At 44.8% G+C, this 121,896-nt stretch overlaps 2 protein-coding genes and 1 long non-coding RNA gene across 3 annotated transcripts; 1 reads left to right on the top strand and 2 right to left on the bottom strand.

Moving 5' to 3' along the window:
* Positions 1-232: 232 nt before the first annotated feature.
* On the bottom strand, positions 233-67,098 carry LOC146172536 (nose resistant to fluoxetine protein 6-like). The gene is made up of 15 exons (XM_084585791.1): positions 66,789-67,098; positions 55,298-55,509; positions 50,646-50,757; positions 45,909-45,993; positions 45,697-45,788; positions 43,759-43,938; positions 42,786-42,879; positions 32,057-32,143; positions 31,402-31,573; positions 29,188-29,270; positions 24,730-24,852; positions 19,915-20,035; positions 12,053-12,242; positions 3,186-3,328; positions 233-565 (listed from the first exon to the last, which is right to left on the bottom strand). Exons 1-15 carry the CDS (start codon positions 67,096-67,098, stop codon positions 233-235), a joined length of 2,337 nt encoding a protein of 778 aa, XP_084441917.1.
* A 20,193-nt stretch (positions 67,099-87,291) lies between these two features.
* LOC146172535 (uncharacterized) lies at positions 87,292-87,717 on the bottom strand. Its single transcript, XM_084585790.1, has one exon. It carries the CDS (start codon positions 87,715-87,717, stop codon positions 87,292-87,294), a length of 426 nt encoding a protein of 141 aa, XP_084441916.1.
* A 20,372-nt stretch (positions 87,718-108,089) lies between these two features.
* On the top strand, positions 108,090-116,476 carry LOC146172534 (uncharacterized). The gene is made up of 5 exons (XR_014702431.1): positions 108,090-108,219; positions 109,367-109,503; positions 112,912-113,069; positions 113,985-114,139; positions 116,360-116,476. It is a non-coding gene; the product is annotated as an uncharacterized LOC146172534 (long non-coding RNA).
* The last annotated feature ends 5,420 nt before the right edge of the window (positions 116,477-121,896 follow it).

Here is a 121,896-nt window from a genome sequence, read left to right as displayed (position 1 = left end):
CTTTCCGGGTGCCACTTTAATGTTTTGTCGCAGTCACAAGTCGTAATCTGCTCTGTACGGCTTGCTGTGAATTCGTTCGTAAGGCAACACATTGCGGAAAGAAGAAATGCTTGCAGAACAGCTGCGAAAAGGTAATTTCTTTTTCTTCGGTTTAACTTTGCTGAAATAATAAATACAGAAAATCCACCCTCAGCTTTCGTTCACGACGTAAGCTTCGACGTTTTGACAGTCATCAATTAGTGTCAGTGACTCTGTCGTAACTAGTGGAGTTCCGGAGAGCAGCTGCGCGGTTGCAGTTGTCTTGAAGAAACACATCAGAAGAGGCCTCCGCTTTTCTGGTGTCCGCATGGCCCAGTCTGTCCTCGCCGAGCTTTGCCTCAACGTGAGCAAGTTTGTCCTCTGGATCGTTCGCATTTGGCGCCGCGTCTCTTGCGCATTTCTGTGTTGGCTTACGTCGAGGTTCGAAGACCAGCTTGTCCAATCTCCCCGTCGGTGCCTCGCAGCAGATGAACAACAGATAACCAAGAAGGTAGCTCCATACAATTGTGGTGAAGAAAAACGAAACCTGCGAGATAAACGAAACGAATTGAACTGATTTCTTCATATCCTGAAATATAAATACGTGCATTAAAAGAGTAGTGTTAGCGTTATGAGAGAAAAGCAAGTAATTACACTTCCCTTTGTTATTCCGCCCAGTATTTTTGGCTCAGAAATGTAGTACACAGCCCCCGAGGGTTTTATTCGTGGTTTATGGGGTTTAACGTCGCAAAGCTGCTCAGGCTATAAAGGACGACGTAGAGGAAACCACTGCCATCACTCAGCACACGGGCACCTTGCTTTTTGCTTATATCGAAAAGCGGCCAGCGCCGTCGGATTTCGATCCCGCATTGTTTGGGCTTAGAAGTCTGGTGCCCTACTACCGAGCCACCGCAGCGGGTAAAGCTCCCGAGGAACCACATGTGTTCGAGGAAGAAGTGTTTACAAAAAAGCCAAATAGCAATAAGGGAGCGAATTCTTATTTTCTCTGGTTAAAATAAAGGTTACCTACACATTCCGAATCATACATAATTCAATACCTGGAGTGATTGGGAGCTTTTCCTTGATCAGAAGTGAAACATTGGGCGCATGTGCACCTATGCAGTGTATTCAAATATTACATATTATTGATTTTGGAATATTGCTCGAATACAGGGATGCGGAAAAAAAAGTATCCGTACACGCTCGTGTTGCACAATCTCCCTTTCTCAACAGACCTTCCGTGTTTCTGTGCTTCGGAGTTTTTCTGCTATATTTAACAGAGGACGTCTTCAGAAGGATATAAAGGTACTACACAAGATAAATATCGGTTACGATGGGAAAATATGTTTTAAGAGCATAGAAATTGTGAATGGAAGTCGAAAGAACATAGCACATGTTCGGCAGCACCTGCGATTTCACTTGAAACAATACAATGGAGTTGTTCATTTGCATACACTGAAGAACAAAGTTTTACGCGGAGGTATTTTGCAGCATGTTCGGCCGAGAAAAGTAGTAATAAAATGTGTGATTGGCGGGCAGAGCTTAACATACTGCTAGAAAATGGAAAATCAATATTGGATAATCAATCTTGTTCGCCCTGCTATCATTTGCGTTCTGACTCAAGGATGTTTGACCAAATAGCAGACAAGGAATTGATGCATTCAAAGCTAGCGACGACCTTTAATGTTGCATTCTAACCTATACCTAATTTGTTTCCGCTCGAATAAATGAAAAGGCGTTAACAGCTGTCCACCTGGTAATATTCGCGCAATAAAGGAAAGGGTTCCTTTAAACCGTACTTGGACACACGCAAAATGCGCAGTTAAATTCAATTTGCTATACATTTAGTGAGGTCATCACTGGTTGCTCGCGTTGCGCTAATAGACAAATAGGTATTCCTGGTTTACGGCTCGTGCATTCACCACCCCGTGGCAAGGCACCCCGTTGTTTGTGCTACGTCGCAGAATATTGGTCCCTTTCCGTTAGACTCTTTCGTGTATTTATTTGATTTGACGGTGGTGCTTTTGGTAACAGAACCTCAAAGAGATGTCATGAAGACACATGTTAAATAATACACTTTGAGCACGATAAAACTTTAATAAAGGTTACTGTCTTTTATTCTATGGACAGCGTCATTCATAAAAGAGAACTATAGATTACAGCATTGACGTAAATGCTTATATCACTAGCACTTAATACCACTCCTGTTATTAGAGATTTGTATGCGAGAAGTGGATATTTAACAAATGATTCCTTTTGAATTGTTTTGTATCCGGATGTTTACTGCGCTCCTATGAACTCCTATACGTTAAAGTGCCAGTCATAGGTCTAGTTAGAATGACTTCAGAATTTTATGGACAGCTATTTGGAAAGGACGCACGGATGTAAACGAACAACGCAAACAGCATTTCAGTGCCAAATACGTGTGAGCTATTACTAATGTGTGAACATAGCGAAAAATGCCCTTAAAGAGGGATAAAAATGGACAAAAAAAACGTACTTTTACAATAGCGATGATTTATTCAGGCAGCCTTTGGACGTTTCTCAATGAACCTTCCAGCTGAATGAAATTGCGACTCATGCACTGGCTTAACTTTGCCATTTCACTCACCATACTGTTCATTTAGGGCGTCTTACACGTTTGAAATGATGTTTGTTTAAATATTATTATAAAAAGGCATCCGCTGAAGTGCTAGTTTGCTGCCTCTAACAGCAGTCAGTGGGGCATGATACTGGTACTCTTGAAACTTTTGAATAGCTTGTGACCAAAGCGGACGGTAAAGTTGTACGAGGTACGCTGGTAAGGTTCACCTCCCTGTTGGCATGTTTGGGCCAGTAATGTTCAGCTGAAAGGGGCAGAAGGGCGGTGGAGTCAGTCGTTTGGTAGCAATAAATCATGGCACCGAGATCAAATTTGAGATCTGAAACAGTAAGGATATTCCAGAAATTGCTTATTTTTAACTCATGTTTACTCCTAAAATTTATGTTGTACCACCTTGGGCATTACGCTTACCGTTTGTGACAAGCAATAAAGTAGCTCAGGTTGATAAGAGAATAGATACCAATTGGCCGTTCCGGCTCACAACTTTTCCTTCCATTCTAATTTTATTTTCGCTTTCACTAAAAGGCTACAACTAATATTTAAACATTCCAACCCTGGCACTCACCGCAAAAAAGTGCGAAAAGAGCATCCTTTCCCGGGAGGTACACAAAGAGACCTGTATGAAGGGCAGGTGTATAAGATACACCGCGAAGGCCAACCTACTTAGGGTTGTGAAGGGACTCCACGAAAGGAACGTGTTCAGGAAGCCTGCGAATACAGAAAATAATGCAGGTAAACAGTTGCGTATACACTGTAGGTCACTAGCGCTCAGAAGACGGGAGAGTTACTTGAGCTACCCAGTTACTTAGAAATAAATTATATGAGAAGCACAGTGACACGACTCGTGCACTGCATAACATTCCAGTTATGCTCTCCTTGATTCTAAAGCATCTTAGCATATGTATCAGCCTAGCAGGAGTGTTACTAAAAAACTTGGCGCATTCTTTTTATTTTGTCATTTGTTACGTTATTTTTCGTTCTAAATAGTATCCCTCAACTCTACCGCTGACATATTGGCAATCCTAATTATATGGTGTTTTATACATGCTTAACATAGAAACTAGCTGCAAGGCGAAAACAAAGATAAAACACAGTTTCACTCCGCCAGCCAACTTTATCGTGCGAAAGCATCAAAATCTTGACTGCTTATACATATTTCAGGAGTGTCCGGCGGAATTCTCGGGGTAATACAACCGAATTTTGAGGGTAAGCCAAGTCTTTTTTGAATCTTGGCCGCCCAAGTAGAGGGTGTGTGCCAAGTGTATCAGTGGGTGCATTCGATTTGCAGTCCCGGCCTCCTTGCTGCAAGATGCCGGCTTCCGCTTTGGCAGGAATTGGCGCCCTGATCGCATGACCTGAAAGCCAGAGGCTGCTTGTGGGCAAAACGTGCTTGCACGCCGCCAACGTCGTTTGCTACAGCAGTCGAAGCAAAATATCCGTCACCACGAAGCAGTAATTTCGCAGTGACACCGCGAGCAGGTTTATCTCCAGCATGCGTGTAACAGCTAAAGAAAGACAACAGAGGTGCAAATCAGTCGATTCTTTTCGCGAATGAAACCTGACACGCCTTGATGAGAAGCGTTTTACAGAACTCAACTTGCTCGTTCGGGTAAAAACGCCGTCTCTGTACCACAGATTGGGAGGAATTTTTCAAGGACGAGTCAAAAACGTGTCGGAAAAGATATGCAGACGAATATATGGGAACATTTTTACTCAGCCGTTCTTTGTGCTGTTCGGTTGCCGTTTCTTCTCGCGAAGTTCTGCCAAGGCCGAAGTAGGCTGACTCGTTGCGCTCGAAAGCAAACGAAAGCGTTTGTAAAAATACTTGCAACAAGTGTTGTCTGCTCGAGTTCACAGTGGTTCGCTTGCGAATCAGGCCTTCGCCCTGGTAAAATCGCGAAACAGTTAGGTGAAGAACTGGACAGCACGAGCAAACAATCCTTCAAACAAACAAAACAGAGTAGTGCACCCCAATGGGTTGACGTGGGAGCGTTCCAGCTGCAACGAAGCCTGACGTTGCACACCTTCGTTTTGTTCAGGTCGTCAACTGCTTCTATGATGCCCTTTCTACGCCACGGAACCAGGCTGCCAGCCCCCCGTTTTGCCCGTATAAGTCAACAACAGCTCCCGTACGTACCGACAGGCAGCTGTACGCGACTTAATGCTTGCTTTAACGACACCTTTATCTCGTACAAGAGGACAGCAACATTTAGGGAAGCGTCAGGAATTTGTAGCGGTTAAATTTCGTAGTCACCTAGCGGCACCTCAGTGGACGTTGGAGTGGCCCAGCTGCGACGATGCTTGATATTGCACACATTCCTTTTGTTCAGGTGTGTAAACAGCACTTTGCATACGCTAAACTTTCAGGCGATCGTTCGTTACTGCTGTTCTCATGTTCACACGTTCTTGCCGACATTTTCGATTAGTGCTTCGATGTACGGCAGATGATTTTGTTATGTTGAGGCGGTGTCGAGAACCACCCTGGTTCCAGCAGGCCTAATGCCGATACTCTTGTCAAGTCAGTAGCAGAAATAGGTGATACAGCACTTACGTGACCTGAAAAAGCGAGAAGGAACTTTGGCTCAGATGGCTAAGATAATAAAATCTCTTAAAGAAATCAGAACAGCACAACAATCCATGCGTCGCAAACCAAAGTAATTAATAATTTGGTTTATAGTTTAAGGAGATTTAATCCCAAAACGCCTTAAGCTATGAGAGACGCCATAGTAGAGGGCTCCGCAAATTTTGACCACTAGGGGTTTTGTAAGTTGCAGTAACATCGCAGAGCACACGGGCGCCTTGCTTTTCGGTTCCAATAAAAAGTGACCGCTGCGACCGGGATTTGATCCCGCACCTTCCGGCACAGTAGTCGAACGCCGTAACAACTGCACCACAGCTGTAGTAATGAATGACAGGATATCTTCATTTGAAACCAGGTGTGATGCGCTCGATGATATAAAGCAAGATTTCAACCCTGATCATCAGACAGCTCAAAACATTGCTCTGGAAAACATTAATATGAGTCTATGGCTTGAAGAACATGACGAGATAAGTCGTCGTGACACCCTATTGCTCCACAGCATCAGAGACAGTGACGAAAATGGTATGAAAGGGAGGAGAATGCCGCTGAATTAATAAAAGAATGTAGTGACACCAATATTGCCAATTATGCGGTTGAGCGTACGCATTGTCTGCGTGGTCGTTGTAAAGTAGGTTGTTTCAGGCCTATGTTTGTTTCATTCCGCGCATTTAAGCTCAAATTATTGCTGTTAACGCGAAGTTCAAGAAAGTAATTGCTCTATTCCACCGAGGGTTTACCGGGGACGCCTAAGCACAAGTTTAGATATTGTCACGTGGTGGTGACAAGGTCGATGACACAAATGAAGAGTCGATTATTTCTCCGAAGAAACTCTTTATTGGGCTGACTTGCGCCCGCGAAAGAACTCGGCGGCGGCGATAGCAACAAACGTGGTCATCGATCGTCAAACAAAGAATTGCCGGTCGCACTCGTCAACGCTCAATTTAAAGGCTGCTCAGAACAATCTAGATAACGTCGCACACTGCTACTAGCACAAGCTGGAACATTGTAGAAAGACACACGAGTGGCCGGAATCTTCAAGACAGATCTCGGTCCATCTTGCGCTACACCGAAACTGATAAAGGTGCGTCTTGCGACATCGAGCATTAACAAACAAAGAATACAGAGCTGATACGCGATCCAGAATCAGAGTGATAAGGCTGCATGCCGGCGGCTGTTAAAAAAACAAGAAATACAGTTTTGAAGGTTTCGCGGCATTAATCCCTCCTTAAAAAAACATCGCCTCGATGTTCCAAAACAAAGCAACTTAAACAAAAGCACTACGAAGTTTAAACCTCACAGCTTCTTTAACGCGCGTAATATGGCTTCAGTCCTACAACATGTACAATTTCTGGGCGTGCGCATCGCCGTTGTGATGCTAACGTTCCGTCGGGAATGACTTCATAGTCCAGTGGTCTGCCGCGGCGAATGATTTTGTACGGCCCAAAGTATCGACGTAACAACGTTTCAACTAGTCCACGACGGTGAATTAGTGTCGAAACCCACACTTGGTCTCCTGGATTGTACTCTGCGCGGCGTCGTCGTAAGTTGTATCGTCGGCTGTCGACGCTCTGTTGGTCTTTAATACGCAGCCGTGCGAGTCGTCGGGCTTCCTCTGCACGCTGCAGGTAGGCGGCGACGTCAAGGTTGTCCTCGTTGGTTACGTGCAGCAGCATTGCGTCGAGCGTCGTCGTGGGCTCCCTGCTGTACACAAGCTTGAATGGGGTCGCTCTGTTCGTCACCTGGACTGCCGTGTTATACGCGAAGATCACGTACGGCAAGATGGCGTCCCAGGTCTTGTGTTCAGCGTCGACGTACATGTCGATCATGTCCGAGATCGTTTTGTTCAGGCGCTCCGTAAGGCCGTTGGTCTGGGAATGGTACGCAGTTGTTCGTCGATGGCTTGTATGAGTGTATTCCATGATGCCTTGCGTCAACTTTGCCTTGAACGCCGTTCCCCTGTCCGTGATGAACATTTCTGGGGCGCCGTGTCGCAAGAGAATTTAGTCGACAAAAAATTTGGCGACTACTGTCGCGGTGCCATTGGGTAGTGCTTTTGTTTCGCCGTAACGGGTAAGGTAGTCAGAGGCCACGATGATCCACTTGTTACCAATAGACGAAGATGGAAAGGAGCTGAGGAGATCCATCCCAATTTGTTGAAAGGGCTGGACTGGAGACGGAATCGGGTTTAGTAGTCCTGCTGGTCTGATCGGCGGCGTCTTGCGTCGTTGGCACTCCCGACATGTCTTCACGTAGTGAGCAACTTCGGCAGGCAGTCGCGGCCAGTAGTACTTCTCCTGGATTCGACGCAACGTGCGTGCAAACCCGAGATGGCCTGCTGTAGGCTCATCGTGGAACGCCTGCAGAATTTCCTGCCGGAGGTTTTTAGGCACTGCAAGAAGTTGCGTGGTCCTGTTGGGTGCGAAGTTCTTCACGAGGAGGCCATTGCTTAACGCGAACGATGATAAATGTCGCCTGAACACACCAGGAGAGGAAGCGGTCTTTCCTTCTAAGTAATCGGCTAGCGCTTTCAGCTCAGGGTCTGTTCGCTGTTCTGCGAAACTGCTGGCTCTTACCGGTCCCAAAAAGGCACGTCGTCCATCGGGGGAGCGTCGACGGGAGCGCGTGATAAGCAGTCTGCGTCGGAATGCTTTCGGCCCGACTTATAGACTACAGTCAAGTCAAATTTTTGAAGTCGTAGGCTCCATCTGGCTAGGCGGCCGAAGCGAGCTTTCAAATTATCCAGCCAGCAGAGCGCGTGATGGTCGCTTACTACCTTGAATGGTCGGCCGTATAGGTATAGACAAAACGTAGAAGTAGCCCAGATGATCGCGAGGCATTCATTCTCGGTAGTCGAGTAATTGACTTCGGCTTTTGTGAGGGACCTGCTAGCGTAGGTGATTACTTTCTCCTGCCCGGCACTCGTTCTGGAAAAGAACGGCTCCTAGGCACACACTGCTCGCGTTGGTGTGAATTTCGGTCACGGCGTTTTCATCCAAGTAGCCAAGTACAGGAGGGCACTGCAGGCGGCGCTTAAGTTCGTCAAATACTTCTCCTTGCGGCGCTTCCCATTTAAAAGGTATGTCCGTCTTTGTAAGCAGCGTCAACGGGTCGGCGATATGCGAAAGGTTTCTGACAAATACTCCATAATAAGCGCACAACCCAAGGAATTGGCGCACAGTTTTCTTGTCGACAGGCGGTGGGAACTGTGCGATTGCAGCTGTTTTCTCCGGGTCTGGGAGAACACCATCCTTACTAACGATGTGACCTAGGAACCAATGTTCTTCGTAGGCGAAGTGGCACTACTCTGCTTTTAGCGTCGGGCCGGATGACTTGATGGCTTCCAGCACTGTCTGCAGTCGTTTTAGATGGTCTTCATAATTTGACGAAAAGGCAACAACGTCGTTCAAATATACCGAAAAAATTTGCCACTTCAAGCCAGTCAGGACTGTGTCCATTACTCGTTGAAATGTAGCTGGCGCGGAGCAGAGGCCATATGGCATCACCTTGAGCTCAAAAAGGAGGTCCGGTGTGGTGATTGCGGTCTTCTCGCGATCTCTTTCGGCGACCTCAATTTGCCAATATCCACTCTTCAGGTCATTCGATGAGACGGTCCTTTCATTGTATAGCCGGTCGAGAGTGTCGTCGATGCGGGGAAGCGGGTAGACATCCTTCTTAGTTATGCTATTCAAGCGGCGGTAATCAACGTAGAAAAGAAGTGCGCTGTCTTTCTTCTTCACCAAAACGACTGGTGCCGCCCAGGGGCTGTTCGATGGCTGGATTACGTCATCACTCAGCATTTCCTCAACTTGATCGCGTATGGCCTGGCGTTCTCGCGGTGATACACGATAGGGGCTTTGGCGCAGAAGTTGGGCGTGTTCGTCCGTTATAATGCGGTGCTTGGCCAGTGGTGTTCGTCATACCTTCGATGATGACGAGAAGCACTCCCTGTAGCTTCGAAGAAGACTGCGAGTCTGGTCTTTCCTGCTGTAGGTCAATGCCGGGTTGATGCCAAATGTGGGCTGAAGGAATTGGTCCGGTGCGTCTTCCAGTGGTTGGTCGTGGGGGCGAATACGTCTTTGAGGTCCGCTAATTTATCGAGAAAAGCGATCGTCGTGCTCTTGTTGAGATGCCGATATTCTTCGGTGAAGTTTTTTACCAGTGCCTGAGCTTGTCCTCTCCGGAACTTCGCGATGCCTTTTGCGATTCAGACACCTCGTTCCAAGAGCAATTGAATATTTCCTTCGACGATGCCTTCAGCGGTTTCGATGTCTGCGCTACCTACGCTGACTGCGACGCTTGATCGGGGCGGCACGGGCAATTAATTCTCCGTCGAGGACGTTTAGAGCGACGTGTTATGTCGAAGTCCTCGTAACAGGTATGGCTTTCTTTGCGGAGAGTTTGATGAGCTTGGATCGGAGGTCGATGAAAGCCCTATGTTCATTTAGGAAGTCCATGCCTAAAATCACGTCTCGGGAGCACTGTTGCAAGACCACAAAGATGGTGGGGTATGTACGCCCATTTACGGCTATTTTTGCAGTGCATCGTCCGGATAGAGTAGTCAGGTTTCCAGCTGCTATCGAATCAGCGGGCCATCCCAAGCGGTGGTAACTTTCCTAAGCTGAGAGGCTAACGGTCCACTGATGACTGAATAGTCAGCTCCGGTGTCTGCTAGGGCAGTGACTCTGCGACCGTCGACATCAACTTCAAGGTCGCTTATTCGCGTCCTCGCATTGCATGTGCGCCTTGGTGTCCGATCTCGGCTCCGTCGTTTCTTCAGGTCATGGCCGGGGCATACCGTTGTTACTTCGCTGGGCGGCGGTGTTGGCTAACACTCTGGTCGTGTTGTCGTCGATATCATCGTGTAGAGCGGCAATGCAATGGCTGCGTCGTCGTTAGTCGTCATCGGCGGCGGAGGATCTTCGTCTTTTCGCCATTGAGTAACCTCACCTCCAAAGGTTGCTGCCTTTAGTTTCCCCTACGGGGACTAGGAGACCGTCCTTGCAAGTAACCCCGGCGCGGCGACGCAAATCTGGCATTTTATGGCGAGGGGGAGCGTGACAGACGCCTTGGCGACGAGTGCTCTCCACTGCGCAGGAAGTGGTTGATTTCCTGTGGTTGCTCGCCAGGACGGGGTCGTGGAGTGTCGACAGCGAAACCACGGAGGCCGATCCGCCTGCATGGGCAGTGACGGAGGATGTCCTGCCTCACCACAATGGAAGCAGAGCGGTCGGTTGTTAGATGTCCTCCAGGTGTCGCATTTCCTGGGGCTTGGAGATCATTTGTAGACAGGGCGGGCGGGGGCCAAGGGGCGGCTTTCGAGGGCAGGATGGAAGCGACGAGGGCTTGAGAGGTCGCGTCGGGGTGCAGAACGACATAATGCAGCAGCATAGTTCATGGCTGCTGATTCATGCACTGGAGCCGTCGGAGTCGTCGCTTGAGGAACACCGAGTGCCTGCTGGACTTCTTGACGTATGGCGTCCGCGAGCGTCGCCACCTGGGCTTGTTGTGATGATGGTGGAGCTCCTCTCGCACGATCTCCCAGATGAGATCCCGAAGATTCTCTCTGCTTGCAGATGCGCTGGGGTAGTGGCTTGAGTAGCCCGGTTGAAGTAGTCGCTCGTAGTAGCGCATCCGGGTGTCCAACGTCTTCTCGATGGTAGAGGCTTCAGCATGGTAGCTGCATCCACCTGACTCCTCCGAACTGCTTAATTTCATCCGGCCACTTGTTTTTCTGCCGCCTCCTGCTATACTTACCTTCCCTTGGAATCCGATTGGTTACTCTTAGAGATCATCGGTTGTCCTCTCTTCGAACTGCATGTCCGGCCCATGCCCATTTCTTCGTCTTAATTTCGACTAGAATATCAGCAACTTGAGTTATTTCGGTTATCCTCTCTTCGATCTTCGTTTCCGGTCTATGTCCAATTCTTCGTTTTTAGTTTCAACTAGAATGTCAGTAACTTGATTTATTTCTCTTACCTTCTCGGCACGCCCCAGAATGCTAGGCACACTGATTTAAGGACTTCGTTTGCTGCCAAAAGGGGAGCCTTGAACCGGGACTCTCGGTGGAGATTTGGATGAATATATCGGACCGGGTGAAGCTTTTCGCTGGTCGCACTCCTCGGAACGAGCTACTAATGCACGTAGCGCGTGTGAAGTCGGTAAGACAGGAGTGGGCATTCCTGAATCTTCCGCATGCTAAGCACCACCCTGGTCGTATAGTGTAAAAAACTGTATACGAATAATCTAAATAATATATGCTGTATATTTGTCCCAAGAAGTACATCCAGCTGTATCATCCTTCTGCAATGTCTCGTAACCGGAACGAAGCACATCTCCGATTACCTTAAATTGCTGGAAAGCAATACGTCACTGATTCTTACTCCCGGACACTGGCAGACTTAGCTCGGTCAGATGTCACTCTTTATTTCGATTCAAAGCAACTGTCTCTTGGCCGAACCAGCATATCCAGACCTTCACAAGAAATACAATTTTATAGTTCTAAAAAATTCTCTGTTTTTAGCGCACACTGAGTTCCTATAAGATGCACAAATATCTAGAAATTATAGTTTAGAAACATGAAGATTTATCAAATCAATCGGAAAAGATAGGCAAGAAAAAAATCATGTTGGCTAGTGCAAGCTTTGTGAAAACGCTGTGATTTAAATATATACAGAATTCTTAGAAATATGTCAAAAAAGTTTTGTATGGTGTCTGTTATCAAGGCCCATCTCGCGCTTTATTCTTCCAGCTTAAGCACTGCAAAATTATTACTTTGCAACTAACTGCATGCTCTTCATGATATATTTTTTTCATAGATATCAATGTTTAGGACCTAACGGTCGCATGAATACCTCCTCGCCCCGTGGCACAGGCCAGAGTGATCCAGGACAGGAAAATGGACCACAGGATCCGGTCGAAGAACGCAGCCGAGAGCTTCCCGAACTCCGTAGTTGGGTCACTCGCGCGGTACCACAGTGTCTTCATGAAGATGCAGCACAATCCGCAGGCGGTAGCAAAGCACCATGCCGCCATTTGGAGCGGCTGCAAGAGTGCCACAATTGTGTTGAATTGATCATAAACTCAACTCCTCTTTTCTGTAGAACAAGAAAGGGCATCCTTGTTCGTTTGTTGAAGACAGCTGTAAAAGTGATGCAGCACAATCCGCAGGCGGTAGCAAAGCACCATGCCGCCATTTGGAGCGGCTGCAAGAGTGCCACAATTGTGTTGAATTGATCATAAACTCAACTCCTCTTTTCTGTACAACAAGAAAGGGCATCCTTGTTCGTTTGTTGAAGACAGCTGTAAAAGTGATTAGCATTGAAATGAGCAAAACATATATTGCTTTGTTACCTCAGGACAATACAAAAGGGCTATTTAATGATAAAAATTTTCTTGTTGACCGACTACCCTAATACAGTTAAAAAGTGATAAATTTCATAGTGATGCTGTGATACGGCAGATTTTATGCTTCGGGGAAATTTTCTCAAATTTATAAATCGACGTACGTGAAACCCACCCCTTCAGGAGCCCTTCAGGTAACTGTAGAGTTATAAAAGGACGGAGGGGTGATCGTGCTACAGAAAGTGACCACATTTTATAACAAATTTTGCAGACCTCGAGTGTACGACATTTTTCGAGTGAGGCTACCAGTATTCTAATCCATAAGAACAGAGATGTCAAAAACTTGGCAAATTACAGGCCTATTAGCGTACTGTAGTTGCCTACAAGATACCTGCTAAAGAAATCACTGAGACCACTATCATCCAGGCTGTTGATAAACAGGAAGAGAAAACAACACCGAGCCAGGGGTCGAGAAAGTATCAGTTCAGTCGTTCAGTCGTGTCCGACTCTTCGTGACCCTATGGACCATGTCAAGCCACGCTTTCTGGTCTCTCACTATCTTCCTAACATCACATAACTTCATCTGCAGTGCCTCGAGGATGTCATCTAACCATCGCGTTCGCTGCCTACCCCTTCTCCGGCGACCCTCAACCTTTCCCAAGATCAAATCTTTCTCCAGCGACTCCTCTCTTCTCATCAGATGACCAAAGTAGCTGAGCTTTAACTTTAGAATTTGACCCTCCAATGAGCAGTCAGGGTTTATGGTCGACAATATCGACTGATTTGATCTTCTGACAGTCCAAGGAACTCTCAAGAGTCTTCGCCAGCACCACAATTCAAACGCCTCAATTCTTCGGCGGTCAGCCTTTTTCACAGTCCAGCTCTCGCATCCATACATCACAACTGGAAATACCTTAGCACGAGTTATACGGATCTTGGTTGGCAGACTAATATATCTGCTCTTTACTGCGCGGTCAAGGCTAACCATTGCTCTCTTTCCCAGAAGCAGGCGTCTCCTAATTTCATGGCTGCAGTCTCCTTCCGAGGTAATCTTGGAGCCCAAGAACAGAAAATCTGTCACAGCTTCCACTTCTTGTCCATTTATGCTCCAGGACTTGATAGGGCAAGAGGCCATGATCTTTGTCTTTTTAATGTTCAGTTTAAGCCCAAACTTCTCACTCTCTTCTTGTACGCGCATCAGAAGTCTCTTGAGTTCCACTTCACTTTCTGCCATTAAAGTGGTATCATCCGCATATCTAAGGTTGTTGATACGTTTTCCAGCAATCTTCACTCCAGCTGAAGACTCGTCCAGACCGGAATTCCTCATGATGCACTCTGCATATAGGTTAAATAGGCAGGGCGACAGCATGCAGCCTTGCCTCACTCATTTCTCAATCGGAAACCAATCAGTAAGACCATGCCCAATTCTGACTGTGGCCTCTTGTCCTTCATACAGGTTCCTGAGGAGGCAGATCAGGTGATTTGGAACTCCCATCTCTTGGAGAGCTTGCCACAATCTGCTGTGATCTACCCAAGCTCAAAAAAGCTGCCGTAGCTTAGCTCACTGAAACAAATTGGGGGCTGTTGAAAGACGCTCGGGCTAGTCACATATACAAGTTTTTGCTGTCATAAGATCAAAAATTAGCAATAGAGCATTAGCTAACTAACTGTTTAATGAGCCTCCGGAATAAAGTGTCCATTCAGAAGTTGTAGACAATTTTGAAAAGCACCTAAATGAGAAATTTGCATCAACGTACTATTGACATAACTTGTTTACCGTTTTAAAGCAACTCACCATGTCAATAGCTGCTGGGGCGTCTCCCGCATAACAGGTATGAAGCAGGGTCAGGGAATGCTCTTCAAGAAAGAGCTGTATTTTATCCTGACACGTGGGTGCAAACGTTGACATCGTTTCGCTCAAAAGTGAAAGATTTTCACTCAGTTCGTGTGCTATACTTTATGTTAAGGCCGCTCAGAAACTTTCCACACTGAGAGTTTGTTTAATAAGTCTAAGTCAATTATTCAAAATCTGGCTAATCATTTGTTACTAAAGGTTAAATTTCGTAACCATGGATATGTTTAAAACTAGGTCACGCGACTCTCAACAAGCAACAGTCGTTTACGCTCGACTTCAATACTCCGTCTATTTTAAACGTTTGGTTATCTTTAGCTCGAACATCTGGTGTAACAGACTTCTCCGGTTACGGTAACAAATATTTTAAAACTGATGGCGTGTTCAAATCAAAACATCCTAACTTAGGGCTGTTGACAATCGCGTTACCTAGTCTCCAGTATACTTCCCCCCCTCCCAAGCTTGACCAATAACTAAATATTATTACCTTTTTTATTTATTGGCTTTGCTTGAGGAATAAAGGCCCAATACTGAACAACTCACTGAAATGTTGGCGCCGTGATACCGCCCTCTAAAGGCAGATTTTTTTTTTACCCACTTCAAAATATAACAGATACAATAAAAAGATTCCCCGTGACAGCGATGCTATCTCAGGTAAAAAAAAAAAAGAAAGCGTCTCCGATAACAAAATATGCTTTCCTGTGGGGTACTCTCCCAGGTGAGGCTTTGGCATGCGCACTGCGCAATGAACATTAGCCAATAACTGGTCATCTGGTAACTTCCTGTCAAGGCCGGCAAACTAACATTCGCAAGCAATATGTGGGCGCGAAAATTGCAGCTAGCTATTTTTTGAGATGGTCTGCAACGTTTGATGTGACTGAGCCTGATGTCAATAATAAAACGCTGGCTAATTAGTATTTTGAATCCAATTAAGATTTGAAACAGGAACTACTACATACAAGGATAGAAGGTGGTTCCTAATAGCCCTCAGTTGGCATCGCAATGCTAGGACACTTCCTCTTTTTTAAGAGGTTTGGTTCGGTTTATGTAGTTTAACGTCCACTCAGCCTATCAGAGAAGCCGTAATAAAGGGGCGGGAAATTTCGGCCCGCTAGTGTTCTTTAACTAGCACTGACCTCGCGCAGCACACGGGTGCCTTGCTTTTCGCCTCCATCGAAAAGTGGCCGAAATTGATTCCGCATCTTGGGCAGAGTAGTCGAGCCCCCAAATGTGCCACTGCACCACCACGGCGGATGCCTTTCTGTGGGACCAAATGCTTAAATATTTCGATGATGACTCCAGAAGAACTTCAGTATTTGGAGCTGCCTGTTGTGCTCCAAGGCCTGGTTTTAGGCTCTTTCAATACCAAGCTTCAAGCCGATCATATTGCGCTATACGGATGGCAAAATTAAAGATTGTAGCTGCAATCGCTGCTAAGACTAGATGGAGTACAAGCATCAAGGAAAGATTATTTCCCCCCTACTGCCTGCAATTCTCAGATTCCCATTGCGGTGTAGATGTAGAGGTGATACAGTCGTGTTTAGTGCTCGTAGGCACTGTAAACAGGACACAAGGAATGCACCAAGAAAGTACACCTGACTAAACTGGGGAATTAGGGCGATGCTAAGGCGTCGAAACGCTTTAGGCTCTATTTTGCTTCAAGTCTTCGAGGTTTGACATTGATTGCAGCAGAATAAACACCCCTCTTTTGTTAGGTTCCCAGGCATAGGAAGGCAGCCGCGAACTTGAGAACTAAGAGAGATTCAGTTTTTAACTTCTGTGCCGAATTCGTACGTTTGGGTTCATTTACACTGCGCGAATCATGAGTTCTATTCGTACATTGGAGTGCGTCGCACAATGACGAAAACAAGCCCTTCCACTACAGAATGAGTCGGCACAAAGCGAATGTCAAACAAAAGACAAAGGTTCGAAGCGCAGTGACCGAACAGTGGGCGATATGTGACCTGAGGATCGAATTTCAGAGAACGGTTTTACTGAACATAGAGCCGCGACCGCGCACGAGTCTCTTACCTCAGTCACGGGATATTCAGCAAACACGAGGGAACGCTAACCGCTGCGCAGAAACCCCCTTCCCATCTAATCTGCATGGACTACGGCCAGGGAACTCGGGGTGGCTCAACGACGGCTTAAAAAGGCAAGCTGCTACTCATCCGCTATCACGCCTCTTGAAGCAACTGAGTAGGTTATCAAACGTCATGTTTTATTTAGTGGCCTTTCATTTCTAACCTAAATCTTAAATGAATAAATTTTCTGCCTACAGTCGGTATTTTGCTGCTTCATTGTGCCTATTTCTCAAAACTGCAGAAAGCATACAGTATTGTCCCTATGTTTGCATCATTGTATGCCGCAGCCGTAGCGATACATTGCGTATAAATGGTGCATACGTGCGTGTGCTGCTTGTCTTTTGTTTTCAGCACATTGCATACAGTAGGGGCATAAATATACTAATGCATCTGTGTTGTAAACATAAAATATTCCCTCATGATTGGCGCGATGACGTAGTGGTGTATAACCAGAAAGAAGGTAAAATCAAGCAGGCGGAGAAATTACGAGATAACGTTTTGGTGCTTTCTCTGGTACTGATAACTTTTCTTACGCTAGAAGTTAAGGAAACATTTTTATTCAGCGCATCATGGGGAGATTACATATGACCCTAACTGTTATTTTGTCGAATTATTTGAAGATTTTTTTTGTTTTGTGGGGTAATGATAGCGAAGAAATCCTGCGGAACGACTCCAATTTATTGCTCACGTCAGCTATCGCAACAGCAGATATCCAGACAGCCGAGTCTTTGCGAGGAGTGAAAAGATTGCACAGTTTATCCCTGTTAAACGTAGTTATCACAGCTTGGGATTTGTTATAAGCATGGCTACACACCAACCTGATGCATCTGTTCCGTGTCTAAACAGCTACCAAGACCCGGTGAAGCAGTTGTTAAGACCCTACCTAGTCACGCAGCAAATGCTCGTCAAAGAACATCAGGTAGTTGATATTGCCATGGCCCTTCACTACGGCGTCTCTCCGCTCGAGGTTAAACACGCAAGTGAACGACCTTGAACCCAACTGGTTGAAATTCCTGGAGTCCTTCACCACCATGTCGCTTGGTTGAAGATAAAACACACCCCTTAATCACCCTTGAAGTTGCAGTGCGGAGAACGAAAATTTGGTTTCACCTGCAGCGCTTCTAGGCTGCAGGTGAAATTTGCGGTGCCACATGACTGGTGCCACACGAGCGTGAAGATAAGAACTTACACTATGATAAATTTCTGACAATAACGTTGGTGGGTCCGCATGTGAACACAGCAACGATTTCCAATGGTAGCACGACACTATACAGAACTCCAGTGAGTGGAGAAAATGGCCCGGCTATTAACGACGTCTCTGTTACAATTACGCCGACTTCAAATGCCGAGATGTTCCCGTAATACTTATGGATTAAAGGCTGCGTTTCTCGCTCCAACACCATCATGACATTGGGCGGCTTTTTGTGCGCGGCGTCACCTACGCGGCGTCATAGGAAAAGGTAAACCTCGCTATCACCAGTCATGACATGAATATCGGTCGCTTCGCTATACGATTAAATACGACGGTATAGTCTATGTTGACTTGAGATCGACAATAGTTGTGTCGGGTCTCGTTTTATACGGAAAGAGTAAAAACAGCAACGAAGGGAGTTTAGGAGTAGTCTTTTCTCTCGTATCATCAACTCGACCCACATTCTGTCGAGTTCACGCATACAAGGCTATAAGCTGTGTGAAACCGAGGTCCTAAGCCGATAATAATAAAATTGGGGGTAGGAAACCTTTAGGCATCCATTTCAGAAGATAAGACTCCCGGGCGACATCCGCTACACCAAGGGCGATAAGCTCATTCTGCTACTCAAGCAGAACGCTTTGTCGCTCATGGACAAGGAGCAAGTGAATAAGAAAGAATCACAATAGAAAAAACAACAAAAAAACGTGACACACTCCCATTCTATGGGGAAGAAAAGCGACGTGAACTTCCTTGCGGCTCTTCACAGCACGGTCATCGGTTCAGAATGGCTAGGAGAGAGCTGTACATAGTGGACACAACGGTAATATCATGGTCACTTAGCCTTTACTTGCAGATGAAAGAGAGGGTGCGTTGTAAGGCACTCCGGCGCCTAGTCCTTAGGGCAGCTGATTTACGCATGAAGTTCGCCCAATTAAAGATGCTAATGTCTAGTTTCCTTTCCACAAAGAATCAATAGTATGTAATAAGGGAGTAATTACTCATTGCATCCACCCAAGCGCAGCCATACGGCTACAAAGGAAAGCTATACAGCTTTCTCAGAAACTTCGTAGTTAAAGAAAAATTCGTCCTGATCCGACCAATCAAATATTCCTAAACCTAAATATTCGACCAATCAATAGTATAAGAAAAAAAACTTCTTATCGGTTTTTAATTGGAAGACGAGTTTTGGGGTGAAGCTTCCTGTCACATGCTTTCGGAACAAAGGCTGAAATTTTCGAAGCTTGCGAGTTACTTCACACGGCTCCCCGTATTTGGGACCCCCGCCCTACACAATCACTCTTATGCATACTACTCCATGTTAATATATGTTGTTGTGAATAATAGCTATATGCTTCCCGCCCAGATGCAGAAGAGAATGCAGAAAAAGATGCCAAGTTTTCCTTAATCTTTACTTCGGCATTTGAAATCTCATGCCCTTTCGTACAACGCGTCTACGAGTTTCGGCTTCGGAATGGCTACTCGTGTCAGCTTCTATGATGATCGTATGGACATTGCACAGCAATTATGCATTGAACAAGAAGTGCTCCAGGACAGTGTAGGTGGTCCGCTCGGTCATGAGCACTCTATCTCTTTCGTAAGGCAGACGTAGATTAGAAAGCCAAACACACGAAATTACATAACGTTTGCATATAGCTTAGGGTCGGTAAAGAAGCTTCCAGCTTTGAGCCTGCGAAAAAAACGATGACCCGGGGGATAAGGGTATGAAAAGGGCTGAAGGCAAATTTACATTTCTGATAACCGCAGTTAAGAAACGTGTTATTTGCGGAATTACCTTTCGATTAGATTAAAAATCATTTGTCGGCGTCGAATATTTATGTGCAGGTGGGACATAAGTAAACAGAGCACACTTTTCCATTTAAATAAAAATCATGCCTTCTGCACCGGAGATAAGAAAACAATATTTGTCCAAGATAAAGGACTCTGACATCTACTTTTGGTTCGCACATACCATGACTGCCAGTTTCAATTGTGCAACGCCTGAAAAATGGTAGAAGGAAACAGCATGCTTAGCTTACTTTTGTCCGCACCTGTATCTTTTTTAATAGCATTTTTCAGGGCCTCCTTTTGTTAAGTATATAGTGCGCAGAAAACGAATTTCCATTAATAAAGCTTGTAACACACTTTGTTTTCAGTAGCGTACGTATATAAACCAGAAGTAAACCCTTTTCCTAAATACGACCTCCCTGAACCTGTACTACCCGAGAATAATGTCACTTTACTCACCTTAGTGATCTTTCTTTCCTTGAACCTCACAACGAAGAAGAATGTAACGCATCCCGAAAAGTAGCACACAGCGTGGTAGAACGGGTAAAAGTAGTAGCGGTAACCAGTCTCTAAGAAAGTTCTGGAAAAAGAAGAAAACATATATCGATGTGACCGTGCAAGAACCCACAATTTCCTCGGTAAACATTTAAAAAACACAGTTGGATGTTTTGGTTTAGTTGCTAGGGTTTAACGTCTCAAAGCGACTCAGGCTATGAGAAACGCCGTAGAGGGGACTCCGAAAATTTCGTCCACCTCTAGTTCCTCACATCGCAGAGCAAACGGACGCCACTCCTTTTCGCCTCCATCGAAAAGCGGCCGCCGTGGCCACTGCACCAACGCGTCGGGGTGGTCTGGATGTTTTGATTAGGACCTTGACTTTAGGGCTCCGGATTATAATTCTTGTCAGAGGCTAATTCAGTTTGATTGAAAAGGTCCGCTGTGCTGGAAATTTGCTATTCATTGCTTAATCATGTTGCTTAATCATTGTTTAATCTGCTGAACTGCTTCTTTTCTCTCCTGGCTCTGCTCACTTTCCAGCAGAATTAAAGACATAACTGCCATATTGTGTTCAGAAATAAACCTACTACTAAGGATCCTAATCTGATCCAACGAGTGAAGTTTTTTTTTTTTTTTTTTTTTTTTTTGAACAGCACAGAAGGGGGCTGCGAGTTGTATTACTGTGTTTCCAGCGAACAGTCTAGAAACATTATAAATTATTGCAAGGGCCGACGTAATGTACTAACGTAGGCTATTTGATTATTAGATTCGATGAATTGAAGTGATTCCTGTTAAATCTAGACTCCATTCATGTTCATGCAGAACTTGACATTTCAGAAAATGGGGCTATAAATTGTAATTCTTGCCCTCATAGTGGGGATACTGTGGCCCAGCGCAACAACCTTTATGGTAGATGGCGCCTTCATTTTTTTGCGTATGAAGCAACACGAAAGTTTTCGGAAGGCAGTCTGGAGAAATGAATCTGAGAAACGCTAAATTGGTTTCATAGTCTCTGCATTCAAGCAGCCATTAGTTGCGCCTTACGACTTCTCCGGAGATACCATTCCGCCTTGCAAGATGATCACTGCACGTGCGAGGGCATGTGCATACTCGAATACGGGTTGTTCGTAACGGGATGCACTCTTGGACAGCGTTTCTTTTTTACATGAAGAACTGGCTACTGTGCATAGTTAAAAACCCCAAAGGGTGATACTAAATAAATCAGATGCAAGTAGAGATGGGTCGCTCGGGAGCGAGCTGGATCTTTTGAGCGGCTCTTTCAAAAAAGCGGAAGAGTGGCAGCTCACTAGAAGTATAATGCCTAGAATCTAAAAGGAAGGGGCGGCTCTTTTGCTGAGCTGGTTCTCTCGTTGAGTGATCCGATTCGTACCCAACGGTTGTTTGGGAGCCGGATCTTTTCTGTGCGACTTCGGCGCCATCTATTAGCGATGCGAGAAAGGAAGCGCTGTTCCGCATGGCCTTTGAGATCCCCCTCCTTCCGTGCGCGTGAAAACAACGCATATGTTGGGTTGATCTCAGAGGCCATGCCTCCCGCCCTTCCTCACAAGAGTCGCAAACATCCCATTGCCTTCGGCTGTCTATTGAGCTGCTCTTTCAAAAGAGCGATAATGAGTGGCGGCTCAGCCGGCGGCTCATTGAGCGGCGACTCTTTTGGGGAGCTCTAGTTCGGTGAGCAGTCAGGAATCGCTCCGTCAGAGTCGGCTCTTCTGATTGCTGCGACTTTAGCGCCATCTATTAGCAGTGCGAGAAAGCAACTCCAGTGGGCAGGGGTGGATCGACGCGGCATACAAATAAAAGAAAAACATCTGCCGTATGCAAGATCCACCCCACGCCGTCGGCTGCCGTCGGTAGAAGCGCGGTCGGCTGCTTCGCCAAGGTATATCTACCTTGGCTTCGCCGCTGTGCCGAGGCTCCGCGCCGGCGACCTGGCAGCCGCAGTGCTGCGTGTATGCTTCGGGGGGTCGAAGTCGATTTTGTGCGCCTTTTGTTTTGCTTTCCATGCTTGCTATGCGTAGTGTTCTCAGGCTTCATTACAACAAGGCGGATGTCGAATGAATCCCCTTCCGCAGCCAGCCCAGCAAAAAAAAAAAAAAAAAAAAAAAACTGATTCGATCATGTGCGAACGGCACCGACTGCAGCACGTTGTGTGCTCTAAACGGAAAAAAGATGCCTTGAACAATTAAAACCACTCCTCAAAGCATGAATGCCGAGCTTAAGTAGACACAAAATTAGTGAGTTCATAAACGATATACGGTTGGCGTGTGTATATGGCGGTGAAATAGGAAAGTTGAACATGTATGAGTTAGGGGACCGGGTGAAGAAATCTGTCGCCAGGTAGTCAGGAATCAACGGGAGAAGCCGGGGGAGGGGGGGGGGGAGAGTGGAGAGACGGGGCCTTTGAGAAAAACTGCCACAACGTTGACAAATTTAAAGGGTTATAAGAGCATACGAAAAACATATTAGAGAAGGCAAAAAAGGGGATGGAAGGGCCAAAAAGCGTAATTCGGGAGAGAAAAAAGGGCTAACGCGGACTCGAGCTACAAAAGCGCACATTGCATAAAAAAAAAGACGATGGATTTACATTATACTTCCGGCTCCCCCTAAATTCACTGCCTCCAAAAATATAGGAGGAACCTCGAATCAGATAATATGCTCTCTCTACATTTTAAAAATCACTATATATATCTGTCTATATCGTAATTATCAATATTTATTAATAGTCAGTCCACATGAGGTTTCGGGCTATTTTTAGAGAGTGATGGCACCAAGTATTTATTAGGGATAATTCTCTGTGTCGTGCATGATGGTCAATGTTATACAGGTAATTTTGAAACGACAGGATTAGAAATGAACGAAATCCTTACTTGAAGAATGCGTGCACCTCCAGTAAATATAGTGGACTTAAAAGAAAGAATCACGTCTAAAAAAGCAGATATTTCTGTTTACTGCGATTTTTAGTTACCACGAAGAGAGATAAAATGGCAACAGAATTATTTCCACACTTTAGTTGCGGACGGGGCTTCCTTTTTAAATTGAACTGAGTAGTCATGTACATGGCAGAATACGCGGCATGTACGTGGCACGCCCTAAGACGCGGAATGACCTGTTAATAGTATACTGCCGTAAGCATAGGCGCCGTCCTCGGGGAGGCTGGAGGGCTCGAGGCTCCCGCCCCCTCCCGTCAAATATTTCATGCTCCCCCCCCCCCTCTTATTTTCCTCATGTATAACACAGTTTGAAGAAACATAAATGCATTATTTATTAACCGTGTTATATGTACTTTCAGTGATATCTTTGAACGGTTGCACCAGCACACGATGCACAGTCAGTGAGGCTCATGATGCGTCGTTCGAACAGCAGCGGTCAGCGTTAGGCGCCATCCTTTGCAAAATCTGGATCTTAAGAAAGGTTTGGCATGGCTCACTGAAGGAGAGGGCGAAGCAGCTCTCCAATGTCCAAAAAAACCATCGCTCACTTTTACTAAACCACGGTTCACTTCTTCTTTAATAGGAGCGATTGAAAAGACAGCGGAAGGCGAGACGGGTATGGTGCTCTAGCGAGAGAGTGGTCGAGGCTCCTACGAGAAAGGATGGGAGAGCAGTTGCTTTGTCGAACCGCTTACAGAAGCGCCGACAGCCACACGACTTCAACGGAATGGTTCAGGATGTCGTATTGGCGCGGATCAGTGAACGAGAGAGAGAGAGAGAGTCGGCTTTCTCTCTCTCTCTTCAATAGAACCACTACTCGCTCCTGCGCACCCAGACTTAAGTGAGCTGGTGAGCCATTCAAATAAGCCGGCTCAGTGAGCTGAGCCTTCCTGAGCCGCTCACTAAAGTGAGCCGCTTTGCTCATCTCTAGTTGCAAAAGACAGGCCCCCTTCCGTTGCTGCATTGAGAGTTTATTCAACGTAAAAGGCTGCGCTGGTAGTTTGTAGATAACCGTACTATCATCTACCATAAGCAAGAGACAATCTCCATGAGCAGGATAGCTGGATATAAACGAGAAGAATCAGTCTCTGGAACTGTAGTTATTATTTATCACTAAAGACGAAAGTGACTTTAGTATCAAACTCGAAGAGAATTCCAGTCAACGATAAGGAAAAGTCATCCGGTTGCATAAAAAAACCAATGTAATAGTTTACTAAATCTTCAAACCTTGTTCTATTTCATATTGAGCCGGCTTCTATGGGCATGCTTCGAATTGTTTTCTCGCTTCCAGTCATAAAATGTATTGTGTTGCCTGCCACGGCGGAGCATGTATTTAAGTGTGGTCGTCAACTACCCAGAACAATTGAAAAGTAAAAGTAATGCATCCTATTAATACGGCTCTTGCAGGAGACGAGCAGAACTGAAAAATCGGTCGCGGAAAAAGACATCGCGAACCAGAGTAATAATGCCATGGTTTTGTAGCCTCCCCTGAGTAACCTTCTTTTTGTACGGTATAAAAAAAGAAGAACCGAACAAGGGTAAATAGGGTACGCCTCAGGTCGCAGATGAGCCAACGTTTCGACAAGTGGACTTGTCTTCGTCTGCCCCGACGAAGACAAGTCCACTTGTCGAAACGTTGGCTCATCTGCGAACTGAGGCGTACCCCATTTACCCTTGTTCGGTTCTTCTTTTTTATACCGTGCAAACCATCTTCTTCCGTTCGTTCTACCTGAATCCTTCTTTTTGTAAGTAGCACATAAAAGAACACGGTGTACCTTATGGCTGTTTACCACGTTAAAAGTGGAATACATGATGCAGATGTACTTACGATATAGACTCAGTGACTACCACAATGAAAGGAGTCTTCGGGCTCCCAGCGACTTGCCAAGTGGCTATTGCACATCCTGCCAATGACAGGAAGGCGAAGACACCGACGGTAATTTTTGGCCGGCTGACAGATAGGAAGCAAATAGAGACAAAAAACAAAGAAATGGCATAAGGGATTGAATGGCAGCGCCGCAGCGGAAGCAAAGACTAGGTGTCACATTTCGGTACTAAAATGCGTGATTACGGCCTAACTTGTAACGAGGCGGTTACCTGATAAAAGGCATCAGACACTAGGTCTCTATCAAGTAAGCTGTAGGCGTCTTACAAAGTGAACACAACAATAAACTAACGAGCTTAGGCTTATTGAAGTAGGATGTTTCAGTTTACGTCACCGATATGTCGACAGTTGCAGCGAGTGCAATCTGCTCCTCGGGATTCGGGGAGCGCTCAGATACCAGTCCAACAGGAGAAGCAATTTACTGTGCACTCTATCATGTTATCTTCTATATTGGGTCATGTTAACTTGAAATGTTTGAGGCAATATTGCAAGGTGGAGAACGAAGTGGGTTCTGCTAGCCTGTTCAGCACTCAGGTCGCTAGCTCTCCTTAACGGCTAAAGGTACCTGTTCTTTTCTTTCTGGCTCACCCGCCTCCTATATCTCAAACTTTTTCGTGCATCGCGTTCACCGGTAGGTTGATCAAAATTCAGCCAATCAAACGAAATATGCCCATGCCCCATCGTTAACCATAGATAAGAAAAATTGCTCTTCCGTTGGTCTAATTTGTTATATTTGGCACTCCCACTAGCTTAGCAACTCGTGTTGTTTGCATACTCTTCAATTTCAAGCACCGAATTCGTCGAAGTGAACAGTGCTGCACTTAAGGAATGTTCGTGAAGTAATTATAAGCAGGTAAATACTACCTCGATGCTATACTGCACTCACTGACTAAAAACATTCGCAAAGAAAATCCCTATCTAAATTTCATATGTGCCGTTGGATCCTCTGAAGGCACACGACGTACTGTTCCTAGTAAGGAAAACACTTGATGTGCACTATAATGCTTTATAGACGTCTCTCTTTCACTACTACGCTGTGGTTTATAAAGGTTTATAAAGTGCACCTGCTTCAGAAAAAGCAGTGATACACAGCTGAGGCACTCTAGTATTAGTTCACTGAATTCTTTTTCTCAGAAAAATAAACTCTGTTTTGTTTTTGTCGTAAATTAAAGGTCTGTGAAGCGCTAGCAAACGTTGGCTAAATGTTGTACTGATGATACAGTCTGTCGTGCAACCCTGCGAGAAAATGCAAGCTTTCGTTTGGCCAGACACAAATAAACCTAGCTCGTGCCAACTGCTAGGCCGTCGCATAAGGAACACTTCTTCTCTTTCAAGCTGCCTTCGAGGTTTTTTCTTGCGGCAAGAAAATTGCGACACCTTTTCTGGGCACTTGAGGCCACAACGTAAAGCAAACCACGGTAAAATAGCCTTTTCTCGAGCACGCTGTCACCTAAGCGATCGGGCACAAGTGGAAAAGTCGTGAAGTCTAAGTGCGTACAGGCTATCGTAAGCCATCCCAGCTACCGAAAGAATGGTTTCGGACCTTGCGGCTAACGCTCTGTGCCAGCGTTGTCAGTCCAAACGGCCCTGTCCATCATTCGTTTAGAAGGTGCAGCTGTCGTCTTCAGCAAAAGCAATGCCATTATGTTAACTAAGTGCGCAGTTCTGAAGTGTTCCGCACTACCTCTCATCTCAGATTGTTCCCCATCGAATTCTCTGAATGGGTACTGTACACAAGCAGTGAGAGAACTGAAAGGTCGCATCTTTCTTTCAAACATCTTTTTTGTAACGAAAGCTACACTAAGTTAGTCAGCGGCGTATTTAGTCAGCGGTTATACTGCGTTACTTCTTCAATGCGCGGAGCAGCGCCCATGAAAAAACGGTCTATAGGTATCTTATAGCCTAGTCACACAGAGAGGCTTCACCGCGATTACGGTAAGCTTTGTTTTTGGTAACCGCAGTTAGTGCTGTTCACAAGGCGGACCAAACCGTGGTTTGCGCGAACTGTGCTTGGCGACCTCGACTGGCTTCCCTAACCGAGAAGTTGACGTCTGCGGTCGAGAGGTGAGCGCCAGCGTTCAAGTCCGAAAAGCGCTCTAGCTGCCCCTCTCCGGCATAGTACACTTCTGGGTTTGTTGTATTGAGACCAACAAATAAAATAGGCAGGGACTATTGTCATGTCCGACACCGTTGCACAACCTTCAACTACCGACTGACGGCGCAGCAACCGAGTACTAGCCCATCCCGCGTTTTTCAGCGTCGTTTTTGTCGCGTGATGGCAATTAAATGAAATGTACTCCAGAAAAGGTCCGGCGTGAGCCGCAACACGAAATTATACAAGTTCGCAACCTTCGCAGCAACGGATGCCTCGAGCTTAACGAAGCGGTGCCGCCCGCGAGTGCTGCTGGATACGGCGCTGTGGCCGTGCGCTATACCCGGTGTCCCAGCTAGCTTTAGCCAAGAGTTAAATCATCTGCGGTATAGGATAAGGCAACTATTTGAATACAAGCGCCAGTAGTCTGGCGCACTACAGGTAATGTTTCATTTCGCAATTTACCAATAATTATTTGAGATAATTTCAGAAATTTACTAAATACTGCTTTTAGACGATATATGTGACAGACAAGTTGAAGAGTACTTTCTGAAACCCCAATTTCAATTATTTCTGAAAAAGAAAGCTCTTTCCGAGTTCTAAAAAAACCCAGCGGAATACAAACGCTGCCACTTGAATTGGAAATTCTCGCGCCCCGATTGCGATGCTCCAAATGTGGGTCGAGTGAACGAAACTAGCTGCAGCCGTGACTCGAGGGCCGTTACAGTGGTAGGATGTTATGCTGGAATGATTGATGCGAGCGCGGCGAGCCCGCTGCATCTTGCACCGTCACTTGCGCCGGCTGGCAGACGCCAGTGAAGAAACCACCGGACACATATCGGCCTTCCGCTACAACGGGGCCGTGGAGCCACTGCCGCAGCTGATTTTGTTCACTCAAACCATGGTTGAGAGCAGCGCAATCGCAACGCACAAATGTACCAATCACGAGACTTTTTTTCGTATTTCGCGAGGATTCTTTGTAGATGGGGAAAAGATACACGTTAGGGTTTCTTTATAGAAAATGAATTGAAGGGGGGTTTGTGAAGATGCTCTCCAACTTTGCAAATCGCATTTGTTGTCTAAATGCAATATTTAGTCATTTAGAAAAAATATCTTATTACTAATCAATTAACCGGAAAACAACAAAACATTGCCTGTGGTGCGCAAGACGGTTGACAGCTCTATGCAATTGATTTTCCTGGTCTGCCTCAAGTGTTCAATTTTCTAACTCTTGGTGACATTTCTGCTTGGACACCCGTACATACTTTCTCGGCGTTGCTAGACAGTTAGTTTCTCATCGAAGTCACGGTGGGAGGCGCTTTGGAATCGGCTAGGGCAACATCATATTTTCTACGCATGGCAGTGTCTTATTGTCCACCCTTTTACTGCATAATACATTAAGCTATGAATCAGTCAACGACACCGCAGCAGCGGAGATCGCGCCCAAGCTGACAGGGTGATCCCCGCCTTACCTCATCGGCGGCACTGATATGTGGCTGTGAGCAGAAACTTGCTTGTATCAAAAATGGTACTTCTGCCATCGACTCGATGTGATTCATAGATTATCAAGGGGGATTCAATTCGAATATTATTTTATTTCAGGGGTTATTAACTACGCTATAACAACAAACCCTAACACGCTTTTTTGAAGCCGGGCCTCTAGATACAGCGTAGTAGAAGGCATTGGACGGCGTGCATTTGGACGGTGCCTGGTCGACTTTGTATGGATCTCTAAGCAGTGCTTTGCAAACAACAAAAATATTTTTACGGGGTAACAAGCCAGTGAAGAAAGATCATTACGGAAGACGATGAGATGAGTTTAATGAATGTGACTGGCCTTGCGCGAGCGCTCCTGCCCTCGCGATTGCTCGCTTCTTCCTTGTCCGCAACAATATTAGCAAATTCAGTTCGCTCTGTGATGATTATGTCAATTCGTTTATTGTCACCAAAGGGCCATTGGTTTCAGCAACCTAGAACGATGGCAGTCCGTGTGACAACGGCGAACCGCGACGGTCGATAACAGCAGTTAATTTCTGACCGCGTTAAAGCTGCCCGTGTGACTAAGGATTATTTCACTTTTGCATGTGGCTCTTCTACACAACGGTACCTAATGCCTCTATGACTGCTGAGGTTTCGGCCGAGTCTTCGAACTGTGCCACTATTGCTTTTCTCGCTTTTCGACTATGCCTCCCGCTAAAGCTATGCTCAGCTAGCAGGCGCTATGAGAAGCAATCACACGTCGAATGGTGTTGGTGGTCGCATTTAGTCTATACTCTCTCCTGCTACAATGATGGAGGTTTGCAACTTACGTTTTCAGCAGCAGTAATATCGGCAGGGTCACAACGAAGAACTGGAAGTCGATGGAAAGATACCAGAGATGACCAAACACCGGCTGCGGGCAAAAGATTCGATGAGGGGGGCACTTAATTAAACTTCGTCTTAAGTGTCTGACGTATCAATGGGCCCCTTCAAAAGGCCCAGGGGTCCCTTTTTGTATCACTACTCAGACAAGGGCACAGTTTTATTCCTTTAACCTTTTCCCACATGATCTCATTAACTGAGTGGACCGGACGTTCGTCGATGTCCTAGAGGTAGCTTTCCTGACACATGGGTAGAAGCCTTTCATCCCAGCTGATTTCCCCAATTTTTTTCAGTCTTTGTAAAAATAGTTCGCACAGGTGACATTGACGTTTCAGTCTTTATAGAAGTGCATAATCACAATTTACGTAATGTTTTATCTTCAGTTTTTTTCTGACGTGACATCTATCTGAAAAAAAATTCCGCTGTTCTCGAAAAAGGCACTTCCACGTAGGGGTTCGCGCTAAACAAGATCCCTAGTTCTATAGCATTAATGTATACCGTGTTAGGTAAGCTTTTGCATGTGTTTTTTACAGGCGACAGCCTTTTAGGATTATGGAACGAAATCCCGTGCGCGAGCGTTGTGTCATATTTCGCGAGATTCCACGATATTAGTTCTTTTCTGTCGCTCCTGCCATCTGCAATGCCACACTTGAACGCGCGCCAAAGAACGCCAAGCGACAGGGGCGATGGTGTACCGTCGAAACACACTTGTCCGAGAAAGGTTGACCGATACTGCGCCTTTCCTTTCCTGTAAACCAATTATAATTATATGTAGCACTGCAACGAACGCTGATAAGAGGCAAACGGTGAGATGTAAATGATAGGACAGGAAGCGTAGGCTTCCGCCATTTCCATAAGCAAACGGTGAGAGGTAAATGATAGGAGTGGAAGCGTAGGCTTCCGCCATTCCCATAAGCAAACGATGAGAGGTAAATGATAGGAGAGGAAGCGTAGGCTTACTCCATTCCCATAAGCAAACGATGAGAGGTAAATGATAGGAGAGGAAGCGTAGGCTTCCGCCATTTTCATAAGCAAACGGTGAGAGGTAAATAATAGGAGAGGAAGCGTCGCCTTCCGCCATTTTCATAAGCAAACGGTGAGAGGTAAATGATAGGAGAGGAAGCGTAGGCTCCCGCCATTTTCATAAGCAAACGGTGAGAGGTAAATGATAGGAGAGGAAGCGTAGGCTTCCGCCATTTTCATAAATAAACGTTGAGAGGTAAATGATAGAAGAGGAAGCGTAGGCTTCCGCCATTTTCATAGGCAAACGGTGAGAGGTAAATGATAGGAGAGGAAGCGTAGGCTTCCGCCATTTTCATAAGCAAACGGTGAGAGGTAAATGATAGGAGGGGAAGCGTAGGCTTCCGTCATTCTCATAAGCAAACGATGAGAGGTAAATTATAGGAGAGGAAGCGTAGGCTTCCGCCATTCTTATAAGCAAACGATGACAAGTAAATGATAGGAGAGCAAGCGTAGGCTTCCGCCGTTATCATAAGCAAACGATGAGAGGTAAATGATAAGAGAGGAAGCGTAGGCTTACACCATTCTCATAAGCAAACGATGAGAGGTCAATGATAGGAGAGGAAGCGTAGGCTTCCAACATTCTCATAAGCAAACGATGAGAGGTCAATGTTTGGAGAGGAAGCGTAGGCTTCCACCATTCTCCTCTTAAGAGACATCTAATAGACCGTCCAATTTTTTTTTATCATTTTGCCACCGCATGCTAGATGTCTCGGACACAGATTGCAGTTAGCTAACTCATTTTGGTATTCGCGGTCAATATTTCTCAGTTGCTTCAAATATTATGCATGGGACAGGTTGGCATCTCAGCTATGATTGATGCTAATAGTATAACAGTGAAAAATGCACAGAAACAGCAGGCTGCTGTTTCTAGAAAACGCTGGAATTCCGTGTAGTACGGAACTGCTCTTTTTTTATTCCCTTAATAATACGGAAATAAAGCCGTCTTATATGCGAATAATCAATGCGTTATCGCTTTTCTGGCACCTATGGCGAAAAAAACATTAAAGAAAGCGCCGTATTTCCGTTTGTGGTAATCACTCACCCCATTGATCATGTACTGGAAAAGGCGTACAACCCCCTTAATATACACATGCAAAATAACTCATCTCGGGCGTTCCGAAAGGGGTATAGGTGCTTACGGCATTGGCGTCCATTTTGTACGCGTAGTTTTGCACTTGCAGCAGTATATTGAGCCATTGCGTCCGGAATTCATCGTCGAACTTCTCGAAGTAAGCTTTAGCACCAGGTCCGGAGGCGATGAGAGGTAGCAGGTGAAGACACATGAGCATGAAGAATAATGGTGCCATCGTTCTGAAATTTCAGGCCTTTTTCTGAGCTGAGGACAATGGGCAAGGTACGTATCAATGTCTGACTAGCGGAGAGAAGGAAAACGGGAGGAATGCCTACGCAAAGCACTTCAACACTGATAAGCAATCACTCGATTTAGTGGGTAAATAGATATATATTCTGACAATTATTCAGACAAGGGTCACGTAAAAGGAGTTAGACTGTGTGTAAGTTCGCGCGTTCCTTTCTGATTATTTTGCGGAAGCATGGTTCTTCACCTTCCAGTTCTAACTCAAGCCTCAGAAAAAATGCGAGTTACTTTATTGATGAAAGCCTTTTCGTGATCTAATACTCAAAACAGAAGTGGCAGGCAAAGTAACCGGGCATCCCCAGTTCTCCATATTGGGCGGAATGAGTTTCACGTTGGCACTTAATGTAGTGCAGCATAGTTGCGCGCTGTGTTGGATTTTATGGCACGTAGGCTGCATACTTGCTTCCAAAACATACCTGACAAATCTTCTCAATACAGCAAACAAGAATAGGGCAACTCCAGTCCTCTTCTGCTTCCATACAACCGAAACAAGGAGAAATCCACTGCAACAGACCACGAAATGAATGATCACAATGAAGCCTCGCACGCTCTTCAAATGGCAAAAGTAAGAACAATAGTATCATATAATCCTATACACGGATCGCAGAACTGGCTGTTGACTACGCGGCTTGAACTCTTAATAAAAATCTTTACCAATGGCAATTAATTTCGTAAGAAGCATGGCTTCCTTATAGACCAACACCTTGTTTACAAACAAAGGTGCGCTCGCGGCGCCGCAGCCGACCGGGGGTGAAAAGTAGGGTTAGCGCCAATAGGAATTCATGTACCCGATATATTCCAAAGCAGTTTTCCTCTTTCACAGGGCACCTATGATGTCGTTATTGGGTGCAAAGAAGCTATGAACATCCTGGAAGAGATGGTAAAAATATGAGATCTCATTACCGAGTCGAAGTATATTTAAAACAGCGCGAAACATATGGGAGTGCGAGTTGGGAGGGCGACCCGTGGAAACACATGTAAACAAATTACCGCAACATTTCTCTCGTTTCGCAGAGCATCAGAAGTGGTAGCCGGTCGTTAAACATTGGTCAGCGCTTTAAAGAAGTGCGTGACAAAGCATTCTGCGTCATTGCGGAGGCAATCTGCTTTTAAAACTCCCCGAATAAGATGTGTTATGAATCAACCCCCTAAAGAGAAGCTGGGTGCAGCAGCGAATCGCGCAGTTTTGTTTTCAGCCATGATATGCTGCCGCATAGGGTAAATAAGCTCGATAATACTTTCACTCCTTTGATAAATCCTAAACAGGATTACATTTAAAAAGCAGTAGGCAAACGCCATAGGACAATATGGACCGAGCGAAAATAGCGTATCGCAGCAGCCGACGGCGCAAAATGAATGGCGTCGTGCCCGTTATTTTGCGTTTTATTCTTTTCAATGTACAAAATGAATCATGTCTCGACGGCATCATTACTGCCTTAGCGGCTCGTGCGCGTCGCGAGCCCTTGTGATGTTTTTTTTTCCTTTTTTTTTTACTTCCGTCATGCAACACGATGTCGGGGCGTGGTACAAGACGTTCACCAAAAAAGGAAGACAAAAAAAGCCACTTGAGCCTGTCGCCTCCTAAACGCGGGGGTTCGTCTGGAAACGCGTTGCACATATATGTATTGATAAATATGCTTTACAGACATGTCAGAAGCGAAATGTTGTTGCATACGTATATTCATGGTCTTAGAACCGGCTCCTAACAAACGACTGCTTTCGGAGCCGCGAGGTCAGCTCCTTTGCGGACCGATCTTTACATATAATTTGTTTGGACCGCACTATACCGCAATGCATTTCTAACTCGGATTCTAGACAACGAGGAGTCTTAAAGTAGATTTACTCCGTAATTTCACAGTACACTTTGTCACGCATTTTTTCAATGCGCTGGCCAGTTTTCAACTACCAGCTAGCACTTCTGGTGCTCCGCGAAACGAGAAAAATGTTGCGGTAAGTTGTGTTTACATGTGTTTCTATGGGTTGCCCTCCCAACTCGCCCACCCATATGTTTCGCGGTGTTTTAAAAATACTTTTTCCTCGGTAATGAGATTATATACATTCACGATCTGTTCTGGGATGTTCATGCCTGCTCTATACCGAATAACGAAATCATAGGTGCCCCGTAAAATGAGAAAACAGCTTCGAAATATTTCGGTTTCATGTATTCCTATGGGCACTAAGCCTAATTACCCCCCCCCCCCCCCCCCCCAGTCGGCCTAGCTTGGCAACAGAAGCGCCGCCGCGTCGTGCTTATGTCACAGATCGGTGTTGGTCTATAGGAAGCATAATTCTTCTACTAAGAGCAAATAACAAAGCACCACAGAAGAAAATTCAAATTTTCTTTTTTTCTGGCAGTGTCAGTTCTAAAGGCCTTCATAATGGGCTCATTTTTGGCGCCGTAATGTTAATTGCCTGAAAAATTATGAAATACAACGATGAATTTACGAGCCCCAGTGCGTCTTCACAGGGCCATTAAATACGCCGAAAGTGAACACTGATATTAATATTTTAAATTATGTTAATTTTCGAGAAAAGCATGCATTTCGTTTAATTTTAGTTCGAATCAGTAAGGCCTACCAAGCGGACCGCATTTTCAATATCTCCATCTTCTAATTTTATCATTATCTGTTTCAAGGTCCGACATGGTAAAAGATGTTTTGTCTGTCTCATTTTTCTGCCTTATTTGATGCCTTATTTCTGATTTAGGCCTTTGTATATTAACCTGGAATAGATCATGAAGTTTTTAAACAAAATAGACGTCAAATCTGAATACAGTCTTCAATTGTGCATAGCCTCGCAAAAAGAAGTTTACTTCAGGCAGCGCGGATTCAATCAGAAATATATTAGTCTATTTACAAAACAAAAGGAATATGTGCAGATAAGAATGATAGTATAGCCCTCATAAATATTTTAACGCGACAGCGGTAAAGATCCCATTCAATGGAGAGCCCGGTGGCTGTCGGCGTATTAAGGAGAAAATTTGTATTGGTCGGAAGAGGTCTGAAGTCACACATGGAGCGGCTAAATTTAAAAGCAATGAATTGCGCTGAAACTAATGCTAAACTAATGCTAAAACTAAACTAAAAGTGGAACCCTTGAATCCCCACTTGAGACGCACTACCCATAGGCCATGCATGCGGTTTCGTATTGTTTGAAAGCGGGGATTCATATATTCCAAAACGATGTTGCGCTCAAAACAGCGATACTCAAGCTGATTGATTCCAGATGCAGCGCGTGTCATCTTCCACGTGTCATCTTACACCACAAGACCTCCACCTCAGGAGACGCAGTCATCCCAGCGAACGCTCTTCTAGCATATTACAAGTGGGGCTGTAGCTGTTACATTGGGAAATGCCTGAGAGCGAGGACAGGCTATGAAGGAAGCGTGGTGTCTTCGATGTCAGAGCCTTGTGGCGATCGAGAGAGACGACGGTGTTGCGTCCGTTTAAATGCAGCGTTGTCACCACGTGCCACGAGATGGGGGTGCGTACAAGGTGCCGAGGGGCGCAGCCTATGGGCAAGAAAACGTAACGTGCTGGTGCTGCCTTCCGATGCGCCATGTACAATAGGCGGCTAATACCGGCGAACGCGTTTTGGCGATATGGTGATGTGAGAGATAACTTTGGTCGAAGTTCAACATAAAATAACCAGGCGAAAAAAGGGCGAAACTTTTGAGAGGTGGGCACACGGAATATGATGATAACGCACCTATGTGCTGTAAATGAGATGAGAAAACGCATATCCGATGCCCTCCTTGACGGCCGTACGAGAGCATTAAAGAGCATCTGGTCCACAATGCATATGCCGTATACTCTTTTTAATAAAATGCGGTAACTTACGACTGCATGCTAATGAGTATGGGTCAAACTAGAGTGGTAGTAACTAGGGCGGTATTAGGGAAATAAAGCGCCTGTAGCGTAGGCCAGAGTGTCCCGTCATACGGCTAAAGGCTGAGCTTAAGTGTCAGAAATTTTCAGTTTTAATATTGTTTATGTGATGGGCAAATTGGTGGACTGGAGCAAATGAATGGGTTGTAATTATGGCTGAATCGCTGTAGCTATCTTTGAAATAAACGGAGAACAAGCAGAGACATGGTCGTTCTCTCGTACACCCAGCTTTATTCTATCTTCCTCGTCTTCCCCTGCTTCGCGCCTGCACTATTCACTTCGCTTCGTCGTCGGCTAAGTAAATAACACCCGGCCGCGACTTCGGTCCTTAAATGCGTCACCCCACATCACTGCTGTCGCATCTGTTGCACATGGCGGATTTGTTTTTTCCAGGCTGTCCTCTTGCGGAGCCATGAGGATGTTCGCGTCGGTAATATTTGCATATTGTCTGATTCAGTGAGTGGCAAGGTGCTCTCTGGGCGAGATTCTTGGGGTGGTCGCCACATGTGCGTTCTGCCAAGGCGTTGTTGAGCCGTGCACCGTGCACCGTTGAGTGCCAGTTACTTGGCGGCTTGCTCTATCCATCCTTTCTGGCGAACGATCCTTTTCTTCAACCGCGACACATTTGCACTGCGAAATTGCTTCTTCTGCGCCCGTTCGAACCTGCCTGAAACGCCGCAGTACACACACGCCCCGCATTGTCACCTAAGCGCTCAGTGATTAGGTAGTACCCATCATATTTCGAGGTCAGCTTACACCCTGTGGATTGTAGGCCACGTCGCCCCCAGACCTCGTCTCCAACTCTATAGCGAGGAGCTGGTCGATGTGGGCGGTCATAGTTGCGTTTTTGCGCCTGTTGCGCACGAGACGCTCTTTTCCGTGCTTCCGACCTAATGCGTTGACAAGCTGCCTGTTGTGGTACAGGGGTCCCGAAGTTGATAGGTGGATCCTATAGTTGCATGCTCCTGCAAGTTGAGGCTGTTGTCCGTACACAATCTTATAAGGCGTTGTTCCTGCAGAACTTTGCCCACAAGTGTTGACAGTGTAGGCCGCCGCTCGGAGGTGCTGGTCCCAGTCTGCCGCGCCTTATCTTTTTGTTGTTCATGCAGAAGGAACCGATTCGCGATTGTATGGTCTGATTGGTCCGCTCGGTAAGACCATTCGCTTGAGGGTGGTACGCCGATGCGAAGTGATGCTCAACTCCAGCTCGGCGCAGGCAGGCACGGATTTCGCGACTCTGGAAGGTGATTGCCTGGTCCGATATTAGTTTCTGTGGAAGCCCGTGCTGCCTTTCGACCCGGTCTTGTAAAAATTCAATGACGTAGTATGCAGCCAGGGAGGGTACAGCAGCAACCTCTAAAAATTTTGACAAATAATCTACAGCCACACTAATATGTACCGGTTGCTCACTGCTGATGTCGGCAGAGGTCCAATGTGGTCAATCCCTATGATGTCAAATACAGTTTCAGGCAGAGGGATTGGCGTTAGAAGCCTGGGTTGACAGCCTGGAAGACGATTGTACTGCTGGCAGACTTCGCAGCTGGCAACGTAAGCGCGGATGTTGCTGCTCATCTGGGGCCACCAGAAGCGTTCCTGTGCCTTTCAAAAAGTACCTCGCTGACCAATGTGCCCTCCTGTGGGGGAGTCGTGAATAGCGTGAATAGCCACTACCTGCCGAAGGAGAGCAGCAGGAAGTACGAGGAGATGCTGTTCTTTCTCGCGGTTTTTGAGCCAATGTCGGCGGTAAAACGTAGCCTCCCGCAGGAGAAACTTGGAGTTGCTTCCAATGTATCCAAGGGATGATAGCCGCCAAATCTCTGTCCTCGCTTTGGACCTTCTTATATCCTGCTGACAAAATAAGAGCCAACTTTCGCTGTACCGAGCTCGAGAGTAGCCGTCACCAATGGGTTGTCGCGACAAGGCATCTACAATACGGTTAAGAGCCCCGGCCCAATGCCGCACATCATATGTGTATTTTTGGAGCGGGATTATCCAGCGAGCGAACTTGTGCTTGAGGTGCTGCTTCGTGAACATCCAGGTGATTGAGAAATTATCCGTTACGATGGTGAATTTCCATGCGAACAGGTAGTGGCGAAACTTATTGTCGACACTCCAGACAACCACCAAACATTCTAACTCGTTGGAGTGGTAATGGCTTTCCGCAGCGGACAGTTTTAGACTAGCGTATGCACACGACGTGCTGAGCACCCTGTGAGTCGCAGTTGAAAAGACCTAACCTCCAGGTCGACCTGGCTGGCCTCAGTGTCCACTTCAGTGTGCATGTCTTTGCGAAAGTGGCTTAGTACTGGGCACTGAGTGAGTTGATCTTTGAGCGCTTGGAAGGCTCGTTGCTGCCGTTCACCCCATGTAAAGTTCTCGCCCTTCTTTAACAAATTTGTGAGGGGAGCTGCTGTGGTGGCAAAATTGGCTAAATATTTCCGTAAATAGGAAGCCATCCCAAGGAACGTTTTCAGCTGCTTCACACTGTTAAGTGGGCTGTAATTCGTGACGGCCGCTATTCGCTCTGGGAGCGGGTGAATGCCCTCCGCAGAAATTTGTAGCCAAAGTAGGAGATCTCCGACTGGCCAAACTTACATTTCTCCCGGTTTAACCGGAAGCCAGCTTGATATAACAGGACAAGAACATTATCCAAATTCCGCAGATGCTCATCTTCGCTACCGCCGATGGCAAAATGTCCTCGAGGTAAACCACACAGGCGTGGTCTTTGAGAGAACCGAGCACCATGTTCATAGCGCGCTGGAACGTGCGTGGAGCTGTACGTAGCCCGAAAGGCATGCGATTGAACTCGTACAGCCCGGTAGCGGTGCGAAAAGCAGTCTTATGTTTATCCTCTTCGGCGACGTTGATCGGCCAATACCCGGAGCACAGGTCGAGAGTGAAAGTATTTCGCGTGTCCGGCGGCGCCAATTGTGTCATTGACACGGGGAAGCGGATAAGAGTTTGGGATCGTGTGCTTATTGAGCTCTCGTAGTCGACGCAAAACCTCAGAGTGCCGTTTTTCTTGCGTGCGAGAATAACAGGGGCTGCCCAAGGGCTTCAGGAGTGTCTTACGACACCTGCAACCACCATATCGCGTACCTGGTCAGCGGTGACCGTTCGCCCACTCTCTGCATAGCGCCGCAGCGGAATGGTTATGGGCGGGTAATTTTCGGTTGGTATATGATGGACAATCAAGTCAGTGCCAGGAAGCTGTGCACTATAGTCTCCGCGAAAATGACCCTGGGCCGGTGCAGCAGGGCACTCAAGGTTTCAGGAGCGGAAGGTTCATCTTTACCATGCTCGTCCACAGGTGGGCTAGGAGCGGTACGGCATGAGCGGAGCTGCACTTCGTCGTTTTCGATTGACAGAGCCACGTCCCCGGATATGAGGTAGTCTGCGCCCAAGTTGAGGTTAGACGACAAGTCCGCAAACACCGGGATGCCCACCAGGACCTTGCTGCCACCCTCAGTCCGTATGCAGATATCGACTGCACCAACAGGAACAGCGCTTCCCCCCAAGCCTTGCAGTGCAGACGAGGTTCATGGACTCAGCGGGCCCAGTGCATGACGTTAAAATAATGCCGTTCGCTGAGCGCCAGTGTCAGCCAGTGCGGTAAACTCCACGATGCCGTCGACATGCACCGGCAGGAAGAGAAGAGGGTGATTCTGGAATTGTATGCATGGGTGGGTAGCATGAGGACAATCCTTGTACATGTGGCCATTTTGTGGTACGCCAGCTGTGGTGCTGCGGCAGATGTCCCGGCGGCAACAAGAATCCCGCGACGACTAGCGGTGTCATACAAGGAGGCCGCTCGGTAGACAAAGATGGAAAGGCTGTCAGTGTCCAGTGTGGACATAATCGATGCGTGGGTGGCATCGTGAAGCCCGTCGACGATGTACTGTTTGGCTGCTGACGGGGGCCACTCGATTTCGCAGGCCTGAAGAAGACGGACCTTATCATAAATATAAAGGGCGACGTCTTCATCTGGAGCCTGGCCCCTGGATCTCATCGTCGTGAGATTGGCGTCGTGGGCACTGGTCAGGGGTGTAAACGCGGCAATGAGATCAGAGGTCCAGGCCGACCAAATGGTGTAGCGGCGGTCTTCGTACTGGTGCCAGGTGCGGGCGGCACCACGTCAAACCTTAAGTTACACAACAGGGGTCCACGAAAGGGTCAAAGGTCAAGGTTAAAATCAAAGATAAAAAGTCACGTGCACAGCCACTGAGCACGACTTGCCGTGGAGGTACTGTAGCCGTGGCGTCATGCTGTCAGCCGTATGCGAAGCGGGGGAGCGGAGCCGAGTATTAGCGGCAGCTGCGGCTGCCACACGATGGAGTCTCGTGATCACCGTAGGGACGCTGTAGGTCGTGAAGTCAAGGCCCCAGCCATGTATGAAATAGGGAGCGGAGACGCTGGCAGTCAGAGCTATGTAGTCAGGTGATGAACAGGTGAGCACCCGCACGATGTACAAGCGGCGGGGAGCCGCTTCTGATAACCCTGCAGACGTCGCACGTCGCCAAGAGACTGCGGAAGAGGCATGGGGAGACCAAGGCGAGGAGAGCAGCCGAAACACGGGAGGAACGGGAGGAGCACCTCGCGAAACGACGTCGTGATGACGAAGCTAGGCGGGAGCAGAGAGTAGTGGACGGAGCTGCGGCTGCCGCCTCGACGTCTGAGACGGCGTACGAAGGTCAAGGGAGTTCGCAGCAAGTCTCCAAGAAAGAAGAAACGTGAAGCTCCCGCTTATCGCCGGTTTTATCTGAAGGTAAACAACAGCTAATTTTTACATCATCGTTGACTCTCAATACAGGTAATTTAGGCGTTTTGAAGCGGTGACTTTTTCAAATGCGGACATGAGTACCTGAGTGAGACAAAGATGTTATGAAATCTCTATTAGTGATTTTTCAGGTACTTATTGAATGAATGATTGAAAGAATTAATGAATCCATACACATACCTTGGTAGACGGCAAAAATGCGAACCGTATAAGCCACGTGAAGAAGTAGGCTTACTCATCACTTGGTGAGTTAACATTCATTACGAGCAAAAACACGCTTCTGCCCGATATTGGTAGCTTAGTGATTACGGTGCTCGATTGCTGAACCCAAAGGCAAGGGATAAAATCCCGTCTGTGACGGCCGCTCTTCGATTGCAGGTGGCTTGCCTTTCGCGTGAAAGGCCAGCCACCCGTAAACTGAACGACGTCAGAGCGCCCTAAGAAACCAGATGAGTTCGAAATTTCCACAGCGCTGCACTAGCGCCTGTCATATCCAGAGTCGCGTTGGGACGTAAAACCCTATAAGACCAAACGAAGCAAAAACTATTTTTGCTATTTATTTCCTAATTCCGCGATTGTGGTAACCAAGAATAAACCTCACGCACGCGATTCTAAGTCGGGTTGATAACGGTAATTTTTATTTACATCCGTTATCCTGAAATAGCATTTAAATATGGATTGGCCCAGGCATTCATTTTGTAACTATAAGCAATATACAGCAACACCATATTTTGAGGTGAAAGCCTCTGATGGCTCATACTGTCGGCGCTCGTTCGCACGGTCACGCTATAACTGTCAGTCCAATGACGAAATGATGACGTCATCAGAAAAAAATAAAATCCTGTCTTCACTAGGAATGAAAAATCCATTTCTTGGATCACCAGCCCAGTGATTTAACTAACTACGCCACGCCCGGAATTGTGAAACGCACATCATTGTTCTCCATGACGCTGCAATTAGTGATAATGGCAATGATGGCATTAGCAATCATAGTAATGATGCGTTTAGTTGATAATAAAAATGAGAGCAAACGTAATGCCCGCACCAGCAACGCTTAGGCTTTCGCATTTATCAATGCTCTCGGAATTCGTTTAAATCTAGACTTACAACTCACAAAGGACTTTTCCATGTGGTTGAGCAGGAAGTAGGCAGTGATATATTTTTTTAAATTCTAGTCACAGTAGCCTATCCCTAAATGATTATTTCTATGCAATTTCTACTCCTAATAAACATAATTACCTCTCCAAATGAGGAAATGTTCATTTAGCATAAAGCGCCTGTAAAAAATGAGGACAAAGATCAGACTCAGGTTGCGATTTCATTAAACATCATCACCCAGAAAAGCTCCTCGCCTTAAAACTTAAACTTTTAATTAGTGCTTACAATTTTTTGCTGTGAAAAATGAGCAGCCGTAAGATTTTTTAGCTTTTTCCCAAATAACGTTTTACTTTACCAACAAGTGAAATTCTTCACCTCTTGGAATAAGTAATTCGTTAATAATAAACCTACAGCATAACTTCAGAAATAAAAGAGAAACTTCCCCAAAAAGGAGTATGTTTTGTTTTCTTGTTATAAACTCTAACGCCTAAAAGTCAGAAATTATAAGGAAATAACGGAAGAGCATTAGTCTCACTGGCAGATAAAATTAGCTCGCTAAAATTTTATCGTGATCTGTACACATGTTTGAAAAGAGTAAAAGTATATGCAATGCAAAAAACGGGGACAGAAGAGGAAGACACAAACAACAGGATCGGCGCTGTCCTATTGTTTCCGTCTTCGACTTTTGTCCATGTTTTTTGCGTTTCATATACATTTAGTTAAGATGATTCACCGACAAGCCCACACAAAGATTTTGATCGCTCAAAATGATATTTGTATTAATTTGGAGAGTTGCGCCCTTCCAGCCACGGCCGCAGGCCTGTTCTATGCAAGATAGAAAACAAGAGATTTAACACGAGGGAATATTCCCAAAGACTCTACGCCCCCTAAAATTACTTCTGCAAGCCTAAAACACTTGCTTTACACTTCTCAGTCATATGTAGGACTAAGAACTGACATTATAATTTCTACTTACGATTACTGCTTTGTATAAAGTGAACAAATATACATGCTCCCCTTAGCACCATCTCTAAAAATTAGTGTTCAATTTCATTTCTTCAACCGGTGTCAGAGTTGCAGTAGCCTCTGAAAACGCCCATTGCCAAGGACGGCTTTTATACGGTACTTAGGTTTCATTTTTTTTTTTTTTAATAGCTCGTGCCTGGTGATTAGAGCCTCCTGAATACGGCGCGCCCCATTTTCCTCCCAAAAGTCATACGCGCATCTGAGCTGCACGTTTTAGCAGCGGTATGGATGAAATCTGATGTCAGTTAACCTCTGTGTTGACCCTGCGGCGTAAACACAGCAACCGCAGGCTTTTTGTATCGCCCATGCTTGAGGCTAGTGGCTTCTTCAGAACGACAGTTAATGCTTTATACACACCTTAGGAAGAAGAAACTGTCCACTCCATGGAATGCAGCTGTTACGATCATAGATTGCCACTGATCAGCGTATATTATGAAGTTCATCATCCGGGCTGCAAGAAAAAAAATGCAAAGTGTGAACTTACACGTGGATACTGCAAGGCATCTCAGCAAAGTCTTCTTAATATAGAGCAGTCCTCTGAAATAATGTGGCGTCGCGTCCATTGCTGTAGCTACGTTTCAAAACCTACTCCATCTAGTTATATAGACCACAACACTTACGCATATCTAGAGAGCCATGACCAGAGCTTCATTTTCAATAATCATATCTTGCATGTTGCGAGCCAGTCGATTTCATGAACTCTTAGAATGTACTTCCTTTTCAGTGTTGATTCATAAGAAATCATTAAAAAGGACTAAATATAAGACAACGGTGATTATTCGCGACGCACCCTAAAATTAGCGTTACTGGCCAACAGATAACCGAGCATAGTCGTTTAGACGCCAATAATGCGAGCGTAGAGGCATTCATAGTTACGCTTAGCTATCCTAGTATCCTTATGTATTCCGGAAAAGGCGATGACCATTACGATAGATGAATGGCGCGACAAAATGCATCAAATGGTGATCGATACTTGTTGATTGTGTGGCTTGAAAAGTGCAGCATATGCGATTGGATATATCACCACCCGACATGGCTAAATATATTGTTCCTTATTTTAAAAAGGCGGTATTTAGTTCACTTTCATTCAGTTTGCGCCCGCGGCTGCTACCTCTCAAAATACCACTGCTTTACGCACCCACCCGACTGTACCATTTTTTTTTTTAATATTTATTGCCTCAGAGCAGCCGTATTGTTTTTCCTCGGCGATTTTGTAATTTAAGGTAGCCTTATAAGGGTTTTTGTGACTTCTCCAGGTTTTCTCGCCCATGGACGAATGTATAAAAAAAAAACATTTAGGGACAAAACATTTCCGCATGGACTCACGCACACCACACATCAGAGGGTGTAGCGTAGCAGTGTCCCAGCACAATCCAGAGAATGCTGAAGAAGCGGATTCCGTGCATGAACCTAAGGTTGTAGCTGTCAGTTCCTTTCTCCCGTGCCACTTGAAGCAACATCCGTGTATTCGCCGCAGCAGAAAAGGACGTTAAAGCAGACAGCAGGACACCTGCAGAGAAAAGATGATAGCATCGCGGCACTGACTCGATTGTAAAGTGCTATAGGATAAGGCGACTCTTCGAAATGGAATCTGGGAGGGACACAAGCGAAAAGCTACCCAGCTTGTGTAATATGCCTCTCTTTTGTGCCTGCTGAACGCTTTTACCTCGTTTACTGACCCCGCCGTGGTTAGAGCGCTTGAAGGCTGTGTCCAAGGATGCGGGATAGAATCTCAGCTGCGGCAGAGACTTTTAGTTAGAGGAGAAAATCAAGACGCCCGCGTACTGTTATCAGTGCATTAAAGAACCCCACGTTGTCGAAATTTCCGGAGCCCTCCACTACGGCTGTTATCACTAAAATAAATCACGTTGAGATGTTAAACCCCGTAACCAAACCCAATAAAACCTGGTATACTGGCTTATAAATCTATCATGACCGCTCTCATTCAGGTATGCTTTCACAACTCTCATCTGTTGCCTACTACTCGAATATGAAGCAAGGATGTGCTTCTTGCCGAATTACGGGACAGTAAACTGGCAAGTTCAGAAAAGGGTCAGAGAAGATAAGAGGAGACTAACGTACCTAACCCCACCACTTTTTACCTTCAGCCTCGCATTCTGCGCATGCCCACTAGCATCCCGCTAATAAGCTATCGCCCTGGCGAATAGGGTCAGCCGCCCATTCTAAAAATGGGGAGTTTTAAGATAGGGGGACCCTATCAATTGGAGGTACAGGATGGGGCGACAACGTGCAATGCTTACGGAATGAGCGAGGATGCGGCTTTCATTCCAGGCCTCACGCCCCACTTCTATACCCCTAACAGGTCACACTATTCTAAAGCTCGGCCTATGGCATCGCCTATTCGGTCATGAAAACGGCACATTACTCTCTGTCCCCTAGTCCTAATTTTTTCTCGCGTTCTTCATAAAATCTTCATATCTATCTTCATAAAATCGGGACTTCCGTTAAATTGGGTTTTGTTAAATCGAGTTTTGACTGCATTCTCGATATTTCGCTATTAAGTATGACGACAATCTTTCGATATTATGCATCAAGAGCAAAAATACTAGAAAACTGGAAAACCTGCGCTTGTAAAACATAATTATGGAATAATCGTCAAATAAATGCTCAAACCTTGTTCCCTTTCATATTTCTCATTACTGTAAAGTCTTTTGTACGTTAACAGAAAGCTATACATGACTTTGGTCGCTCATCTGGTGAACTTGGTTACAGGCTTATTTTTGTACACGAAAGTGTGAAAGGGAGCTTCTACTGACTTCGCGCCCTCAATAGGTGCAGAAATAGCAACGATGGATGAACAGAGTGTTTCAAACATATAAGAAAACAGAGACAGCGTGGCCACCCTGCTTCACAAACTGTTGCCACCGAGGGCTATGGAGAAGAGGCAGCACTAAGCGCATATGGAGAAAGGGTAGCCAGACGTACTTATTGGCGCATCTCCATTTGCGAGCCATTTTCCAGGGATGTCGGTGGCAGTACTTCACGCAGAACGGCGGTAAAGGCGGCCGCAATTTCCCACCGTGTCTGGAACAGCCTGCACCTCTATGCAGTCGGACAATACAGGGGGGAAATGCAGAGTCCTCAACGTATTCCCTCTAAGGGAGAGGGAAGCACTGACTGGCAGAAGCTTCATTTCACAAAAGGAAAAATATTACGATTTGTTTTGTCTCATTCTTCTTTTATCGGTCGTAATCATGAAAAAAGGCAATGACGTTGCTTTTTTTTCGCACTCAAAAGAAAGACTCACTTCGATTCTTCCTTTTCAGATCCGCTTGCGAGCTGCAGATGTCCACTACAGTTGCAAGCACGACGCATAAAGCCAGGACGCCAATGAAAGATCTGTCACAGGTAAGAAAACACAGAGGTACGAAGTAAACAGAGTTAATCTATCTTTCAGGCATCCTTCTTCATGGCAGTGTTTTACACGAAAAAATTGGAGATCCTGTTTGGCGTACTCACATGATAATAACTTGGCCTTTAGTAAAGCCAGAATGAACGCCTGTGACGCAATTTGACATGCTGACATCGGCAGAAGGTGGGAGAACTGAAACACGAGAACGTGAGAGAAAGTAAAGAGTAATTGCAAGAGAAGGAAAGTGCTAGAGATTTTTTTTTTGAACAGCAGAGGTAATAAATGCCTGCGTTATCTTTTGCAGCTAATATCATATGCTGCAGGTGTTTTTTGTTTGTTTCTTTTTGTTTTGCGGCAGTGTGAATATTTTTTTGTAGCAGTACTTTAAAAATTATGTAATTTGTACCCTACTAGTCCAAAATGTACCGAGAGAGCTTGGTATAGTCAAAATTTTATTTGCCTTTTCAGGGGTGAATCACGTGAGCAATAACAGCGACAGTACGTTAGCTAAACGTAACCCCCCCGTAAGTTGCAGTCGCGGTATCTTTAACACAGCTGCTAACTAAACGGTGCACATAGAAACAAAGAGTCACACGCAAACCGCCGCTGCAGTCGTAAATTGAATCGTTAGGAGTTTGTCGCTTTTCACAAACCATTAAGACTAAGCCTTAACATGTTCACAGGAATGCAAAATTTTCTTATAAGTGCGCAAGGTCATGCAACAAACAAAGGTTGGAAGAACAATATTAAATCGCCATATGATTTTCATCTTACGCCTAGAGACAAATAGGAAGAGCTACTGTGCGCAAGACCTTACGACAGGACGGATGGGAGGACCGTCATTCCCATCCACACTCCTTTCATCTGATGAAAATACTTTCCCTTCCTAAATCCATCTAAGCAACTGGTCCATATTTCTACCCCATGTAAATTTCCGTATCTAACGCTCTCGCCGCAGAACACCTTACTTGCTTCCCGAATCGGTGAGTACATTATGAATGGCGACCGCAAATTGAAAAATGTATACAAATCACCATTCGGCCGGGGTGCAGCGCGTTGATCACTAGATGGCTTCCGGGAAATTTCATGGGTGCATTTATTAGCCGCACTATCTGCGTCAGTGAAATCTCTGTGCCACATAGGCGAACTTGATAGTGGTACCACAGGGCTCGGCCGTTCAGCAGCATCATACATTTATGCATGGTTTACACATCAGCATTGAGGTTGATTACCTGCAGTTGGAGAATGCGCAAATTATGTTACGGTTTATAGAACAGGTTAATTAAGAAAGAGCGAGGAGTCAGTGAATTAATTTATTACTGCCATTTATCAATAGCACGGCCGTTAATGCTCACTGGGTTGTTCTAAACGAAACGTCACAGGCGCCAGAAGGGAGCAATTTTATTTTGCGAAAATTGAACGTCTTCGCTATCAAATGGTCTTTTGTTAGCATTTTTCTCGAGAAAAAAAATACTATCTATGCGTTCTTTGAACACTCCGCGCAAAAAAAAAAAAAAAAAAAAAACGTTTGCTGACGTTAACATTTTAAATCAAGCTTTAAACAAGCGCACCGTCAACTATTATTTGAGCATAGTTTACTTGCGCCCGCTGTTCTTGCGTGTAACTCGTTCACAAAAACATTTTGAGACGTTTTCGCGTTTGTTTTCCCTACTAAAAATGAAAAACATATGGTGCTTTTGGAAACATTTTACAAACACATCAAAAAAGCGTTTTTCAAAACAAACTTTTCCATGCCACATTTTATGGCAGTTTCTGTCAAACAATTTAATCTTCCTAAACGAAGCACTTCTTCATATGTTTGAGAGCTCGCAAGAAGATTCTTTCTCTTGAGAATCAGAGCTAAACTGAGAATGAATGCTCTCTAGATCAATATACTTGAGATGGCACACTATCAACATCAGTACCTTAGATTTTAATGTGGAACATTTTATGCAAGCAGCTTTTCTTAGAGGCGAAAATATTTTCGAAGCCCATAGCCAGCCACGCCAGCAGGTATTGTCGAACGGTGGCTTTACTGTAGAACACGTGCGTACTGGCGACAGCGTGCGATGCACTTTTGGTTTTGGGGTTTAACGTCCCAAAGCGACTCAAGCTATGAGAGACGCCGTAGTGGAGGCCTTCAGAAATTTCGACTACCTGGTGTTCTTTAACGTGCACAGACATCGCACAGCACACGAACGCCACTTCGTTCCACCTCCATCGAAAAGTGGCCGCCGAGGCCGGGATTCGATCCCGCGTCCTTGCGAAAAGTAGTCGAACGCCGTAACCACTGCGCCACCCTAGAGGTGTGCAATGCACTTCTGGTATTTGAATGGCGAAGACATTTTAATCTATCAATATATTACGGTTTTCTCCATAATAGCCAAGATGCAAAAAGTTACTTTCGTCCTGTACTGTGATTAAGCTGTGTCAGAAAACAAATTGCCTTTTTCACTTAGGACATTTCTCACTGAAATGTGAAAATACTGAACAAACAAAATTCCTAAATTCATAGAACGGTACCCTTTCGGGCAGCCTTTTTATTTATTGGTTCATTAATTGCACTACTCAATTGATGTACAATATGGCTTCAGCTAGCGCATAGGTACAAAATAACATGCGTCGCGTACGTGTTCTGCATTGTAGGCACATACAGTTCGGCAATACCTGCAGAAGTGGCTGGTTATGGACTTCAAAAATAATTTCTCCCCTCAAAGAAAATATGCTAGCATTAACCCTAGCATCCGCCTTGCATGTGGGAGGTGTAGAGATCAATTCCAAGTATCAGCAGTAAGTACCCGCTGCTGACAAAGTAAGCACAAATTTCCTCCTGCCATGCTGCTCGACTGGGTTTAATTGCATTAGAGATGGATCTCTAACCTCTCTTTCAGCGAGGAGAAATACTATCGTTTATGGTAGATTCTGTCTAATAGTTGCGCCAGAAAATACACAAGCATCGTCATCAAATTTAATATATTTACACAGCGGGACCAAAAGTCCATGAGAGCAACGCTACCAAGGGTCAAGCGCAAATTGAGATCCAGTGAATGAAAATTTTTAGATTGTCAAAATTTTGTAAACAGCAGCCAAGCATTGCGCACAAAAGCATCCAGCCTTCCCACTTATGAAATATGCTAATTGTGTTGAGGCCGCATGCGTTCATATCGTGACTGCAATGTATTTTCTCATGCTGAACTGCACTTCTTTTTAAGCATTTCTCTCAAAACACTTCACTATCTAACGAATAAATACCTATCAAGCACTTCAATGCATTCATACTAGCAAGATAAAGCAAGGGAAATCCGGAGGAATATAAAAACGGAATCGTATAGTGATTTAGCATGACTGGCTCGATATTCGTACAGATATTTGTTTAGACGTGATCGCCTATTTTGTGTCCACATTTCAGAAAGTTGCGCACTATAGAGGTAAAAATTGATAGTATTTATGTCGCATCCACAGATGCGGAGGGAACGCTTTGAGGCGCTGTACTCAGAACTTTTACTGCGGCAATGAGTCGAAGTTACGGAGGAGAAACAAAGTAACTGAAGTGCAGTGAAGCACAGTCTCTGCTTGTAGTTGGTAGTTTTAAACCTTGTTCACAGTATGTTTTAAATAATAATTTCTTATTGAAAATTTCTGCCAAATATCTCAATACAAGTTCGTTGGGAGTCAGTGAGACAATGGAACTCTCACCATCTATGAGCCGGCTTTGCAGGCTCTAAGTACAGCCTGCCATTCTTTCATGCTTACATCAGCTCTCGGTGACGAGATATGGCGACACTCAGAGCTTTTATGCCGCTCGTGAAATCGCCAAACAACCAAACTGAGTGGAACTTTACCGCATCAGTTCACGCCGATTATGAATGACAAGGTGCCTTGAGCATTCGCGCGTTGGCTAACTCCATCGTAAAAGGTAGGGTGTAGTACAACAAATTCGCGAACATTATATTGATGATGAGGCGTCATCTGTTTAAGGTCGTCTTTTGAAAAATCTCCTTTTTGCAAAACCTACTACGTGACCATATTCTGCGTTACCCATTTCGTTTGTGTTTAATTAAAGCAGCATCCAAAGGCTGCTAAACATGAATGGAGTAGGCACAATGCTTAGGAAGGTATTGGGCATTTGAATGAACCTTGGACGAAGTGTTAAATCACTACAGCCTATCAACGAGATTTCTGCTTTATTTCTTCATGATGCCCGAAGAAATTTACACAAGTCGCCGCGGTAAGCAGCAAGAGGAGTTCGTCCTGCCAGTCAGAGGCAGCATTTTAAGTCTGGGAATTATTTGGTATTATGGGTAATAAAGAGGCTAAAGTAAGGTAATTAAAACAGTTTACAAGTTACCTTCCCTCTTTAAAGAACGAGTCCTCTTGGGGAGAGAATGTTTTCGCAACGTGAAACGTTTCATTTCCTCTCACTTAATAGCGTTTATGCAACAAAGATACGTTTTCTCGAGATCATGCTTGTGAAGAAAACTAAGCACGCAGTCATCTGAACGACATAGGCGCACTTCTCTCGCCGTTTGAATATCAAGCTAGCTGCGAGAAAGAAATTAAATGTCTGCACAGCGCATCTTATGTGATGTTTTGGTGGTGCATTTTGCGGCACCTGCTGCATGCTTAAATACTGCCTGCAGCTAAGTGTCGCTTTTCTTCCCGTAACGGAACGATGCTAATGTAATCGCTTGCCCAAGAAATCCACACTCTGCATTTTTGCCAAAAGGAAAATCAACACACGTCGTAATCAAGAAGGACACACAAAACTGAAGTGATAGGCACTATGAGCCAGCGGTTAACTACAAACAGATTTGCGCAAGCATTCGAGAGTGGTTGTGGCGCACCTGAATTGAGAATCTCCTGCAGCTCATCCTGGTCGCAGTCGTCGAGAAGACATATTCCGAGGCGGACAATTGGCAGTCGTTGCTCGAAAATGCTGTCTCTGAACTTTCGAATCTGCGCGAAGGGAAGAGGCCATTGTTACTTGCGCGATGGCTGCACTTCAAAGTCAATGACCGTGTCTCTTAACTCTAATCGTATTACTTTAACTTCAAAAATATTCACCATGCTTAGATTAATCCTGAGAAACAAAACGAACGCACAGAAAAGCATGAAACAGCTCACTGAAGGGATCCAACAGGTGGATGTCATTCTCAGCTATGTACAGGCGCTAACGCCAGACGCCGCACAAGATGGTATTTTGAACACTATATTTACCATTTAGATTAGTTTCGTTTCTTCATGAAAACCGGTTTTTCTTGTTTGAAAAAGGCAAATTATTTTTTAAAATCTCCCAGGAGGTTTCTACGTCCGCACTAGGTGCTGTCCACGGACCTCTTCTTGATAACTATGTCGTATACCACTAGAAGTTAGAACATTCGCATCGCCAGTGACCAATGCTGGCCATTCGGTACCCGGTATGGCTTTCAGAAAGTTTCGAAAAAAAAAAAAACGGAGTTCGCGCAACTGAAAAGTGCAGAGAGCGCCGAATAGCGGAATGCACAGAGAAGGTGTCGGCATGACCTATAATGGCACACAAGAAAATTATTATGAATGAGCCAGTTGCACGCTTAACATAAATGACAGTAATTTCATTTTGTAGCCCTGATTTGCTAACAGATGACATATTGGCCAAACGTTTGCAACAGCACTCGTCCAAATACCAGCGCAGTACCTACTTGAGCCGATTAATATTGCCTTCAGCCGTCATTGCAATGTTTTGATAAGCGGTGTAAGTGGCCCAGAAAAGAAATGAATAATATAGCTTTTCTGAGAAGTTCTCGTCGAAGTGGCAAGCGACGAATACGTGTTTCCAATATCGCCTATGAAGGTTCTTCTATGCTTTTAAATTCTTCTAATTTGTGCATTGTTTTTTTCGTAATGTTTTGGTGATATCCTTATAGTAAATAAATCAAACGTGCCCGTTAACTATATGATAGCCCAATGTTACGCGCTAGGTATTCTGCAGAGATGATGATCAAAATCGCATATGAGCCAGAATTTTGTACACATTTCGGTTGGGATCTCAGGATGCCGTTTTTACTCTCTCTCTCTTTTTTTAATGAAACAAGCAGCGAATGAATTCAAAAAGAAATAAAACTGCAGCACTGAGAGGTACCCAAAAACATAGCTAGTAGCAATCAACTCAAAGCTTTCTGGCATTACTCAACTGGTTTCATTTTCAGCTGCGCTCTTTTTGAAGTTCGTTCGTGAAAAAAGATTGTGGGCCAATAAACATTATTTTAGTGCGACAGCGTTAAAGGATCCGTTCGTCGAAAATCCGGCGCCGGCGGCCGTCCGCCGGCATGACGTTCGTTGTGAGAGAAACAATCACAAGCCTGGCGCTAGGAGGCGGTGGCCGGCAGCTGATTTGGTCGAGCACTAATTGGACGTAAGGTTGCCTGAAACTACGTTTGGTAGAAGCGGCCAACTCGGCATTCTCATTTCATATGGGAGGGTTACATCAGACTCAGCCTGCCAGGACCATTGCATTCAAATTACCCCTAGGCCATGGAAGCACTTTCCCACGGTTTGCCTAAAGCAGGGCTTTATTTGTGGGCTGGTTGCCGAAGCAATCACATCATGCCCATAAAGACAGAGATTAGGTGCGCTTCATATTTTAACGGCGCGGAAGTTAGAGCTTAACTTCCCTGTAGTTAGCCGTCTCTTTATTTGATGTCACTCGTGCGAGCAGAATGGCTGCGTCGATGCCGGTTAGCGCCGGGTAAACCAATTGATCCAGCAATCCAAATTTTCAATAAAACGTTCTGCTGGGTGAGTTGGTTCATCATTGAAAAGGAATGGTTTTACCACGAAACAAGTAGGAAACGGACGAGGACAGGTCACAAGATATGAAAGAGCGCTACTCTCAACTGATTTTATTAGCAGAAGAAACAGTCTTTTATACACTGATCTCATGTGCAGAACCATGCGAACATGACCAACAATGCGTACATGCACACATGCCAAACAGGCTCTTCATCACACACCCTCTTCAGATAGCGTATCTAAACACTTGTACTGGTTAGAGTACAGATTCACCGAAGGATTACTCACAAAATCAGACCCCTTCTTTCTGATGTGAACAACCTCTATCAACACTCGCGATAGCTCATTGCCTCTTCTTGCCGAGCCTGTGCTGAGCGATCTGCCTTGCCATTCATGGGTCACCAGCCGAAAATGTCATTTTGTGTAGTATCGTACGGGGTTGATTTTGGCATGTCACCTAGCCGAGCACCCATTCGTCAATTTTGTGACCCAACGACACGATATGCTGTGACAAAGTTGTGGGGAGCTGCCAACTCGGGTTCCTCATTTGTGAGAGGCAGGGTGTGACAGGAATAAACCTTCCAGACCTCTTGAATGCCGAGTAAGGCATGTGACTCCTAGGCCATGCATGCGCGTTCGTACGTTTTAGTGAAAGCTGTGCTTTATATTTAATGTATTTTGGTAATTATGAGCGACCAAGTATATAGGCCTAACTTTACCAAAGAACGCAAAAACTATAACACAAGCACGAACGGCCATCGCTATGTATTCTGCTTAACCCTGATTAACCACTTGTAATAACTTCTTTGCGAGCAAGAGGAGAGTTAATTCGAAATTATTAAGGTGCTTAAAGTAGGGCAAACATAGTTCAGAGTACGGAGTAACAACGTGGTGGAAAACGTTCTTACATATGTACTTTTGGCCCAATTACGCGTTCGAAGGTAACTGAATGTGATTGAAAAATAACAGTTTTAAATTGGCTGCAGCTAGCCTAGAGCACGAAATTAAAAATGCTTTTGAGTCCTTTCAAGACAATCGATGGTTTAAATTCTATGCTATTCTGTTAACTCGCGCGATATAACTGCTTCAAAACCTTTCTTCGAGCACCGCTGAGTTCACAGGTCCTTTTTTATCACATTGGTCGCCTTCGTATTATTAAAAATGATAATTTCCCAAGTTTTATTGCATTTTGTGATTTTCGCTGGCTGCCATGCCTGACAGGTCAACCGTCAATTTCGCTCAAAAAAATTTATCCGGCCTCACCAACCCCAGCTGCCCATAATTGAAAAATCTTTATGTTCCATCGCGGTCCTACGCTATTGTTTCTTTGGATTGTACTAAAATATTTTGGTTCTCTTACGTGTTTAAAATTTACCTTCTGTGTAGTGGAATTCCAGCAGGATCTTTAAACATGTCTGCGCATGCGGAACTTTAGTTTTCAGAAATTACGAATTTCCATAACCCATGACTAGATGAGCACGGGCTCAAATTTTCACTCATCTTTTGAGGACAAAGTGTGAGGATAAAATTATATTGATCAAAAGACCCTTTATCTGCAAGAAACTTTCTGTGTCCACATTGTATTGGCTGACAACGAAAATTGCCTCAGTAAGCGCAGAGGGCCAGGTTTCGTTTTCTTCTTTCTTAGCTCCCGTGATGCACATCACTCTCAACACAAGCTGTCAGAATACCTCCGCCTTAGCTCAAAACCGCTATGAAGACCCAAAATTTATGTCCACTCTAAATTCTGCCATCCACAAAAAAAAAATTAGTGGAACGTTCAATATCGTTCAAGATTTGAATTTCTGCGAACGGCGAATTCTTCAAAACCAAGCGAAAAGGAGTTAAGGTTGATGCCGAGATTGCACTTTGATCGACTGATGAATTTTTTTATTAGTATGAGACCAATAATTGGCTCATGGTGTGAAGTAGTGTCCACAAAACGTGTCCGCATAAAGTGTGCATAGAAAGTAGGTACCTGCACAATCAAACTTCTCCCTCTAGATTCCAGAAATCTTGTTTCCCCAAATTAGGTGTCCAATCTCATTCGAGTAGGGCCAACTCAATGGTCATCGCCAAACTGAAGGGGGCAACGTTCAAACGTTTGCCCAGCTTTAGACCCCTGACTTGATTCTGGCTGAATTCGACCACATTTTCTGTCAACCCTAATATGACTATGGCCAAATCAGTGGTGACTGCCAAATTATGATGCACCGTCCCCAAAATTTCCAAAGCTTACACATTCCAAGGGCTTAGGATGCTACGGGCAACTTTGGACTTTTTCCTCAGGAACGCAGATATGCTCGGAGCTTTTCTATTTTCCTTTCTATGTCCCACTGCAGTACTCCGAAAAGAAAACGTGATGTTCCAACAATTTACCTTTAAATTTCTGAAGGGACTCAGACCTCATTCCACCTGGAGGGCGTGAGTTATTTTACTGGACTGGCCAGGTATTGGCCATTCGGGCCTAGCTCAGGCTGTCAGCCTACGTTTTGGGCAGTACCTGAATGGCCCTCTATATGAAGTCAGCGCAGTGCTTAAGTCACCCTCGAACCGCCGTTACACTTACATTGTCAGCCGACACATTAAATAATAATTTACGACCACCTGCTAAAAAACATTTTTTGTCCGTTGCTCTGCTAAAGTGCTAACGTTTTCAGAAAGCATTTTTTCTTCAAGCTTCTTACCAACGTTTCCAAGGTAAGGAAAACAAAAACCAAGGCCTCACCCGAGAATGTGTAAATTCCATGGCAACAGTGAAGTGGTCATCCAAGTCACTTTTGTTAGTGGCGTAAACCAGCAGGTTGCAGTACTGACCACGCCCCGTCTCGTGCCCATATTCATCCCGTATCACGGTCTCAATGCATTCGTCGAAGGCGCCCAGATCGGCTCTTGACAGCTGGAAGGACCCTGTTGGATACTTGCCCGAAGCGTCGAACACTGCGAAACATGTGCATTAACAATGTACTGAGCAGCCTGTGGACCCAGAAGCAAACGTACTGAAGGAAAACGTGAGTTACTATACAGCATTCAAAGTGAAGTACAATTATACAAGCAGTGCTTGTAGCGATACAAGCAGTACTATCGTCGGATGGAGAAAAAATGTCACTACATTTTGAGCCTTGCATGTGTGTCTGCCTCCATTTTGCTAAGATTTTATACGAGATCTTTCGCGAAGTGCAGTGCTTGCAAAATATATACAGTAGAAGGTTTGCTTATAATACCTTTAAAGGGGGTCATTTTGCATGTCCAGCATTCGCAGTCTTGCATATGACGGCTGTCCTCCTCTTGCTCAAGCTTAGATCTTTTTCATTTCATTTATTCCACCTTAAGGGCCCGAAGGCATTACATAAGGGGGGGGGGGGGGGGGGGGGCAGGCTACATATTTTACCATATCATGAACGTTAGAAATAAGATAAAGCACAATACAACGCAAACAAATACAAGTACAAGAAAAACAGAACAAGCAGGGGAAAACAATAAGAAAATATAAAAGGCTGAAAACAAGGCAGAGTGTAGTTCGTTCAGCTGGAATGGCGTATTAGCTTATATGACTTTTCAGTTTATCGCGGAACTGTGTTATATCTGTGCAGGTGACTATGCTTTAACGAATGCTTCCAAACGACCCGTTACAAGGCTCAGTAGCAAATTAATTATGCCACATATTTATGACAGGAACTGTACATTGAGTACAGAATACAGTAGCAGGTATCAAAAGAGGTACTGCTGTCGTGGCACTTAGCAAAAGAATAGCCACTCAAGCGCGCCTTCGCGGAGAAACTCAGTTAGTTTGTGTTATCACATAAAAGCAAGTGAGAAATACACCTGACAGACACGAATACTGTCTGAGAGAAGGACTTCTTAAGAAACTGCAAGAGTTCCCGAAGAGCATCTTCTTGTAGGGTAGGGTGGGGTTAAATGAGACATGTCACGCCTCGGCTCATCTAGCGCAAACTTTGTTAATGTAATGAGGGTTTTTATACATCGGAAAGATGACACTTGGTGCCCACATTTTGCGCGTAAAGAACCACTAAAATCCTGCCAAGGACACTGCAGATAAAAAAACGTTCTAGAATGAACATTAGGGACTGGCTGTCCCGCCCAAATAGTGCAGAATTCCGGAGCTCCGTTTTTCATTTTTTCAGTTGTACAGAAGCGAAGCTTTAATCTATCGAGACACAAGTTCTTAATTAGTAACTGCGTTTTATAGTTAACCATGCACGATATTGTGCCACCCTAAGTAACTGTTGTGTGATTGCTTTCACAGCATGCTGGTGTGACGTCACGGGTCAGGTGATAGCGGCTATAAAAACACATGCACTTTAACTTGGTTGTTCTTTTTCGTGTGCCAGACCGCATCTGAATAAACCCCGGCATATGTCGTGTTATCCCGTCATGTGTGCTACTCGGTGAAGACGCAACAGTGGCGATGAGGATGGAATCCAACCTGCAATTGAAGTAGCACAGTTTGGAAATGCAAGCGCTTGGCCTCCGGATAGCAGCATGGCTACGCTCGGCCAGTTCGACCAGTTTGCCGAGGTCGAGGACGAATATTTCGAGTTCTACGTCGAACGCTGTCACATTACCTGCAATCTAACAAGATGAGTAAGGACTCGAAGGTAGCGACATTTGTGACTGCCATGGGAAGACTTATCGAACGCTCAAAATATGTTACCTCCGGAGAAGCCAAAAGAGAGAGACTACGATAATTTGGTGAAGGTGCTCAACGAGCATTACTCTCCAAAACGAATGATAATAGCAGAGCAGTTTCGTTTTAACTGCCGAACACAGCATTTAAACGAGACAGTGACAGCGCTCGCTGTGAAATTGAAAAGGCTAGCGGCGACATGCAATTTTGGACAATTCTTGGATGAAGCATTGTGGGACCATTTCGTAGCTGGTCTGAAGGACCAGGTTACTCAAGCAGAGCTCCTAAACAAAACCACTCTGTCGTTTGCAGCTGCCTGCGACTTTGTCAAAAGCATTGAACTAGTCAGCAAAGAGGCACAAACATTTCAACCTGCTTTTAACGAAGAGGAGGAAGTGAATACGCTAAGACGAAGCTCTTGGAAGCGCGGACCAGGTGCACGAGACACAAAGGCCGTACTAGCGGAACCTGCGCAGTACAGACGCGAAGCTCGTGGTTGTCCCCGTTCCGGAAACGCCCACGCAGAAGCTACCTGCCCGTTCCGGATATACCACTGCCGTATCTGCAAGCGGACAGGACACCTGGCCAGGGTCTGTCTAGCAGGGGTCCGTTCCTTGTTTACCGTGGAGGAGAGTGCAGACAAAGAAGCAGTAATGAAGGGTGAGGACTGCCTCGTATTGCATAGTGTATTTTCTTGTGACAATAGTCGCCGTAGCTACACTATGAATGTTCTTATGGGCGGTAGAAATGTTACAATGCAAATTGATATAGGTGCGTCTGTTGCTATTGTTCCAGAAAGTGTTTATCAGAAGTACTGGCCAGTCCTACGTACTAAAACTGAAAACTTACGAGGCGTGCTTTTAAAGATTGTAGGAATGTTAGATGTCCCGGTCGAGCACAATGGTCAAACGGTTACTCTGCCTCTTATTGTCGTGCGCACTTCCCAAAGGTGTGAAACTTTACTGTTGGGTCGCGACTGGCTGGAAGCTTTGAATTTAGACTGGATGAGGATGTGCGGAATCAGTGTGAACAAGGTAGCAGGCCTTGTGGATAAATACTCACAATTTGAGCCCGCACTAGGATTATTCGACAGCGTTCCGGTGAAGCTCCTGTTGCAAGACTCTAGTACTCTTGTGTGCCCCACCCTGTGCCCTTTGCGCTCCGCGGAACAGTAGCAACTGAGTTGCAGTCCTTGGCACAATCAGGAGTGCTAGTTTGAGTCGAACGAGAGAGTAGGTGACTCCCTTAGTAGTCATTTTCAAAGTAGGAGGGAAAGTAAGAATATGTGGATATTACAAATTGACTGTAAATCTGTGCCTATAGACTATTATCCGTTGCCAGTAATTGAGGACATATGTACAACGTTACATGGCTGCAAGTATTTCACGCAGTTTGATCTTTCAACAGCCAACTAACAGCTACGATCGCACCCGGATTCCCAGGTGATGGTAACGGTTTTTTTTTTATTTCCTTTATTAACCTTAAAGGCCCCTTTCGGAGTATTACATAAGCGGTGGGGTAAATAAACATCTTTTCACAGATTTTCAGATGATATACACATTTCAATGTTGGCGTTGAAGGCAGCGACGGAGTGGGATAGGTCGTTCCAGTCTGACGCGGCTTGTGGAAAAAAGGAAGAGGAAAAGGTTACGGTACGGGCACGTGGACAAGAGATTTGAAGTGGGTGGCCTGTGCGATGGGATATGCGTGGCGGAGGGGCGCAGATGCATGGTTCTTGGCGTAGGGAGCTGTAATAGAATTTGTGTCAAAAGAGATAGTGTGGCGGTGTGGCGACGGCAAGAAAGACTTCGTAAATTAGACTGCGATTTCAAGGATGATGCACTGACTTCGTACGAATACTGGGAGTGAGTGAAACGAGCTGCGCGATTTTGGATGGTTTCAAGTACATCGTTGAGGTATCTTTCATGGGGGCTCCAAATAGGGGACGCATATTCAAGTTTAGGTCTGATCAGTGTGTTGTAGGAGAGTAATCTTACATCTGTAGAGGCATGGCGTAAATGGCACTTGAGATATCTGAGGGCTTTATTAGCAGAAGAAATTATGTTAGTAACGTGTTCGCGCCAAGATAAGTCATGGCTTAAAATGATACCCAGGTATTTATATGAGTGGATGAGGTCTATTGAAGTATCCGGGCACCTGCGCCAGCAGCCCCAGAGCCTTCAATCCCGCTCACATACGGGGAACTAATACAATACTTCAAATTAGAAAGAAAACGGTACGCAGAACCACACAAAGACCTCAGCAGACAGGAGGCAGTAACCTGGAGTAACATACAGGCTAGGACATTCCCAAACCTAGCAAAGTACCACAAACTCTAGCTCGAAAAATTCAAAACTAACACATGCACTGCATACGGTGAAGCCTCGGACATCCTTCACATGATATGGAACTGCAAAAAGCAATTACAGAAATATAAAGCTCGAGCACTCAGCCAAGCGGAGTGGGAGGCAGAGCTGACCCACACGGGTCTCTCTGAGCAGCGCAGCCTGCTCACCAGGGCCCGGGAGGCAGCCCAAGCCAATGGTATCCTGGACTGAGGAAACCACCCACGCTATTCCGTTAAACAATTAAAGTTTACTCTCTCTCTCTCTCTCTAGCAAGCCTGTAAGAGAAAAAAACGGCTGATGTTTACGGTGAAACGAAATGAGTTTGCATTTTTTTGGGTTAAGGGTCATTAGCCAATCATCGCACCATTTTTCAACGCGGTTAATATCATCCTGAAGGGCATTTTGGTCAGAGATGTTTTTATTGAGCGGTAGATCACGCAGTGGTCAGCAAATAGACGGATATTACATGAGAGGAGCTCTGTTAGGTCATTTATATATATTAAGAAGAGAAGAGGGCCTAGGACAGAGCCCTGGGGTACGTCTGAGGTTATGGGGACGGAATCAGAAGACTGGTTATTAATAGAAACTGTCTGGGAGCGATACGAAAGGAATTCTTGAATCCATTTTAAGATGTCAGGGTGCAGGTTCAATTGTGAAAGTTTGAGCAGTAAGCGTCGATGGGAAACTTTATCGAATGCTTTAGCAAAATCCATGAATATGGCGTCAGTCTGAATATTCAAGTCAAGGTTTGCATGTAGGTCATGAAGGAATATTGCGAGTTGGGTAATGCAGGAATAGATTTTACGAAATCCATGCTGCGCAGAGTGAAGGAAATTGTTAGTATCAAGAAACTGCATGATTTCAAAGTAGATAATATGCTCCATGATTTTGCATGGTACACTAGTGAGCGAGATAGGACGATAATTTATTGGTGAATCTTTGTTACCGGATTTGTATATTGGAACGACCTTTCCCTTCCTCCAATACTGTGGTATGGTGCCTGTGGAAAGAGACTGAGCAAACAGTAGTGATAAATATTCGGCAGAAACATGCTTGTCGTTCTTTAAAAGTTTAGAGTTTATTTCCTCAGTGCCTGGTGATGACAAAAGTGTAATTTATCTATTGCACATAGTATTCCGTTAACAAAAATATTCGTAATAGGCGTGGTGTGAGCAATGATAGTAGGTAGAGGGGGTAAGGGCAAATTAGGCTCACTGGTGAAAACGGAAGAAAACGCACTTGAAAAGATGTTAGCACATTCAGTATCACTAAACGGTTCTCCTGAGTCATTATTGAGTGTAATTGAACACGTGTTATTAGGGTTTAGGATTTGCCAGAACGTGTTTGGGGTAGTGTTTAGAATTTTGGTCAAGTCATCATGATAGAAGCATCGCTTAGCGTTTTTTATTGCTGATAAGTACAAGTTTTTGGCGGCATATTATTTATCCCATGCACAATTAGTAGAATTCTTTCTAGCTGCCCGAAAAAGGCGCTTCTTCTTGTTCTCAAGTTTTTTTAGGCATTTTGTGAACCACGGCTGGTTACGATTATCATGGAATGTAGTTTTCGGTATATATTTGTCCGCCAGGAAGTTAAGCTTTTGTCGGAAATATGACCAGCTTTCCTGGGGAGATCGGCTATCAAAGGCTGCTTTATAAGATGGGAAATAGGTGCTGAGCTCGTTGCGCAGTGCTTCGTAATTGCCTTTATCATGTAACTGGAAAGTCTTTCCTGGACTGTGGCGCGGAATCGGAACAAAATTAAATTCTGTGTGGATGACTTTATGATCACTAATTGCTCGTAAGTAAGTAAGTAATGGACGAACAATTTTCGAGATGACTTGTTAGTATTAAATCTAGAACGTTTGCCAATTCATTTACTACCCACGTAGGTTCTAGTACTAGTTGGGTAAGATCAAAATTAGAACAAATGTCGATGAATTCCTTAGTGTCAGCTCGGTTATCTATAGAATTAGCCAGGTTATTCCAGTTCATCGTCGGGTAATTGAAGACCCCGTAAAGGATAGTGTGAGCATTGGGATACTGCTTGGTTAATTTAGCTAATATAATATTTAGCTGATGGCAAAAATTGGGTGACTTGTGCGGTGGTCTGTAGCAGACACCCAGCAACACTGAGTGTGGTGCTGCTCGGCAAATGAGCCAAATTATTTCGAGATCGGATGAAGTGATTATATTAGTGCATGATAAATGATTGCTCGCCGCTATCAAAACGCCTCCCCCTCGTGCATGTTTGCGGTCATAACGGAAGAGAGTGAAATGCGGCAGATCAGCAAGCACTTCATCATCACCAGTATCATCTGTCAGCCACGTTTCCGTTAAAACCAGCAAGTTACTATTCGATGATAGCACCAATATCGACACGAGCTCGCGCTTTGGTATGAAACTGCGTATGTTAGTAAAGATAGCTGAAAACGAAAGATTAGTACAATGACATGTTCGGGGACGTTGCTGTTTAGACTGTTTTCGTCGCGATTGCTAGATTTCTTTAACTGTCTGCTCAGTCTCGTCGAACATATAGCGTTTGGGGCCTACATGGAGGGAACAGAACGGCTCCTGTGCCGTATGCTGATGCGTCACTGACTAGCCCTAACCACGCATGTCGGCTTGTTTAAATACACTTCTTCTGTACGGAATAACAAGTGCACCGTCCATTTCTCAGGCAGTAATGGATGTTCTCAGCGAGTTAGAAATGTCTGGATATCTTGATGATGTTTTGATAGCCGTGAAAACGTTGGAAGAATGCTATCAGAAGGTCGAAAGTTTGCTGAAAAGGTTTAAAAAAAAGAGAGGAATCAAACTGAAGGAAAAAAAAAACGATTATTTCAGACCTCAGTAACGTACCTGGGTCATGTGATCAACGGCAAGGGAATACGTCCTTTCCACGAGAAAGTGCAGGTTATCAGGAAGCACCAAGCCAAGTTTCTTCCAAAACTTTCAGCAGAACTGAAACCACTGTGAGCTACTCAGTAATAACGCGAGATGGAAATGGACAGCTGAAGCAGATTTAACTTTTCAGAAAACAAAAGGGTGGCTAACGCAGAGCTCCATACTAACGTACTACGACCCTACAAAGGAGTTAGGGCTAGTCCGTGACACATCTGCATACGGCATAGGAGCCGTTCTGTTCCACAAGATAGGTTCTGTCGAGAGGCCGGACGCTTTAGCGTCGAAAACACTCAGCAAAACAGAACAAGGCTACGCCCACATCGAAAAAGAGGCACTCGCCGTTGTATTCGGAATAAAGAAATTTCATAAGTATTTGTTCGAGCGCAAGTTTTGCATTTACAGTGATAATCAGCTATTAGCAGGTCTTTTAGGGCATGGCAAGCCGATTCCCGCTATATCAGCTACCCGCGTTCAGCGATGGGCGTTCTTGCTGGCAGCCGGTGGGTTTATTGGAATTCTAGAGAGATTGCAAACGCTGACGCACTGCCATGGCTGCCATCGACAACCCAAGCGGACAACCATGGCCGCATTAATTTTTTTTCAGTACTTAACGAAGTACCTCTCTCTCCTAAGGAAGTAAAACTGGAAACGCGCAAGGACAAGGTTTTATGAAAGGTGCTCTATTTACACAAACAGGTTTTCGGTCCAGCATCACAGATGACTTGCTCGAACCATATTTATTTTGTTCGCCGCCACGAACTTTCTATCGACCAAGATTGTGTAACCTGGGGACACTGCGTAGTAGTGCCAGTGTGCCTGCGTGCACAAGTGCTGTCAATGTTACATGAAGGCCACCCGAGAATGACCAGAATGGCAATGCTGTCGCGAAGTCACGTGTGGTGGCCGAGATTCAAGCAGGACTTAGAACAAATGGTTAAAGAGTGTGCCACATGCTGATTATCGCAAAACGCGGCATATAGCGTTCTCTTGTCATCCTAGGGCTGTCCCACGCGTAGGTAGGAACGAGTGCACCTGAAATTGGCGTATCGTGATGGGCAGTGTTTTCTAGTGCTTGTTGACGCGCATTCGAAGTGGGTGGAAGTATTTGTGATTAGCTCGACGACCAGTGAAAAGACTGTGGAAAAACTTCGTGGTGTGTTTGCCGCATATGGGTCACCAAAAGAGGTAGTGACCGACAACAACCCGCAGTTTCTTTCTGCATATTTTGAGAACTTGTTGACCAGGAATGGCGTTCGGCACAGTAAATATTCTGCTTATCATCCTGCTTCAAATGGCAGTGCGGAGCACTGTGTGCAGACAGTGAAGAGACCTCTGCAAGCAGATCCTGGGCAATCACCGGAAAGGGGAGACACTGTCTATGCAGCACCGTATTGATCCGTTCTTGTTGATATACAGGAACACCCCAATGGGGACCAGAGAGTAAACACCAGCGCAGAGATTCCGGTCGTGGTCGCCTCGAACCGGACTGAGCCTGCTGCACCCTGACATGGAGCAAAGAATGACATACAAATTGGAGCATATAAAGCAGTCTGCAAACCGAACCCGCGGTTCGAGGAGGGTGACCCCGTCCTGGAAAAGGGTCTCCGACCTTTCGATGAAAAATGGATAGCAGGGATAATCCGCAGGCGGGTGAGCGCTTGCACGTATATCGTTCTTACGGGGAACGAAGGACGATACGTTCATGCTGATGACAGTTCAACCGTGTACATTTCAGGACAAGGTGTCATCTAACCCCTCTACCATTCCGGCCGGAGGTGATCCGAGCATCCAGCTGCTTATGACTCCGTCCGAGGGTACGGGGCTGCGTACCTCGAACGACACGGCAACAACCGAAAGCAACATTTCAGCACCAGAATTTCCTCAATCGTGCTCTGTGCCGGCACCACAGTCTGATCCTCAATCACCACCTGATCACCAGCCTGATCCTCAAACGCAACCTACTCCGCAACCGCCACTCCGTCGTAGCACTCGTAAGCAAAGGTCCCCAGACCGCTATCGGCCATAATAACGACGAACACTGTATAGGGGAACGAATCTTGTCCTTTCTCTCACAGCATGCTTGTGTGACGTCACGGGTCAGGTGATAGCGGCTATAAAAGCAGCTGCACTTTATCTTGGCTGTTATTTTTCGTGTGCCAGACAACGTCTGAATAAACCCCGGCATATGTCGTGCTATCTTGTCATGTGTGCCACTTGAAGACAACAGTTACGGAAAAGTTGATTAAGTAACACAGTAGGTAAGGACAAAACCCGACGGTCTCTCGCTCAAATGCAGCATATATAATCTTCACTTGTTCCTGAACAGATTCATTCTTGTTTTATTTGCATAAAGACGAGTTCATTTAGTAAAGCCAAGAGAGCAAGAGAAGCAATAGCTTGTTAACAACGTTTGAATTTGTCGAGTCATAGCAATCAACTTTGTTGGCTCAGGGGGAGTAGATCTAGCATAAATTGCTTCCGCAGAACATCAGCTTTAGGTAAAGAAACCGCAAGAATTCATTTTGACAAAGTTCATGCGTAAAACTAAAACTTTTCCCAGTTTATTAAAAGTACTTAAAACCGGCGATAGGACATGGTGAACTGATGCAAAGGTCACTGCCCTTAAAAGAAGTAAAAGATAATTAACATATACAATAACTTTGAAAACAGGCCCTCCTTGAAGCGTCTGATCAAGTAGGTGGTAAATAACAGATAAAAATATGTCGCATAAAATGAGAGCTACACAGGAGTCGGTACAAACTCCTTCATGCTGCAGGAAAAAAAAGCATAACTCGTCTGCGCTAAGTTGTTCCTGCTATTTGTGAGGTTTTCTAGTGTAAATAATGAAACAGCGAATCCATTAACATGTGCAATGACAGTCCAATTAATGGGGGTGAAGGTCGCATATAAGTGCGAAGGTTCTTATTATTTTTAAAAAATATACGCAGTAAATTTTTTGACAAAATTATCAAAACATTTAGTTTCACACATTCAGAACAAATACAAGAAATAAAAAAAATAAAACTAGTGATCTGCTTCAGCGAAATTATTTTTGCAAAATCACAAGTATAAAGATTTTCTTCCCGCTAGATCTTTTCGTTCGTCAAATAACTTGTAAATAACTCAGCCAAACAACTATTTTTCGCCACAATTATTTATTAAAGGCGCTATTCATCGCAGAGTAAATGAAATTAACATTTGGAAGAAACGAGGCAAACAGAAATTTGGCGCCTGCTAAATACATTGCCAAGTATATATCTACATTTCAGCTTGAAATTGGCACCCGAAACTTTAATTGTGCGAATGCTCGACCATGGGCTATAAGTCATATGATGTAGAGGGCTTGTATTATTTGTCATCGCTTTGGACTCTTGCGGTAAAGTTCTAGTATGGTAATAGTTACTGCTTTTCATTTCGATTTGAATGCAGGTGTTGTGGCTGGTGTCAAACGTTAAGTGCATAAAGTTATCTACGTCGCAGCCGCTGATATTTCGTCGTGCTTTTGAAATGTGAACTCTACTTTGTGCATAGAAGGAGGCTAGCTAAAATGCTCTGAGTGCGAGATATATCCGAAGAGGAGGATATAGGAATAGAATAGATTCAGGAATAGAATGCCTGAAGCGAACAAGAAAACCTGACTCGGTACGCAATACGATTCAATCTTATTAATCGTCGCGATCTATTTTTTGTGGTTGGGTACCAACAATATTTTTCTCGTAACACACGGCAAGAATTCGCTGCATTCGCTTCATCGCTGCTAGCATCCATAAACTGAACTCTTTGCAGACATTCGGTTTCTACTTGATTTTCGCATGCTTAAATTTTTGAACAGATTGCGAAATTAGTGGCGTTAAGAACTGAAGTTATGAGCATCAAGAAGCCTAGAATGCAGCATGTTTTATGCGATTTAGCACTCTGATACGAAAGCGCTTGAAGAGGCCACAAAAACGACTGCGCTTTGATGAAGAACGTTCGAATACAAGCAGATGAATAATGACATAGAATTCACACGCCCATTTTTGTGAACCGCTAACCGTAATAAGATCAGCGCCATCGAGTGCGTCTTTGACGACATTTCGGATATAGCGCAAAAGGAAGCCGAGAGCTTGCAGACTGGAATATAATTCCAATTACCAGCCAGCTGACCATCCTTCTCAAAATGGCTGCGATACACAAACAATTTGATAGAATTTTGTCTCGACAGTTATTACATGTTTTTCGGCCATTGCAGACGCCGAAAATCAGTAGCGCTGATTTTTAGCGCCATGTGATTTAAAGAAACAAACAGCAAAATAAGGCATAGTTAAAAAGACTCACGTCTAAGTGCCCACGGCTCCAAGTTGCGCATTCCCCGCATAGTCTTGAGAAGGCCGAGGCTGCACTTTGAGGACACGTCCGCTTCCAAGAGCTTTCGCATGAGCGAAGGCGGTGCCTTGTCGATGGCGGCGCTGATCCACTCTTTCAATTTTTCTACGATATTCACGTCGGTCGGCCCGTTCGCCACTGGCGAAATTTCCGCTGCGGCCTCGGCATGAACGAAGTTTGGCGTGGCAGGCAAGCAAAGCAAAACCGCAAGCCCGAAGAACACTCCGATGAACAGAGAATTCGCGCTGTTTCCTGAAAGCATCGTTGAGTCCTACTCTCCTAAAGAGCCGCGCTAAGAACACCTGCAGATTAATTTTCTTCTTAAACGGCCAGAAAACAATGCGAAGACAAGATTAGACACCGAAGTATGTTTTACTGGGTATCACATTCGTGTGCAGTACCTATTCTGCTTGTGTCGGACGGCAAAAAAAAAAAAAAAACGCATCTGAGTCGTAAATACGAGTTACAGATTAGCTGGGCGGCATAGGGCGCGCATGCTTGGAGCCGCTGTTGGGAATGCGGAAGATACTCTGGCGGAGCAGTCAATCTACCATGCACCGTCTTATAGAGCCATTTGTCGTGACGTCGATACGCGGCATGCTATTGCCATGAGAGGCTCGTCGAGAGACGCCGTTCTCTCTCTCTCTCTCTCTCAACAGGTTTTCTCGACGACCTTGTCGTGCGGTTGGGATTGTTTGACGCTATACTGGCGCTTCTCGGCAGAGCGTAACCCTCCACCTTTATCTGTTAACCAGCGGACCATAGCCGCCTCTAGGTTACAGAATTTAGAAAGAGTGCTTCTATGCTTCATCGATCAACGTGAACAGCGCCGTAAAAAAAAATGTTTAAAATACTACTTACGCGTATTTCTGAAAGCGGTCGTCGTGGTCAAGCTTCACGGAACGCCTTTCATGTCTGTCCTCAGCATTATTTCTAAGCTTGTTCCGGAGGACATCGTTCGGATTTTCGCTTCTGCTTTTCCGGGACCCTTGCACACCCCACGTGCCGCGTTTGTGATAACTTTTGTGCGTTTTAAGAATTGCCACTTCACAGCGTTTGGAACACTCCTCGTAGCAGCGAACCGCGTCGAAAGCCGCACCATAAATTTTGAATCAACAGCCTCCTCTACAGCTCCTGCCTTATGGTTACCTCTAGCCCTGTGAACGCCGAAATTAAAGTGGAACTTACGTCAGCTTCGTGAAAACGGCCGTAGTTTTTTGCATGTGCGTGCAAAAGGCAGCGCCCAAACGATGGCAATAATTGCGAATGGCAACTCACGCTCAAGTTTCCGCGTTGATCGCAGCACCCTTCAACACTACTTCGTGAGACGAGGAAGCATTTTGTGATGCACCCGTCGTGCTTTTCCACGCCACCGGCCTGCGCTTATCAAGCATATGCGTCCGCACTTTGTCGTAGCCACGCGAGTCATGAATTAGTTAATTGTGCTCTGTCGAGAGTGCAGTCTTCAGCTAAATACGCAATTCTCAACGTTCAGGGTGTGCTCGCGTGTGTCTCAGCCCGAGCGGCTAGCGGCAGCTGCTTTTGGAGCGCGCTGCTGAACTATCGAAGCGCCAACCGGAAAGCACGGTTGCCTGTAGCTACTTTGCATAGGCGGTTCTTCATTGCTAGCGATTAGGGGAGTTTCTAAGAAAAGGGCTTATTAAATTGGTTCCACCTCGATTGTAACCTGGGCACTTAGGCAAATAAAACTTACCGCACAGTTTTTTTTTTTGTGTGTGTATGTTGCATAGAAATATAACACTTTTATATCTACTACAGGTGTTTATTAACTTCATTCGAGATATTTAGGTGAACTGTTAGAGCCTACGTATTTCGTCTCGTATTGTTTATATTTTATCGCGCAATGCTGCTTCAAAATTGCTTTCCAATGCATTAGATCAAACTTCAGCCTCTCTGATTTTTCTTTCTTGACATAACAAATATCATAGTAACATATGAAATCCAACACTTGTTCTGTGGCACTCTAATTTTACGGGTATATCTGTCCCAAATATTTTTCCTCTGTCGAAGCTCAAACCTACAATAACATCTTTAGCTATTCTATGCGAACGTCCAGCTACGAAGTCAAAAAGACCACGGGTACAGCATGTAATGCAAATGTAAGACAACTGACTGTGTTCAATGGTGAGTGGAGTCCAATGGAATGTAACCGTAGATGCGGAGAGCTGTAAGTCAAATGCGAAGACGAGAATAAAAATTTAGTTTTGAGGAGGTAGCCTCGGTTGGCATAAGAAAGGGTACATTAACTGGAGACATGGAAGGGGCTCTGTATCTGCCGTAGGAGTAGTCAGGTTGATGAGGCTGAAATGGATTGAGAAGTATGAAGTGAATACACAAGATAGTTTTAACTCTGTATCAAAACGACGCGTTTCTGAATATAAACCTTTCCCAGTTTTTAGCCATATCCGGTTCTAGCTTAGAGCGCTGTCTCTTGTTAGTGCTGGAACATTGAATGGGAAAATATTACAAATGGAACAACAAGTGCTACGCGGTATCCTAACAAGGAAAAAGCAAACGCACGCAAAGTGTTCTTCAGTAATGAGAGAGAATTTAGCATACAGTCCTCAACAGCCACTTTACCTAACCGATTACTTTTTGTCACTTCATTTTTATTTCCATTTCGTATCTCTTTGAATTCAACGCGAGTTGGATATAATGTTTTCCAAATTACGATTTAATGATACTTTTTAAATACCAAACAAGTAGGAATCGAAAGCGCTTTCCGCGGGTAAATTACGAGTCATGTGGACACATTTGACGGGGTACAGACTATGGGTATGTGGAAGTGAGGGGCAAAATGATCGTTCTTACCCTCCTCTTTAACGGCGCAGTCAGGGCGGCAGAATAAGTGCTTTCCTGCAGTGAAGCTCCGCTCTTTCGTTTTTAGAGGATTAGCTCTACTCCGTTCATTTGCAGTTTCGTGTTATTCCGCGTTATTCTTGGAGTGCACGCGGTGCATTCAGTAGCCCGCCGCATGTTTTTGCGTCTCGCGTTGTGAAGAAAACATCGCCGTTTTCATCTCGCACTGTGCAACATCGGCGTCTTCATCGTCGTGCTCAAGCACGTGAGCAGTATGCTATCGCCGCAGCCAAGCAAGCCTCGCGCAAAACTGCAACACACTCTCGCGCTGTGCTGTAAACGTCGTCTGTGTCAAGTTCCAACTGCGACACACAATCGCACTGGGCACTGAACATTGCGCCTTCATGAAAGTTAATCTGAGCCTTCATGCAACACTTAGGTAAATACACCGTCTTGCTATAGAGAGAGACCGCAGTCGTTCCAGAGAGGCTGCCGAGACCGTGGAACGACGAGATACCATACCAGCCCGTTGTCAAGAAGCTCACCAAGCGTCGAATCTAGCCAAATATCGAAGCGGGAGTAGCGATGGCAGAGACGGCCGATAGGTAACGCTCGTGAATTTTGGTTTAAGAGTTATTAAACCGTTACAGTTTTTTTTTTGCTTCTGACGTTTGTTTGATACAATAGGTATATATAACTGCAAGATTTGCAGCTGAATATATGGTGCTTTTTCTCTGCTACTCGCAAAAAGGTGAAGGAAGGGCGGTGTAGCCTAAGCGAATCACGAAAATAGAAAGTGTCTGACGGGATCGCAGTTCGATTACAATAATGACCTGGGACTGCAATATCTAAATCACACATTTTACGTAGCTTCCATTTCACACCTCTGTTTCGAGTGAAGCGGTGAAGCATTTTATCAATTAAATGTGGCAATCTATCGATATATGATAAAGGTCTCATTAAGACGTCAACGTAAACTGAAACTTCTTGGTTGGTTTGTGGGGTTTAACGTCCCAAAGCAGCTCAGGCTATGAGAGACGCCGTAGTGGAGGACTCCGGAAATTTCGACCACCTGGGGTTCTTTAACGTGCACTGACATCGCACAGCACACGGGCGCCTTGCTTTTCGCCTCCATCGAAAAGCTGCCGCCGAGGCCGGGATTCGATCCCGCGTCTTTGGGAACAGTAGTCGAGCGCCGTAACCACTGCGCCACCCCGGCAGGACTGAAACTTCTTAACTAGAATCGAATGCTGAACATCTTAGCATCAACAGTTAGCATACGTAATTGAATTTGAATCTTAAATTCAGTCGCAATGTTTTTCCAATCCGTGGAACATTCACCTTCAAATCCGCGGCTAATTATGAGTAATTGCACACACAAGACAATGTATGTAGGCGCAAATTTTGCTCATGGCGTCTTCTCTGTAAAAAGCGGTGAAGAACAAGTGAGAGCATCCCAGTTCCCGATGTTTAACTTTTGGCTACTATCATACAAAAAAACGTCATACGCGGCACGCCGGCAAATGAAAGAATGCCAGAAGAGGGCGAACACTTGCTAACACATTTTGAAGAAAATTACAAAAAAACGTGAGGCACCATCTAGCGTTTCTTTGTCACGCTTCCTTGTCCCGCATCCCTAGCGCTTTTTCTTCCTTTTCGTCAAAAAAAAAAAGTGTTTGGCGCCTTCTCTTAACTTGTCGCATGCGTACACTCGTCGACTCGGGTAAAAAATTCGAAGCACGTGCATTGCAACACTGCCGTGCTACTACGGCTCCAGGAAAAAGATTAGCGAGAAAGTAGGATCGCTTTTAATCTTTAAACGTAGACACACAATGTATACTCAATAGCAGTAAATTTATCGATTTTATCTAGTCTGTCCTTCAGCCGAGTGTCCTTCAGGAACCCTACTGTGGGAAATAAAGTTTTACCAAACCAAACTCTAGTCTGTAGTTTCCTGGTGATATTTTACACAGCGTAAAGGACGGGAACGAAGATAGAGGACACACACTCTGCGTCCTCGTCCTTCGCGCTATTTAAATATTCATCATGAACAACCACCTAGCCCGCACCTCAACGCTTGTAGTTTCACGCCTACCGATATTCTCTCCATCTCACTTTGTGTCCTTAATATTTTTGTTCCTAAACAAAACAAACACCGTTGAAGCACAACACTGCACTCTCCTTATCTTCAGGGAGGATACGGTGCAAAGACCGGGCCTGCAGTTGCAGTGCTCTGAAATATCGTGTGAAGGTCACTGAAGGCATGTAGAAGTTAAGCTGCGTCTATGTAGTGTGCCGCTTTCAAATCACGTATGAACCATTATTTAAGAAAATAAATCTGTAAAAGAAAGTACCAGTGCTTAAATCACCGAAAAATATTCTCGAGTAGAAATAATGTGCCGACACCGACTTCTTTGCACTGATTCTGGAGGTAACGCTACCCTAAATTTTGCTTCAAAACAATGCCAAGACGTCCTTTTTAACATTGATGCCAGGAGTTTGAATAAAGGGGTGCGGAGATTACACACAATTGTTTTGTCAATGAAAGCTTATTTTTACGCTGGATTGTCGTAAACCTCCATCTTTACGATGGGCAGAGGCGCCGGATCCCCGTTATGGTTACCGCCGTCCCTCTAATGAGGTTTGCCGACACCGTTAAACCCGACCAGTAAACCCATGAAGAAGGTGCGTCGGTGTGTAACTGAGGAATAAGTTCACAAGAGGCACGTTGCTCCAAACAAACGCGTATTTATATGGAGAAGTTAGAATGACATTATGTAATAACCAGAACATTACAAAAGCTTCAAGGACACGATCGCTATGAAAGACGACTTAGTAAGTTACACAATAGAGTGCCGACAATGAACAAATGCAATAATAAAGAACCCTATAAAGTATTGCAATAAACTGGTATTCAAAATATAGTACGTAGCAGTGAAGAGTTACACAAAAATTGTGGTGAAGAAAATGGTAAATAGAATAATCGTTTAAACAGAGCCGAAAGCAATCCCAGGTTAACAGCCAGTTTGTGGCAAAATGTTTTCCCAAAGCTTTAAAGTTCCGATGATGTTCCGTTGTCAGAGAGTGCATCGATAGGGTGGCGTACGAGGTGATGAAACGAGTTTATCACGAGCTCGAAAAGCTTGACTTTACCTGAGCGGTTTGCCGCCAGAGTGATACCCGAGAGACCGGATCTTCCCAGAGCCCACTCAGACCTAGAGTGATGAGTCCTGTTTCTCATTCCCTACTCCTGTTACCGATGGCGCGGCCGACAAGGCGTTGCTCCCGAGGACCATAGGAGATCTTATCAGATGAGGAGGGTTTCCTCATATTTTGCGCTATTAGAGGCAGATTGTGACATAGGTAAACATGAGAAACGCCGTAGAAGAGGCGGAGAATCAGCATGTTTTCAAAACAGCAACCGGTTCGACATATGCTTAGTGTCTCACAAGGTATTGTTTACCAAAACGTTTTTTTTTTCTATTTTTAAAGAAGCAACAAGAAAGGGAAAATTTCAAAATTCATGTCGGAAGGCAGTGCAATTTGAGGGGCCTCTATCAACGGGTTGAGCATGGGATAATAATGCTTACTTTGAACTGTTCTGCCGCCATCTCTTCCTTGACGCATTTACAAAGTTTCCAACTTGCAATTTCCGGCCCCTGAAGTAGCATCTGATCCTACACGTCTTTTTTGAGTCCGAGGAGAATTATTTTGCCTGGCTTTGTGTTTGGGCATGACGCCGTCACGGACGCTGATTTCGTCTACTGAACAAAATGTTCCCCTCTATTTTTTTTTCTTTGTTGCCGACGCGGAGTTCCGAGCACTGCAATGATTATCTGAGGTTTTACCCTCGTGAAGGCTTATTAACGACCGTAAAGCCTGATGGAAACCGAGAAAACGCACGTTTCTTCTGGTTTCTTTCTGCAGTTCCTCCTTTTCTCTAAGTGATCATTACACAACGTTGTCCTGATGTCAGCTAACTCGCCGATTTCCTTTGCGGAACAACTACAACTTGACTAGCACTCACTGCAAGGCTCTTAAAGCCTTGTAGTTTTTTCGGTTGAGTAAAATGCAGTTACAATGTTACGAACACAAGTCTTGAATTTAACGAGGAACACGGAACAGTGATGCTTGCTTCGAAGTGGGATTTGACAATATTGAACTGGTCAAATAATCACGAACCCGCTAAAAAAAAACAATATATCCTTGCCTGGCTCAGCCGACCACTTCAGAGGCCTTCCCATGATCACATTAAAAATGGTAGCGTAAGAATTTGGTGGCATTCATGATAAATAGTTCAAGAGAAGCAAAAGGCATTAGATAAGTGGGCTTGTTCTTTTTGAAGGCTTGTGGATAAATTCGTCACCCCACTACTTAGCTTTTTTTGCTGAAAAGATCCAACATTTATACCACGGGGATTCCGGAGCCCAGACCAACCATTACAGGCGACAATAACGGCGGCCGTAAGCAGCAAACATTATTCCAGTGGCGCCGGGGTTATAAAGGTGATGTGCTAAGCACGAGGTCATTAGATTGGGTGCACATATCAGCGTCGAAGTATTGCATAAAAGTCTATCACTGAAATAAATTCCAAACTGGCGGTTTGGGAATCATATGTCTTTGCTCAGCAGTAATTGACTCCCCGGTGCTGTTGAACGCATACAAAAATGAAGTTTCAAAGGGCCATCGAACGCAACATTTAACAACCCAATGGTTATCATCTGGCAACCTACGCAAGGTGGTAGTGAGAAATGCCCTAAACTAAAGCCAATAAATACTCTTGATCCAGATAAAAACAGAGAAATTTGCCTTTTGTGTGTGGAAGCGTAATAAAACATGAAGCTAATCAAGCTTTCGCCGGTATTGTACAAAGGGGCAGCGCCTGGGGAAGGAATTTCAAAAGTGAGACGTGCTGCTGGAACATCTTTTTGAGGGAGACGGCCCATAGTCACTCTCCCTTAATTAGTATAGGCCGAAAGTGGCTTCGGTTATCAACACTCCTCTGTCATGCTAGTAGTTTCTGGTACAGTTTGGGAGAGCAACGGTTGAGAAAAAAGAACCTGCTTGGCGTAATGATATTTGTGTTGCCCTGCGCGTTGTTTTTTTTTTTTTTTTATGGAGCGTGCTTTTCGCGATGTCACACCTGAACTGTGCGTTCGTCTACGCTGTGCAGGCGTTGATCCCTTCTGCGTTGGTGAAATCTTTCCGCATAGTTCCTTGACACGCCGACGTGAGTGGCGGGTCTCTGGAACAAGACATGCCAAGACACTGAAGTGCTGCTCGGGCCCTCTTTTTCTACTTTCGACTATTTGGACGCTACATCGAGTACCCAGAATCCTTGGAATGGTCATGTAGGCTGCTTCTGTAATCTGCTTTCTAGCGAAATAAAGAGTGACGAAGAGTTAGCTTAGACTCGTTTAAAATATAAACACATTAATTCTGTCCCTTTGTTATTCACTGCCCAGCTTAAAGATGATTACTTAAAGCGGAATAATAAGTCTGGCAATCGAGCTTGAGTAGTATCCGGATGAATGTATGTGAAATATAGGGGACGTCTTTTTTATTTAATTTCCTTCAGAGCTATAAGGTCACGTCCCCATCTCCTTAGAAGGGCTTTGTGGAAAGGCAGTGTACTGTGCTGGTAGTGTGCGAGCAGTGCCTCCTTTAGTCTTCAATCGCACAATCGCACAGTAATGCAATTATCCGGCTGCTTCCGTGAGCGATCGTCTATGGAGAGAGCCTATTCTCGCATTTCTTGCGTTGTACTTTAGCAATATTATGCATCAATAGTAATGCAGATGCATTTTTACATAAATATTGCAAAAATCTTTCAATTCAAAATACGAAAATTGATCCAACATGTCGTCTTATAAAGAATGTCTGGGATCGTAGGCGCGAGGCAGCGCTACTTATTACGTCATGTAGGGAAGAGAGCAGTAGAGGGCAGGCGGCCACTCCTAGTCTACCACAAGATAGATACTCTCTAAAACAGGCGCTTATCACTATGCCTGTTGGGAAACTCCTCGGAAAAAGAAAGAGTGCACTGAATGGTGCGATCAGTGGTGTCCAGGCTATCTGAAATTGAAATTGAAATTTGAAATTTCATTGATTTCTCACTACAGTACAGAATCAGTTGGTAGCATAAAGTATGAATGATTACCGTATCTAATAAAATTTTGAAGATAATGCAATGGGCTAAATGTTTTCGTTTTTGTGCCGGATCTAAGAAAGTCTTACCCGACGGGAATCCTAGCTCTGGTCTTTCTGTGGGACAGTCCTCCGAGACGAAGTATTTCCCTTTGGATATGTGCCACCAAGACAGAATTTCTGCCGTCAGCCCAACTTCTTGGTACACGAGCTCATCCTCAAGCTTAAATAATGGTCATTCTTCATGAAAGCTCCGACAGTTGAGTCCTCATTGGGGACAGGAACACTGCCGAAAAATGAAAAATCGCTGAAAAGTATCACGCTACACTGTGATTAAAATAAAACACCAGACATTCTTTCTGTGAACTGATACACTTTGCATACAAAGGCGTTTTCCCACGTGAATCTGACGTCGATAGATGCGTAGCGTTCGCAGAGGCCGTGAATCTGCGATGGCTCATTACTTTACGGGAAGATTGCAGATCCCGAGAAGTCTGGAAATCCCCGATTAGAGCGAAGGCTTTACTCTAGGTAGAGCGGCTTCTCTTCGCGGTATTGTTAGAAGGTACTTGTGAGTTGCTTGTTATAATTCATTTGCTCTCAAGAAAATTTATCCTTGTTGTTGCTGTCTACACTTCGTTTCCCTGTATTTCAAGGTTTGTTTTGTATACCTCACAGTCGAAGGCAATAGTCCATTTTCTTTATTAGCTGATTGAGTAATCTCTCAGGTGCTTTAGAGATAAGAGCCATGTCCACTACCTGTGAAGCTCCTCAACAGGTAACCGCGCCTAATAAGTTTAACGGTTACTAAAAGCCTTAAAATAATTGTACGCAAAACACAGTGAAGGCATATCATGGAAGGCACATTAAAACATTGACTCTCAGGTTGAAAACAAACGTCCCGAACATATTTTGGTAGGGATGAAAATATAAGTGACGGCTGGATATCCAGTCGTTTCCAGTTTACGAACTAAGTACTGATGCCCTTTGATAAGAGCGTAGGGGTAGGCTGGTGCAGTGACCCGTCACGAGGTGTGGAGTTTGAGGTGGAGAGTATGCATATAGGATGTGCAGGTGTAGGTAGGGAAGTGAGGATAGAGTACAGGAAGAAAGGTTGTCGATGTTTAGGTAGGCATGTGCCACGTATGCGAATATCCGCAGCCTACGATCGCGCGCGCTACTTAATCCATCAATTCATCGACATTCATACATCTAAAATGTACCTACGGTCTGCCTGGAGCCGTGGCGACGATAGGAGAGATGGCGGGAAGAATGAAATGGGGAACTCCTTACGTCGCTAACCTCATTTATCTATTCAGACAAATCAATGTGGGCCCTTGTTATTACCTGGTCACTTGAAGCGAAAGTGCATGGAAACTATTGAGTCGATATGGAAACTTAGTAGCGCGCCTTATATAGATTTAATGGGATACCAAGGTTCTTCGCTGGCTCAGACGTTCGTTCTTGTGTGCGGACAGAAAGCGTAGATCCGTCACATTTCGTTAAGATGACTTACCAGGCGTGTTGATATGTCATGCTGGTCCCATGGAGTGCAAGAAAACACGGACGTAGCCAAGGACCAGGGAACGACTTTCGACGACTTTCGCGACGACTTTCAATAACTGCATTTATTTAAAAGATGTAACATATTGGATGCGTTATAAGTAGAGGAAAATTTCAAGTTATGGCTCCGCCTAATAGACGTGCAGCCATGCGGTTACGCACTGGTTAAAACTGAGTGTTCATTCGGTGTTAAAACGATTCAGGAAGCAGTGCTGCCACAGTCGCGGGTTTTTGCATTTTAACCGCCTCGTTTATCCTTTCTGCATTAAAAACCTTACTGCAGGCGGTCGCTATGGCTGCCTATTCTCTATTTTATCTACGCTATAAAAGTGTTATTTGAACTTATCATTGGAGGTCCTGCCACTCTGTCATAAGTATCTCATTTCGAACGAAGTAAAAATGGTATAGAAAGAGTATGTCCCACTTTTGAGCGCTATAGTTCACTGAAAAATTAACCGGATGAGAACTTTTACTCTCATGCCGCCGTTTTCGCCTTGTCCCCTGCACGCCCTTCCGCTCTTTTTAGTTCCCCTGCACCGTGCGTCAATGTGTTCCCATTGAAGATGTCATTTAGCTCAGTTGCACGAGGGATGCTTCACCATCGGTAACTTGAGAGGAGTGGTAGGTACGTTTCGGTGGTTGCGAGAAACACTGGCTTCCTGTGATGTCAACCCGCCATGTAATTTTTCGGCACACATGACTCTGCCCAACTTTAATATGTAGAGTCGTGAGCAAAAGTGGTATACAACACTCCGCCGGTGACGGAGCTCGGGAAACCGGCATAACAAGGTCATATAGCGGTAGCGACAGGGACAGCGACCATGACATGTGCATGTGGATAAAATGGGGCATCGCCACACTTGTCTCGATCCCAGATAGCAGTTGTTAGGTTTAGTCGCAATGCAGTTTTCCCGGGCTCCGTCACCGACTGAGTGTTGTATACCACTTTTGCTCCTGACTGTACGTTCGCTATATATTTATAAAATGCAGAATGTCTTTTAGAAGAGGCCTTATGTGGGGAATACAGAATCAGATGTTTTGAATTTGTATAGATGTATCAGCGCCGATAGTGGACTAGAAGTGTTGTTGGACTAGTTTCTTGGCATCGTGAATCAAAAGCCTTATTCCTAAATCCGGTCTCCCGAAAGGTTAATTTAGAATTTATGATTGATTATAAGTGTATCGCCTGTGGGCAGGCTTTATACGTAACCCAAGGAGAGATTCGTGGGGCACAGCCAGTTACCGGTATTACTTCGTAAGTGCCGAACAAAACATTAGCTCTGGTTAAACCGGGTTGAACTGCGTTAGCAATACTTGAGTCTCTCGTTTCACATGGGACGGTTGTCAAATCAGCCTGCCAGGCCCCTGGAAATCACGCTACCCGTATAAACGTAATAAAACTTAGGCCGCATTTTCAACGCTATTCGAATATAACTCAATTTGTGACCTGATGGGTTTTTCCCGTAATTTAACTGGTCAGCTTCTGCAGACAGCGCTGCGCGTCCTCCGCAGAATGGAGTGACCAGGAACGTGCAAAATGACCCCACCGATTTCATGCCTATGAAATATAGGCGCCATAATCCACTAAAGTAATGACGCAATACCATCGAGCAAAATTTCTCATGAAAAGGAAGTCGTTTTCATCATCCGCAGGCTGTCATCACTGGAACCTTTACAATAAAAACTTGTCTTTTCGATGCTTTCCCGGCTCTTTAAGAACCGCAAAAAAGCAAACTTCGTTTAGTTAATGTTAACCTATGCTTCACAAAAATGCATTCTAGATAACAATTTCGTGTTTATTATGCAAGTCGTTCATTTTTATTTTATTTACAAAAATACAACTTGAACTACCTCGATAAAACTAAAGTGCCGTCTGTTCGGTGAGGTGAGGGGTGTAGCCAGTTAGGTTGTTTCGATATCAGAACGCTCCTCCCCCGAAATTCACTGAGCACGTACAACCCCCTCTCCCACCCTCTTTCGGCCTTTTTACGACCACTGTGCTTCAAACAATGGCGTACAGGTTCTCCCAAGACGAGATTTGCGAAATAGTCTCGGCGCGTGTCGTTTCTGTGTCCAATTGCGTCAAGGAGTCGGATGTCACCGGTGGGTACTGAGAAGAACCCGTTACAGTGAATCATTAGAAGTAATTGCGGACAATATGTAACATATTCGCTTTATTTACCTGAAACGCGCTCTATGGTAGATCTCCTCAACACGAGGAAGGCTCGAAGGGCACCTCCCCGACATCATTTCAAGATTGCGCGTTTCTTGACGTAAGCTGTGCTGGTCGTCAGAGGATAATGGGGCATAGAAAGACCATTTACTTGGACGACATCAGCAGCATCGTTTACTCCAGCTCTGAAGAAGTGGCACCGCGAGTGAATCAAATGCCATTAAACGAATGCGCCGATTATATGCTTTCGACGTGGGTACATTCGGATGGCAACTCAACTGAATGGCATTTCGTCTCGACGTACTCTCACGATGCTAAGACAATTTCCACACGCATTCGAGTGTTTTGCACTGACTCATAGTACTGGAATGGCGCTGGCCCTGTTTCTACTGAACTTGCTTGGTAGGTTGGCCTTTTTTCAATGCTCGCAAAGGTGCGGGGGAAGCGGTCTTCGCCACCACAATGGACCTACATCAACTTCAGCAGAGCCAACAAACGCTTATCATTGTAGTTCTGTGTTGTTTTCAGGCTAACAACACCGGAATCATCGCCCTTAGTGCGTGAAAATATTTGAGCTTGTCTCTGCCTTAGCCGTATTAGAAATCACTGCACCGCCTCGGCGGTGGTTGGCGTAAGGTCGAGAGCGCTAAGTGCAGTGGGTGCCACCAACATAAATTTCTGTATGAGGTCAGTTACCTTATAAACGCCACATTATTTCAGATATGCAATGACCTTTTACTGGAATTACATGTCATGTTTTAATTACCTTCATACCAAGCATGACGTAACGTTTAATGACTGTTGGAGCGTTTGAAATTCCCACACGAACTAATGTGGATCTGACAATAAGGCTCAATCGAGCAATCAGGATGTTTCACTCACCGCTAACTACATGGACGGCAACAACACTAGCGCCCGCTTTTTTGCGGCACGAGACCCTTGCACGATTGAGTAAAAGGTAGAATTCAAGTCATTATTAACATGAGCATGCAATCTTTATCTCGCCTGAATTCTTATTTTCTGCAACATTTATTTATTTATGCTATTTTGTAAGTACTGCCAAACTTATGCAAGGTCTTGGGCAGGAGTGGGTGGCCATGACCATACTGAATGTGTAAATATGGCAAGACAGTGCACATCAAGATAATAGATGGTCGGCCAAGACAAAACTCGCACGATTCTTTTTACAATGCTCCAATTGTGACCGAGAAAAGAATGTGTCAAGGATGTAAATTGTGGATATGAGGTACCAATACAGGTTCACAGCACATTACAATACGTTTTGATTTTTACTCATGAGTGCGTCTGTGAACGCATCAAGAGTGGCGAATTCTCAACAGATTGGGCATCCAGTGCATTCCAGTTACGTGTTGTCCTGGGAAAAAAAGAGTCTCTTGAACACGTTGGTCTTACACGTGAAATCCTTGACCCTTTTTCTATGAAATGATCGAGTAGTACGCGCATTTGGGGGTTGAATGTATCACTTCTTGTCTATTCGTGTGTTGTCATTGCGCAGTAAATAATAAAGCTAGTCTTTCAAAGAATAGACGTGATTTCAGTGTTTCTAAGTTAGCATCCTGCAAGAGACAGGTGGGGAACATGCGCCGGCTGTAGCAATTGGAAATAAACCTCGCGGACTCGCGCTGAACGTTTTATAGTATCGGTATGTTTGTTTTTAAGATGGTGTCCCATACGATGGCTGCGTATTCCAAAATCGGTGGAATGTATGTTTTGTATGCTAGTAGTTTCATTCTTAGATATCCTAGTTGCTGCACTGCTTTTTAATACAGTCTATGTGCTGGTTCAAACTAAGGTCAACAATCATTATAATTCCCAAGTACTTAAAACTTGACACTGTTGCTAGATAATGGTTTCCGATTTGGTATTTAAAGGTTAGTGGCTCTTGCTTTCGAGTTACATTCATTGCAACAGTCTTTTAGTGTTAATGGTCATTTCCCATGTGGAACACCAGGTCTGTAATTTAGCGAGTAATGAGTTTAAGGTTACCTGGTCATGAGAAGTGGATATTTCGTGGTAGGTAATGTAGTCATCTGCAAAGGGCTTTGTTTTTACTGGTATGTCAGCAGTGATACCATTAATGAAAACAAAAACTAGTAAAAAATTGGAAAGCGTCATCGTCGATGTTGACGGCCTTGTATCTATAAGGAAGATATGCTTCAATTCAAGCGAGTAATTTGACATTCTTAAGAATTGGCTTTAACCTCAGAAGTAGCTTTTTATGGGATACGCGACCAAGGGTTTTTCAAAGTCTATAGAAAAATGATGTCAGTTTGACCTTGCCTATCTAGAGCGGATATGCAAGGTCAAGAACTGTTTCTAGCAGATTAGTTACAGTTGATATTCCTTTGCGGAAACCCTGTTGTACGTAAAATTAATCTGATTTCCTTTGACAAAAACTGAGACGTACTTAAATATGATGTGCTCAAGCATTTTAGCGTATCTACAAAGCAGTGAAATGAGTCTATATGACGCAAGAAGTGAGTTACCACCTGTTTTCGGTACGAGAATGATTGTAATGTATTTCCAGTCCTGTGTGGCAGTTGTGTATACAGTACAGCCATGTTAAAAAACAGGGCAAGGTATTTTGCATACCACTTGGCGTAGCGTACGAGAAAGGCGCTTAGTATCATGCCGATTCTTGGCGATTTCTTAACGTCTATGTTAAGTGCTAAAGACAAAACGCTTTCCTCGCTGACATTCAAGTCTGCGATGGCCGGGATTTCCTTGAAAGAAGCGACGCAGGGCGCTGTACAATAATCGTGGGTGAATACAAAACAGAAAATGTTGTTTAATGCTTCACCGATTTCCGCTTTGTCCGTTACAGCGACCTCATTTATGCAAATGCTAGGGGCAGTTTTCTTTACTGGCGCAATGCTACGCCAGAATTTAGCTTGGGACGAGACAAGAAAGGTTTTTTTAGTGTGACGCTATGGTAAAAGTTCTTCACTGTTTTAATTTTGCCGCTCAGTATTACCCACATTATAAAATTTCACTGCAGTAGATAGACAGGGATGCTGCTTGTGTTGTTTTCTAGTTTTCCTTACTATCCTCTTCAAGCGTATAATTTCTTTTGTCATCCACAGATTAATGTTTCGCTGTTTTTCTGTCTACAAGGAACGTAGTTCCTAATGCATATCACAACAATTTTCTTAAGGAAACATTGTAAATTGTTAATAGCGTGTTTGTTTGAATCGCAAAGGGAAGCAAAGGCAGAATATGGGCTCTCAAATGAGTCTAAGATGTCAACATCGCTAGCAGGCGTGAACACTGGAACTAGTCGCTTTTTTTGGTGGTTTATGAATCGATTTGGTGTACAGTGATAAGCACACAATTTTATGATCTGAAATTCCTTCAACTACTTCAATGCACGGGTTTCGGCGAACAATTCCGTTATCAGCGAGAAATAGGTCCAGAATGGATCCAAAACCTTTTTGAAAACGGTTGGTTTTTTTACTACCTGGCTCATGTCATGGAGTAGTTTAGAATGACTGCTTGCGGAGCGAGTTGGTTCATGAGTTGAAAACCATTACGGCGCAACGAAGACGGCACAAGATAAGAAAAACACACCACATGTGCACACTACCAACTCCAACAGTTGGTAGTGTGTGCATGTGGTGTCCTTTATTTTTCTTGTGTCGTCTTCGTTGCGCCGTAGTGCTCTTCAATTCGTGGAGTAGAACAAGATCAACGAGGGGTTCAGAGGAATTAGAAAGAGCGGTTGGAAAATAACCGCTCCAATATATGGATGGAAATTATAATCACCAGCCAAAAGTAAAATACAAGAGTGGTTATCGTATGCGCACAAGAACTCGTTGACTTTCACATAATCCACTGTTACAGTTCGGGGGAAGGTAGAATTCCCCGAATACTATGTTGAAATCATAAAGAAACAGCTTGGCTGTTACACATGGAACTTCAAAATTTGCACGTAATAGCGATACACGTAAAACATATTGAAACATTATTGCCCCTCCGCCCCCACGTGCATCTTTGTGCAGAAATTTATAATCGGGAGGCTTTATTTCTGAGTCGCTGATGTCGGAGATAGCCATGTTTCAGTTATTATGAATAAATGAGGTTTGTGTGCTATCACAATACTTTCTATGTCAGATGGTTTGTTTACGACACTAGGAGCGTTTATTTTCAGGCATTGAAGCGGCTTTCCTGCTCTGTCTGTTGATTCACTAAGTTCGGAATTGTGCCTCACGCATGTGACGGGCCCTCTTTGTTTCCAAGTACTCTCTCATTCAAATAGGTCGTTGTCAATTCTAATCTTATCATACACCAGCCTTACTTTGCTGCCTGCTCTTCTAGCATCACTCAGTCGTGCTTTCTCAGAGGTGTTTTCTGATCTGTCTTGTGAGTACGAAAAAATGTTCGGATACTGAAATGTTTCCCGCTGATAAATTATGGTAGTTTTTCAGCACACTAACTTTTTTCACGATGATCAATCAGTTTGAGTACGGTACATGTTTTTTCATTGTGTTTTTTATGACTAAGGTGCAATAACTATGCAATAAATATTTGCAACTCAGTATGGAAGTAGCTATGGAGTCATCATCATGGCATAAAAATATGGCAGCAGGGCTCAGTAGGTGCACTGCAGAATGTGCAAACGACTGCCTCGCTTGCCGAAAGCCGCAAAGAAAAAGTCAATAAAGGAGTGCTTATTTCGCAACGTAATGGGCTAATAAAGTAATTTCTTTACACTTTTTATTTGTTTAATATTTTCTATTTATTGGTACATCGAAGGCCCACTAGGGGCGTTACATATAAGTCACTCTTTCTGAACCTCTGGGGTTTAGAGATACCAGTGGCCGGCTGAATGAACCTAGGGTGGAAGCTAGCAAAAAACGATTGGAAGTTTGGTGGCTTATAAGCATAAAAGTGACAATGTTAGTAATGTAGAAACAAAAATTCAATAAATAGAATGATGGTATAGTTAACCAATCTAAAACAATAATTAAGATATAGAGGTGGTGGGGGTGATGAGCATGATAGCAACTGCTACCACCCGTTTCAAAGGGGACACTCCTATATTCCATCCATCCATCCGCTAAGAGATCGTTTAATTAGTTCAGTTTAGTAATTTTTATTTATTGGTACCTCAAAGGCCCACTCGGGGCGTTACATAAGGGGTGGCCTAAGAGATCGTTTAATTAGTTCAGTTCAGTCATTTTTATTTATTGGTACCTCAAAGGTCCACTAGGGGCGTAACATAAGGGGTGGGCTAAGAGATCGTTTATTAAGTTCAGTGATGAATGACGAATAATTCGTGATCAGGATGGGCAAAAACTTCAGCTGGCAGGTCGTTGCAATCTCTTGCAGTCTGGGGGAAAAATGACTTGAGATGCGCAGAAGTGGATGCTCGAGATGTGTGGACGGCTGTCGGGTGGCTGGTGCGAAACGCGTTGAGCAGGGCGGACAATGAAAAGACTAAGAGGGGGATGATAAAACCTGTGGAAAAGCGAAAGTTTGCAACGGGATTCAAAGCCGGGAAGGTTAGCTTTTGTTTTCAATTATGCTAGGCTGCTATGGTATGAGTATTCAGAATATGCGAATCTTATGGCGTGCTTTTGAACGGACTGGTGTCTTTTAGAAAGGTTATTTTGTTTGGGATCCCAGAGAGAGCATGCGTATTCTAGTTTGGAGCGGACAAGAGTTACATATTCGGAAAGCTTTACTGCAGCCGGTGCCAAACGCAAGTTACGCTTCAAAAAACCAAGAGCATGGTTAGCTTCGTTGGTAATTTTAATAATGTGAGTGTTTCAAGAACGATCCCGTGTTAGGTTCATTCCTAAATATTTATATGTGGATTCAGTAGATATCGATGCGCCGTAAATAGTGTAGGGCAAGAAATGAGATTGCAGTTGTTTTATTAGAGTTTAAAAACGTTATCCAGTTAGCGCACCACTTTTCCACAAGTTTTAGGTCGCATTTCAATCTGTGCTGTTAGTGATTCTCCGGTAGATGACGAAGTCGACGGCGAACAAATGTATAGTAAAAGAAAGTGTATATAGAGGCCTTTCACTTACCGCTAAATTTAGGTTTCTCTCCTGTTCGCCATCACTCATGCATTTTCTCCTCTCTCTCTTGTATAGGCAGTTGAATGTTTTCCCTGATAATATGTGAGGAAAACGAGAGGTCTCTCCAGGCCTTTCATAGCCATTATGGAAGCATACGGTGGCAACCGCTTTCGCCATAGTTGTATCGGCTTCATCTACCAAGCTTCACACAGTGCATTAGCGACGCTTAGTGTGGAGCCCAGCCCATCGAGTATTCAGAAGGCACGAGATAGAAACCATATGGCTCAAGCCTGTCCACGAATCTAGTGATCGGAATGGAGAAGTTGGTATAACTGATGATAACCTGTAGCTCACGGTATGTTCAAACTGCCTTTTCTACACAGGAGACAAATTCCGTTTCATCATAACCTTATTAAGCGCAGCAATCTGCACAGGTAGAAAGGCACGCGTTTGCAAGTGCATCGTACTAGCTTTCACAAAACGTTATGCCCGGGCTGCGCGAGCTTGCGTCCACTCGCTATCGGCTGCTTCCTAGCTATGCCCGCAGAAGGAAAAGAGTGGCACAAAACACGAAACCTGATGTTCCAGGGAAAATGATGCCAAGTGATACTAAAATGCGAGCGTCTCGTGACCCAATATTGCACGCTTATTTGGCAATAGAGCATTGTAACGCGGAAGCGCAGAAATACTTGGTATAGGATGGATGGATGGATGGATGGATGGATGGATGGATGGATGGATGGATGGACGGACGGACGGACGGACGGACGGACGGATGGACGGATGTATGTATGTATGTATGTATGTATGTATGTATGTATGTATGTATGTATGTATGTATGTATGTATGTATGTATGTATGTATGTATGTATGTATGGATGGATGGATGGATGGATGGATGGATGGATGGATGGATGGATGGATGGATGGATGGATGGATGGATGGATGGATGGATGGATGGATGGATGGATGGATGGATGGATGGATGGATGGATGGATGGATGGATGGATGGATGGATGGATGGATGGATGGATGGATGGATGGATGGATGGATGGATGGATGGATGGATGGATGGATGGATGGATGGATGGATGGATGGATGGATGGATGGATGGATGGATGGATGGATGGATGGATGGATGGATGGATGGATGGATGGATGGATGGATGGATGGATGGATGGATGGATGGATGGATGGATGGATGGAAATGACATCACTGAACAATACGTCATGATCAGAGAAACGATGACTATGGGAGTATCGAACAACTTCAACAAACTACGAGAAGCGCAACGCAGCGCGCCACTACTCCCATCCCATTCTTCCATCCCTGGGATGGGATGGATCCATCCAGTTACTGGTTGCATGAGTCGGTCCAGTTGCGCTTCTCGTAGTTCGTTGAAGTTGTTCGATACTCGCTTACATCGTTTCTCTGATCATGGCGTATTGTTTAGTGATGTCAGTTCACCTTTACAGCCATCCTTTCTTTTTTTTTCTTGAAAGCATGTAGTAGTCCAAATTGTTATGTAGTCTGCGTAAATTGTGTAGGCAATTTTTCTATTTCGTCAAGCGTTTCGCGAGTCCTATCATCACTACGTTGAATAGTAGTGGTGATATCACTGAGCCTTACGGAATGCTCTCGCTAGGCGCCATGAAGCTCTCACATTTAACTTTTTCAAGGCCTATGATAGCCGTTCTGTCAGTCAAGACGGCTTTGACACAGCGGGAGGCTGTTTCCGCAGTTTATATTATAGACATCTTCAATGATGGCCGCATGCCCCATGTTGTCGAAGGCTCTTTTTATGTCTTGTCCTAGTGCTATGCATTCTCCGCACCCTAGTATTTCATCAAGGATTTCCTTCTTTAATGGTATGAGTGCCAACATGGAGTCAAGGTAATATCCTTTCTCCTCCATATAGTGTGCGATTCTTCCATTGACCACTCTGTGGTATATTTTCCTTAGGCAGGAGGTTAGGTGCATTAGTTTTGGGTTTTCAGTTTGCCGTCTCTTTCCCAGCTTTGGCATTATAACGACCTCTGCCCGCTCCCATGTAGTCGGCATGATTCCTTTTTCAAAAGCTTCGTTTAGGTATTTGGTGAGTTCGGTGATGGCCATGTCTCCCATGTTTCTAATTGTAGTAGTGTCTATTCTGCCATTTCCGGCAGCCCTAATCATTTTGGCTTCCCTTATGGCTGCCCTTACTTCCTCTTCGGTGATTGGCCTATTCATTTTATTTTTTTTTTCGTTTATATTTTGCGTCTTGATTTAGTAGCATGGACGTTCCGTCGCATTTCTCTATGTGCCTGTGTTGGTTTGTTTTAGGTTCCAGGAGATTATTTCTTTCATTGACTTTCAGCTTTCCATTTTTGTTTTTGTTGGATCTATCATGGCTCTTAGTATGTTACTAATTCGGGCAGTGCCTAGTGTTCCTCTATGTGTTTCCGTAAACGGCTGCCAGTTCTGCGTAGCTATGTTGTCTGCGTGCTCTTATGCCTCCTTGATTAGTTATGTGATCTTCAGTTTCAGTTACCTGTTGTAGTTTTGCTTCCTATCATTTGTGATAAGGCATCTTCGTGCTTTCCATAGGTACGGAGGCGGCTGTCTGCATCTGGGTATTGTTTCGTGCGAGCGATTAATTTGGGGTGGTTTGTCTCACATGGAGAGACCACATCACCTGTCCGAGTTGGCAAGCTCTACCAAATCGGGCTTCGCATTTGAGATTGGAGGACGAAAGCGGAATTCCGAGTTAGACATGCTGCCTCTAGGCCATGCAAGCATATCCGTACGGCTTGGTTAAAACGGAGATTTGTATCTATGTCGGGTAGTTTTTCACTTGATGTATTATATTACAACTGCATGCTAGTGAGTATGTATGAAATGTGGCATGCATAAACTAAAATATAGTAAATAAGGTATGAGCGAAGTGCATGCACGTGAGATAATCTGCAGAGGCAGCTAGCAAACTTCAGCCTCTATCGCTGTTTCTTTATATTAGGTAAAATTTACTGCTTCGAAACCATCAAAAGCAGCCAATCTTCAGGAGTCTCAGAAAAAGCTGCTACCTCATTACTTCAGCCTTATTCATACCATAAAAATGTATGAATATTGCTACAGCAGCTTACTGGGCTCCACCAGACGCCCGATACATCCGTCTAAGAAGGCTCGATCGAACATTTAAATTTAATGTTCCGCCTGATATTCCGCGTCATCAGGCATGCTTGATACATAGACTTTGTCTAAACGTGGCTTTAAAGCGCAAGTACTTACATTTAATTGGACAGATGGACTCATCGGTATGTTCAACTTGTGGCATCCCAGAGACTGTGGACCATGTATTATTGGTGTGCCCAGAGTATGCGAACGAAAGAAATGTGCTAGCTGCTTCCTTGAAGCGTTTAGACAAGAGGCCACTGTCGGAGGAGCTGCTGCTGGGCGCTTGGCAGGACAAGGGGAAGGGCGTCCAGGCAGTGCGTGCTCTTTGCCGTTATTTGAGCGCCAGCGGACTTGATTCACGCTTGTAAAGCAAGCTGCTGTGTCTGTATATATATTTCATATGCCTTCTCCCACATCGTCACCCATCATGACCTTCTTTCTTCTCTCCCTCCCCTTCCCCAGTGCAGAGTAGCAGGCTAGATTTGAATTATTCGGGCCAACCTCTCTGCTTTTTCCTTTCAGTAAATCCATCTATCTATAAAAAAAGAACATTTGGTGGAAGAATTTGGAGAAAAAGCCTTGCAACATGTTGTAAATGCATGAATATAAAGTACGATACTTTAGTGAAAATCTTCAAATTACACAAACGTTGCGGCAATGCTTATTTTCTTACTTTTGGAATTATGGCCTGCAGATGTGTAAGTTCGGCATTAGCTTTGAAGGGGATAAAATGTTGAAAAATATAAAATTTTTACGCAAATCTGCCATAACCTGTACTAAAATGTGGCTACTTGGGTCGTTGCTCAGATACCATGAGTTTCTTTGTTTACCATATGCATCACAGGAAGAAAACAATCTCGGCATACGTGTTTAAAAAGACCTGAATGCAAAGAAAGAAAAAATATCAAGATACAACACCGCAATAAAATAATTTAGAGTAAAATGTATACTACAGTGTCTTTTTTACTATAATTAAGAAACCTGCCCTGCATATATCTGCAGATGTTTCTTTTTTTTTGCTTCTGTTTCTAAGAACTGGTGATAATTTTGTTTCCGAGCTGGTTGTTGCGAGTGTGCTGTATGCATAGAGAGAGAGAGACTCCTTAATGAAAAAGGAGAATTTAGCCCATGATAAGAATTCGCTAACATGACACTCTGCGTAGGACAGGGAATTAGGGATCCAAAGACGGAAACAGAGCTGTGTAGAAAATTAAAGAGTCAAGAAACGACAGCAAAAATATGGCCATTATAAGTGTACTAGGGTGCGTCATCAAGCAACGTTATGACACGAAATGAGGAAAGGCGTACAGTCCTGAAAATGGGCTGGCAAAGTTCTAAGCGCGAAAAATGCATCAAGTTAGCATGTAAGTTTAACAGTGCACCCTTTCTCGTAAGTACACTAAAAAAATGAAATAAAGCCAAATTACGAAACAAGTTTACTATGTGCTGAAGTCACTTCTGAGGTGATAGTTGACTAATTCACCATCTGCGCTGAAATTACAGCTCGTTGAGCCGTCTTCATTGTCCTCGCTACTGCTGCCATAAAAAAAAAAAAAAAACTTCACAGCTGTAGCAGCGGAACCACGCAAATGGCGCCAAATTCGTAGCGCTTCCTGACGCGAGCTCAAATGCCTTTTAGTTGACATTTGAGAACACCTTGAATGGAACGGAGACTTAAGGGGCAGCGGTGGAATCGTAACCTAAGACGCAAGATAGCTCGGCATAATAAGGCCATTGAACATTACGCTTTCAAGCTATGCCAGCAAAACTGGGGGGATCGATGCGAACACATGGAGAATAATATGAGCATGCCTAAGACCTGGGGACTTCGTCACCTTCTGGACCCTGAGAGCTCGAAAGCTCAAGTAGGCACTACCCTCATGAAGATTAGACACTCCTTTCCAGGAGATGACGAGAAGTTCTTTCGACAGTTACAAGATAAATGTTGGCGATACAAGCAGGAGGCCCCTTCCAGATTACTTAGGGGACGCCAATGATGCGCTTGATGCCCCTATTAGCATGGCAGAAGTGAGAGCGGAGATTCTTCGGCTTAGACCCAACACGGCGCCGGGCCCAGATGGTGTCACTAATAAAATATTGCGAAACCTAGATGACCAATCGGTAGCCGCACTAACTCAGCTTATGCAGGTGTGCTGGGAGAAAGGGGAAATACCTAAGCAGTGGAAAACGGCTGACATTATTCTCATACCCATGCCTGGTAAGTCACTTCGGATAGACAATTTACGGCCAATATCCCTAACATCATGCTTGGGAAAGCTACTAGAGCATTTTATCCTAACCAGGCTCACCAAATATATTGATAGACACGAACTGATCCCGCGGGAAATGATAGGTTTCCGCTCTCATCTCTCGACTCAAGACCTCATGGTCCAGTTGGAACATGACATTATCCGGTCCAAGAGTAAAGATGCTAAGGCCATCCTTGGCCTCGATCTAAAGAAGGCATTTGATAATATCTCGCACCAGGGAGTCATTGACAGCCTATCAGCATTGAATGTAGGGACAAAAACGTAGAACTATATCAAAAACTTTTTGAGTGGACGTAGTGCCCGCTTTAAATTCCGCGATAGCACATCATCACTTTTCCCTCTGGGCAGTAGGGGTACTCATCAGAGCTAGGTACTCTCGCCTCTTTTCTTCAACGTAGCAATGGCAAAATTACCAGAACAACTACGACGTTACCCTCATTGAAATTTTAGTATTTATGCTGACGACATTACACTATGGATCAGCCGGGGTAGCGATGCCGTAATTGAACACAAGCTACAAGAGGCGGTGGACAGGATCGTGCGGTTTGTAGCACAACGCGGACTTAGCTCGCCGGAAAAATCAGAACTCTTCATTTACAATCCACGGTGCCTGCGGAACGAGCGTAAAGAGGATATACAGATTTCGGTACAAGGACATCAAGTTCCCCAGGTATCGCAGACCCGTATACTAGGTCTCCTTCTCCAAGATAATGGCTACAACGGAGAAACTATTAAGAGGCTTGAGCGGCATGTATCTCAAACAGTTAGCCTCATCCGCCGAGTTTCAAGTAAAGGCAGAGGACTAGAGGAAAAGAATCTTCTGCGCATAATCCAGACATTTATCATTAGTCGAATCAGCTATTCTACGCCATACTTACCCCTTAAGGCAGCAGAACGACAGAAATTAGAGAGCCTCATCCGCACAAGTATTAAAACAGCCCTTGGACTCCTACGCTGTACTTCCACCGCTAGCCTCCTGCCACTGGGCATCCATAATACATGGGATGAGATCGCGGAAGCTGTGCGCACTTCACAGGTAGAACGGCTCCGCCTAACCGCCGCAGGCAGATACATTCTAGAAAAACTGGGCATCGACATTTGGGGAGGCGCTCAGACAAAATCTGAAATAGACATGGCTGTACGGGACAGGCTATGGATACCTTTGCTGCCAAAAAACATGCATCCCGAACACTATACGGAGCGTAGGGAAAAAAGTGCTGAAATGCTCAGTAAGAAATGTAGCCGCTTGCCGCCGGAGGAAGTAGCCTTTGTAGATGCTGCCGGAGGGGCAAGCCCCTTTATGGTTGCAGCGGTAACGAATGGGTCGGGTAGACCGATCACCGCGGTCACCCTGAAGACTAGATCTCCTGAGACAGCTGAGGAAGTGGCTGTAGCTCTAGCCTGCGCACAGACAAAGGCGCGTTTCGTGATCTGCGACAGCAAAACTGCGATACGAAATTACAGTCGTGGGTTGATTGCTCCTCAGGCAATTCGAATATTACTCCAATCACCAATCTCGCGAACTATACAGCTGATTTGGACTCCAGCGCACACTGGTGTTCCCGGCAATGAATCCGCCCATGCCATGGCTCGAGGGCTCTACCACCGAGCCGGCGGCAGAGAGGGGGGGCTTGGAGCGGGGAGCATAGAGTGAGCCAAATCTTACACAGAAATTCTGCAGCATTATAGACTCAGTAGACGGGTGGCTGCTGCGCCAGCCCCTACCCTAAATTGCAGGCAGGCCGTCGCCTGGCGTCGCCTTCAGACTGGGACATTCCCACACCCGCTCCTGGTGAGCCATATGCTCCCAGGAGACAGGTCTGAATTCTGTGCAAACTGTGACTCGAGAGGGACCTTCGAACACATCCTCTGGGACTGCCCCTTTTCTCCCGGGAGGGGTCTAAATCTGACGCCGCAACTCTCGGAGACCATGCTGCGCTGCTCGGACCCTGGGCTCCGGCTAGCCGCCATCCAGCTGGCCTGGGACGCCGCCGGCCAACAACGTCTGCCGGCCTGCGTCTGAAGCGGGGCACCCGCCATCCATCCCAAGCGACGGAGGGCCGGAGCCTCTTCATCCCCTGGAATAAATAAAAAGTTCTGCTCTCTCTCTCTCCTACGAATAATTATTTCTTCTACATCATCAACTGCCGCAAACAATGAAATGCGCGGGAACCAAAATTGGAGTTGTAATACATTCTGGTTAGATGAGGCTACGCGTTCGGCGTAGCCCTATCTATTCGAAGTGCTGCGAGTTTTGTAAATTCTGTGTGCCTACTGCGACGCTAGCTATATTCGAGAAAAAAAGAACCTAAAGGAAAGAACTCGGCAACATAACAATTATATACGAAACATCTTCCGAGAAAGCGACCCCGTAGCCAAAATTCCGAAGACTCCGACCATAAATAAATTTCCCGGAAACCTCCGCTCTGCTAGCCGATACCGATTGCCAAAAAAAAACAAGAAATAAATAACCAAAAAAAAAAAAGAAGTCGCGTTCTTGAATCATCGTATATTACAATAATCTCAAACATTGTTGACCGCACGCGAGGCAACCTTCCAGGGTGTTGTGCCTGGCCAAAGCCGCCTAGAAATTCAGCCGGACGCCAAACTTCTTCGGCGAACGCCTCCTCACAAACTCTGGATACTTCTCTGCAAAGCACCAGTGCACTGGAGGCGAGCCGTACCAAAGGGACAGAAGCGACGTGTTTCAACATGCGCTGAACGTCCAGACAGCACGGCGCGCCGTGGCCCTGACGGTGAACCCCTTCTCGCCCCGCGGCATATTTGAAGCGAGAGCGCAGCAAGCTCTCCCATTGGCCCTGCGAAAGTGCTGCCGTCGGATTGGACCATTTTGAGCGTCAACGGTTCTCGGCAACGGAGTCTCAAGTGCTTCCGTTCGAGACTCCGAGTGTGAGTTCGTCACTAGCGTCCATCGGGAGCAGTTCGCCCCCTGACAGTGCGGACGCGGCGGAATCTCCCCGGCCGTCGCTGCGCGAGAACAGTCGCGTATGGCTATGTTAGCTTTCGGCCCCAGAGCCGATCTTGTTGTGTAAATGCATGTAAATAGTGTATAAAGCCTTTTCTTCATCTCACCAACGCCGACTCGGATTCATCGCTACCGCCCAGGGAGCTGACAGCCCTCGTTCACGAAACGGGTGACGAGCGCTGCGTTACCAACTCCTTGGCACAACCCTGTTGACGGTGGGCTACTGTGTGATAACCCCACCGGCACAACATTGGTGGCAGTTGCAGGATCCACTGGCACAACCCTGTTGACGGTGGGCTACTGTGTGATAACCCCACTGGCACAACAAGGGGTCTGCTTACAATGTATCCACTCGCCGCTGGCCACCACATAAGGAAGAGAAAAAAGACGTCAGCAAAGACCGTAGCTCCTGCACCCGTCGGTGCAGTGACTCAGCTTAGGTTTTAAGCCTCCCCTCATCGTCTCCTCCCTTTCAAATACTCACTTTCTTTCCTCTCCTGCATATACCATATCCTCGCCTTTCCTTTCATTTACTTATAGCTACAACCGGTTCATTTACTCATTGCAGGCAAAAAGCCTTGCCTCACCCCCAAAAGAAGGAACCCAGCGGTATCTGCAATGTCGGGTCTCTCCAAAATAAAGTGATGGATGGAGAATTTTCAAGTTTCACCCATTTACCAAACCAACTAGATAGGATAATCTGTTGAAACGTTTATCTGTCACGCACCCGTCTGATATTCGATGGATAATAGGTTCGTTCCCTGGTACCCAATGGTTTTTATGCGGCGACAAGATATCTCCCTGCCTGGTGCTCGGCTCTTATCGGTAAAATGCTTAACAGAACTCGATTCTTGCACAGCCTGCGTGAATCTTATTGAAAAACGTTATTTTTGCGCATCACAGTCATTCCTCTTGCTGCGCACCTAGTGGTTGCAACCACTTAAAACTGACTTTTCAAGGCTGCGGCGCTTACAGTGAACGCCGAGGAGTGGACTTCTAACGTCTTCATGTGAAAAAAAAAAAGCAACTAGCGCATGCGAAAACTTTACGTTAAATTAGTGCTGAGTTCAAGATAACGAACTACTTGAGCAGTTAGTTGGATCAAGAAAATTCCACAGCTGCAATTCTGCGGAAACGCGATGATAAATAAAGAGCGGGGGGGGGGGGGGGGGGGGAGGGGGGTGCTGAACACGGCGGCCGTACAACAACAATACTGGCTGAGGAAGGCGAGAGCCCCCTATCTAGCTAAGAAAAGCAGCTGATCGCGGACTCTACTCAAGTTGCAAAATCATCCTGAAAGAAAACGCGCACTGTTGTCTCCCTGAGGCAGCACTAAGTGAGCTGGTTGCTATCCAGGCTCACCTCGTTCTTTAACCATCAATATCTTTATATATTTATTTAGAATACCTCCAGGCTCAAGGGGGGGGGGGGGGGGGGGGGCGTGGCAGGGTGGAAATCAAAACATTGAAAATCAAAATAGCAAGACAATACAAGAAGTAATACGAAAATGATTTTTAAAAAGACAAAATGCATGAAACAGTAGACATATCAATGGAGGTAGGACGCATTGAAAAGAAACAAAGAACAAAAAGAAAAATGTACATTAAATTGACCAGACTTCACAAACTAAGATCACTGAGCACCTGAAATTACTGCATGCCATCCGCTTCAAACCACGTACTATTGTATACACATCAGTGTTGCTGATTAATCTGCCTTTCACAACGTGACAGAAAATGCAAGTGCGCTATCCTTTAGAGCTGATAAAGCCAGCTGAAAGCTGATAAGGCCATCAAACCTGCTTTACTCTTGAGCTCAGTAAAGGACGTTTTGCAATACTGACTGAAGATAAACCTGAAAGCTTTTTTTGTACCTTTTCACTTTATTAATATTAACTAAAGTATGAACAGATCCCATATTATACTGCCGTTTTCAAGAAGAGGGAAGACGAAAGATTTGCATGCTAAAAGTTAGACATCCTTTGACGAGCTACAGAGACATCGCTTCAAGTAATGTAATTGTTCATGGATTTATTAACAATGTGTCTAATATCGAGGTCCCAGCGCAAATCGTCAGTTATATGAAGACCTAAATACTTGTACTCTGAAAATCGGACAAGTTAGTAAGGTTGAATGTTGGGCGAGTTGAATCTGGTTCATTTTGAAGGAAGCGAGAAAAACGAGGACCAAGAATAGAACACAACACGAGCGCTTTGTTGTCCTGTGTTGTGTTCTTCTACTCTTGGTCCTCGTTTTTCGCGCTGCCTTCTAAATGAATAGGACAAGTCAGTTTCCATCAGCTGAATAGCAAAAAATAAATGGTCGGTTGATATAAATTTCACACTTAAAAAAATACTTCTGGCATAATGTACACACACCTTCCACGTATGATACTTCTTCAAAAACCCCGCCGGGGTGGCGCAGTGGTTACGACGCTCGACTACTGTTCCCAAGGACGCGGGATCGAATCCCGGCCTCGGCGGCAGCTTTTCGGTGGAGGCGAAAAGCAAGGCGTCCGTGTGCTGTGCGATGTCAGTGCACGTAAAGAACCCCAGGTGGTCGAAATTTCCGGAGTCCTCCACTACGGCGTCTCTCATAGCCTGAGTTGCTTTGGGACGTTAAACCCCACAAACCAACCAACCAACTTCTTCAAAAGCCGATTGAGTTCAATACTTCCCACAGCCCTCACTGTCATCCTTACCGACGCCCGTCAAGCAAGCAATGCGGCTCACCTGTGGCGGTCAAGGCGGGCTGGAGTATATGATGGCAGGGTAGGGATGCCATTTCTCCAGAAGCTTTTCAGATTTTCTCGAATGCCCGTTTTTCGACTTTCTCGGTGTACTTTCCCACCGGTCATTTTTCGAAGGATATACTCTCATATTACCTAAACTCCAGTACGCTTCGGAACATAACGCCCACATTTGAAATGCCCTAAAATAATTATCTTTTGTTGATCCCCTCTGAATATAACATAATTGCGCGAATGTGCAGTATGAAAGTCTACCTCGGTCTGCCATATCCCTCGGGTCTGCTCGAGGAGCACTTCATCTTCTCCCTTTTCACACAGGTTTTCACAATTTTCAACTGCGCGAAGAACGTATTTCTCCCCGCAGTAGTTGTCAGCACGGATGCGTTACGCCCATAAATTTGCAAAGCCATTCTGCAGAGCGAAAACCACCATTCATTCATTGTTATCCAGTGCATGCGTTGAGAGTGGAATGATGTTCCCGCATCACTGACGCTAATTAATAACCAGCGTATATTTTAATAATGCATTACTAAAAATGCATGGCCATGCAATATTTTTGAAAATTGAGCTCATATTGCTGTGCTTTCTTGTATTATTTTGTAAAACCACTCCTTCCTGAGGGTATTGAGAGTATTTTAAATAAGCAAATAAGCAAAAGCTCCTGAAAAAGCATACTTTGGAGAACCAGTTAGATAAAACCAAGACTGGGCGTTGGTCATAACTGGTAGTCGGAAGTGGCCCTGCCAACACGCGGTCAACTGTCAGTCTGGTCTTTCGTCGTATTTACTATTTCCAGATGGCGTCTGAACACGGCAGACCATCGGAAATTGCCGTTCCCCGGTCATCCTTTTTGTGCCAGTGGCCCAGTAGGTCCGAGAGAGACGCGAAGGGCGACATGCCGCATGTATTTCCGAAGGACTAAGCGGAAGGCTGAATTCTTTTGTTAAATGACCGTCCGCGGAGAGCAGTATGCGTATTGACTCGAAGCAAGACCTATATAATGAAAATAGACCTAGTTAGTTTTTTTTTTCACGTAGTTAATGTTGCGCTTAATCATTGCCGCTATCATTCAAGTAACAATATGTAAGAAAATATATTATGATTATGAATTACCATATTGCTCACGCAACCGTCATTATTTCAAGCAAGAATTATGGTAAAACATCTACAATTAAAACTCAGTTTAACGAAGTATGAAGAAATGGGCGGGGGGAGTGGATGTAATGCAAATGTAAAATAGCCGAAGACAGCTAAATCTCAATGAGCGGATTTCGGGATCATGTGCAGGAAGTTGACGCAAGGCCAAGTGAGTCAAAAATACAAGGAAGAAGTTACTGCCCTGCCAAACGTTTGTTATTCTTGTCGTGGTGATAATCATGACTCTCACTTCAGCGAAATCTGTTTCTCTTTTACATGGCAAGAGGTGTTAGAAGGCCGCGGGGCAGCGGCTTTAAAGACCTTGGAAAGCGAGCAACAAAACTAATTCCCGGCGTTCTCGTCCTCTTGTCCCATCGTCTAAGCTGTAGCGCACACTTACATCAAGATCTACCAAACAGCCCTATTCCTTTTGTTATGGACCCCGCCGGGGTGGCGCAGTGGTTACGGCACTCGACTACTGTTACCAAGGATGCGGGATCGAATCCCGGCCTCGGCGGCCTCTTTTCCATGGGGGCGAAAAGCAAGGCGCCCGTGTGCTGTGCGATGTCAGTGCACGTTAAAGAACCCCAGGTGGTCGAAATTTCAGAAGTCCTTCACTACGGCGCCTCTCATAGCCAGAGTCGCTTTGGGACGTTAAACCCCACACACCAACCATCATTTTGGATGGATGGATGGAATATAGGAGCGACCCTTTGAAACGGGGTGGTAGCAGTAGCTATCATGCTCATTTTTCTCCCTATATCTTAATTATTAATTTAGAATGGTTAACTAAACCATCATTCTATTTATTAAATTTTGTTCCTACATTACTAACATTATGTCACTTCTCTGCTTTTAAGCCACCAATCTTCCAGTCGATTTTTGCTAGTTTCCACCGCCGGTTTATGCACCCGGCCACTGTTATCTCTAAACCCCAGAGCTTCAGGAACAGTGATTGCGCCTGCACCAACTTCCGGATGGATACCATTACATTCGAGTATAATATGGTCAATTGTTTCACTGGAGTTTCCACATACAGCACAAGCGTCATCTCCATTGTTAAATTTCTTTTTGTAGCTGCGTGTTCTAAGGCACCCTGATCTGGCTTCAAAAATTTTGTTATGGATGAACAGCGCCCTGCCAAGGAGCAAAAAAAAATGCTACTCTTCCGTACCCTTATTTTGTACTGGAAAAGTTTTCATTCTGAAGCATGGTGTTTTGTTTCAAGGTGCAGTACTTCTTAAATGATGGTACGATGCTGATGATCTGTTTAGCAATCGTTCAGAATTAGTGTACTGTTCGAGATCATTCCCATTAGCCCTCTGGAGGCATTTAACCGCGCAATCTATTTCGGTTTTGGCACTTGAGCAATTCAAATAGAAGTTAATGACCACTAGTGTTTGCGTAGCACATTTCGGACAGGAAAATTTAAGATACACAGGCTTTGCGGCAAGGCTTATAGTGTGGTTCACTCAATAGTGCCTCGTAGCCGAGCAGCATGAGCATTTATAGTGGGATGTCTTGAAAGTGGTGGTAATGAGCCTATGCCGGTCATTGGAAGTGTGGAAATAGTGTACTTAATGAAGTGATATTTTATCCCTTTCTATAGTGGCTCACCGGCAATAAATATTTTTTGCTTATAGTTTCCAGCTGGAGATAATATTCTGGGGCTACTTCTAGTTGAATCGGGTATCAAAGTGTGTCAAGAAAGAGCAACGCGCCTGTGCGACGCAACGCGGACGCGCTTCGCCGGAGCACCGTGCGCGTTTTCAGTGAGCGCAAGTTAAGGTGAGGCAAGCATTGCGAAATCAGGGGGCAGACGAGCCGTACGTGAAAGTGCTGGAAGATATACCGCGTGTCCCAGCTAACTTGAACCAAGGGTTACAAAATAATATATTTGAGGTAGGTCAGTGAAATCAGTTGCATACAACTACCAGCCTGCTAGCGCACTACAGGCAATTTTTTGTTTTGCAATTACTTGATTGGCTAATTATGTTAATTTTTCTAATTTAATAAATATTGAGCTTAGACCAAAAATGTGAATTGGGAAGTTGTAGAGCACCTTCAGAAACCCCCATTTCATTAATTGCGATAAAGAAAGTCTCACGTGTATCTTCTTTTCCGGGCTCAAAAGAAAGATCGCGAAATACAAATAATACCACGTGACTAGCGCATTTGAGCGCCGCGATTGTGGTGCTCTCAGTCGTGGTTTGAGCGAACGAAATTAGCTGCGGCCGTGACCCGACGGTCCCGTTGCAGCGGCAGGCAGAAATGTTGGCGATGGTTGGAGCGAGCTCGAGCTCGCCCGTCGCCACCGCGATCTTGGCCAAGCCTACGCACCGCAGCAGCCTACATCACGACAGGCGGATGACGATAAAGAACCGGCAAATGAAGGTGCAACGCTAATTTTAGTACAGTCACATGATGTCATCTCGCCCCTTTACCCAAGCCTGTATGCGCAGATTCAGTGGCTGATACCTTATCGCTCATCCGTTTGTCGTGACGTTCGCTGATGGGAGAGAAGCAGGCCTTGTTAGAATCTCCGTGGTGTCGGCTAGCCGCTACTTGCACCGTCACGTGGGCCGACTGTCTGACGCGGGCGAAGAAGCCATTGCAGGCATATCGGCCTGCCGCTTTAACGGGGCCGAGACACGGCCGCCGCTAATTTCGTTCGCTCACATCAAGACTGGGAGCACCACAATCGCGGCGCACAAATGCACTAGTCACGTGGTATTATTTGTATTTCGCGGGCTTTCTTTTGAGCCCAGAAAGAAAGATACACGTGAGACTTTCTTTATTGCAATTAATGGAATGGGGGTTTCTGAAGGTGCTTTACAAGTTTCCAATTCACATGTGTGGTCTAAAGTCGAAATTTAATAAATTAGAAAAATTAACGTAATTAGCTAATTAAGTAATTGCAAAACAAAAAATTGCCTGTAGTGCGCAAGGAGGCTGGCAGTTGAATGTAATTGGTCTCACTGACCTACCTCAAACTTAATATTTTGTATCCCTTGGTTCAAGTTAGCTGGGACACCCGGTATATAGTGGCTGCACCGCAACCACAGTTCTGCATAAAGAATTAACAAAATTCCCATAAAGAAAGGTGTTAGGCAAGGAGACACATTCTCTCCAGTACTATTCACAGCTTGCTTAGAGAAAGTATTCAGAGTCTTGGAATGGGAGCAGTTAGGGATAAGGGTAGATGGAGAATACCTCAGTCATCTGCGATTTGCTGATGACATTGCCTTGCTCAGCAACTAGGGGGATGAACTTCAAATAATGATTGATAACCTAGACCGGAAAAGTAAAAAGGTAGGCTTGAAAATCAATATGCAGAAGACTAAGGTAATGCTCAACAGCCTCGGGAAGGAACAGCAATTTACATTAGGTAGCGAAGTACTGGAAGTAATAGGCGAATATGTCTACGAAGGACAGGTAGTAACCGCAGATCCGGACCATGAAAAGGAAATAACAAGAAGAATAAGATTGGGATGGAGCGCATTTGGCAAGCACTCGCAGATTATGACTAGCAGCTTACTGGTATCGCTCAAGAGGAAAGTATACAACAGTTGCATCTTGCCTGTACTCACCTATGGGGCTGAAACGTGGAGGCTAACCAAGAGAGTTCTACTTAAGTTGAGGAAGGACAACCAAGAGGGCTGTGGAACGAAAAATGGTAGGGGTAACATTAAGAGATAGGAAGCGTGCAGAGTGGTTCAGAGAAATAACTCAAGTTACCGACATTCTAGTGGAAATCAAGAAGAAGAAATGGGCATGGGCAGGACATGTAGTGCGAAGTGAGGGCAACCGATGGTTCCTTATGGTAAGAAACTGGAATCCAAGTGAAGGAAAGCGTAGCAGGGGGCGGCAGAAAGTTAGGCGGGTGGATGAGGTTAAAAAATTCGAAGAGGTCAAGTGGATGCAGCTAGCACAGAACCGGGTTAATTGGAGAAATATGGGAGAGGCCTTTCAGCCTGCAGTGGCTATAGTCAGGCTGATGATGATGATGATGATGAAGTTAACGAACACATTTGTTCATTTGTTTTTCGAAAGAAATAAACAATTCCAAACTCACGGTTTGACGTTTGTCCGTCACCCTAATTGTGAGCGGTGTTATTCCTCCACGAGGAGAAGTTCGTCTGCCGTCGCATACGACGAAGTGTATGGCGCTTATCGAAATATAGTGCAGGGAGGCTGCTGAAACTTTATTTTTTCAATCTTTTATTGTAATGTACTCACGTAGTGCACTTCTGCTTTGTTTTCTCCCACTTAGCCCAACCTTCTCCCAAGTGCGCACAAGCCACAGGGGAGAATCATTTTCCGCAACAAACAAAAATTTTCGCCATCATTAGGAATTGTCTCGCGTACGCTTCAGCAGCTCAGAGTGCACAAGTGCGGGAAGAAATAACTTTCCGACAAAAAAAAAGAAAACAAGCATGATATTCTTAGCAGAGAAGGAAATATTTGCGTCGTCGGCAGCATATCCTATTATCACTAGCATGCAAAATACATTCGCTGTTGCTATGCAGGCCGATCACGAAAATATCCATGTACTTGATTACGCAAAAGCTGTTTCCATTTGGACTCCATTAGGAAGCGGCGCTCTCCCTTCGATACGTCAGCTACGTTGCTGAACTTCACCGGACTCGAGTAAAACTCCCGGCCTTTCCCTTGATATATACTCATTCGAGCACTTCCCTGATTGCGCCACAATCGAATTCTACTTGGCCGAATAAAATGCTTTCCCGCACACTAGCTCTTGATATGCGGCGGGGATCTGCCGGCGTGTTGCAAGAGTGTCTAAAATTTTTCTGTGGCTCAGATAAACCATTCTTGAAATGCTCTTGCTTGTTTTTTGCTTGCTAGAGCACGCACTCGGGCAACACTACACGGGGCTGTCGTTCGGTGACCTGACTCAGCCGCAAAGTAGTCTATCCGAGACGGGGGAACGTTAACAGACGGTGAACGCTCAGGCTTCGCTCTCGCTGGCGTTGCTTTTTTGCACTGACACTCATCGTTTCGAGTCTGAGCTTTCGCGGGAAAATTTGCAATCCTTTCTTATCACGACGATAAATTTATATGTTTTCTACCCTGAACTCCTATATTATCCATGCCCGATCAAGGGCGCCAAGATCAAAGGACTCCGGCCATCGTGTTCATAGCCACAGCGGGAGAACGAATAGTGCTGCGTTGCCACGCCGGCGCCGCGGCGAAACAGCGGACACTAGTGTACGCTTCTATATGCAGAAAATTCTTTAGGAAAGTATATTTTGCGCTGATTGTAATGGCGTTTCTACGGAAATACGAGCCGCGCGCTGATATTTCATTGTTGGTGTCATGAATAAAACACCCCAAATTCAAATACGCTTGCCTTTTATAATCTGCTTCGTTCTCTAAATTCTTGCTCCTCAAAAAAAAAAAAAATACTCAAGTCGTAAGCTAGTTTACGTCACCAACGAAGGATCATATGGCAGATACACTAGCCCGCTATAAGAACACTAGAGGATCCCCTGGAGAGAAAGATAGCCAAACTGAGAGGTTGTGTGCAGTTCATAGAGGGAAAGCGCGTTTAACTCTCAACTTGTTCGGGTGATCGGGAAATTACCCAAAGCTTATTGAATGATGTCTGAAGTTTATTCTCAGTCTCCTCAAACAAGAAACACGTGTATAATAGAAATTGTTTTAAAAACGATAACTCATCCATTTATGGGCCAAATTGCAAGAAAATTCGCGCATTGCAATCTATGCATCTGCCGTTGCCAGCCCTTTCCGTGTACGGCCGGCATATATTGTAACATAGATGATCCCATATGATAAATAGGCCATGATGAAGGAAAGGCGCTGTCATAACAATGGCTGCTAACTCACAGCAGAAAAAGGTGCTAATGTCTGGGGTGCAATTGTTCTAAACATCCCGAAGCAGAAACACAGATGTCACACGCGGTTCCCGATGCATCTCGCTTAGGGAATGGAATGATTGCGAAAAGTCCACAGCTAGTCTCCCGCAGGCCATTCGCTGTCTTTCGACAATAGATATGTGTTATTCCCTTTCTCGTTTAGATTTCCTCAACGCCTGTCCATGCAATGAATTGGACTTGCCTAGAACCACGTCCTCCACCCCCTTCACGGCGCTCATTTGTAGGACTGTAAGAGCCAGTAAAATACCGCATCGCGGTAAAGGACGCAAGTACTATCCAGTTTCACATGTGACACACGTTGCGAAAAATAAGAAATGACTCCAATAAAAGTACTTGACAAAAAAGGTAATTGAAAACATAAAGCGTGCGTCGGCCGGGAATCGAACCCGGGCCACCCGCGTGGCAGGCGAGTATTTTACCACTGAACCACCGACGGCAGTGCGTTATGAGCATTTCTTCCGGCACACTGCAGCTTGTACAACTCGTTCTTTTTCACGCAAGTGCCTTCTGGATGCGCGAAACCGAGTCGTCTGACGACTTCCTCCTTGGGGCAGCGCCAAATGGTATGGGATTTCGAGCGACGTTTATAATGCAGGAAAAAACCACTGCCACTCGATTTGAGCGGCCGTGAAAGAACCGACATTCAAGAGGAGGAAATGAGTCTATTCGTGAGCACGTAGAGCAACGCATTTGGCATTTTAGGACTGGCAGTGCTCATTGATTAGGACTTCACGGAGAGACAGTAATTTTAAACCTGGCTTCTGTTGCAATACGCACAATGCGCGCAGTATGAAGCGCATAAATACATCGCAAAGAGGGTATCCAGGAATGAACGAGGGGTAGAGGGCGCCTATATAAAGTCGGAATAAAGCGACACAGGTTTGAGGGGAACATCGGTACGCTAGCCAACATTTCGATAAGTGAGCTTCTCTCTGTCTGGGCTAAGACAGAGAGAGGGCTCTAGTCATTCCACTGGTCGAAACGTTGGCAAGAGGACTAAGACTCCTTGCCTTCGTCTGAGTCCGGACGAATACAATTGCAGTGTTTGAAACGTTGGCTACCTGACTAAGGCTCCTCAGCACCTCATCAACAGGCCTCAACATCTTTTTTGGTTTCTTTTGAACACAAAGAAAGCTAAGGCGAGTGCAAAAAAATACAAAAAGGAACCCTACCTCGTCGTAAACATGCAATAGGTAACATGAACAGCGTACCCTTACAAAAATGGTCGTCAACAGTCTTTAGAATTTGTATTAACACCTTATTGACTCTATCAATATTGTACGTACTTTTAATCTCTATGGAGATGTGTAAATACGAAGTTCATACACGGTTACTTTTGTGTATTTAGATCAGGTCATATAAAGTTAGTACATAGCAAGTTGTTAGGCGAATATACTTCTCTGTATATACGCCTGTCAATATACAGCAGGGGCGTAACCAGGGCTATGTTTCGAGGTCAAAACACCTTCCTAAAGTTTTTGAACTCCTTTTTTTGGCCTTTTTTGCCATTTTTTTTTATCGATGCCATATAACGCCCTCGACAATTATGTCTGGTTATACCACTCATACACAGCTATTGCAATATATTGAAGCAATTTGGCATGTCAGAAAAAATGTTCAGATCGAAAGTATATAGTCCCAATTAACTGACCGAGTGCATGCTGTTCATTGCAAATCATATTTGAATTACTTTTTTATTTTTATTATGAGTAACATTTGTTAAAAAAAGAAATGGAAAAAGACAATTGATATGACCAATTTGCAAGAATCATTGATAAAAACGTATAAGTTTATATTTTGAAAAATTTAACTGGTTACAATTTCACTCTTTCTCCATCGCGCATTTCTTCGTCAAGCGTCCGCTCTTGTTGAGGACGCACTGAGTCCTGTTATCGAGCTCGCTCGCACCATTAAAGACTAAAACATCACAAATGGAAGGTAAACGCGGACAGCACGGCGTCAGCTACCGCGCCGCCAACTTTACGATGGCGAATGTGCGCTGTGTGGTGTTGGGTTACATCGCGCGATGCTCTCCAAGAGGCGCACGCCCTGGACGCTCGGATCCACGTAGCCCAGAAGCTGTATGGGCGGGACTTTAGCATTATTTGATGGTATACACACAACTATTGAGTATATGCACATGTTCAGTAAAATACCGAACGAGCTCCCCCCCCCCCCTCCTCCGCCCCCTTCCCTTTTCACGCGCCGAAATTACTGGAAAATGGAGAGTGCTTTTCCCTGACGAGGACAAAACTTTCACCAGAAAAAAAAATGAACTTCTCCTTTTTTTTCTTTTATAACGACACGATCGGGATTAGAACTGTGCTCCCAGACGCCGTCGAGCCACCCCACTGTTCACGCTACGCCCCTGCCCACCACTTATGGAAACAAATCGGCGTCCGCGTCGCCGACATTTTCTAGCGCCGCGCTCAATATGTTAGCAATTGTCTTATTCCCTTCTGCGCCACAGCTCCCTGCAAGGCAGCGGCCATACTGTTCCTGACCGCGCGCATCGTATGTTTCGCTAGCGGAGGGTATCCGAGACCACACAGCAGCCTTTGGGCATCGTCAACCGAGCGAGTGCTCTACAGGTTCTACTTTTGTTTGTTATGTTTTTGCTGGAGGTAGTGTCTGGGTGAGGTGCGTGCAAAGGGCAAGGGTAGAGAAGGGAGGCGTGCTAATGGTAAGAAAAGAGAGCGGAAGAGGGAAGGCGCAGAGAAGGGGGCGGTGCGGGCGAACTAGCACACATAACAGCATAGAATGCGCCCGCAGAAACACGCATATTCGCTCTCTGCCTTCGCATCTCGCTCATTCAGCCTGGTGAACTATATCACCGCGCAACATGCGGTCCGCAGCACTGACCTTGCTCTGTGCATAAATTAAGCGCCCTTACGGCACAATTAACAGCAATTAACATGCAGAACCACGGAATATGAACCAGCTGTAGCTGAAAATATTTATCCTTCCGTGTGTTGTGATCCATTAAAAACGTTATGCTAGTTCTAGCTGCAGCCACCCTCTCGAGAGGGTGGTTGCAAGGTGTCTCAAATCCAATGCGCGGGGAGGATGCAATGAGGCGCTTGACCATCGGAGCGCGCGCCTTCGAACTGGAGGAGGGGGAGCGTCTAGCCGTCCTGCGAGCAAAGCACACAGCAGCACGCACGCACGCAAGCACGCATTCTTCACCCCCTCCCCCTTGAAGTGCGGAAGGTGTGAAAGGAGAAGCGGGAAGGCTTGCCAACGTAGACAGCATGGTATCAAACCTGTGACGGCTTGGAGCTGCCCTCGGCAAATCACAGAGCAGACGTTGCACGCTTTCTTCCTTTAGTTTATTTTTTTAAAGTTTGGTAGCTGCCGATCGAACCAAGGATCGGCAGCTAGGTAGCGCTGGCGATTTGACTGCTACGTTAACATTTACGCGCCCTTCAATCAATCAATCAATCAATCAAATTATCACTCAATCAATCAACCTTATTTTCAAATCCGAGGACGGGGGAGGGGGGGCTCCTCAGCGAGAAAGCAGTTGCACACTGCTTGAGAGTTTACATGGAACACATTACAGGCATAAACATTGCAGGCATTACAGAGATGAACAGCATCAAAAGTAAAAAAAAAGGAAAATAGATATGTGTTTACCGAATAACAGCGCAATTTCATGGTAATACCGCACTGATGTCATCAATACAGCGAAAAGGATGGCTTCAAAGTTTCACAAAATATTCACGAAGCTGTCTCCGAGTAAAGGTAACCAAATCAACAATCAGTTTTTCGTGTTTAATTAGCATAAATGGATAATGCTCTCAGTCTTGAGAGCTATATCTTTTCCGCCACTGTAAATCTGCATGTGTGTGAGCGGGCGTGTGTGCAAATAACTTATGCGCAGGTACTCAATATGTGTGGCCCCGCATACGGTCAGAACTCGTTTTCATTACAATGAGGAAAGCAAACACACGATCCATGCAGCGCGCTGTGAAGAAGCGGGCTCGCCACTCCGAGTCTCTGCGTCGCCTCGAATACCAGCCACCCCACAAAACCACCGGAAGAAAAAGAACGAAAGCAAAAGATTGCGAACGCACAGAACCGGCGCTCGCTCGGCATTCCACGCTTCCCGCCTTTCGTCTGAGCAGCGCGGCGACCTTGGCGCGGCAGCGCGACTAAAAAGAACAAACAAAAAAAAAAAGCGAACTCCACGATACACGCGTAACACGCGTGAGCGGACGCCGAGACTACGGCTTGGCTACGGCACCCATGTGTCACGTGATTGCTCTCAGAATTCCTGCAAAAATCACGTGATTGTGTCACGTGATCGCGCACCGAAGACCCAGACGACCTGCAAAAAAAACTTCTCGGGGAAGCGGTGTTTGGCGACGTCGAGCACGGAAAAAAATACTTCTTTCTGCCAGAAATCTTCAATGTAAGTTGCCAAACGTTTTCATTCCATTTTTATAAACCCTTTGCGCATACTCACGGAAAAGTTTATGTTTCTGAACTGAGCAGTTTTTAACTTACACGCGTTTACCCATTTTTTAATTTGCTGCACACAGCACGACCAATTTGCTAGGAAGATTTTTCATCGTTTAGCCTTTTTAGCACCTAGTTAAGTTCTAAAAAGTGATCCTCGATGGTCCGCGGCCTCTTTCCGATCATTTTGCAACAAAGTTCAGATAGTTAAGGCGTTTGTTTTTGCGGAGTTATTACCAAATATTCAAACGTAAACAACCGCTTTGCCTCGCAGCCATAACTGTCAGCTTCAAATATTGAGAGAGGCCTTGTACTGCGTGAAAGCGATGTAGACGCTATTTTTATCTTCCATCAGATGTGTGCGATCGCTCGCTACCTATCTTTTTATTTATAGGGTTTCTTTGCTGAGCTATTTGCACATAGAGCCGGTAATTCGAGGTTGATAGGAATAGTCCATAAGCAACGACTTTTGCGCGTAAAATTATACTGTATTTTAAGCTTTCCTTTCGAGTAGGCACAGATTGGGGGGGGGGGGGGGGAGGGTTGATATATCGTTTTATTCCTAACAATTCTCAGACTCCAACACAGTAATAGTTATATTTGTATCCTCAGTAGGTCAGTACGTATTGTTTATTTAAGTCCCAACGGTTTTTTTTTTTTTTTACGGAGGCGTGGCAAGTTATGTGGGTCAAACTAACAATTGGCTGTGAAGTAAGTGGTTAGAGCTTTCAAACTTAGTCTTCTGTTTTGTTTAATTTCTAAGAACCTTTAAGCTTCACAGAGAAACAGCATATCTTGAAAAGTGAATTTCAACTATGGAAGTTCTTCGTTTATTAATGTTTGACATTGCTGACAAGGGTCAGAATTGAAACAGATGATAGGATCGAGTTTTTTGGTAACTTATGGCATGTGACCTAGAGCTGCTAGGAACTCATTTTCTGAGATAGCTTTTCTTTAGTAGTATAGGGAAAGTAATGGTATGTTATGGATTTGCGAAGCATGGATTTAATGAAGTCTTTCTTTTACTGCGTTTACGGCTTGTTTGGCAATAATGCTTGCAGTCCAGCTGATACAATTGTATTGTCAAACTGCTTTTGCAGCAGATTTCATCTGCCATCGAGGGAGTGCTGCCTGAATATGAAGCAGACAGCGTCATGAATCTGTTGAGGCAGTTTATTCTATCAGCCACGGATGCCCTGCCTTAAAGCATCCTTCCTGTAAAGGAGACATTAAAATGGTAGGTATCACATGCTGATGTTTTTTGCATTCATGTGTTTGCTTTATAACTGTAAAATTTTTACTGGTTCATGCTTTCTTGCATTTATTGTTTTCTTTTGAGAGTATAAAGGGCGGATGTGTAACAGGCTTCATTAAAGCAAAGCTTGAAACCAGCTCGGTATTGTTATATGATTCTTGCTGTGTATTTAGCGCAAGACTGATGTGTTGGTGAATCTTGCTCATAGTCTGCACTAAAGAAAATTTTTCGTGGCCTCTTCAGAGCTTTAAAACAGGAGATATACTTAGCTGTTTTATTGCAGTAGTACCTACTATTTCTAGTTGAGGCAAAATTGAGTAAACCTGTGTTTTAATAGCTCATTGACATAGTTTCATAATATAGCTGACTGCACTGTGCATATGTGTGCATGTTCATGCTGACATTCAGTTACTGTTTATTTAGACTGCCTCAGCATATGTACACATACAGTGATGCTTCACTTGAACAAAGTTCAAGGGACCTTAGGAAAAAGTTTGTTGAAATGAAAGTTTATTGGACTGAAATAAATGCGTGGAAGATTGTTTCCATTAGCTTCAAGAAATATTCAGTTCAGTTGTGTCCGACTCTTCGTGACCCTATGGACCATGTCACGCCACGCTTTCCGGTCTCTCACTATCTTCCTAATATCACATAACTTCATCTGCAGTGCCTCGAGGATGCCATCTAACCATCGCGTTCGCTGCCTACCCCTTCTACGGCGACCCTCAACCTTTCCGAACATCAAATCTTTCTCCAGCGACTCCTCTCTTCTCATCAGATGACCAAAGTAGCCGAGCTTTAACTTTAGAATGTGACCCTCCAATGAGCAGTCAGGGTTTATGGTCGACAATATCGACTGATTTGATCTTCTGGCAGTCCAAGAAACTCTCAAGAGTCTTCGCCAGCACCACAATTCAAACGCGTCAATTCTTCGGCGGTCAGCCTTTTTCACAGTCCAACTCTCGCATCCATACATCACAACTGGAAAGATCATAGCACGAGTTATACGGATCTTGGTTGGCAGTCTAATGTCTCTGCTGTTTACTAGGCGGTCAAGGCTAACCATTGCTTTCTTTCCCAGAAGCAGGCGTCTCCTAATTTCATGGCTGCAGTCTCCTTCCGAGGTAATCTTGGAGCCCAAGAAGAGAAAATCTGTCACGGATTTTTAGGTTGTTCAAATCTTATCTGGGCCCATTTATTTGTCATTGCGCTGATTTGCAAGTGAAGAATGCGTAACCTTTTGCAGCACTTTTGAAAGGACTACAGTGGTTTTGAACTCGATTACTGTGCAAGCTCCTGAGAATCTTGCCTATCACAACGGCCTGCTGAGGAGAAAAAGGCTCATTTTCTCCAAGCAGATCATGGTTAACCAAAATGCACACATTCGCAATTCTTGGAGCTAAAGGGCCTAGTAGGGCTGAAGATCTGGCTTTGACTGGCTATGACTGTACAGCTAATTAAGCGTGCAGACAGCAATGGATTCATCTGGTCACAAGCTAGTTTAGACAGCCAATTCACTTTAAAGCTAAGTAACGGCCACTTCTCTTCACGCGATAATGAAGAGTGGTTCCTAACATAAAAATATGCTACAAAGAGTGCGGACTGTGCTTTTTTAAGTGCTCAGTATGACTTTGAAGACACAGGATAGCACCGCAGAAAATGTTCGTTGAACTGAAATGAGCAATAACTGAAGTTTGTTAAAATGAAGTGTGTTTGCATAGTGTTCAATAGAGCTTCAGTGGGGGGATTTAATAAAGTTCGTACAACTGAATACATCGTCGAAGTGACGTTCGTTCAAGTGGTATTCTGTTTTTCTGTGACTAAATGAGAACATTTACTTTGCTCAAAGCAACATATACACAAATATTTACTTTCTTGCTCGTCACCAAGATTTGCAATTAACTTCCGAACTCATTTTATTCACAACCTAAATAAATGCATCGTTAACCCTAGAGCCAAATAGTTACTAGAAATAACAAAAGTAATATGTTGATATTTATCTGTTGGAGAACATTTTTTGTTTAATTGTTTTGTGTGTTTTTGAGTTCTGCAAACATGAGGGGGCTTGTTACAGAAGGGGTGGGCTGCAAGACGAAGGGAAGTATCAGTGTGGCGGCCCTTTTGTGTTTATCAAATAATAATGCATCCTAACATGTTAAACGAATGCCTTTACAGCCTGCTAAAAATCTTTTTTAAATTGCATGTTTGGGTTCTGCCTGGATAAACACAGATGGCAGAGAGAGATCTTTCTGCCATGGGATGTGAACTGCGTTTTGTGCAGAAAGTCGGAGGCTGTCGAACTTGTGTTTATAGATTGTTGTGATTGGGTTTTTTGGGGGCAATATCCTACAGTGAACTTTGCTCAAAGATGTCCTTTTAAACCCCCATGGAATTTGGTTCTCAGGTGTTGAAAATTACAACAGTGTTCTGTAAGATATGATAAGGCTATTAAGCTTGCATGGAAGCGCTGAATGGCTGTTCACCATGCTGATCTTTATTATCAGACCTATCCAAGAGTATAATGAGGGTTTTGTCCAACAGATGATGTTTTGAAAGCTCAGCCATGTTTACCTGTGTTTATCAATGTATTTGAAAAAGTGATCAGTTTGAATGCGATAATTAGAGGTATTGTATCAAAACTAGCTCTCGGCCAGCCTGTAGTGTTTGTGAAAAGGCAACATTGACAAGAAGGGTGTTTTGCTAGAGCTTTTAAGGCTCTTAAATCTGTGCAGCTCTGCTTTACTACATGCACTGTCTCCTGTACATGGCTAGTTAAATGATTTGTGTTCATTTTATTACAAAAAGTCATTCTAAATCTTTAGATAAGCTTGCTCACCTCTATTGTTTGTTTGCATTGTGTTCACGCATGCTATAGCTGGAAATGATGCAGTATTAGTTACAAGTAAATAAATAAAAGGAGCAGCAACTACATTTCCTTCGTCCGCACATTTTTAAGAGAAACATACATGGGCTCATTAGATTTTAGTGTTGTTTGCAACTGTGTTTGATCGTGAAAGATCTTCCGGTTATTGCATAGAAATCTTTCAGAAACTTCTGAAATAGTTTGATACCTGGTGGTGTGGAGGTTGACTTCCCAGACAGTAATGTATTCCTATAGTACCGTATGCATGCACAATAGATACACGTAACCCCTTGCATATATCCCTGAATCTTCCAATCTAGAAGAGAATTTTGTGCACAAGCATTTTACTGTAATTTGCCTCTGTGGAGCATTGTATTTCTAATTCTGTGCTGTTTTTATGCTGTTACTTAGCAACATATGAAGTATTCCTTGTTTCTGTTACTTGTGCATTTGACTTTTCCTTTTTTTATTATTCAAAATAACTTTCTTCCTGCTGTTCTGACTAGTGTTCTCGTATGCATATGCAGTCCTCTTGATGCTTCATTGAGCCATATCTGGAGACTCCCTGTTGCCGTGGTCTGTGCCGACAAGTAAAAACTAGGCAACCTGACTTCCGGGACAAGTAGCAGTGGGACGTAGCTGCATGGTTTCTTCAGCATCCATGTGGATTTCTTATAAAAGAGAGGTATTTCTTCTATATTTGACTTTCATATGTGATCAAGATTTTACTTTGGTGACAAGCTCTTGAAGGAAAGGATGGACATGAATGGCACTTTCTTGATTTCTTACTCTCAGGAATACACTATTACGACTTGTTAACTGCATATGTAGCAAAAATTATGTGTGACTGCATATTCCAGCAGTAAGCTGCATGATTTTTTAAGGATGAAATAATTTAGCTCCTATTGTCGGTAGCCTACTATTGACGAGCCAAAGCAGGCAATACTAGGTACTAAAAGGTGATAATGCGGGGCCGGGTGGGTTTTAATGAGACAAGCTCTCCACGTTTTAAGCCTTTGTACAGGGCTAGCATGTCTCCCTGAATGTGTCTGGGACACATGCAAGTCTTGTATCCTCAAAAGGACCTTGTCTAAATTTAAATAAAAGTAGCGCCAACCTATTTTGAGTACGACCAGTTCAGCAGTAAGCCCAAAATTGAAGGAAAAAGGCATTCATGTCCTGTGCGATGTCAGTGCATGTTAAAGAGCCCCAGCTCGTCGAACGCTCTGAAGTCCTCCCCTACAGCATCTCTCATAGCCTGGGTTGCTTTGGGATGTTAAACCACATAAACCAAACCAGTCATTTTTTACCATCCCATCTGACTTGTCTTTCCACGTATCTCCAAAAGATAGTGCCTACATAAGACTTGCCACTATTCCCGAGATTACCTAGATTATTATGTATTTATGTATTTTATGATTATGTAATTTTCCTCAGTGGAGCATTGCGTTTCCAATTCTGGGCTTTTCATACTGTCACTCAGCAACCATATGAAATACTCCTCCTATGTTTCTTTTACTTGTGCATTTGACTTTTCCTTTATTATTCAAAAAATCTTCCTTCGTGCTGTTCTGACTAGTGTTCTCATATGTATATGCAGTCCTCTTGTTGCTTCATTCGACCATATCTGGAGACACCCTGTTGCCGTGGTCTGTGCCGACAAGTAACAAGGCAACCTGACTTCCGTGACAAGTAGCAGTGGGATATAGCAGCGTAGTTTCTTCAGCATCCATGTGGACTTCTTATAAAAGAAAGGTATTCTAAATTTTGCTTTCATATGTGATAAAGATTTTACCTTGGTGACAAGCTCTTGAAAGGAAAAGATGGGCATGAGTGGCACTTTCTTATTTTCTTACTGTCTGGGAATACACTATTGAGACTTGTTACCTGCATATGTAGCAAAAAGTATGTGTGACTGCATATGGTAGGGTAACTATAATATACTTCATCATTCCCTATTATTGCTCTTGTATTCACCTAGGTGCTTGGTGTAGCTGGTCTCCTTTAGTAATTACTTAGGTGTGTGTGTTATCTGCTATGGCTAACATAGGCATCACTCAGGAAAAATGAGAGCAAACAGGCATAGTGGCATCACTTGGTGGTAGCATGCACCAAAATGTATGTATACATACTGATATGTTGCCGCTCAACATGTGTGACTTGACTGAAGATAAAGTGCACGGGAAGACACACACAAGAGAAGAAGACACAGGACACGCGCTAACTCACATCTGGTTTATTTGCACAGTACATAACAATCACATAAAGACAGAGAAAAACTATAAGGAATATTACAAAACATGATCAAGGAATATCACAAAACCCGATCAAGAAAACTGATCTCTGCCTTCCAGAGCCGCACCGACGTATCGCTGACACACTTATCTCCCCTTTTCCCGATATGGAATGCCTCCAAAAGCTCACGCGCTGTCTTATCACGGCCTCTGCCCAGAATCTTAATGTCAGCCAGTCGCGGCTCGCACGCAGTGCAGTTCGCGCAATGCGTTGCCAAATTTGTCCCTCCACTCCTTAAAGCCCGCAAATGATCCCCTGCTCGATCATTAATACAGCACCCGGTCTGGCCAATGTAGGCCTTCCCACAGGTCAGCGGGATCTCATATACGACCCCCATGCAGCAGTCGACAAACCGCTTAGAATGTTTTTTCTCACAACCGCTCAGTTTTCCAACACACGAAATGCGTGAGCAAAGCTCCGCCATCTTCTTCGGAGCGGAGAACACCACCGGCATGCCATGTCTGTTCGCCACTTTCTTCACGTGGTGCGCAACCTTATGCATATACGGTACCACAACAGGCCTGGCCGTATTTCTCACCGGAGCAGTTTCCTTCCCAACACCAAGCGAGCCATGTTTGGGAAGAAAACTGCTCCGGTGAGAAATACGGCCAAACCTGTTGTGGTACCGTATATGCATAAGGTTGCGCACCACGTGAAGAAAGTGGCGAACAGGCATGGTGTGCCGGTGGTGTTCTCCGCTCCGAAGAAGATGGCGGAGCTTTGCTCACGCATTTCGCGTGTAGGAAAATCGAGCGGTTGTGAGAAAAAACATTCTAAGCGGTTTGTCGACTGCTGCATGGGGGTCGTATATGAGATCCCGCTGACCTGTGGGAAGGCCTACATTGGCCAGACCGGGCGCTGTATTAATGATCGAGCAGGGGATCATTTGCAGGCTTTAAGGAGTGGAGGGACAAATTTGGCAGCGCATTGAGCGAACTGCACTGCTTGCGAGCCGCGACTGGCTGACATTAAGATTCTGGGCAGAGGCCGTGATAAGACAGCGCGTGAGCTTTTGGAGGCATTCCATATCGGGAAAAGGGGAGATAGGTGTGTCAGCGATACGTCAGTGCGGCTCTGGAAGGCAGAGATCAGTGTTCTTGATCGGGTTTTGTGATATTCCTTGATCATGTTTTGTAATATTCCTTATATTTTTTCTCTGTCTTTATGTGATTGTTATGTACTGCGCATGACCCCTTTTCAGCATATATTTGCTGTTATTGCTGCAAATAAACCAGATGTGAGTTAGCGCGTGTCCTGTGTCTTCTCGTGTGTGTCTTCCCGTGCGCTTTATCTTCAGTCAAGTTACAATGCACCATCTAGCCCAACTTCAAGTTTTGTTCAACATGTGTATTTGCTTGATGTAGCAAATGGCAGAGGAGAGAGTTTATCTGATGACCAAGCATACCGGCGTGTAAATTTCACTCCTTTGTTTCCTGGGCCCCTATTGTGATAAACTAATGTCGAATGATATAGAGGATCAAAAGGAATACAACTAAACACAGCAATAGTCTCTATCTCCTGAGGGTGTTTTGCAGTATAGTTTGTACAGAAAGTGGTTGGAAACCTGTTAGCATATTTTGAGGAAAAAGAGGCATCTGAGTGAAGAGAGATGTGTGTGATGATAGCACAAAGCGTGTGAAATTGGCAGAGAAATTTTGAGCATGTATATTTCTTTTCTAGGTGACACCATGATAAATTTGATATGGCCGCTACATCAAACACACAGTGTCGTTGCCATCGGAAACCAAGTATTTCTGTGTCAAGGGTTTGTGCAATAAATGAAGGTATGAATTTGCATCTGTTTCTTTCACTACTCTCACTTTTCACGAAATATTACACGCATGTGAACAGTGAGTAAAATACACATTATTATTGGACACTTGAAATATAGTTAGCATAACACAAGATATTGATACTTTGTATGAACATGATTCTTTAAAATAACGGTGGCCAATTATCGGAACACAGTCGTTACAGTGTCCATATACGCTATCAATAGGCTAATCATAGGAGGTATAAATACGTTCTATGTAAGTACATTCTATTCAATCACGGTGGCCAATTGTCGGAAGGGAGATCATACATAGATCATATGTGTTCTAAAGACTTTCTTTTGATGGTCGATAGCTTCTATGATCATATTGTCTAAAGACATCGCATAAAGTGATCATAGACATTTTATAGTGTCTTTTATAAGAAGGCTGTTAAGTGATGATAGCCACTTTCAAACATTGGGCTCTCGTCATAAGTCCACGTCTTTTATTTTTTTTTTCTTTCACAGTGAGCGAAAGTGCCCTCGGCCACCTACGTCGCTCTTTTTATATATCGACCAGCGTGACCTGCGACGTTTCACGGAGATGATGAGACGCTGTCAGTACGCGGTACATATCGCGGCCCCTTCAGCTTTTCAACCATATAATACCTTCTTTACAGCCCTGAAAAATATTGGCAGTGCGGTGCCAACGGATGAAAAATGATAGACGAATTCTGGAAGGCAACCCTAGCGACAACAAGTTATGCACGCTGTGCTAGAGGTTGCGACGATGGACAAAGCACTTCTCAACCAACAGTTTGTGCGTTCTTGCAAGTTAATTGAGTTGGTGTTCGAGCTTATCTATTTAGAGTAGAACAGGGCCCCAATGGGACGAAACGTTGGCGGCGTCGATCACTTGCCATATGCCATCTGGAAGCGCCATTGCGGGATGTTCATCTGCGGCTGCAGGCAACCACTGATTTCTTCAACGTATCTCCAGTGTTTCACGGGCAGTGTTTATCTGGTACACATCGGCTTTACGGTGGTAAGCGCACTCGGCATGGTTCTCTCTGAGTCGATGGTTAAAATCTCGCTGCTGTGCGCAATTATCGGTCATAACACGAACGGCATGCGCGCCGGTACGGCGAAGCAACCTGCGACTCCAAAAAGGGCTATCACACTAAATAGACAAGAACACGACCGAAATAACATGTTCGCCCCGTGCGATATGTTTTTAGCACGGAATACTGAGAAAATCGGCCTCTCGCTCTGTGTGTGTGTGTGTGTGTGTGTGTGTGTGTGTGTGTGTGTGTGTGTGTGTGTGTGTGTGTGTGTGTGTGTGTGTGTGTGTGTGTGTGTGTGTGTGTGTGTGTGTGTGTGTGTGTGTGTGTGTGTGTGTGTGTGTGTGTGCGTGCGCGCGTGTGTGTGCGCGTGTGTGTGCGCGTGCGCTTGTGTGTGCGTGCGTTGTATAATTACTACATGGCGCTGTATTTATTACAACCTACCAGCGAGCGCGAGCCTCAAAAGTACGCCGGGCCGTCACATGCGTGCGAAATGTCAATGACAGTATTTTCCAATCGGGAGAAAAATATGCTGCTGTATAAAACATCATGGATATGAAACATTAAGTTCTTAGCATAAACGAGCCTGTATCTTCGGGGTTAAAAAAAAAAGTGCATTAGGCCACGCATTGCAAGGGCAAAGTTTTTTTAACAGGTAGAGCTTCTGCAGAGTCATCGCGGTCGCAATCAACGTGCGCTTCCTTGGTGCATTTCCGAATTGCAGCCAAAAGCTCATATTGAACGCAGTATAGTTTTAAGAAAGCGAGGGTGAAGCTGTTTTTCTCTCTATGAGGAAAAAAGGATAAATTGCGTCTACATTGCAGTGTAGCTTTCAGTTTTTATTCCTCGAAGTCACCCTATAGAGGTGCCCATGCTCCTACACTGCAGAAGTATGTTTGAGCAATATATTTAGTTGTAATTTTAATATTTGCGTCGCTACTTCACAAGCGAATTTCAAAGGTATGCGACGCGTCACGCAAGAAAGGGTGGTGCCGTAACTTAATGACTATGAAGAAATTTCTACGCGAACAGAAAGGAACCGGCAGAACCAACTACAGGTTTTGGGTTCGGCCATATGAAATCGACCGCAGACTTTAGCAACCAAACCACTGCACTGAAAGATTCAGAGTATCTGCCCAGCAATTTGGAGAGGAGGAAGTATTCTACAGTCAGCGGCAAACTTTGGCCACTTTTGCTAATTTTACAATGCAAAAGAAATGTTTAAGAGCTGAAACCATGTTTTTACCTCCTCAATCCTTCTTTAGGCTTAGATTTAGTGGTGTAATCGTTGTCGTAATAGGATGCATAAAGAGAGGCTTGTGGTTTGATCTGGCATGAAAGTAGTATTGTAGTTTCTTTTTTATTTATTTTTATTTTCGTATCCAAGCCACTTCTTAATAGGCTACGACTGCTTTAGCCATCGAACGGTGCCTTTTTGGCCTTTCAACCACTGCAATGCAGTGCTGTGCGGTATTCAGTCTAGATCCATACCCCCGACTGCCGAAGCACTTATTCTGGTATGGTCGGATTTATTATTGAGCATTAAAAATGAAGCGTGCTGACCCATACTACTTTATTTTAACAGCTTTAAAGTACGCAAAACTAATTAAAAAAAACAGTAACTTAAAATTTGGCGCTCCAATGGTTAAAAAAAAAGTAAAATGAAAATTTTAGCGGCCACTCAATCTCCGCCTTTAAGGGTGGTACGCGACACCGTTTGGCTCCCTTTTACCAACTGTCCTTGTGTATCTCTGTTCTTGTACGTATGAAATTAGCTACCCGCCTAATTAATAATCCATTAATTATTTCCTCTAATATGTTGAACATGCTTTTTAGAGTACAGTCGTATGCGAAAGGCCATCACACATAAATATAAAGCGATGCTTAAGTACGCAGCACGAACGTGCCTGCGTGGTCGAGGAATCGCGCATGGCCGATTCTGATCTCACTCTCAGATCCGTAAAAAAGTCTAAGCTCGCAGCTACTGCCAAAGCGGCCACGCCATGTGGTCACGTGACGCCGTACAACCCTATGACCTTCGGTACCCAGCCACGCCAGCCGCGTACTACCACCTGCCAGAGCCATGCATGTTTCTTCGTTTTTTTACAATGCCGTCGCCAGGTTTTTAAATTGAACTCCGATGTTTTTTTTTGCCATTTTGAGTAATTGATTGGATTACAATTCTCCGAGTGTCCTCACATCGACAAAAAAAAAACGTTTTTCGTAATTCCAAGCAGAACCCTTTTTGAAATTGAAGAACACCAAAACGAAGCTGGTTTCATGGAGAGAAGTGGAGTTCCAGTTGACGGAAAAGTGACGCCACATACGGTATGGGAGAAACAAAACTCGCACGCCTGTTGGATTGTACAAATAAAGTCTTGAAATTGTGACACAGTGCATGAAATGCCTGGGATAGCCTAATACCGGCGACAAAGTTTCATGATCACGAGGGAAGCGGGCAGTAACGGCGGGTATAATATTTGGGAACCAGTAAACGCAGTTTTATTTGCCCGAAGAAACGCGGGGACAAGGTTTGTGACGTCGTAAACGCAATAGGGGGGGGGGGGGGGGGGTGAAATACCAACAGAAATCATCTGAACTGAGGGCACGAAAACCGCATATCTTAAAATTGAGTTGCATGCGAATTAGTTATCACAAAGTGCTCAAACACCGCACATTGCGTCAAGATGGAGAGAAAACCCTACCATAAATTTTACTCAATATGGGAACGTTTAAAAACCTCCCGAGTTGGCCTTTGTCACCCGTTAATAGTTAGGGAGGTATTATTAACGATGCGCCCTCAACGGTGCGCACACTCCCAGACACCCTTAGAGTGAGTGGGGGTAGCTGTTCCGGTCGCAAAGGAGATGCCCTCGACCTGCGTGGCAAGCTCAGCCGGAGTTAAACTACCTTGTAGTGACAGAAGGGGGTGGTCGTTTGGTGCCCAGCGGTCGCCGGTTCAAACCAGAGTAAGGATCGTAGTCAGAAGTAACAAACAAAACACAATTTATGCACAGCAAGAGACGATACAAAGGAACACACAAGATCACGTGAAATACAACAGACGAGAGGTTCACAGAATACAACCGCTAAGCATGCAACTACAGAATGATTCAATAACACAGGCTTTACAACAGATCAAACACGAGAGAGTTACATAAACAAACACCAAATTGTTCACCGGGCACTGTTGCAGTCCGACGCCTCAAGAGTCACGATGTGGCCGCCATACGAGACGAGCGCCGCTCCCTTGCAGGTCCGTGGGTTTGCCAGCAGCGGGTGATCCCCGGGAGTCCAGCCGAAGCACAAGCGAGCACGTCGCAAAACACTGACGAACTGATTGACTGACTGTCTGACTGACTGAACAAGCGGCGCGGTCGCTTTAAATAGGGCGCGCCGCATCTGTTTGTTAACATGCGCCAAAGCTAGCGCGCACACACACTTAGCTTCGCTGGTTATAGCGCGCTCTTCTCCTCCCGTTGAGCCGCGCGTCGTCATTGGCCAGGTCCCATAGAACTTTCTCGAAAGGCCTGGCACATTCCAGGCCGATGAACCACCGTCCTCCCCGGGCAATGGGAAAGAGGGTCACGGCAGCGCGTACAAAGCTACGCGCTCTCCCGCGCGGGGAAGGGGCTTTTCTCTCCATGCTCTCCACGCGACGCCGCGCACGCCTAGCGCTGTACCGGCTTGATGAAAATGGGCGCCGATTTCGTGACACTGCCCCTCCCTTAAAGAATATTGTCCCACAATATTCACAACAACCACGAACATCGCGCGCACATGCATGCGCTCACAAATATATGGGGCAAATGACCATATCACACACATTGCACAAATTTCACAAACTGTAATAACACCTTACAAAATTCACACATCAATGCCATGAAATTCACAAACCTAGCAACATACTGTTGTTGGATACATGCCAAGGATCAGTAACATAGAAACACACAAATATTCAAATGTGAAGCACCCAAACCTAAGCCATGCTTTCGCCTATATTTCCACACTCGGGATGCACCTTCTTGGAACGTATCAGTTCCTCTCCAACTTTCAGGAAAGCGAATTCTCCTTTTTACTAGACACTGCCGTTTCTTCCTCCCGCGAGTTCGGCTCTTTTTCCGTTTACTATAGAGCCTTTTCCATTGCGAGTTATTCTCGCTCCGGTCTTTACTCCTGAGTTCTGCTTCCCGATCGGAAGTTAGGCCAGATCTAACGCTACCTTGCCTAGCAGCGCTTCGAGCAGGCCGTCTCATTCTTTCTCGGTCTGGGCGGCTCCGCATGCGCTTGCACGTCCAGGCGTTCGGCCGCTTCTTCCTTCCTTTTCTATAGGACATTTCCCTGTCGACTTTGTCTGACTTGGCAGGTTTGGATTCGTTTCTTTTTGTTTCCACTTTTATTCG

Source organism: Amblyomma maculatum, unplaced genomic scaffold, assembly GCF_055883805.1.
Source record: "Amblyomma maculatum isolate TAMU_Amacu unplaced genomic scaffold, ASM5588380v1 scaffold_13, whole genome shotgun sequence".
NCBI lineage: Eukaryota > Metazoa > Arthropoda > Arachnida > Ixodida > Ixodidae > Amblyomma > Amblyomma maculatum.
This window is presented reverse-complemented; position numbering and strand designations above follow the sequence as displayed.

Excerpts from the sequence above, each read along its gene's own strand:
- LOC146172536 (XM_084585791.1), bottom strand. The coding sequence starts at position 67,098 with ATGCTTTCAGGAAACAGCGCGAATTCTCTGTTCATCGGAGTGTTCTTC. Across the intron at positions 50,758-55,297 it reads TGGAATTTACACATTCTCGG|ATTCGAAAGTTCAGAGACAG; the intron begins GTGAGGCCTTGG and ends CCCTTCGCGCAG. Across the intron at positions 20,036-24,729 it reads GTAGTCACTGAGTCTATATC|AACTTTCTTAGAGACTGGTT; the intron begins GTAAGTACATCT and ends TTCTTTTTCCAG.
- LOC146172535 (XM_084585790.1), bottom strand. The coding sequence starts at position 87,717 with ATGGGAGACATGGCCATCACCGAACTCACCAAATACCTAAACGAAGCT.